Here is a 143,183-nt window from a genome sequence, read left to right on the forward strand (position 1 = left end):
TATTTACTTTGAAAGCATCGCGGAATGTGTGGAGTGACTGGCGATGTATGTAGAGGGTCCCGGGTTCGAACACAGGTAGGGACAGTGGGTTAAGCTTTCGCATTGGGGCTATAGACCTAGATTACTACGTGGATTGAGAAATGTGAAAGGTTGAATTAGATAGCTTAAGTAGAAGTATTCTAGAAAGGTCTATGAAAATATGTTATAAGGTCCCCGCGCCTTCCCCGTTGTGTAGGAAGGAGCAAGGGAAGGGGTGAGAGACAGTTTAAATGATAGGAATATCATTAAATGTATGCTTATCAACGATAGCAAGCATTTGTTTTATTAATTAGGGCCTAATCAGAGAGAACAGTTAAAGAAATTGAATAGCGAACTGAAAATGGCGATAGAGCTGTGAAAATTGAGTTGAGGACAAAGGAGAATAATATATGGCTCTGGTTAGCGGAAAAAAAATAGAGACAGTCCAGCGAGTTAGATTGAGCTGTGGGATTTCAAGTAGAGGTCTAGATACTTGACTGGAAGGCAGTGCTTTAATACATTCTAATTGTTATTACTTTATTCGATAGGTTGCTTAACACCAGTGGTGTATGCAAATAGTTGGTGAATTCTAGAACAATAATTTATTTTCGTTACGGGGACCAGGGGATGCAAGTAGCTTTAGCTATTATGCTGAGGGAATAGCGCCAACCTATAGTGGGTTCTAGATTTGTTAAATAAACAAACTTATATTTTAAACTAAAGTAATGCAATAGGCTACAATTATAACATTATCAGAAAAAGGCACAATTTAATGTGAAATCATTATTACAATTATTATTAATAGTTATTACAGTTATTATCATTGATCAAGTAATGATAGAAGGATAGTAGAGGAAAGGCAAGGGATTAAATCTCATTTAGGGAAAGAAGAAATGTATGAAGATATACAGTGAGGGAAAAAAGTATTTGATCCCCTGCTGATTTTGTACATTTGCCCACTGACAAAGAAATGATCAGTCTATAATTTTAATGGTAGGTTTATTTGAACAGTGAGAGACAGAATAACAACAAAAAAAATCCAGAAAAACGCATGTCAAAAATGTTATAAATTGATTTGCATTTTAATGAGGGAAATAAGTATTTGACCCCCTCTCAATCAGAAAGATGTCTGGCTCCCAGGTGTCTTTTATACAGGTAACGAGCTGAGATTAGGAGTACACTCTTAAAGGGAGTGCTCCTAATCTCAGCTTTTTACCTGTATAAAAGACACCTGTCCACAGAAGCAATCAATCAATCAGATTCCAAACTCTCAACCCTGGCCAAGACCAAAGAGCTCTCCAAGGATGTCAGGGACAAGATTGTAGACCTACACAAGGTTGGAATGGGCTACAAGACCATCGCCAAGCTGCTTGGTGAGAAGGTGACAACAGTTGGTGCGATTATTCGCAAATGGAAGAAACACAAAAGAACTGTCAATCTCCCTTGGCCTGGGGCTCCATGCAAGATCTCACCTCGTGGAGTTGCAATGATCATGAGAAGGGTGAGGAATCAGCCCAGAACTACACGGGAGGATCTTGTCAATGATCTCAAGGCAGCTGGGACAATAGTCACCAAGAAAACAATTGGTAAGTAACACATTACGCCGTGAAGGACTGAAATCCTGCAGCACCCGCAAGGTCCCCCTGCTCAAGAAAGCACATATACAGGGCCGTCTGAAGTTTGCCAATGAACATCTGGATGATTCAGAGGAGAACTGGGTGAAAGTGTTATGGTCAGATGAGACCAAAATTGAGCTCTTTGGCATCAACTCAACTCGCCGTGTTTGGAGGAGGAGGAATGCTGCCTATGACCCCAAGGACACCATCCCCACCGTCAAACATAGAGGTGGAAACATTATGCTTTGGGGGTGTTTTTCTGCTAAGGGGACAGGACAACTTCACCGCATCAAAGGGACGATGGACGGGGCCATGTACCGTCAAATCTTGGGTGAGAACCTCCTTCCCTCAGCCAGGGCATTGAAAATGGGTCGTGGATGGGTATTCCAGCATGACAATGACCCAAAACACACGGCAAAGGCAACATAGGAGTGGCTCAAGAAGAAGCACATTAAGGTCCTGGAGTGGCCTAGCCAGTCTCCAGACCATAATCCCATAGAAAATCTGTGGAGGGAGCTGAAGGTTCGAGTTGACAAACGTCAGCCTCGAAATCTTAATGACTTGGAGAAGATCTACAAAGAGGAGTGGGACAAAATCCCTCCTGAGATGTGTGTAAACCTGGTGGCCAACTACAAGAAACATCTGACCTCTGTGATTGCCAACAAGGGTTTTGCCACCAAGTACTAAGTCATGTTTTGCATAGGGGTCAAATACTTATTTTCCTCATTAAAATGCAAATCAATTTATAACATTTTTGACATACGTTTTTCTGGATTTTCTTGTTGTTATTCTGTCTCTCACTGTTCAAATAAACCTACCATTAAAATTATAGACTGATCATTTCTTTGTCAGTGGGCAAACGTACAAAATCAGCAGGGGATCAAATACTTTTTTCCCTCACTGTATTAGGGAGAAAATACCATTAACTGAGGGATATAAAACGTTTAGCTGAAATATGACATTTACAGGGGGGACAGGAACAATAGAAGGGGAGACAGATTTTCCTAGGGGGTTGATCAAATAATTGATAATGGATCATTTGAGATGAGATCACATGTAGCAGATTTAGGTTAATCAATTAAATAATCATTGTATACTCGAGGAATTTTGAGTGGTTTTATGGATTAGTTATGAGGAATTAGATTGATACAAACAATTATTGATGGGTTAGGACTGGGGATATCTGTATCATGTTTTGTGTGTACTACCATCTTTAGATTACTGATGTTAATTGAAGGTTAACAAAATGTATAACCAGGAGAAAGAGATTAGTTTATCTCATTCGAATGTTGCCCAGGGCTAGGGGGAGCAGTAGTGAAGTTAGGCAGTATTTAGGTCATAAAAGAGAGCTACCAAATTAAGTGGGACCTGGCTATTTGTGGTTGTTGTTTTTCAAATTGGCTTTTTCAAATACAAAACAACACACCTAGTATGATGGTTATAAAGGGTTGTTATGTTAAAATTAGGGGGTAAAAATAAGGGATGGCAATTGGATGATAAATTACCAATATTACCTAAGTGATTGTTTAGGTAGGTGGTAATATTGACACATGGGCAAAACATGTGTCAAAAGGGGGATGATAAGGAGATGGTAGGATTAAATAATAAATATATACGAAGGAGAGGACAAAATAAAAAAAATAAAAAAAGGTTTATTTGAACAGTGAGAGACAGAATGACAAAAAAAAAATCCAGAACAACGCATGTCAAAAATGTTATACATTTATTTGCATTTTAATGAGGGAAATAAGTATTTGACCCCCTCTCAATCAGAAAGATTTCTGGCTCCCAGGTGTCTTTTATACAGGTAACAAGTTGAGATTAGGATCACACTCTTAAAGGGAGTGCTCCGAATCTCAGCTTGTTACCTGTATAAAAGACACCTGTCCACAGAAGCAATCAATCAATCAGATTCCAAACTCTCCACCATGGCCAAGACCAAAGAGCTCTCCAAGGATGTCAGGGACAAGATTGTAGACCTACACAAGGCTGGAATGGGCTACAAGACCATCGCCAAGCAGCTTGGTGAGAAGGTGACAACAGTTGGTGTGATTATTCGCAAATGGAAGAAACACAAAATAACTGTCAATCTCCCTCGGCCTGGGGCTCCATGCAAGATCTCACCTCGTGGAGTTGCAATGATCATGAGAACGGTGAGGAATCAGCCCAGAACTACACGGGAGGATCTTGTCAATGATCTCAAGGCAGCTGGGACCATAGTCACCAAGAAAACAATTGATAACACACTACGCCGTGAAGGACTGAAATCCTGCAGCGCCCGCAAGGTCCCTCTGCTCAAGAAAGCACATATACAGGCCCGTCTGAAGTTTGCCAATGAACATCTGAATGATTCTGAGGAGAACTGGGTGAAAGTGTTGTGGTCAGATCAGACCAAAATCGAGCTCTTTGGCATCAACTCAACTCGCCATGTTTTGGAGGAGGAGGAATGCTGCCTATGACCCCAAGAACACCATCCCCACCGTCAAACATGGAGGTGGAAACATTATGCTTTGGGGGTGTTTTTCTGCTAAGGGGACAGGACAACTTCACCGCATCAAAGGGACGATGGACGGCGCCATGTACCGTCAAATCTTGGGTGAGAACCTCCTTCCCTTAGCCAGGGCATTGAAAATGGTTCGTGGATGGGTATTCCAGCATGACAATGACCCAAAACACACGGCCAAGGCAACAAAGGAGTGGCTCAAGAAGAAGCACATTAAGGTCCTGGAGTGGCCTAGCCAATCCAGAAAATAGAAAATCTGTGGAGGGAGCTGAAGGTTCGAGTTGCCAAACATCAGCCTCAACCTTAATGACTTGGAGAAGATCTGCAAAGAGGAGTGGGACAAAATCCCTCCTGAGATGTGTGCAAACCTGGTGGCCAACTACAAGAAACGTCTGACCTCTGTGATTGCCAACAAGGGTTTTGCCACCAAGTACTAAGTCATGTTTTGCTGAGGGGTCAAATACTTATTTCCCTCATTAAAATGCAAATCAATTTATAACATTTTTGACATGCGTTTTTCTGGATTTTTTTGTTGTTATTCTGTCTCTCACTGTTCAAATAAACCTACCATTAAAATTATATACTGATCATGTCTTTGTCAGTGGGCAAACGTACAAAATCAGCAGGGGATCAAATACTTTTTTCCCTCACTATATATATATATATATATATATATATATATATATATATATATATATATATATATATATAAATGTGTATATATATATATACACTATCGTTCAAAAGTTTGGGGTCACTTAGAAATGTCCTTGTTTTCCATGAAAATATACATGAAACGAGTTTGAATAAGAAATATAGCAAAATGAATAGGAAATGTAGTCATTGACAAGGTTAGAAATAATGATTTTTTATTGAAATAATAATTGTGTCCTTCAAACTTTGCTTTCGTCAAAGAATCCTCCATTTGCAGCAATTACAGCCTTGCAGACCTTTGGCATTCTAGTTGTCAATTTGTTGAGGTAATCTGAAGAGATTTCACCCCATGCTTCCTGAAGCACCTCCCACAAGTTGGATTGGCTTGATGGGCACTTCTTATGTACCATACGGTCAAGCTGCTCCCACAACAGCTCAATAGGGTGGAGATCCGGTGACTGTGCTGGCCACTCCATTATAAACAGAATACCAGCTGACTGCTTCTTCCCTAAATAGTTCTTGCATAGTTTGGAGCTGTGCTTTGGGTCATTGTCCTGTTGTAGGAGGAAATTGGTTCCAATCAAGCGCCGTCCAAATGGTATGGCAAGGTATTGCAAAATGGAATGATAACCTTCCTTCTTCAAGATCCCTTTTACCCTGTACAAATCTCCCACTTTACCACCACCAAAGCACCCCCAGACCATCACATTGCCTCCACCATGCTTGACAGATGGCATCAAGCACTCCTCCAGCATCTTTTCATTTGGTCTGCGTCTCACAAATGTTGTTCTTTGTGATCCGAACACCTCAAACTTCGATTAGTCTGTCCATAACACTTTTTTCCAATCTTCCTCTGTCCAGTGTCTGTGTTCTTTTGCCCATCTTAATCTTTTATTTTTATTGGCCAGTCTGAGATATGGCTTTTTCTTTGCAACTCTGCCTAGAAGTTCAGCATCCCGGAGCCGCCTCTTCACTGTTGACGTTGAGACTGGTGTTTTGCGGGTACTATTTAATGAAGCTGCCAGTTGAGGACCTGTGAGGTGTCTGTTTCTCAAACTAGACACTCTAATGTATTTGTCCTCTTGCTCAGTTGTGCACCGTGGCCTCCCATTCTTTCTATTCTGGTTAGAGCCAGTTTGCGCTGTTCTGTGAAGGGAGTAGTACACAGCGTTGTACGAGATCTTCAGTTCCTTGGCAATTTCTCGCATGGAATAGCCTTCATTTCTCATTAACAAGAATAGACTGACGACTTTCTGTCACGCCCTGACTCAGGGGACGCTTATATGTTGAGTCAGGGTGTGTATATTCCTTGTTGTGCTTGTTCTATGTTATAGGTTCTAGTATGGTTATTTCTATGTTGGCCGGTGTGGTTCCCAATCAGAGGCAGCTGTCGCTCGTTGTGTCTGATTGGGGACCACACTTAGGCAGCCTATTGGCACTATTGAGTTGTGGGATCTTGTTCCGTATAGGTATGTTGTTTGTGTCTACCTTGGACTTCACGTATCGTTGGTTTATTGTTTTGTCGTTGTGTTTATTCATTTAATAAACATGTATGCATATCACGCTGCGCCTTGGTCCGTCCCGTTTATGAACGAACGTGACAGAAGATCCCACCAAACAAGGACCAAGCAGCGTGCCCAGAAGAAGCAAACGCCGGGGATTCAACGGGAGGTAACTTTAGTAGATGTCCTCCTCGGTTGGGGGAGGCCGTCCGTTATCGGGAGGCGATGAAGGTTGATGCCCAGGTAGGAGAGGAGAAACGGCGCCAACCGTGCCGACAACGGAGACCCGAGAGGCAACCCCAAGAACATTTTTTTGGGGGGGCACACGGGGTGGATGACGAGGCAGCAGGAGGCCGTGGAAGGGCGAGTCTGCAGGTTAAGAGAGGAGGCCACCATGTTACGGGGGCTATTGGTTCAGAGGGAGCAGGAGTTATTCGGTCAGAGGGAGGCGCTGCAGGAGGCTAAAAGGGAGAAGGAAAGTGTAGAGGCACGGCGAGAGGAGCTGGTTAGGCAGCAGAGGGAGCGGGGGTTAATAAAGGAACCCAGTCCTGCTCCTCGCACCAAGCAAGTGGTGCATGTCGCCAGTCCGGTCCGGCCCGTTCCTGCTCCCCGCACTAAGGCAGTGGTGCGTGTTCCTAGTACGGCCCGACCCGTTCCTGCTCCTCGCACCAAGAAAGTGGTGCGCGTCGCCAGCCCGGTCCGGCCTGTTCCTGCTCCTCGCACCAACCCAGTGGTGCACGTCGCCAGTCCGGCCCGGCCTGTTCCTGCTCCTCGCACCAAGTCAGTGGTGCGCGTCGCCGGCACGGCCTGTTCCTGCTCCTCGCACCAAGCCAGTGGTGCGCGTCGCCAGTCCGGCCCGGCCTGTTCCTGCTCCTCGCACCAAGCCAGTGGTGCGCGTCGCCAGCCCGGCCCGGCCTGTTCCTGCACCTCGCACCAAGCCAGTGATTGGGCCTGGCGTATCGTGAGAGGAAGGAGAGGGGAAGCAACGCGCCGAGGTCTAGACCAGACCAGGGGCGCAACAGGGAGGCGAAGAGTGAGAGGTCGTCACGCCCTGAGCCGGATCCGCCTCCGAGGCGGAATGCCCACCCGGCCCCTACCCTGTTATGTTTATGTTGTGCGGTCGGAGTCCGCACCTTTGGGGGGGGGTACTGTCACGCCCTGACTCAGGGGACGCTTATATGTTGAGTCAGGGTGTGTATATTCCTTGTTGTGCTTGTTCTATGTTATAGGTTCTAGTATGGTTATTTCTATGTTGGCCGGTGTGGTTCCCAATCAGAGGCAGCTGTCGCTCGTTGTCTCTGATTGGGGACCATACTTAGGCAGCCTATTGGCACTATTGAGTTGTGGGATCTTGTTCCGTATAGGTATGTTGTTTGTGTCTACCTTGGACTTCACGTTTCGTTTCGTTTCTTGTTTTGTCGAGTGTTTATTAAGTTGAAATAAACATGTATGCATATCACGCTGCGCCTTGGTCCGTCCCATTTATGAACGAACGTGACACTTTCAGAAGAAAGTTCTTTGTTTCTGGCCATTTTGAGCCTGTAATCGAACCCACAATTGCTGATGCTCCAGATACTCAACTAGTCTCAAGAAGGCCAGTTTTATTGCTTCTTTAATCAGCACAACAGTTTTCAGCTGTGCTAACATAATTGCAAAAGGGATTAAACGTGAATATTATTATTATAAGAGTTTCGCTGTACCCTGCAATTACGTCTGCGTCCATGTGACTAAACACTAATCTAATCAGGAAGCTTTGTTTCCCTAGCACTATGAAAAACCCAGCAGCGTTGCCGTTCTTGACACACTCAAACCAGTGCGCCTGGCACCTACTACCATACCCCGTTCAAAGGCACTTAAATATTTTGGTTTGCCCATTCGCCCTCTGAATTGCACACATACACAATCCATGTCTCAATTGTCTCAAGGCTTAAAAATACTTATTTAACCTATCTCCTCCCCTTCATCTACACTAACAGGTGACATCAATAAGGGATAATAGCTTTCACCTGGATTCACCTGGTCAGTCTATGTAATGGAAAGAGCAGGTGTTCCTAATGTTTTGTACAGTCAGTGTATATCGCTCTATTATGCATGGGAATACTTTGGAACATATTTCCAAAATTAAAATCACTTGGAGCTGATTTGATGGTGTTTTTACAGTCTTATGTCCAACAACTACAACTCATTTTCAAATAAAATCACGCGCAGGCCACGGGCCGACAGTTGGGGAACCCTGAATTAGATCATGAATATAAGTGCCAATCTGACAGTATGGCGTGTGTGTAGCCTACACTTATATATTCAGAGAGATGGCAACCAATAATCCTAGAATCATAAAGTGAAATACAGTATAAGAAATGTAGACAAACCAAGCTTGATGTGATTTTGTACATAATCAGAAAAAGGTTGAGAAACTGTTTATTTGGAGCACAGAGACAATGAAATTGGACAGCTCAGTAAAAGTGCAGGCATTTCTGAGATGTCCTGTTGCTTGAATCACTCAGTTTTTTTATGTTTGCAGGATTTTCACAGCATTGTATAAGCCATATATTTAACGCTTCCTCTTTAGTTTACAATTACCTTTAACACTATTCATCTCAAAGAGACAACTAAGTAACCTCTGAGAATTCAGTTTCAGGCAGATTTGTAATATACAGTAGATTTCAATCTGGGTTCTGGGTTCAAATTACGTATCTGCAAGCCCTGGATGAAAGGGGTACATCAATGCTCTGGCAGATGAAAGCGCCTCAAGTTATTTATAGCACTTAATTTATACAAGGGCTTATGCTGTCTGAAGTGTTTGGATTTCTTTTCACCTTTTTTCAGAATGTTGCGTAACCAATTTGGTTCAATCATAGCGGAAATGTTAAATATATCACACTTATTTGCATGATAGTCCCCATAAACATCTAAATTAAGCTACTGTAGTGTCATACACTGATTTTTTAAATAAATATTTTGGAAATACCTATTCATCTGCAAGTTTTAAACAGTCAAGACACCTGGCATGGTATAGAATGTATACTGAACAAAAATATAAACGCAACATGTAAAGTGTTGGTCCCATGATTTCATGAACTGAAATAAACGATCCCAGAAATGTTCCATATGCACAAAAAGCTTATTTAGCTCAAATTTTGTGCACAAATTTGTTTACATCCCTGTTAGTGAGCATATTTTCCTTTGCCAAGATAATCCATCCACCTGACAGATGTGGCATATCAAGAAGCTGATAACACAGCTTGATCATTACACAGGTGCATCTTGCGCTGCGGACAATAAAAGGCCACTCTAAAATGTGCAGTTGTCACACAACACAATGCCACAGATGTTTTGAGGGAACGGGCAATTGGCTTGCTGACTGCAGGAATGTCAACCAGAGCTGTTGCCAGAGAACTGAATGTTAAATTCTCTACCATAAGCCGTCTCCAACGTTGTTTTAGAGAATTTGGCAGTACGTTCAACCGGCCTCACAACCGCAGACCACGTGTAACCATGCCAGCCCAGGACCTCGACATCCAGCTTCTTCATCTGTGGGATCATCTGATACCAGCCACCCGGACAGCTGATGAAACTGAGGAGTATTTCTGTCTGTAATAAAAACATTTTGTGATGAAATACTCATTCTGATTGGCTGGGCCTTGCTCCCCAGTGTGTGGCCAGTCTCCCAAGTGAGTCTCCCACCGATGGCTGCGCCCCTGCCCAGTCATGTGAACTCCATAGATTAGGGCTAATGAATGCACACAGCCTTGCCTGATGACTCAAACTGAATTATTTCGCTGCTCTATCGTTCGCAACATACTACAGTCTGAGACTGCCATCATTGAAGTCATTTGTGGTGACAAAATGAGGGGTGTTGTACAAAACAAATGTCATCAGTGGTTGGATCATCACTAAATTATCAGCGTATCAAAGCCAATAACTAATTTTCTAAATGCCGCGTTACCCACGTGTGCTCTGGCCCAACCCATCGGTTTCTTGGACCAATCAGATGGTCTAGAATGGATTTCCATTCTAGAAATCGTTGGGGAGTTACTCAGATCCAGACTCATTGCGGAGAAGAAACTAACGTCCGTGGGCGTGCCGTTTGGCCGGAGCAAGGAGTTTGGGTAGCTAGGCAACACAGTCATGGAGGCCCACCTAATCATCAAGAGCATTATAGACATAAATAGAAAACAATGTAAAAATAACATAAATCTCAAAGTATTAACACTGAAATGCAACACAGAACCATTTACAACGCACACATTATTATCACCATCATTATAACTGTGACAGTCTGTGTCCTTAAAGGTTTGTCAGTGTCCCCCTCTACAGCAGCTGACTGTACTGAATGTGGAATGCCATCCAGCCAGTCAGGGCAGCCACTACTTTCGCACGCAAGGCCCCAATCAGTATCGCCATGACGGCGGGCTGATACCCTGGGGAACATAGTGATCCCGGTGAGAACATTCCCATCCACTTCTCAGGTGGCAGGGGCAGGCTGTCTCCTGTTGGGAAAGCTGCTGTCCGAGGCCTGTCCATTACACATGCCCTTCACCGACCATCTGACCTCATTCCCTTTTAAGGCTCACAGGTTGTCTCTCCCTGTTGGGAAACGTCAGTCATCTCTCTCATTAAAACAAATAGGTCACTGGTTTTGCTCAGAGGAGAGGAGACAATAGGAAACAACTATTACGTGTCTGAATATTTGTGTGAGAGAGGGAGAGAGCATCACAGTCACTGCTGATTGTTGATGCTGTTCCAATGCCATGTGACTCCTTCTTTCCACGAAGTAAAGCACCTCAGGGAAGTATTTGGGGAATGTTGAGTGTTCAATGGTGAAATTCATGTAGAGTTCGCTCCACCAATAAATAAAAGGTAATTCTGTTTAATAGGTTTCAAAATGTAGTCCCAAAGCTGTTGTCTTCAGACCTATATACATGTATACACAACGTGTATTTTCATAAAGTGCCATCATACAGTACTATCTTCCACCTGTTGCTCTCATGGCACCCCTTGGTTTGCTCGAGTTGCAGTTACTCATCATTGCCATAGAATGGCGTCTACTTTGAATAACATCCAAGGCTGGAAGTAGCGCACAGTGGTTTCTTTTGACCCTTTGGACACTGGCGCAGAACAAAGTCAAAGTTCGCAGACGTGGACATTGCGTAGAAGACGTTAGCTTTGTCCGGAATGAGTAACTCTGAAAAACAGAAGACGTGGGGGTTGGTATGAGAAAGGAGAATATTACATACAAGTACACTATTAAAGTCCTCGTCAATCATTCAAGGACAACACTATCTTCAGTAATATTTCTACTGTAGTTCAGTACAGTTAATGCCAAACTATGTGGCCTCTGTTTTTGAGTGGGCATATGTACTGTGTAAGAGCATTTATCGTGCACTCACCTCTTTCCCGGGAGATCACCTGTGTGAGGGTGAAGTCTTGGCAGGTCATGTGCTCCAGGTTGTGTTTTTCCAGGGCCCTCTGGATCACCTGGGCAGTTTTTTCTTGACTAGTCAGCTGAGAAGGACACATAAGTCAAAAAAGCAGTTAACATACTGTAAAAGAATGAGGACAAGAAGGGTTTGGCTGCAAAACCTCCCTTCAACCAACCAGAGTATCTTAAATAAGACGTCAGTCTTATCCCGCCTCGCCCACCTGTCTTTTCTTACTAGCACTGACTTTGCTGATAACATCTTTATTGAGGGAAAATATACTTACTAAGACCGTGATGTGGTTGTCTCACCTAGCCATCTTAACATGAATGCAATAACTAAGTCGCTCTGGATAAGAGCATCTGCTAAATGACAAATGTAACCAGCACGGCAGTTCTTATCTTAGTTCATCATAACCAAATATAATGTACAGAGCTAGAGTACTATACAAATTATCCCTTTTAAAACATTTCCGTAACAGCCTAGATCCCAAAGATAGTCCCTACCCCCAGATCCCAATCCAAGCTCACCAGGATGCTCTTGTACATGTTGCCGTTGCCAGCCTCCACACTGACCCTCACTATACAGGAGTCAGCCACCTGTCTGTTGTAGAGCGGGAGGGAGGTCATGGACACAGAGCGCTTGTGATGAGAGGCCAGCATGGGTTTAGGGTGGGCAGCCACAGGAGCAGGAGCAGAGAGGTCAGGCTGAGAACTGGAGGAACAATTGGAGGGACAACTGGAGGGAGTGGAGCCTTCCGGGGAGGAGGTTAAGGCCTCCACCACATTTTGACAGGAGCTGGACAGAGACTGGGACAAGGGAGAGAGACAGAACATCCATGAGTGCCATTGGGAATAATGAATTAGTCTTTCGGTTTGTCTGTCTGAGATATTGACCTCAGCACATTTGTGGACAACTGAAGTATTGCTTCACCAGAGGCATGTGCTAAGCAAACACCACTCCTGCTTGGCTTAACAAGGATCTGGTCAATTGACATTCCAGTTCTCAAGGACATCAGTTTCTATGGGCTGTCAATGGGGATCACTGTTATGAATGGGAGATTATATAAAAAGCTACATAATGACATACTTTTGAATTGCTTCATGGTGTAACTACTGGTGTTAGTAAAGTGTAACTAGAGGATGTTTTGTAGTACAGTGTGTTCTATTAAAACATTTGAAACGGCTTTAACCAGGGTGCGCAATGACTGACAGAGTGAGAGACAGAGTCCAAGGTATGTCTAAAAGGGAAAGGAGAGCCCTGTACCTGCAGTCTGAGTGTGGAGGGAGGGGTGGAGAGGTCCTCCATCTCAGAGCCACTGGACCCTGAAGACGACACACTGATCTGGTCTGCATGGCTTTTGCTGCTGGGTCCCTCACTCACTTTCAGGAGTCTGCAAATACAAACAGTTAGAACTTTGTACAAAATGAACAAATGTGGTCAACGTACACTTGAATACTGAATTTTGTCATTGTTCTTTTATAGTTCTTGTTTAATCACAACAATGTTACAATAGTTGTATATATATATATATATATATATTAGAGATGGGGTGAATACTATTGTCTTGAGTAGAATTAACAAGATGGCAACTGTTAAGAGAAGTGTTCAGTACGCACGAGGAGAGTTTCTTGCTGAGGGAACGGTGGCTCCAGGCACTGGCGGAGCAGAGGTCTACTGGAGGTTCCAGGTTTCTGGACAGTTCATAGCTGTGGCACAACACATAGAAAACACTTATGAGCCCCGAAGTCAGGGTGGACTTGTCTAAATGTATACAGCCTTTTGTCCCAGCCCTGCACTAACACATCTGATTTAAAAGCCTGCATACTCTGCGGCCCTGTGTCAACCCCAGCTCTAGATGGGTTCTATTCATTTCCTTAACAGGCAAAACCAGGGTAGGGATCATGGGAATTGTGTTTTACATGTCATTTGAGTAGTACATTTGTGTATACCGCATATTAGAAAGAGACCATTCAGGTTCTATAAATCTCCATGGACAAGGGTTTACTGGCATCATTTTAAGACCCATCAATCCTTACAAAGCTCACCAGCTCTTTATCTCCTCATTGCTCTACCATAAAACCAGTGGGGGACAGGTTCTCACCTCTCCTGGTCCGTGAGCAGCTTCTGGCCCTGTAACCAGGCAGTGATCCTGGTGTGATGGGGCAGGTTGTATTGAGAGCAGGAGGCTTGGAGCTGCCGGATCTGAGAGAGAATCTCAAACTCCTGCAGAGAGAGAGAGGGAGATCATGAACCCATGTCAGCTGTGTGGTTGTTTTGTAACTTGTTATGAACTAGCAACACGTTTAACAGTCATGGGGCTCCAATAAAGACTATCTGAGAGGCAGAGTCATTTAGAGCAGTAAGCAAACATCCATTTACATTTACATTTTAGTCATTTAGCAGACGCTCTTATCCAGAGCGACTTACAGGAGCAATTAGGGTTAAGTGCCTTGCTCAAGGGCACATTTACGTCATTTAGCAGACGCTCTTATCCAGAGCGACTCACCAATTGGTGCGTTCACCCTATAGCCAGTGGGATAACCACTTTACAATTTTGGGGGGGGGGGGGGGGGGGGGGGGTAGAAGGATTACTTTATCCTATCCCAGGTATTCCTTAAAGAGGTGGGGTTTCAAATGCCTCCGGAAGGTGGTGAGAGACTCCGCTGTCCTGGCGTCGTGAGGGAGCTTGTTCCACCATTGGGGTGCCAGGGCAGCGAACAGTTTTGACTGGGCTGAGCGGGAACTATGCTTCCGCAGAGGAAGGGGAGCCAGCAGGCCAGAGGTGGATGAACGCAATGCCCTCGTTTGGGTGTAGGGACTGATCAGAGCCCGAAGGTACAGAGGTGCCGTTCCCCTCACTGCTCCATAGGCAAGCACCATGGTCTTGTAGCGGATGCGAGCTTCAACTGGAAGCCAGTGGAGTGTGCGGAGGAGGGGGGTGACGTGAGAGAACTTGGGAAGGTTGAACACCAGACGGGCTGCGGCATTCTGGATGAGTTGTAGGGGTTTAATGGCACAGGCAGGGAGGCCAGCCAACAGCGAGTTGCAGTAGTCCAGACGGGAGATGACAAGTGCCTGGATTAGGACCTGTGCCGCTTCCTGTGTAAGGCAGGGTCGTACTCTCCGAATGTTGTAGAGCATGAACCTGCAGGAGCGGGTCACCGCCTTGATGTTGGCGGAGAACGACAGGGTGTTGTCCAGGGTCACGCCTAGGCTCTTCGCACTCTGGGAGGAGGACACAGCGGAGTTGTCAACCGTGATGGCGAGATCATGGAACGGGCAGTCCTTCCCCGGGAGGAAGAGCAGCTCCGTCTTGCCAGGGTTCAGCTTGAGGTGGTGATCCGTCATCCATACTGATATGTCTGCCAGACATGCAGAGATCCCTAAGCACAAAGGTGTGCACTTTTCCCCTCGGCATGTCAAAGTGCCACTAAAATGTGGTGGCGAGTGTACCAGCAATACAATGCATTTAATGTCCTATAACATCGGTTCAATATTTATTGGACACGCTTGTACTGTATATTTTGTTTTCTTTACGTAAAATCCCATTCCCTACAGGCTTAGAGATCGAAGACAAAAACAACTTACCCTCCTCCTCTTTTCAAAGTTTATGAGGTCCCCCTGTCAAAAAGAGCACAACATGCTAGAATACATGTAAAAACTTGACAATATGTAAGATTTATTAACAACATTAAGATAGCAATCAGCTAAGGTAAATATAGAATTAACCTAAAGTAGCTGCCATAACATAGCAGTCTGTGTCAATGGCTGTTTGCTTACCTCCACAGTATCTGGTAGAGCAGTGTCCAGCATGGTGAAGATAGTCAGGTACGTGCCCAGGTAAGGAACCACCCCACTGGAGGTGCTCTGAGACAGCAGTACAGAAACAGGAGACAGAACAGAGAATGTCAGAGGATTCTAGTAACACAGCTTTAGAGAATGTGCATATGAAGCTAGCCTAGTAATCTGTGGCCATTTGAAACTTGCCACACGACTCTCTCTGTATTTTAATATGTTTTTCCTCTAGGGGAATCACTGTAACCTCTTGTGGGTTAAGAGCTGATGTGGAAAGGGGGCTACATGTGACTTCTCAAGAAGCAGAAACTGCCACCGCAAAATACTGAGTAGACAATACTAGGATCCTTCCTTCCCTTTCTATCCCCCCATGGTAACGGCTTATAATAAACCTGTTTGTTTTACTTTCAGATACACCGAATTCTGCTATCATTTCTGTCCATTTAATGTCGCATGGAAAGAAGTGAAAGCTAAACTCGAACTCAATGACCCCCACTATATATATATATATATATATATATATATATATATATATATATATATATATATATATATATATATATATATATATATCTACATAACATATCTGCAATGTCTCTTACTCAATCGCTCTCTGAAGTATTGCTTACCATCTGTCTGGCAATAGGACAATCCTTGGATATCTTGGGAGAAATGTTATCCATGGCTGGTTGGCTTCCATCCTGAACAGGGGTCAAGCAGAAGCTAAATTCAGTCTGCATTTATGGCCTTCCATTGTCAACCTGTCTACCCATCTGTAATTACCTACAGCATATGCAAAGAGTCAGTCAAATCTGGTCTAGGTCAGAACTGCCTTTACCAGCTTATGGGGTCAACACCACATTGGTTGTTCTTAGAATAGATAAATGTATCTCAATACGTAAACAATATCGAGCTTTTAAAATCCATGTCAACATGACCAGTTGGAAATGTCAAGATGTGAACTAAAGCAGTTTTGTGCTAAGTAACAAAAGGGGTGGACCCACACAGTAAAATGAAATAAAGGTCATTAGTGTAGTGTTTGTTGACGGAGATGCTAATATCAGCTTGTTGTTACATTCGGAGCAATATGTAGAATATTACTTTAGAGCCCTCTCACTGTAACCAGACCTAATGAAGATTTGACACAAACACCCAGAGCTGACAGAAAAACAGAACACCCTCTCTTTTGCTTTGGGACAATGGCCTGCTATTAACACACCGTTAGGCAATTTCACTAAACATTAACTTGACAGAAAGCAGATGGGTTTTAATAAGTCGTAAAAGTAGAATATCAAGGTGCTTGAAGATGTAAGTAGAGATCAACATCTCTGTAAACAATAAACACTCCATATTGTCATTATTTCAACAGTGTCATATCGTCTGCATTATGGTTGTAGAAAGAAAGCATACATTTGCACGGAGCCTCAAGTAAAACATTCAGTTAAATCATTTTCCTTAATTTATTGGATTCTTACCTCCACAAGGATCTCTCTGTTGCTCAACACACAGTTCTCATCTGGGAAGGTTTCACAGAGGTTATCAAAGATGGCCATGCTGTCCCTGAAGAAGAACAAACCAATTGAATCAATCCAAAAATAACACTCAGACAAGACACCACTAGCAACGTTGAATCAATAAAGGGATTTAGAGTTGGTAAGGCATGGCATGTTGACCTAAAACTATTGTTCATCTATTCTTGACATTGACACAAGACATATTTTTTATTGCATAGTTATGGCATGAATTACAAACTAAGGTTGGTTTAATAATGTAGGTCAATTAGGTGTAAATCATTTCCTTACTGAGCCTTAAATTCGCAGAGAGGATAAGGACACCATTGTTTATTTTTTTGCCATATTCAGTCAATGTTATTGGCCCTCTAGCTTCATGACTCAGCAAACCCTTCCAGTGTGACCGTACAGTCCGTACCTACACACAGCAGCCCAAGTCTTCCTCAGCCTGTAGACAGCATTGGACTGAAGGGCAGACAGGATGGCCCTCAAAGAGGAGAAATTCTTCAGCTGCCGACACTCCTGTTTCAGAAAACAGTCACAAGTTAGAGACTGAATAGGGACTTACTACTTACAACTGAATGCGCTGAGAACCAGGATACAGGTTAACGTTTCGATGTGTCAGGCTGCACTTGGATTTGAAAATGTATCCATCAATGGTCCACGTTACTAGATGTGTCTGACCTGTCCTACTCTGATCCACTTCTCAATGACGCAGGCCCTCTGAGCTGGGCTGGAGGCCCTGCGGACGGAAGGGGGGCTGGAGGTGGTGGATCGGCAGAGCAGGGAGGTGATGACCCGGTTGGTGACTGCGTTAAACTGGGCGATGGTGGCGCTGACTGTGGCAGACAGGTTCTCCTTCTTGTCTCTCTGGGACCACACACAGCCCAGACACTGGTAGGGAACCACCTTCCCAAACAGCCCCTGAGACACACAGATAAGGAAGGTAAAATGGAAGAAGATTGTTAGTGATCCACTCCTGAGGACGCATATTAAGAGCCAGAAGTTATCTGCCATGATTGACACTTACAGCATCCAGTCGGGTGAGCTGTTCTGCAATGCCTGTGACTGAGAAGTCCATGATGTCACCCTGATCCAGTGGGCTGTCCCATTCTGGGACTTCCTCCCCTGAGCCCTCGTCTTCCTGATTCACCTTAGCCTGGGCAGAATGGCCACCAGTATCCATTTCTATTGAAGGAGAGAGGAATGACAGAAGGGGGTCAACAATGGTATAATATTCAAAGGCAATTCACAGAAAAGGTTAGGAAAAACAAGTGAATTGAGATAATCCTGTACCTTCTCTCTGGAACTTCTTAAGCAGAGTTTCAGAGTGCTGGGCCAGTGAACAGAAGGAGGACAGGCAGTGAAGGTGGTCCAACAGCAGCCTTAGGGAGGGGTGCTGAGGAGGATCCCGGAAGTCGTCACTGTACTCCTCCAACCAAGTCTGGATCAGGGGCAACAGACGCCTGAGGAGACAACAACATGTGATGAAACAATGTCTTCCCTATTCCAGATTCACAGAAATAAATGTGATCAAGGGAAAAGCAGCCAGCTCACCTCCTGTGACATTCACTGTTGTCCACATCTAAAGCTACTTTGTCCCTGTGAGAGCAATTAGGAAGACAGTGTCAGAGTCATCTAAACTGTGATTGGACCACTGTCCTGTTGGTCACATTCTTCTTCAGACTGTTTTTCTTTGGTCTGTCTCTATGCTCTGTTGTTATCCTGACCTCACTCCAAACTCAGTGAATTATTGTTATTGTTGTAAAACCTGTAATGGCTAACTACCGGCTGGGTGCTTATCATTAAATCAAAGATGCTGAGATAATCATTTTGTCAGGGAAATAAGAAAGACAAAAAAACAGTCTGACGAAACTAAGTGACTTTGCATGCACAGCGAGAGGTGTTGTTCAAAAACGGCCACTCGATGTCCCCGCTCATATGTGTCCAACATAACATTCTGAATCCAATTTGGCTAATCTTATTTGTTACTGTGATTACTCGGAATGTGTCAAAAGAGTTGTGTTCGCAAAAAGGTGGGTGAAGACAAGAAGGCAAAAGAAGAGAGAGGGAGATGGACATTTTTAGGCCATTTCACCAAACATTAACTTGGTAGAAGATGGGTTTTAATAAGCAGTAAAACTAGAATGTCAAGGTGTTTTCAAACTATAGAGGTCAAACAACCTGCTCACATAATTTAATACTGTCTAATTTTAACAGTGAAATAGCTTCTGCATTATGGTCTGAGACAATGGTCAGGTAAAACGTAACAGCAGTTATGAGTACTGTAACTTAATGACATGGCCCACCTCTGGAAGAGCAGCTCTATGAGTGCACTGGTAGTGGTGAAGGTCTGGTAGGTGGACAGGAAGATCCGTCTGTAGTCGGGCTCCTGGCAGCAGGGGTCCAGGAGGTGGCTCACCAGCCGGTTCAGGGTGGCTGCCTTCAGCCTGCGCACCTTGCAGGTCCGGTACTGGACGAAGGCAACGCATGGCCGGGCTTCGGTGGGGCTGGCTGGTATCTGGACGGGCTCCCGACGCAAGGTGATCCCATACAACGCCCCCTCCTCAAACTCCTCACCCCACTCCTGCACTGGGTTCTGGGTGGGAAGGAGGAACTCACACGGTGAGATGGGGAGACATGGAGCTCCTTTCAATTCCTTCAATCCTCTATTACTCTTGTATTGAAGCATACTGGACTAGACACTTCATTTCTGTTTTTGGAAACAACACTGAGGTCAAAATGTGGATCATTAGCAGGTAAAAATAGCCATAGGTGACCACTAACAAACAAGCGGAGGTGACCTGCAAACCACTTAAACCCCCCTGAGTCACAGTGATGATGAGGCTATGAGGTTCACACGTCAACAAACTGGACCTCACAAGCAACACTGACATTTCAGCTCATGTGTATAATAGCTGTCTAGGGGCAGTAGACCACTGACAGGACAGATCCTACAGACCATAATGACCAGCTGTGAGACCAGATTGATATTATGGTCCATTACAATAAGCCTATACAGAGGCATGCCTGCCTTGTGAGCAAAATATAGACACCTCACCTGGAATGTCTATGTGATATAGGGAGTGCTTTGGGTTCAGTTATTCAGCTGACTGGTGAAAAGACAAACTCTTGTTTGCATCTGCACACACTATCACAGATTCTTCTCAGGATATTTATATGTTGGTTTAGCAAAGCTAGATTTAGATGAAATAGAGATGAGATTTCTTCGCTTTAAAGGTTTCATTCAAATCTCTCTCATAATACTGTACTGTTTACAGTGGGGAAAAAAAGTATTTAGTCAGCCACCAATTGTGCAAGTTCTCCCACTTAAAAAGATGAGAGAGGCCTGTAATTTTCATCATAGGTACACGTCAACCATGACAGACAAAATGAGAAAAAAAAATCCAGAAAATCACATTGTAGGAATTTTAATGAATTTATTTGCAAATTATGGTGGAAAATAAGTATTTGGTCAATAACAAAAGTTTCTCAATACTTTGTTATATACTCTTTGTTGGCAATGACACAGGTCAAACGTTTTCTGTAAGTCTTCACAAGGTTTTCACACACTGTTGCTGGTATTTTGGCCCATTCCTCCATGCAGATCTCCACTAGAGCAGTGATGTTTTGGGGCTGTCGCTGGGCAACACAGACTTTCAACTCCCTCCAAAGATTTTCTATGGGGTTGAGATCTGGAGACTGGCTAGGCCACTCCAGGACCTTGAAATGCTTCTTACGAAGCCACTCCTTCGTTGCCCGGGCGGTGTGTTTGGGATCATTGTCATGCTGAAAGACCCAGCCACGTTTAATCTTCCATGCCCTTGCTGATGGAAGGAGGTTTTCACTCAAAATCTCACGATACATGGCCCTATTCATTCTTTCCTTTACACGGATCAGTCGTCCTGGTCCCTTTGCAGAAAAACAGCCCCAAAGCATGATGTTTCCACCCCCATGCTTCACAGTAGGTATGGTGTTCTTTGGATGCAACTCAGCATTCTTTGTCCTCCAAACACGACGAGTTGAGTTTTTACCAAAAAGTTCTATTTTGGTTTCATCTGACCAAATGACATTCTCCCAATCCTCTTCTGGATCATCCAAATGCACTCTAGCAAACTTCAGACGGGCCTGGACATGTACTGGCTTAAGCAGGGGGACACGTCTGGCACTGCAGGATTTGAGTCCCTGGTGGCGTAGCGTGTTACTGATGGTAGGCTTTGTTACTTTGGTCCCAGCTCTCTGCAGGTCATTCACTAGGTCCCCCCGTGTGGTTCTGGGATTTTTGCTCACCGTTCTTGTGATCATTTTGACCCCACGGGGTGAGATCTTGCGTGGAGCCCCAGATCGAGGGAGATTATCAGTGGTCTTGTATGTCTTCCATTTCCTAATAATTGCTCCCACAGTTGATTTCTTCAAACCAAGCTGCTTACCTATTGCAGATTCAGTCTTCCCAGCCTAGTGCAGGTCTACAATTTTGTTTCTGGTGTCCTTTGACAGCTCTTTGGTCTTGGCCATAGTGGAGTTTGGAGTGTGACTGTTTGAGGTTGTGGACAGGTGTCTTTTATACTGATAACAAGTTCAAACAGGTGCCATTAATACAGGTAAAGAGTGGAGGACAGAGGAGCCTATTAAAGAAGAAGTTACAGGTCTGTGAGAGCCAGAAATCTTGCTTGTTTGTAGGTGACCAAATACTTATTTTCCACCATAATTTGCAAAGAAATTCATTAAAATTCCTACAATGCGATTTTCTGGATTTCTTTTTCTCAATTTGTCTGTCATAGTTGACGTGTACCTATGATGAAAATTACAGGCCTCTCTCATCTTTTTAAGTGGGAGAACTTGCACAATTGGTGGCTGACTAAATACTTTTTTTCCCCACTGTACATTAGAGAAAACACTGAACACAAATGGAGATACTCAGTGGCAGGTAGTTTCTCTGATTTCAATGCTTACTGAGAAACAATGTATTAATTTGGTAAATCCATATGAATTCAATCACTTTTTGACAGCATCCCTTTTGATTTAAACAAACAACTTTCCATACATGTTTGCCCATGGAAGACGTGCTCAGAAAGTGACTTTTTGGACCTGAATGCCAAAACATTCAAGAGAGAGGTGCTCAAAGTTTACCCATTTTTCATACCCCACCATACCATGAGACATCCATGTCTTCAGCACTGGAAAAGATAAATGGTTGAACAGGGTTGTCAAACTATTTGATAATTTTTTGAATAAAATTGACATTTTTTACCTTAAATTACGTTAATCATCCACACCCACCCTGTATTCAAGAGCATGTTGTGTCTCAACTGATGGCGGACACAACCTCAGATAATGTCTAAGCTACAACATATGCAAAAAATCTATATAGTTTACATAATTTACATTTAATATATAAAAAGAGATAAAGGTGCTCAAATTTGACCTATTTTGCATACCATGACATCCATGTCTTCATCACAAATATATACGTTTGTTTTTTTGTGATGACGACATGGATGTCATGGTATGCAAAATAGGTCAACTTTGAGTATCTTTATCTCTTGAATGTTTTGGCATTGGGGTCCAAAAAGTCACTTTCTGAACACTTCTACAATGGGCAAATATGTGTGAAAGGTTTCGTTCAAATCAAAAGGGTGCTGTCAAAAAGTGATTGAATTCAAATGGATTTACCCCATTACAACATTTCATACAATAGTTGGCATATTTAGCAGGACAAAGAGCTTAACTAATGTATGCCAAAGAACATTGGTACAGAACAACATGAAAAGGTACACAGCTTGCCTATTGAGGACAAGAGCAGTGTGGTACAAAGAGATGGCACCTGGGTCAAATAATTGAAGACATGATCAAAGAAATCTGGCTTCCAGTTGAAGCTCGCATCCGCTACAAGACCATGGTGCTTGCCTATGGAGCAGTGAGGGGAACGGCACCTCTGTACCTTCAGGCTCTGATCAGTCCCTACACCCAAACGAGGACATTGTGTTCATCCACCTCTGGCCTGCTGGCTCCCCTTCCTCTGCGGAAGCACAGCTCCCGCTCAGCCCAGTCAAAACTGTTCGCTGCTCTGGCACCCCAATGGTGGAACAAGCTCCCTCACGACGCCAGGACAGCGGAGTCACTCACCACCTTCCGGAGACATTTGAAACCCCACCTCTTTAAGGAATACCTGGGATAGGATAAAGTATTCCTTCTAACCCCCCCCCAAATTGTAAAGTGGTTATCCCACTGGCTATAGGGTGAACGCACCAATTTGTGAGTCGCTCTGGCTAAGAGCGTCTGCTAAATGACGTTAATGTGCCCTTGAGCAAGGCACTTAACCCTAATTGCTCCTGTAAGTCGCTCTGGTTAAGAGCGTCTGCTAAATGACTAAAATGTAAATGTAAATGTAAAATGTAAATCGTAAATAAAATCACCATAAATCCCCTTTAAAATATGTAACCTATTAAATCTATCCCTCCACCCACTCCCCCAACTCAGTCCTTATGCCAGTCCCCTATGCAAGTCTCTGTCACTAGCCCCCAATCAATCTCTTTGTTCTAATACACACCCCTCATTTCTGTCCACCCACTTTCTGATATAATTTAGGCTTTCCCACATCTCAGTTTGAACTAAACAGTCTGGTTTTAACATTGGCACTGATATTATCCATGTATGATCAAACCAGCATTTTAATTAATATGCCATCTGACAGACAGATGTGCAGATGTGTATGGTGGGCAGAACACATGATAATCATTACCCAACTCCTAAATTACAGAGGGTTACTGAGGTACAAGGCAGGCAGACGTGCGTCACAATCTAATTATATACACCTGACAAAAGACCAGGCCAAGAAAAAGAGACGGTTGGTGTTGTGAGGGGACCAATGTCACACCATTGTCCTTTATGGAATACTGCATTACATTATATGTAGGCCAAGGCACAGAGTTCCTAATTATATGGTCAAGGATACAATACAGTAACATATTTATCTTAGTCTTAGGTGCACCAAACTAAATTCAAAACAGACAATAATTGTCCAATATTTGAGACTAAACATGATGATACAAATGATGGCATCAGGATAGCTCTCGAAAACCCTTCTTCCCCATACGTAAGGTTTTCAGCCGTTACATTCTCCCCACAGTTGGCTTCATGTGAACTACAATTTCGATGCTGTGTTAATGTTTAGAAACATCAATAATCACAGCTTTCAAACCAGTTTTCGAAACACATGCCGATATGCACCTTATCTTTCATATCAGCGAGAAATACTTTTTCAAATAAGATAACTTAATGTACCCAGCTTTGCACAGATCCACAAGCTGTGTGTGCCTCCAGTTGACGAACTACACTTCCTCCCCAGTCATGCTTACTCACAGGTTTTCGGAGCACGCTAGATAGCTAATTAGCACAGGTGGCCGTCTTCCGTAAACAAGCGATGTAACGTGGAGATATGGCCGTGTGGGAACACTAACCCTAAAAAGGTCGGTAGTAATTTAATTCTCGCCGATATGAAATATGATCCTTGTGTTTCCAATACCATACCGCAAGCGATGCGTTTTAACGTTTAGAACGAGCGTCGGGGATCTTAACAAAACTGCCCCGACCAGAACATACTATTGTCAATAGTTGCTAAAGCAGTTAGCGTCTATGGATCTGTTAGCATTATGATATCACCGTATTGTTGGAAACCAGGTATAGGCCAAATACTTGTTTATCCATTCAGGCAGTTTTATCTAATGAATAAATAGACCTTGACACAGGACAACGATGCAAATAATAGTCTCATTAACATATATGCATAGACTGTAATTGCAGGGATATACTGTACTGTACATCCATGCAAGACGCATGCATATGCAATGTGTTGCTGCATATTAGCCCATTCAAAGACGCCAACTACCTTTAGCGCCTATTGACGATAGTACCTTCTGGCCAGGGAAGTTTTGTTAAGAGCCCAGACGCTTGCTCTAAATGTTAACATGCAGGAAACGTAAGGACCAGTGGAGGCTGGTTGGAAGAGCTATAGGAAGACAGGCTCGTTGTAATGGCTGGAATGGAATCAATGGAACGGATTCAAACGTGTGGTTTCCATATGTTTGATCCAATTAAATGAATTCCGTTCCAGCCTTTATAATGAGCCTGTCCTATTGCTCCTCCCACCAACCTCCTCTGATAAGGACCGTTTTCTTCTCAGGTATCTGTTTCATATCAGCGAGAAATAATTTAAGAAACAAAATGTTAAATTACTACCCACCTTTATAGGGTTCCCACACGGCTATATTTACATGTTACAGCGCTTGTTTTCAGAAAACGGACGGAAGACAAGAGTCCACTCACTACCTATGCTTCTCCAAACACCTGTGTGTAAACAGAAGAATGATGCCACAAAGTGTTGTCACTGAAAAATACTGTCTGCTGCAACTGTGTTAAAAGCGGGTTAAACCGTGTACAGTAAGTGTAGCCTATATTTTGCATTTGTCAAATGATTTTTTGATGTGACATGAAAGTAGAGGGCTTTATGTTTCTAGAATCATACCGCAATTGAGAATCGAGTCACGTTTAGATGGAGTATTTATTTGCCATAACCAATTCGCCTCTAAACAGAACATGCAAGGTCCTTGAATTATAAGGAGTAACGTTAGGCTCCTTTAGTCCATTATTGTGCTATAGTTTCAAATGACTATAATAACGCTCTGACAAGACAGCACTCACTGTCTGATTTATGACCAACAGGTGTGTGAAGAGAAATTAGGCTTAACCGCATATGACTTTCTATTCAAACAGTGCATAGCCTATGATTCAAATAGCCTACATTAATTATAGTTCAGAAAATACAGTAAAACTAATGAGAACTATCATTTCTAAATGAAAAGCATGCCGTACACCCACAAAAGTATTAGCCTACCATTGATATCTCCCATTTTCCCATCTCGTCAGTCACCGCAGAACGTTTATGGTGTGATAACTTCCATCTTGTTCAAACTAAGTGTTGAAGCTTCGAAGGAGTAAGTTTACCGCTGCATTGTGATATGAATGAATGTTTTACAGAAACATCTTTCTTTAAACTACATGTGTTTAAAAAATATATAATGTATTTTTTTTTTTATCTGCGTAGTATTCGTCACATTTTGCGGCCGCATACAAAGTATAACCTTAACATTTGTCAAGAGCTTCCCATAGCTGATCAACAGACAGATCAATGAACCACGATAGCTCCGCACCTAATGCCACTATCTCTAAATCCTTCAAAGCGAAGCTTGGCGTTCTTGCCTGAAACTTCTACCTTTTATACAGTGGGTGGCGGCTATGGGAAGAATAGGCGACTTATTTGAGGGCGGTCTTGAGGAAACGGGTGTGCTCTCTGGTCTGCTCTTCTGTGTGTTTTTGCATATTGCCTACAAAAAACTACATGGGGGGGAATAATCATCTGATCGAAACTCGAGCTCTTTGCTTCCTCAAATTCATCTTCTAGTGAGTTTTTTGTGATGATAAAGAAAAAACCTGGATGCTGAAAGTAAAATCTGTTGTAGGCAGTGGCGACGCGTCATTTTGAGCCCCACCTGTTTAGCTAAAAAAAAAAGAACGTTTTTTGGTATTTCATTTTTTCTGTTTTACATGTTATTTTGCCATTAATACATGTCACATATCAGTTTGCAAACAATGTAAAAAATTATAAATCATTGAGTTAATAAAGCTGCTTACAAACATGGTCTCTTTCTTTTTAAAAAGGTAGTGTATTTCATTCAGTACATACATTTGTAGGTGGCTTTACTTACCCTGTCCCGGCGCTCAACTTACCCCATACCAGGGGTAAGTTGTGACAAGACACTTTTTTTGGACAAGCTATGTTTTAAAAACTAATGTTTACATGAATTCTGATTATTTCTAGGGATACACGTCATCCTGAAATATATGTAGATATAATTGTTAGAAATAATACTATATTTCCATTGACGGAATGATGCTGAATGTAAACCTCAACTTGCCCCACTATCCCCTATTGCAAATAAGGGCAGAACACACAAAAAAAAGATTTATCTCTCACACATTGTGAACACACACACACTGGCCCAGAGTCTGCTTCCTCCATTGGATTGTGCTTGTCGGTTTCCCCTTTTTCATTCTTCACAGCGAGTGGACGCTCTGGAAGACAGATGGACAGACAGAGAGCATTGATTTGGTTGATTTGATAAAGCATGTGTGAAAAACAAATCCTGATTTCAAATTTCCTGAAAAGAATGTCTATTTTTGGTAAGTCTCAAATGAGTGAATTCAACTATCTATGGTGCATCTTCTTGAACTTGTTTTTGATTTATACTGAACCAAAATATAAACACAACATGTAAAGTGTTGGTCCCATGTTTCATGAGCTGAAATAAAAGATCCCAAACATTTTCCATATGTACAAAAAGCTTATTTCTCTCATTTTGTGCACAAATTTGTTTACATCCCTGTTAGTGAGCATTTCTCTTTTACCAAGATAATCCATCCACCTGACAGGTGTGGCATATCAAAAAGCTGATGAAACGGCATGATTATTACACAGGTGAACCTTGTGCTGGGGATAATAAAAGGCCACTCTAAAATGTACAGTTTTGTCACACAACACAATGCCACAGATGTCTCAAGTTTTGAGGGAGGGTGCAATTGGCATGCTGACTGCAGGAATGTCCACCAGAACTGTTGCCAGAGAATGTAATGTTAATTTCTCTACCATAAGCCTCCTCCAACATCGTTTTAGAGAATTTGGCAGTACGTCCAACTGGCCTCACAACCGCAGACCACGTGTATGGCATCGTGTGGGCAAGCGGTTTGCTGATGTCAACGTTGTGAACAGAGGGCCCCATGGTGGCGGTGGGGTTATGGTATGGGCAGGCGTAAGCTACGGACAACGAACACAATTGCATTTTATCAATGGCAATTTGAATGCACAGAGATACCGTGACGAGATCCTGAGGCCCATTGTCGTGCCATTCATCCACCGCCATCACCTCATGTTTCAGCATGATAATGCACGGCCCCATTTCACAAGGATCTGTACACAATTCCTGGAAGCTGAAAATGTCCCAGTTCTTCCATGGCCTGCATACTCACCAGACATGTCACCCATTGAGCATGTTTGGGATGCTCTGGATCAACGTGTACGACAGTATGTTCCAGATCCAGCTAATATCCAGCAACTTTGCACAGCCATTGAAGAGGAGTAGGACAACATTCCACAAGCCACAATCAACAGTCTGATCAACTCTATGCGAAGGAGATGTGTCACGCTGCATGAGGCAAATGGTGGTCACACCAGAAACTGACTGGTTTTCTGATCCACACCCCTACCTTTTTTAAAAGGTATCTGTGACCAACAGATGCATATCTGTATTCCAAGTCATGTGAAATCCATAGATTAGGGCCTAATGAATTTATTTCAGTTGACTGATTTCCTTATATGAACTGTAACTCAGTAAAATCTTTGAAATTGTTGCATGTTGCGTTTATATTTTGTGTGTAGCCAATCTTTGTTAAAGATCCTGTGCAGTCAAAAACGTGTTTTCCTGTGTTTTATATATATTTCCACCCTATGAGTTTGGAATAATACTGTGAAATGGTGAAAATTATGATAATGCCCTTTTAGTGTAAGAGCTGTTTGAAATGACCGCCTGAAATTTCAACCTGTTTTGGTAGAATGGGGTTTTGGCCTGCCTGATGACATCACTATGCGGTAAATTAGTAAATAGACCAATAAGAAAGAGTGCTCCAAACCGCTCTGCCAATAACATCTAGTTTTCTGTTTTCTCCTCCCCACTCAGACCACTCCCAGACAATCCTAGCAAAATTGTTGCTTGAGAAATTGTACCAATCTTTTTTTGTACCAATTTAATTGCAAACAATCACAGTAAGGTAGTTGTTATCCATTCATTGTGGATTTATTCTTTGTATTATTATTTTTCTATTATTTATATTTTTTTCTCTCTGCATTGTTGGGAAGAGCCCGTAAGTAAGCATTTCACTGTTAGTTTACATCTGTTGTTTACGAAGCATGTGACAAATACAATTTGATTTGAAGTAGTTTTTTAGCGATTTCATCCTCGGTCTGGATGATATCAGTTCAGTACTTTATCAGAATGTTTTCTTTACACTGTGCTTTTGTTATTTTGAGAAGGTTGCAGAGACTACCTTGTATTGTTGTTTATCTCCCTAATACAACTTTATTTGACCTGATCTGTGTAATTTGTACTGTATTTACACCAGGGTAGTCCATCTGTCTTTCTGGATATATACCCTCCTGTAGGTCTGCTTATTTGAAGTGAAAACCGTCAGGAGCATAGATATCCAGGAAAAGAGAACAGTTTAGTAAATACTTCTAAAACCATTTCAAAATTACAATAATGATGCCTTTATGCTAGATAAAGAATGCACAAATATTGTTTCTCACACAAGTTTGTTGCCCACACAGACTTCCCTTATTTACATATGATTTATTTATGTTTGGTTGTAGGCCACCCTCTTTCAACAACATTTCTGAGTACTCTGTAGGTTTTTTCACACTTTCCCGGGAACCACCAAGTCTGACATAAGGGAAAGCGCCTTCCCCGCTCAAAGGTGTGCTAACTGCATCCTGTGTTGGGTGGCGACATCTCCTCAAAGTTGTAGCAGCTCAGCCGTTGTTGGTGATGGCACTTCAGGGAGTCTTGGTTCATCTGATCTCAGGATAATTCTCCTTAGTAGCACCAATTGAGAGTCCAGTCTTCTCAACATTGCTCTCTGAAGTTCTGGGATGTAGGTGTAGTCCTTTGCAGTTTTCTAAGCTTAGAGACTCCACTTTAGAAACTAGTTATTAGAGTCTCCTGTAGCTGAAAGATAGAATAATATACTTTGGTGAGTATTTTGTCTATAGAATTTCATTAGCAATAATGTATTATATTGTAGTTCTAATAATGGATTTGTTTTGGTTTTACATCATACAAATCTTTTTCACAACTGGGAGGATGATTAACACTTACAGTGGGGAAAAAAAGTATTTAGTCAGCCACCAATTGTGCAAGTTCTCCCACTTAAAAAGATGAGAGAGGCCTGTAATTTTCATCATAGGTACACGTCAACTATGACAGACAATATGAGGAAAAACAATCCAGAAAATCACATTGTAGGATTTTTTATGAATTTATTAGCAAATTATGGTGGAAAATAAGTATTTGGTCAATAACAAAAGTTTCTCAATACTTTGTTATATACCCTTTGTTGGCAATGACACAGGTCAAACGTTTTCTGTAAGTCTTCACAATGTTTTCACACACTGTTGCTGGTATTTTGGTCCATTCCTCCATGCAGATCTCCTCTAGAGCAGTGATGTTTTGGGGCTGTCGCTGGGCAACACAGACTTTCAACTCCCTCCAAAGATTTTCTATGGGGTTGAGATCTGGAGACTGGCTAGGCCACTCCAGGACCTTGAAATGCTTCTTACGAAGCCACTCCTTCAATGCCCTTGCGGTGTGTTTGGGATCATTGTCATGCTGAAAGACCCAGCCACGTTTCATCTTCAATGCCCTTGCTGATGGAAGGAGGTTTTCACTCAAAATCTCACGATACATGGCCCCATTCATTCTTTCCTTTACACGGATCAGTCGTCCTGGTCCCTTTGCAGAAAAACAGCCCCAAAGCATGATGTTTACACCCCCATACTTCACAGTAGGTATGGTGTTCTTTGGATGCAACTCAGCATTCTTTGTCCTCCAAACACGACGAGTTGAGTTTTTACCAAAAAGTTATATTTTGGTTTCATCTGACCATATGACATTCTCCCAATCCTCTTCTGGATCATCCAAATGCACTCTAGCAAACTTCAGACGGGCCTGGACATGTACTGGCTTAAGCAGGGGGACACGTCTGGCACTGCAGGAATTGAGTCCCTGGCGGCGTAGTGTGTTACTGATGGTAGGCTTTGTTACTTTGGTCCCAGCTCTCTGCAGGTCATTCACTAGGTCCCCTCGTGTGGTTCTGGGATTTTTGCTCACCGTTCTTGTGATCATTTTGACCCCACGGGGTGAGATCTTGCGTGGAGCCCCAGATCGAGGGAGATTATCAGTGGTCTTGTATGTCTTCCATTTCCTAATAATTGCTCCCACAGTTGATTTCTTCAAACCAAGCTGCTTACCTATTGCAGATGCAGTCTTCCAAGCCTGGTGCAGGTCTACAATTTTGTTTCTGGTGTCCTTTGACAGCTCTTTGGTCTTGGCCATAGTGGAGTTTGGAGTGTGACTGTTTGAGGTTGTGGACAGGTGTCTTTTATACTGATAACAAGTTCAAACAGGTGCCATTAATACAGGTGACGAGTGGAGGACAGAGGAGCCTCTTAAAGAAGAAGTTACAGGTCTGTGAGAGCCAGAAATCTTGCTTGTTTGTAGGTGACCAAATACTTATTTTCCACCATAATTTGCAAAGAAATTCATTAAAAATCCTACAATGAGATTTTCTGGATTTTTTTTCTCAATTTGTCTGTCATAGTTGACGTGTACCTATGATGAAAATTACAGGCCTCTCTCATCTTTTTAAGTGTGAGAACTTGCACAATTGGTGGCTGACTAAATACTTTTTTTCCCCACTGTAGATCTCGTTGCCCTCCACATTCTCCAAGGCTAGATGATGGTTATGATGGTTACAAGTGCTGCCAGTAGGGTTCCAGCCTCATAGACTGGAGTAGGGAAAGCAAACCGCGTACATGAGGATGTGGTTCTAGAAGGACTCCAGCTCACATGTAGACCTACATCAGGAATGAGCGACTCCCGTCCTCGGGGTCCTGATTGGTGTCACACTTTAGCTATCACACTTGATTAAACTAATTGCAAGTCCATGATTAGTTGATAATTGGAGTCAGGTGTGTCAGCTGGGGCTGGGGCAAAAGTGTGTCCCCAATGAAGCCCCTGAGGATTGGAGTTTCCCATCCCTGACCTAGATAGACAACAAATCAAACATGCTCAATCAATCCCAATCCTAATCTGGAATACGATTTTACCATTTCACAGCGATGACAGAATTGCCTTTGATGACCATCAGTCTTAAATTTCCAGGGTAGATACATTCAGTTTAGGATTAAGGGAGTTACCTACCTTTTTTGGATAATTGGAGAAGGAGGCTATTAGAAAGAATGAATGTTTCCAGTCATTCAATATCATTTCATGTTACAGTCTTATACTCAATACATGTGTAGCTGTCTACATCTCAGCCAGACAGCTCAAATGTGGAATAACATAGTAATACACTGAGTGTACAAAACATTAGGAACACCTGCTCTTTCCATGACATAGACTGACCAGGTTAATACAGGTGAAAGCTATGATCCCTTATTTATGTCACCTGTTAAATCCACTTCAGTTAGTGTAGATGAATGGGAGGAGACAGGTTAAAGAATGATTTTAAAGCCTTGAGACATGGATTGTGTATTTGTGCCATTCAGAGGGCGAATGGGCAAGACAGAATATGTAAGTGCCTTTGAACGGGGTATGGTAGTAGGTGCCAGGCGCACCGGTTTGAGTGTGTCAAGAACTGTGACGCTGCTGGGTTTTTCATGCTCAACAGTTTCCCGTGTGTATCAAGAATGGTCCACCACCCAAAGGACATCCAGCCAACTTGACACAACTGTGGGAAGCATTGGAGTCAACATGGGCCAGCATCCCTGTGGAACGCTTTCGACACCTTGTAGAGTCCATGCCTCGACAATTTATCTAAGAGACGCTCAACTTGCTGTCAATGTCATGCCTGCTTGAGTCACACTGCATGCTGAATACCGGTCTGAACATTCGTCATGATTACACAGAAAGTGAATCCTTTCTCTCCTCCCTGTTGGCATTCTGTGGCATGTATGATATTGCCTGGTGGTTGATCACATCAGCATGGCTAGCAGTCTGATTGTTGAAAGTGAAGCTTGCAATGTTTACTATGACACAAGCTAAACTAAATATTACTCCTAGTTTACACATTACTAAGATCACTTCATACTGCATGCCATTTGATAAAATCTCTAAGCATTTTGTATAAGGAAGTGCTAGCCAACAGTGGCATTTTTGCATGGAATAATCCTTTATATATAATCCTAAATAGCATCATCAGGCACTTGACATTTCTGAAGCAGCCAGACCATGATGCCACCACGTTCAGTGCATGCCAGACTGTCTCAAGGCCTGTACCTCTACTGATAATGACCCTGTAGCGCTCTAGGTCCACTGGGACAAGAATGAGAGGAATCCATAATACCGTCATTGACTCAGACCTCTGCAGTGCTGACGCACACCGCCACCATTGTTAACCTGTTTGATTCCAAAAAAGATACACACTTAGTTGTTACTTAAAAGCCACTGTGATACGATCATGTGGTCCAGCCAGCCAATAGAAACTGGACTACTTGATTACGTTTTCAGTAAAGGGGTTGAGAAAAAGAATAGCACCACTTATGTTACAATTATGGAATTTTGTCCCTATTAAGCTGAGTTGCCTCCGGTGGATGCGTCCTCCTCTTACGCACTAAACACCCCATTATTTTGCTGTAGGACTAGCGTGACGTACCAGAGTACCAGAGGGAAACAAAGTCTTGTGATTGTCACTTGAGACATACTCTATTGAAAAGGCTTTGTTTCCATGGTAAAAGAGCACAACGCATTTTGTTGAACTGATATGCTTTTATTGGCCTTTCAGATTGTGTATGTAAAGACTCAATGTGGGAATAAAGGGACTGAAAAGGGATGACCATTCATAGTAGGTTACAAAATATTGTTACACAAAGACCTTTCATGAAAATATTTCAATAGATGGCACAATAAATGGCCTACTTATTAGATTCCTACTTAGATTCAATTGTGCATTATTCAGGCTTTTATGACTGCATATTTTAGGCTACACTCTTAGAAAAAAAGGTGCTATCCAGAACCTAAAAGGTTCTAGGTATAACCATTTTGGGTTCCATGTAGAACCCAAAAGGGTTCTCCTAAGGGGACAGCAGAATAACCCTTTTGGAACAATTTTTCTAAGAGTGGATAGGATCAAGTTATTTCCTGAATTGAGTGAGCTGAGAAGGTGCACTGGCTCTGTCATCACCTCACAGAAACGTATTTGACCCAGGATACAGCCACAGTTCTATCATAGAGTCCCATGGAGGAACCACAGACGTCCATAGGTTATGACCTAAATAATCACAAGCCTAAGTGAGGTCACTGAACATATCCTGAACATATGCCCGAAAGCCTGTTCTCGAGTCATCTCTAATATGTTATACAGTGACTCAGTTGTACTGACTGAAAAATGTAGTCCATGGTGCTACCAGTATACGTTTTATGTAATGTCCTGTTTGAACAATGCCAAGACAAAGTCAGTCATGCTGGTGTCAAGGATGATGGATGCTTCTTGGAGTATGACACTTGGGTCATAATGGTTCTTAGCCAGATGAGTAGGTGAATAAGTACCTACTGACGCAGAGCCAGCATTGGGACTGGGAGAGGTATGGAGATGCCTTATCACTGTCACCTTCTGCAGAATGAGCTATGCTGAGCTGTTCTTTTAATGATATAATAATTGATGATTGTCTGTAGAACAGTTCATTCTGTTAATAGATGCTTTACTTGTGTCATTCAGAGAGCCGTGAGGGTCCACAGTTGACCATTAAAACCATTTATAACTGACAATATATTTAAATAATCATATCTGCCCTGGCAGGCATAGTCACGCACAGGACTCATGTACAAAACTATTTTTATTTAAGTTTCAGAACTCCACAGGCACTTAAAACAGATCCACAAACCATATTCCCCCCACTGTCAGCTTCACACCATCTTATTTCATACCTTTACCACTCATTCCCTGGCAATTATAACCGAGAGCAAGCTTTGATGTTTACTAAGGCATGGTTAACAGCATGTTCAAAAGGGGCTACAAACAGTACTGTATTAATGGCTTTGGTAATGACAAAGCGGAGAAAATATTGCAACAATTAAAAAGTAGTTATACATTTTATACTTGTATGTCTTAGTACTGCATGTTTTAAAATAATTGCGTAGGTTTCATACAAAAGTGCTGCTTCATCTAAATGTATAAAAATACTTTACTAAATAGATAAGTTCTGTGCTCACCTTCATGTAACACACTCCAAATAATATTCATAACAAAGCATGCTCATAACATATTGGCTTACAGCTGGTCTGATTACAGTAACAGAACTATATTCAATAAGAACCACATTTGGTTGCCGGTTTTAGAAAATGAGGTCATCAAAATATACTTAAAAATAAACACAAAAACTATGATTTAGTCCAAACCAAATACCTGAATGAAAATATGTCCTTGTAAGAAGCACTCTGCATGCAGCATTAAAATTCAATTTGGGATTTATACGCCTCACTCGACCAGAGGACGGCAGCGATTGTTTGGGCTTCTGTCACAACAGATTGCCACATAGGTACTGGATGAGTGACAGCATGAGGTCCTTGGCCAACCAAGTCTTTAAGGCATACGCCAATACACAATTACACACACCAGAGCTTTTGCCCTCATCCACACAACTAGGGAGAGCTCTACTCTGCTGGTTCAGGCTTGTTCTTCTTCTTCAGGATTTTGAGGAGGCGGTCAGACATCAGGTAGGGTCTCTCTGAACTGCCATCGTTCCTCTCCAGGTCCTCCACTGAAGAATCAAGGAAAATGTCATGAGACAAAAATTTGAAATGATTTCAAAAGAAAAAAACTTGAACATTGTTACATTTCCAAGCAGGGGCCAGATCAGAACCAACTTGCAATGCATTAGCAAAGCTTCAAAGATAACACCAAGTTAAACAGAAGTACTTAAAGTCATTTAACATGTCATCCTACAAAACATCTAATTGACCGGCTTTTGACAGAATTGGTAAAGCTTGCCTAGTCGCAAAAGGAAGTTAGTTACCTTAGCTTGTTTCCCATCAACACCAATACAATGCAGAAAGAGTGAAGGGGAAAGTCAAATAACAGAAAGACTGGTAGCTTTAATCAATAGCAGACATACTACCAACATGCATAATAGCACAAGAAAGGGAGAGAAAATAGATACTGCATTCAGTTAATGCTCATAGAGCCTAGGAGTCAGTCTCCAGGACAGTGCTTCAAACAGACCTTGCTGACAGGCACACATTAAGGCAATGAGGGATCTGATTGCATTGCTTTACAGAACAAATGGAGCCGCTTCCCTCTCAAGTGGAACTAATACATTTCAGTATATACACAAAACTACATATGGCTTTTATATGTAATTGAAAATATCAACATTTTAATAGTGCACTGATAGCAGTAATACTAACGATGGTAGCATTGCAGAGCACCATCTTTTGAATGCTTTAACTGTAAACAATGTGATATCTGTAGGAGGTTCAATACATCAAACCAAAACGGATAGTTAGAAAACAATATGCCTAATTTACTATGGCCGACAGTGTTTCCCTTCTAGCAGGAAATCAACGTCAGAACTGCAACAGGTTCACATAAACATCAGTGGAATCCCTAGAATAGTTTGTTATGGTTCGGTCTCTTTTTTCCAAGTCAATGAAACAACTATCATTTGCCAACTCCAGCCATTAAGAGCACAATACCACACTATATATAGGGAGAAGCAAAGACACTGTGGTCAAGCAGTTGACTGTTGTCCAAATTCAGGCTTTGATGTCAATCTACCAATCATGAACAGTAGCATGCCCATTTCTACAAGACAGATCTGCAGGTGGAGTTGGAGATCTCGTCCACAGTGTCTTTGCTACGACTACTCCTAAACTTCCTCGTCCTTCTCCTGCATCTGAGGTCGCTATTGTTTCAGCTGGACGTCTTGGTCGTCTGGCTGATGTGGTGAGGACTGGGTTGGCTCCTCTCTCTCTTCCACAGCCTTGTTCTCCAACAGAATGTCATTGAGCGAAGCTGACATGTAATACGGTCTTGCTGGAGAGCCATCATTTCTCTCCAGGTCTTCACCTGTGTGTGTGTGTGTGTGTGTGTGTGTGTGTGTGTGTGTGTGTGTGTGTTAAATGGGGTCAAGGGATTGTTGATTAGAAAACAGGATGAAGGTGAAGGGTGGCATTAGTAAGGGAGATGGAGGAAAACAATATGAATTGAGAAGGGAGAGAAAGAGAGAAAGTCAGTCCAAATTCCCAGCAAAAGCACCCATTTACATTTTAATAGATCAACACCCAAACTTCCCCAATGCCTGCAACCAGCAAGTTAACAGTAGTCATAGATAGCTAGGTTAGGATCAATAACTTCGCAATAAAGCATCATGAAGAATACCAGAATAGCAATTCATAATTAGTGGCAGCCCAACACCATTAGCAGTGAAAGAGTTAATGAAGAAAGGGAGATGAGGGTGTTTCAGGACAACATGACCTTTAGACACATTTGGACATCTTGACTTCACAAAAAATAAATAAAAAAATGCCATTTAGTAAAGCTTTGAGATGTAAAAGAGTTGCCAACACGAGGCAGCCATTTCCTGAGTATACTGTGCACACCATAATCTTTACCTTCTCACCACTGGTACCTTGTGTTTGTGGGTGAATTACAATGCGTAACGCAAGAGGGGTATGGTTCTACTGTTACTCACAGAAGCAGAGGAAGAGTGTGTCCACACACATGGCGTACACGCTGAAGAAGCCGTGGGCAATAAGGTAGGAACCAACCACCACCGTCTGAGGAGACAAACACACTCCAACCATTACTATACACAACACAGTAGGTTACACTCAGCTACATTTAGAGGATAGATTAAACGACATGTCTTTGTACATAACCCAGCAGACCCTGAGCATGGCTATGCTACTCACCAGGATGGGGACCCAGTAGTAGTGGAGGTTGGGGGCTGTGTTCTCAAAGGCCTTCACCCTCCCAGAGAAGAAGAAGAAAGCAAAGATACCTGGGAAACAGGAGGGAAGAGTTCTCAGACACACATCCAATAGCACAACTGGTTGACAACAGTGAGACGTAATCAAACTAAATACAATCACTAGAAGACTGGCCCTACTGAGTATGTTATTGTTCATCATGTTTCCTGTAGAAACAGCCTCACTTACCCACAAGCCCGACGATGAGGAGTTTGCCCAGGAACAACAGGAAGTCTGTCACCTTGTCCAGGACAGCAACCCTGCAAGTTCAAACAGTGATGCGTTGTGATGGATCATAGTCCATTTGTTATGTTCATTAAGTCAACACACAAACATTAATAGACGGCACACTCACTCACCTGATCATGTTCCTCATGAGGAGGAAGAAGGCATCTTTGGCAGACGTGCAGAAGTTCTTGCCATATATCGCCACCTAGAGGCAGCAGACACTCAAATTCATAATCAAGCACAAACCAAACATTTTCCCACAGTTAAAAATGTTACAGATGATCCAGGTGACAAATCTCATCTACAATTAATTATATCCAATATTACATGCATTTAACTGGATGACATTGGGCATAGCAGGTGAACACTAACAGCTGGTACACACACCATAATGTAGGCGTTTCTGTTGATGAACTTGATGAATTTCTCCAGGCACCAGAAGCAGCACTTGAGACAGCACAGCAGGAACTTAGTGCACTTATTTTGGGTTCCTTTAGGGGAGAACAACACAGTAGGGCAGAACCAATCATAGCCAACACAAGTACAAAAACAGCATTCATACAACTAGTGTATAGTATGATGAGTGTATACAATGACAGCTGTGTTTTAATATCAACATACTGCTAATACAGTATCTAAAATTAAAATAAATAAAAAACATAAAAATACAGTATCAATGCCTCACCTTGGAGCTTGTGGTCGATGTACTCCAGCAGAACCCTGATGATCTGGACGATGGAGAGGATGAGAGAGCCAAACGCCAGGGAACCTGTGTGATACCTGAGTAGGGAGATGAGGAGATGTCACTAACAAGATACCCTCATATGCAACATGTACATATCTGAACACCCAACTTGGTTAGGAACAGGAACGTAAACAGTCACACACACCTGAGTGATCTGCCAAGGGAAGAGAAGACGGGGAAGGCAGGCATGTCGTCAGGCTTGACGAAGGCCCAGTAGTAGGAGGCAAAGGCCCCAGCCAGGGTCATCTGACCCAGCGCCGTCACAAAGTTGGCACACCAGAAGAACAGGAAGACGTTGTAGAACTGCAGGCCGATCAGGTACTTGTGGTAGACCGTCTCTCCACCGTAGAAGGCAAACAGACACTTAGAATCTGGGCACTCAGCCTTCATACTGGAGGTGCTGAAGTTCTGGAGGAGACGGAGAGAGAAGAATCAACTGTTGACATTCTATACATTTTTATCATGGTGATGATCCAATGGTTCAATGTCTCTCCAATTAAGATCAGATTGTTAGATGGTGACATATTGTATTGGCTAACAGAAAAGCAAGACTCACAGCTGGCTCGCAGATTTTCCTGGAGTGATCACAGGCCGTCTCATTGAACACCTTATAGATGGGCTGATTGGAGGTGGACAAGAACCTGGCCAGAGACTGTCAAGGACTACAATATGACCCAGAGAACTACAAATCCCAGCAAATACACATCCATGATTCAGAAGAGCATGTTGAGTTATTTAAGCCTATGAGTCATTTTTTCCAAACATGAAGGATACACAGCGGTGACAGCCCAGTAGGCGATGACCATGGACAGGAGGGCAAAGGTGAACAACGGGTAAAACAGGGCTGACATCACATGCCCAATGGCCCTGTAAACCAAACATCACAGTTTAGGACTACAAATGTCTTATCCAACATCTATGAATTACATCCCCCTTTTGACCACAATGATCTAGCCTTCATTGATCCGTTTCCCATACAATCTCATCAGAAAAGGCTGTAAGTGCAGAGAGCCGCCCCCCCCCCCCCGTTTCCTGACCTGCTGGCTTCTTTGATGAGAGCGATGGCGATGAGGATTCTATTCCTGAGGAAGATAAGCAGCAAAATGATGATGATCTCCACAATGGCCAGAATAATAACTAAGAGAACAGGAGGGAGAAAAAGCATAAAAACAAATGGAGAATTCAGTCACAGCCATTTAGGGGTCCTTAGTAGCAGTTTATGCTTGCGATAACACTGCAATGCATTATATCTAAGGGTTTAGAAAAATTACCTGGCTAACATTGATCCTGCTTCGTGATATACAGTATAACTAATGTATTGGTCCAGTTGTATCCCTCCTGAGCCACATTTGCTGTAAGGTTGAGAGGAGGTAAGTGGGGAGACTTACTGAAGGCCAGCCATGTCTGTCTGATATGCAGGTACACAGAGAAGTCTGTCTGGAAGCCCAGGTCCTTTAGAGTGACATTAGAGCCTGCCTCTGACTTCAGGCTAACATACTCCATGGAGCAGTGGAAGATGCCTATGGTGCAATACAGAGCATGGCCACAAGAGGGAAGTACAGCATTTAGATAGGGAGGTGGGAAAGGGCACAGGTGATGCTTTGTTGATTATAGATAGTTTATACAGAGATTTGAACATTAAGAAACAACTCAAAATGACCCTTCTGTTTAACTGGTCTTTACCGTATCCAATGACCAGGATCACCATGACGATCATGACCCACACCATGATCCCTGCCAGGTAGCGCAGGAGGATGATGAAGAGGAGACTGACGAGCATGGCAATCACCAACCCTCTGAACACCGACACAAAGACAGACTTAAGTGGCTACGTTATGGACTCGTCGCTGGATCAAGTGCTTTGGAATTCAGTTGACTGCGTGGTAAATGACCAGTGTGAACGTATTACTGCACAATAGTGTCAAAGGGAAGATGCTGACTTACATTAGGATCCAGTACCAGGACTGGGTGTAATCCTCAAAGATCTTCATGGCCACTTGTCGAGCCTCAATGACCACTGTGGCATTCCTATAGAAGACAATACAGTGACCAACGCTGATTGTAGCACTAGCACCCATCAAAGGAAAACATTATGCAAATTATGTTTATCTGTGGACTCACTTGACCCCCGCCAACAGATCTTTGGCATCTCTAATGTTCCCCTCCCCATCATCAAACTTGGAGTTATTTCCCACAGTGATCTCCCCTCCCTTCTTCTGGCCCAGGGCAGGGAAGCACCTGCGGGTGACTGGAGGAAGGGGAATGGTGGTGAAGGAGAAGACACAGGACAATGAGGGAGAGCAGCTAAAACAATGTCTTTCACTTTTTTCGAATTCCGTAAATGGGGAGGATGGGCTGGTCAGATGGAGGGTTGGGGAGTTCAACTCAGAGGAACAGAGGTCTGGAAGATGGGCAGGTAGACAGGATAGAGCCGTACTTACAGGGTTTACTTGGCATCAGCATGGCAGGACACAGGCCAGAACTCAGGATCTGTGTTACAGTCTAAAACACACATGAACAACCAGCACTTAGTATCTCAACCATTGGTGCAGCAATGTATATTCAAAGTTTGAATTGTTCATACTAAAACTGCCACTGGGCACACAATTATTTTTGTAGAACAAAACACATCATCACATTCTTGACATTTTAGTGACATTGGAAACCAAGGAATCTTGACATTGTCATCCATGTTGATTTTGGAAAACTACTATACCACCTAGCTCAGTTTCCTCTTCACATGCTACTCACCAGCCCCTCTAGACCCTCCTTGCAGAAGTTCTTATAATACTTAAAGTCCTCTTTATTGGTGTAGGCCTTGAGGAGCGTCATGAACTTATCAGGACATTTCTCCACACACATCTGATGGCAAAAGAAATGTCACCATGAGACAAGATAATACAAGTGCATACGCATACATAAATAACATGGTGTTCAAGAATGTATCAAGTGAAAACCAACAGAGGTTCAGGTCACCTGTGTGGTTGGGCACTGAAACTCCAGCAGCACCATGGGACTGGCACACTTCATGATGTTGAAGTAGAACAGCAGGGACTTCTTCCTACAATACACACACAACCAGTTGTTCAGAGAACACAAGAGCAGTGTTGGGTAAGACAGGTTTAAAGAGAGTGAATGACCAGGGTGGAATGATTGAGACAACCAACACACAACACATGTGAGTGTTAGTGATTGTTTGTGTGTTATGTATTCCACTGTATGAATGGTGTGTGCAGAACTTACTCCAGAGGAGTGCCTGCCTGCCCACAGAACTGTCCTCTGCTGTCCGTGGGGTAGATCACCTTCCTGGGGTCTCCCTGGGACCAGGCTAGGGGAGAAGGGAACCATCAACAACAATGATACAGACACTCTCAGACATGCTTTAGGTGACCAGCACTCTGACCAGCACTCAGGGTATACCCAAGTCCTTAATATGGGGTCAGGTTAGCTTGTTTGTGCCTACAGGACACATTCACTTACCAAGAATTCCCACTGCAAAGTAGCCCAGTATGCAAATAATGAAGAGGATGCAGCATACAATATCAGTGCAGCCCCTAGAGTAAAGCGAGAGGGAGATATGGAAACGTTATGGGACCAGTAGTTTTTAGATGCAAATTATGTGCCATCCTGACTACATGCTGTGGATGAACTGGTAATCCTCTCTCACCTGTTATAGATGGGGCCTTTGAAGGTGGGGTCATGCTTTCTTGGTTCACCTAGATGGAAAGAACACACAGTAGGAATACCATTTCAGATGGTAAATGGCTTGCAGCGTAGAAGTTGAATGAAAGTGTACACACTGGTATCATTGCAGGGTTGTCAGAAGAAATGTAATTTCCAAGATGCACTTTGCACCTAGACACTGTTCCATGTGGGGGAGTCTGGCTCCTAGTTATATATTTCATGGGGTAAACAGAGTGGATTGCCCACGCATCGACATTCTGCTCCCTTTACTGTTTGTCAGATTACTTTTCCCTCAGGGCAGACACGCCTGGCAACCCAACAAATTCCTTTGTAGTGACTAGGCAGCCCTTCTAAAACATGAGAACCTGCAGGTACCACAACACAGCCACCAGAGGTCAGCAACTGTGTGGGCACAACCTATTAATCAAATCACATTTTATTTGTCACATGCTTCATAAACAGGTGTAGCCTACAGTGAAAGGCTTACTTGGGGATCCTTTTCCAACAATGCAGAGTTAAGATACAGATACATTTTTTTTTTTAAACACATAGAAATTGTGAAACGAGGAATACATACACAGTGAATACCCAATAACAATAACGAGTAAAAGATAACATTGTTATATACAGGAAGTACCACTACCGAGTTGATGTGCAGGGGTACGAGGTAGCCATCTACATCACAGGTGGTTGGTGGCACCTTAATTGGGGAGGACGGGCTGGAACGGAATACGTGGAATGGTATCAAATACATCAAACATGGTTTCAATGTGTTTGATGCCATTCCATTTGCTCCATTCCAGCCATTATTATGAGCCGTCCTCCCCTCAGCAGCCTCCTGTGATCTACATATAGGAAGGAGTAAAGTGACTAGGCAACAGGATAGATAATAGACAGTAGCAGCAGCATATGTAGTGAGTGTGAATGTGTGTATGTCTCCTTCAGCCAATGCTACATTTGATTGCCAAGGATATAGGATACACAAATGACAGATTACCCTTTTCATCAGTATTGATTACTTCTTAAAAAGGTAAATGTTGATTAATGACATGAAAAGGTAAGGTAAAAAAAAGTTTGTTCTTGTTAATGTTTCGTGATTTTCTTAACTTGATAACATCCCCCCAAATTAAACTAGGCTATAAACCAGTGAACAATATTCTCTCCCTTTCATACAGGCACACCCAATATAATGTGTAACCTGGATCTGAACCCTGGGGATCCAAAGGGGTAAGGTGGAGCAGAGACAGTACACTCTCCACATCAGCTATCAGCCCACATAGATCAAGGTAAACTACGGTTACTGTACAAGGAGGGAGGGGATATTTCATCAGCAAACATCATGCACTCATTGCCAGTTCTAAATCCTCAGACGACCAAAAGGAGACATTGTCAACTACATTTAGGCCTAGATGAGAAAGAAAAGGATACGGTTATCATAATCAGTCAGAAGTGCTCAAGTTGAGCCATAGTGAATCTCAACCTCACATAACATCAATAATCACAGTCTTAAGAAGAAGGCTGAACCACTGGGTCTAGGCTAGAGACTATAGAGTATGACGTTCAGCATGGCGGCCATTAAAAATGCAGAGCAGTGGTCAGGGTGCTATTGCAGCATGCATTATAGTGGACCTGCCCCCAGAGAACATAAATCCACTGGACACAGCAGGTCTTAGGCACAGAGATACAGAGTCTGGATGTTAAAGTGTTAAATGGGCATAATCAGCCTGAGGTGCCCTTGAAAGATATGGGGGAGACAGCTTGCAGAGGGACGTAGACTGGAGCAACGTGCGGAAACATTTGCCCAAAACAATGGCTGACATATTAATTTATATTTTATCAGGGCTGAAAACAAATGTTTCCTGCCAATTTTTCAGTCCAATCCTTATATACAGTGCAGCAGCATGTGATAAATGAGAGAAAACATGATGATACAATGTTTGCTTGCATTTCTCTACACACCTGTATAATCAGCAGGTTTAACCCACACCCATTCTCAGCCATGTTGTCATAATGCCGATACTAGAGCTCTAGTTTCACCCAGTGCCGCTCTTCTCCAGAGACAAATGACACCACCTTTTAACAAGCTCCAACTGACAGATTCGTTAGAAAATTCCAGCAGTGACAAAAGTTGTATCCCACTTCAAGAACAAACTTAAGCTACAAACAAACCAGCCATCATAAAAGACACAAACAGGTTTTGATATGGTTGAAAAAGGTAAACCACATAAACTCTAGTGAAACTAAAACCAAGATTGAGGAATTAGAAGTTACCATGCTTTCCATAATAGGGTTGCTCCTCAGGCATCTTTAAATTCCTTTCTGGTAGTCAACTTATGAATGACCAGAAAACTCGCCCTCTTCTTCTTCAGCCCTTTTTTACTTCACTTCCTTTTCCTGCCAACTGGTGTGTTTCAAATGTGCGTGTGAGAAAGACAGGTATTGTGGGGAGAAACTTGTCCGACCTGTCTGCAACAGCTCGGAGCACACCCCTGTTCCTCAGAGTCCACCCACTGTTTCCCACCCCCCAACAGCTGCCTAGCTCAGATCTCTGGTCCACCTGTTCATTTCTCTCTTTCTCTTCCCCTTTCCCTCCACACAGAGCTCTTTTTATCTGTGTCTCTCTCACTCTCTGCCTTTGTTCCTGGCTTTCTCTACCTCTTTCACTCGCTCTCCCCAGAGTTTGGTCAGGTAGCTCACCTACAGGGAAGGGTGGAGCACAACTGAGGCAAAATGGGTGGAAACAATTCCTTGTTTTTCACTACACTGACTCTCCCCTCCCCCCTCTGTGAAAGAGCTGCTGGATATCTTTGCGGATCCCAAGCAAACTACACAGGAGTGATCAAAAGCATGTGTTTGGGAGAAAAACAAAAGAGCTGTTTGCTAGCCTTGCTTGCTTCCAATTGTGTGCACTAGAGACTGATGAGACTCAGGTGTGCTGGTTATAATACTGGATAGATGAGCGCATTAATCAAGAGCTCCACCCCTGAAGCTATTTTGACTGTCAAATGAACACAAAGCTATATTTTGATACCTTATTTAACTTCTAGAGCTATCTTAAACTGCATTTACACAGCCAGTCCAATTCTGATATTTTTTCCACTAATTGGCCTTCTGACAAATCAGATCAGCTCTGAAGAAGATCTGGGCCCAGTGTTGGTTCTAATGATAAACTCAGCCTTAAGATGCTTTTGGGAAACCGGGCCCTGATGTGAAAGATCTGATGTGATTGGTCAAAAGACCAATTAGTGGAAAAAAGATCAGAATTGGGCTGCCTGTGTAAACGCAGCCTTGTTTACTTATTTCTAACCGTCACATCTTCTATGTTTGAAAAATTGTCACACCAGGGCTGCGTTCAGTATGTTTTTATGTTCTGGAACATTCAATTGAACGGAAACAGTGATGTGCTGAACGACCAGGTGAAAAGGGAGGTCGGTTGGGGAACGCTATATCATGGCCTCTGCCCTTTAAATACGTCACTCATTGCATCAAGGCACGACTCGCCACACCCACCAAACGGGAGCAAATGTACCTCAAAGTCTGTTAAAAAACATACAAGAACGTTTTGGGGAAATATGTAATTCAGTACTAACCGTTCTGCAATTTAGCAAATGTTCAAGCAAACTGAACGCACCTCTGCCCAATGGATTATTCACAAGGTGCATTCAATTCAAAGCTGCTCCTTAGGCGGTTCATTATAGCCAAAGATTGCCTATTACATAGACATGTGACCGCTCTAACAATGGAAATACATGTCCTCAAACATGGAAGGCAGGCAGGAGGAGGAACCATTTTAGCCAATGAGAGGGCAGATAAGCGTGTGAACAACAGGCCATAGAGATAGATAGAGGACTCATCTTTGTATCTGTGCCATTATAGTGTCTCTGACAGCATGGCATCTCCATTTTAAAGTAGTACATTTTCTTCTTCTTCATTGGCTGATTGCTTCCAACTCATAGGAATCCCCACCCAGTTGACTACTTTAAAATGGTGGAAGCCCTCAATCCATCAGGGCTTGACATAGCTTTTAGCGAAGTAGGTCAGATTTTTTACTTGTCCGAAAGCTCAAGCCACTTGTCCGGACCCCCCCCAAAAGGTTGGTAACACAAAAAGGTGACAGAAAATTGTTTTGTATTATGCAAGGAACCACTTCACAAAATAACATTCATTATTATCACTGGAATTGGCAATGGAAGGCTGCTGGTCTGATCCCATGTATTATATAGTATCTCCTGCCATTGTGGCTTTGAGCAAGGCACTCAACCCCCCACAAAGTAAAATACTGCACTGATAGGCTACTGTATAAAACACATGTGGTCCGTCAACCCTCCATCTGGAGAGCTACTGGGTGGCAGGCTTTGATCCAACCCTTCTCAAACACACCACTCAGCTTATCAAGGTCCTGTTGAGCAGCTGATTATTTACAATGTGGTGTGTCGAGCAGGGCTGGAGCAAAAGCCTGCACACCCAGTAGCTCTCCTGGAATCTCCTGGAGGATGGTTGGCCACCCTGCCACATTACAATTACAACCAAATTATTTTTATGTCTTTATAAAATAATTCCCTCAGCAAAATAAATAACAATATAGGGATGAGGTAGTTGGGTGGGCTAATTTCAGATGGGCTGTGTACAGGTGCAGTAATCGGTAAGGTGCTCTGACAACTGATGCTTAAAGTTAGTGAGGGAGATAAGAGTCTCCAGCTTCAGAGATTTTTGCAATTCGTTCCAGTCATTGGCAGCAGAGAACTGGAAGGAATGGCGGCCAAAGGAGGTGTTGGCTTTGGGGATGACCAGTGAGATATACCTGCTGGAGCGCAGACTACGGGTGGGTGCTGCTATGGTGACCAATGAGCTAAGATAAGGCGGGGATTTGCCTAGCAGTGATTTATAGATGGCCTGGAGCCAGTGGGTTTGACGACGAACATGTAGTGAGGACCAGCCAACAAGAGCGTACAGGTCACAGTGGTGGGTAGTGTATGGGGCTTTGGAGACAAAACGGATGGCACTGTGATAGACTACATCCAATTTGCTGAGTAGAGTGTTGGAGGCTATTTTGTAAATGACATCGCCGAAGTCAAGGATCGGTAGGATAGTCAGTTTTACGAGGGCATGTTTGGCAGCATGAGTGAAGGAGTCTTTGTTGCGAAATAGGAAGCCGATTCTAGATTTAACTTTGGATTGGAGATTCTTAATGTGAGTCTGGAAGGAGAGTTTACAGTCTAACCAGACACCTAGGTATTTGTAGTTGTCCACATACTCTAGGTCAGACCCGTCGAGAGTAGTGATTCTAGTCGGGTGGGCGGGTGCCAGCAGCGTTCGATTGAAGAGCATGCATTTAGTTTTACTAGTGTTTAAGAGCAGTTTGGAGGTTTCTTAACACAGTGTCCAAAGAAGGGCCAGATGTATACAAAATGGTGTCGTCTGCGTAGAGGTGGATCTGAGAGTCACCAGCAGCAAGAGCGACATCATTGATATACACAGAGAAAAGAGTCGGCCCAAGAATTGAACCCTGTGGCACCCCCATAGAGACTGCCATAGGTCCAGACAACAGGCCCTCCGATTTGACACATTGAACTCTATCTGAGAAGTAGTTGGTGAACCAGGTGAGGCAGTCATTTGAGAAACCAAGGCTATTTAGTCTGCCAATAAGAATGCGGTGGTTGACAGACGTGAATGCCTTGGCCAGGTCGATGAAGACGGCTGCACAGTACTGTCTATTATCGATCGCGGTTATAATATCGTTTAGGACCTTGAGCGTGGCTGAAGTGCACTCATGACCAGCTCGGAAACCGGATTGCATAGCGGAGAAGGTAAGGTGGGATGCTGATGATACAGACAGATTATGGTGAGCTGTGAGCTGTGTTTGGGAAATGGGTATTGATGAGAAGCTTCTGTTGGAATCCCCCCATACTCTTTCCAGGCAGTATTGTTACTTGTTTTGGCCAATGGGGTAGCCTATGTCATTCTGGTAATTGGCCAATTTTCCATTCATTACAAGTTAGTGAGAGAAAGCAAAGGATCCCTCTGTCTTCATTTTCTGTAAAACCCTACTGGCCCCATTATTACAAGCACAGTAGCAGACTGTTTACAAGCTACAAGCACAAAATAGCAAATCAGCAACAGTCTCAATATCTCGATGGGCTATGCACAGGGAGGATATTTCACCCTGCAAGAGTTGGATCTCCACTGAATACATTATAGGGGTATGACATAAATTCCCACATTTCAGTGTCACATTTTCTCTACAACAACTTTAAAGCTTGAGAAAAGATATACAAAAAACTACAGTACATTAGGAACAAGAGCACAACGTGGTATGCTGTTGGGGAAGTAAGGTGAGTGGGAGTGTGCTATCATAGGCCCAGTCAGCTTTAATTCATTAATGCGTCCTTTCTTAAAGGGGTGCCTATGACCTCAGCTTCACTACATTCACTATCAGGACAAATGTTATTTGCTACATCAGTTGTTGTAATAACTTTATTAGGGTACACTACTGTAGCTAGATGTTTCCCAATAATCTGCACAAAGAAATAGATGTATCACTGTTTCTCTTGTGGAAAGAAAGCTCATTGTATAGTGTACTACACAAGGTCCAAGGCAGTTTTGCTTCTGGTTTTCCTGACCTTCAGGTATTTGCTTTGGAACATTTCTAGAGTTTCCTGAGTCGAGTTTCCCCTCATTAGTATCCGTCTTCCCTAGCCTCTCCTCCTCTCATAGTGAAAACGTCCATAAATAAAGTCAACCTTCCATGACATTCTTTATCTGTCCACCATGCCTGTATTACAGAATATAAAGTACTGTTGCTCATTTATGCAATAGATTATGACTATCATGCTGAATGTGTGTATGCACATATCCGGAGAGAACAGAAATAATGTATTTTGTTTGGGACTGGTGAACAGCACTGCACTTAAACAGTATGCACTTATCCAATGTGCACTTCTCCTGAGTCGACTACCATATACCCCTGAGAAAAGAGAAGCATGATGTCCTATCAACACAGTAGGCTATAGTAGCAGCTTCCCCTCCTCAGTCTGTCTCTCATTACAGTAAGTGCAGTAGTAGAGTGTTGATGGGTGCAGTATTTGTGACCGTTTCCCTCATAGAGAGTTTTCAACACCAAGATTAGACTGACATAACCAACAGTGTTGACTGCAGCAGATAACATAACTACGTCTGAGATTTCGAAACTAGAAATGGAGCCTTGTTGGTGGTTAGGGTAGGGAAGTGTGCCTTCTCTCCAAATATCTCTGCTGGTACAAACAGCATCCTCTTTATGGTCTGGATCAGGGTTGGAATTACAGAGCTGCCAGGTGGTGCTGGGCACACTCATAACAAACCAGGACACCCCCATAAACGTTACAAATATTAATGTTGGTCCAGTCTACTATTTTTTAGCGGATCCCCAAGAGTCAATATGTAATTCCAACCCTGCTCTGGACTATCATCCTAAACAAAACTCTGCTGTAACAATGAATATCTCTGAATATAAGATGCTCCTGAGTCCTAACCATCTCCTCTTGTTCAGTTTCCACTGTCTGAAGCCTGCTTGATAAACAGGCCCATCTTCCTGAGGAGAGAGTGTCACCTCTACGGTCTGTCTCCCTAATTGACTCCAGTGAGAGACTCTCTCAGAGACAACAGACAGCCCTTCACTGAAACAGACGCCCATGTCTTGTCTATGTTGTTTTCTCCATTGTGCTCATAGCAGAGATAGATAGGCCAGAGCCTCAGCACCAACCCATTAGACAACATCAATTAGATTACTTGGCTACGTTTTGATAACATTGACAAAGGAATCACGATTACATTCTCAAAAAGTCTGCTAAATGAATCTAATTTTCCAAAATAGTGCTCTATTTTTGTAACCCTTACTCATTGCTCTGGCTCAGCTACGGAAATCTACAAAACAATGCAGAATTCCAAAGAGTATAGGGTTTTTTCACCTTCCAAACATCCAGAAGTGACAGACCAGACAGGCTGTGGGAGGGCAGCCAAGTCAAACAGCCATGACTAGCAGTCTGAAAGAGGAAGGGCATGGCACACAAATAGACGGGGGTTCCTGATGGTCCCAGCAAGGGTGGTCCTATAACTTCTCTTCTCCTCTCTTCATTTCTCCTTCCCTAGGGGCATGCCACTAGGCACGGACGTCAATTCAACGTCTATTCCATGTTGATTCAACATAATTTCATTTAAATGACATGGAAATAACGTTGATTCAACTAGTGTGTGCCCAGTGGGATGCCTGTTCATTCAATACAGTTGTTGAGTAAAGTGACAATGTGGGAAGTGGTAACACTATGACAGCTGTTGTAATAGAAAACAGCTGGACTGGGCCTCAAATTTAAATGTTCATGAATAGCACAAAACTACATTATTGCTACACTCTTAGAAAAAAAGGTGCCATTTAGAACCTAAAATGGTTATTTGGCTGTCCCCATACTAGAACCCTTTTTGGTCCAAGGTAGAACCCTTTTGGTTCCAGGTAGAACCCTTTGAGTTCCATGTAGAACCCTTTACACAGAGGGTTCTACATGGAACCCAAAATAATTCTACCTGGAACCAGAAAGGGTTCTCCTATGGGGATAGCCAAAGAACCCTTTCGGAACCCTTTTTTCTAAGAGTGTAGCTAGACCTTGCCAGAGCTTGAAATAAAGATCAGAGAGACTCTGGATCAAGTTTCAAACCACTCTCCTAAATATATCTTATAATTACACATAATCTAAGACTGCACAGGGCTGTAGGATGTATCTGATCCTGTCAGTGTTCCTGTTATTGAGGTTTCCTGATATACGTTGGCCTGAAATTACTCCATGATGTAAAATGGGCATGGCTATGTTAGATCGCAGCCTAAATCCCACTGTGTATTTCTGAGGCAGTCCTATTGTACCATGAAAACCTGAATTAGAACCGTATGAATGCATCTACAACATTCGCACATGGGAGTCAGGGTCAAAGGAATGTTGAGCAATGCTGGAGGAGATATTGAAAACAATTTCTTCATAAAAACAAAAACGATACAATCTAAAACCAAGTGAGGGCTGTTCCTTTCTGCACTGTGGTAGCCTGTGTCAAACTCCCCAGAGTTACGTTTTTTGTCCTTCGCCTTCTTATGTGAAACCCTGACAGATTTCCATGAAATGCAGAAAGACTTCATTCGACTGCAAAACACACGCACAAGGAGCTTACAATGAAGAAGAAAAATAAAGGGCCTCTATAAGTCCTCTGTCTACCAATCATCACACTCTTTATAACCACACAAACACATCATTCCTGATTATCATTAAATATGCTTCCTACTGCTCAGATTCCAATACATCTGCACCTCCATCATTGTTTTCATTTAAGAGTACTACACCAAATTTGACAGTCATTTGGGAGAGTCATTTGAGTCACAATATAGTGCTAGAGGTCACTAACCCTACAGCTTTTCACAGAATGTCTTCAACTGTATTTCCTGCCAAGTCATAGCTTACTATACCCACAATGCAGTTTGTTGCTCAACTGTCTTTTCTTCCCATCAAAATCTTGCTCTCTTGTTGACCTGACTGCTTGTTTGTATGAGGGTTATAACACATTCCTAAATCCTGTATAGAGGGAAGAGGCAAACAGTGCTGTATACAAATAGTAGCCTATACTGAAGGTTGTAAAATGAGTATGCATTGTGCCAGGAAGAGTGGGAAAAGTCTCAGATAATGAAAGAGGGTTTTAAATAATAAATGAGTCATCATAAGACAGGCAGGGGAAGAAAAGGCTGTGTGCGGAAGAAAGAAGAAAAACAGCTTTCATATGGCTGGAGAGGGGAGACAGCTAACAAGTCAGCCATCAAACTCGCCTTATCCCTCCTCCATGTTTTTCACAGGGCCCAGCAAACCCCACATAAAACCAAAAAACGAGAGAACCTGTCAGTGTTTCTACATCTTGTGGACAGAGTTGACCCTGGAAACAATATTTTAGCTCACAACAAAGGGTTCCAGATGTTGGTGATGCTGCAGGGAAGTCTCAATTTGGAGTGAATCTCATCATTTCTTTCTTCTACTGGTTTTCACCATGCTATGCTGTACTAGAATTTCAATGCTATAACTGCAGGTGGCAGTAGCATACCCCGCCATATGACTGGGTGTGCCACTACTAACACATTTTGGAGGTATATATTTTAAGTCCAAATTACAACTGTGGAGTCAGACTCTATCATTTTGACAGAGGTTGGCCTACTCCAGCAGAGATTCTTGCTCTTTTTAGGCAGCATAAATTAACTAAAGTATTATGAGAACATATCTTCAATGAAAACCCTTTCCCTTACATGAACAACAATTGTTTGGATCCATTAACATACCAATACCTTTATATTGCAGGGAATAGCAGGTTTTTGTTGACAATAGCTGAAACAATACACACCGTATCTTCTCTAAATTCAGATTCAGACCTACCATGAGGCATTTATTTATTAACTAATCTATATTTGGAAAGCTGGTAAGTCATTCTCTAGAGAGCCATACCAGGCTGAGGAATGTAGCAACTGGACATGCAAAGGCTGAGTAGGGACACTAATATTTTCAGTTAATCAGTAGTAAACATGTAGTTTACTATTGTTAGGGTTAAACTGTAAAGTCTAAATCTGAGAATTTAAAGAATTTTAAAAGGTCACAGTCTATTTGAGAATCATATTGTATGATAATTTGAGATAGGCTACCGTATTTTCATTTGCATACAAGTGTGCATTTATTGTATGGAATGTTGTAGGCCCTTATACCACTAATTTCTCAGCAGTCTCATTGTTTGGCACAAGGATGAGACCTGGGCGGGGGCGTGTGAGAGGCAACAACAACATAGGCTAATCAAATGCAATCTGTAGGCTAGCCCAAAACAGAAGCGGACCAAGAGTCCCTATTATGCATGGGAATTATGGCTCAAATGGTGAGAGTCAATTTCCATTCGTCTATTCTCTGAAAAGGAGACAGGCAAAAAGTTGATTGAGTTAGGCTACTTCAACGGGGTAAATCAAATATGTAGTAGCCAAATGCTGAGTTTAATTGTTACATGCATCCAGCACACACCAATAAAATGTTGCACTCCACGATCCAGTCTTCTTGATATATGAAAACGAAACTATATGGGGCTGGTCAGCTTGCTATCCCAGGACAGTGAAAGCGCTGTTAAAGAGATATGGTAGCCTATTAAAAACTAAACAAGCTAACAACTTACCATACTTCGGTTTCTCACCCTCCAGTTCCATCATGAATTAGTGAGTCCACTTGTAAACTAAAATTGTAAGACTACATATATCATAATTTCCAGTCCAAATGGATAGCCTACGGATAAGGTTACTGCGCTGAAGTCCACTCCAAATCTGAACCGAACTCATAATATTTAGTGAGACGTTCCTTGGTTGAAAAAGTTCACCAACGAATGGCAACAAAACTTTGAATGACGGGCAAATGGACGAATCACTGGAAGTGGGTGGGAGCACGATGACACACTGCTATTATAACGGTAAATCAACGTGACCATATCACATAGAGTATAGCCTATCTATTTATTTTCATATGCAGATCACAGGGACATGTTTTATACAGTATGAAACAGTGTGTCAAGAACAGAAAATATTTCCTACAATACTAAATAATCTGTGTCAGGACTTTAGTGGAAAAGCCGCTGTGAAAAGGGACTATGAGTACGATAAAGGTTAAGCCTTCTTGCTCAGTAATTTGTTTTATAATTTATCCGATGAATTGAGCTACACAAAAAATGTGTAAGAACTGTGTTGGAGGTGCAGTCAAGCTAAAATATTATTTTCAAAAGAGAGAAGAATGCTGGGATTGGTGCCTATCTATCCAACTCAGATGATTGGCAAACAATTACATTTTCATGACACTTTTGGGGGGCATCACATTGGCACCATATCAACGTGGCTATTGTTCAAACTCAATGTGTGACTGGCCTGGTAAAAATTCAAGAGACTATTGATTATAGATTCTATTCATTCATTCATAATTCAGCCTGGCAGCAGGCTACAACACACCATATCTTTTTTTTCTGTGTCAGCATGGCTGGTACCTTGAAGGTCTTAACTAAATGGGCATCTCACTGCAGGATTTCTTAGGGCCTTTCAACAGCACACTGCTTCTGCCAAGTATCACATAGGATTTAAGTGATTTTTTTCAATTATTAATTTAGTTAATTCTCATAGAGTTATAGACTGTTTTCTAAATGTGGGATGGGGAGGTGCATGTCTGGAATCAACATCTCTTTGCACATTTAATTAACAACAATCAGAAACAAACCTTCAATGAGCTTTGTAGAGTATTATAGCTCTATTATACTCTTATCATATTAGTGCATGTTACATTGTGCTCATTACACAAATGCCAATGTGCTGCACTCTGCTGGCATCTTAGAATAATATGAAAAATATTCTCCTTTTGTGCTCCGGAGAAAAGGGCAAAGTCATGAAAGTGGTTGCTCAAGTAATCAGACTCTCGTGACTCAATGTTTCAATTGTTATCTACAGGCAACATCCCAAGTCATAGTCAAGTTAATGTATGCTATGATAAATGACAAAAGTTTTTATCAGCTTGATGGTAAAAAATTGAAGTGTGGAAAATGCATGGAGCCACAGGTCCATATGCAGTGGTGTAAAGTACATACAGTGGGAAAAAAAGTATTTAGTCAGCCACCAATTGTGCAAGTTCTCCCACTTAAAAAGATGAGAGAGGCCTGTAATTTTCATCATAGGTACACGACAACTATGACAGACAAAATGAGAAAAGAAAATCCAGAAAATCACATTGTAGGATTTTTAATGAATTTATTTGCAAATTATGGTGGAAAATAAGTATTTGGTCACCTACAAACAAGCAAGATTTCTGGCTCTCACAGACCTGTAACTTCTTCTTTAAGAGGCTCCTCTGTCCTCCACTCGTTACCTGTATTAATGGCACCTGTTTGAACTTGTTATCAGTATAAAAGACACCTGTCCACAACCTCAAACAGTCACACTCCAAACTCTACTATGGCCAAGACCAAAGAGCTGTCAAAGGACACCAGAAACAAAATTGTAGACCTGCACCAGGCTGGGAAGACTGAATATGCAATAGGTAAGCAGCTTGGTTTGAAGAAATCAACTGTGGGAGCAATTATTAGGAAATGGAAGACATACAAGACCACTGATAATCTCCCTCGATCTGGGGCTCCATGCAAGATCTCACCCCGTGGGGTCAAAATGATCACAAGAACGGTGAGCAAAAATCCCAGAACCACACGGGGGGACCTAGTGAATGACCTGCAGAGAGCTGGGACCAAAGTAACAAAGCCTACCATCAGTAACACACTACGCCGCCAGGGACTCAAATCCTGCAGTGCCAGACGTGTCCCCCTGCTTAAGCCAGTACATGTCCAGGCCCGTCTGAAGTTTGCTAGAGTGCGTTTGGATGATCCAGAAGAGGATTGGGAGAATGTCATGTGGTCAGATGAAACCAAAATATAACTTTTTGGTAAAAACTCAACTCGTCGTGTTTGGAGGACAAAGAATGCTGAGTTGCATCCAAAGAACACCATACCTACTGTGAAGCATGGGGGTGGAAACATCATGCTTTGGGGCTGTTTTTCTGCAAAGGGACCAGGACGACTGATCCGTGTAAAGGAAAGAATGAATGGGGCCATGTATCGTGAGATTTTGAGTGAAACCCTCCTTCCATCAGCAAGGGCATTGAAGATGAAACGTGGCTGGGTCTTTCAGCATGACAATGATCCCAAACACACCGCCCGGGCAACGAAGGAGTGGCTTCGTAAGAAGCATTTCAAGGTCCTGGAGTGGCCTAGCCAGTCTCCAGGTCTCAACCCCATAGAAAATCTTTGGAGGGAGTTGAAAGTCCGTGTTGCCCAGCGACAGCCCCAAAACATCACTGCTCTAGAGGAGATCTGCATGGAGGAATGGGCCAAAATACCAGCAACAGTGTGTGAAAACCTTGTGAAGACTTACAGAAAACGTTTGACCTGTGTCATTGCCAACAAAGGGTATATAACAAAGTATTGAGAAACTTTTGTTATTGACCAAATACTTATTTTCCACCATAATTTGCAAATAAATTCATTAAAAATTCTACAATGTGATTTTCTGGATGTTTTTTCTCATTTTGTCTGTCATAGTTGACGTGTACGTATGATGAAAATTACAGGCCTCTCTCATCTTTTTAAGTGGGAGAACTTGCACAATTGGTGGCTGACTAACTACTTTTTTTCCCCACTGTAAGTAAAAATACTTTAAAGGACTACTTAAGTAGTATCTTTACTTGACTTTACTATTCATATTTTTACTTTTACTTCAATACATTCCTAAAGAAAATAATATATTTTTTACTCCATACATTTTCCCTGACACCCAAAAGTACTCTTTAAATTTTGAATGCTTAGCAGGACAGGAAAATTGTCCAATTCACGCACTGATCAAGAGAACATACCTGGTCATCCCTACTGCCTCTGATCTGGGGGACTCACTAAACACAAATGCTTCCTTTGTAAATCATTTCTGAGTGTTTGAGTGTGCCCCTGGCTATCTGCCAATAAAATAAAATAAGAACATTGTGCCATCTGGTTTGCTTAATATAAGGAATTTGAAATTATTTATACTTTTACTTTTGATACTTAAGTATATTTTAGCAATTACATTTACTTTTGATACTTAAGTATATTTAAAACCAAATATTTTTGACTCAAGTAGTATTTTACTGGGTTACTTTCACTTTTACTTGAGTCATTTTCTATTAAGGTATCTTTACATTTACTCAAGTATGAAATTGGGTACTTTTTCCACCACTGTCAATATGTTCTGAAAATAGTTATGAACATGAGGTCAATGCATGAATAAAACCCTCTCATAGCCACGCCTTGAATCTGCACGCCCCCGCTAATAAACCAATCAGAGAATAGTCAAAAAATACGCGACAGCATGGAGAGACACTAGAAAGCAGCCATAGTGAGTGATGAAAAGAGAAACACAAAACTAACAGTAATTTACTTCCCACTATCAGTTCATAGTAATTTACTTCCCACTATCAGTTCATAGTAATTTACTTCCCACTATCAGTTACATTTGGTTTCAGACATTCCATGAAAATGTTATTTTGTCATTCTAGCCTCCATTTGCCACACTCAAAATGGCGACAGAACCTAATCATTCCTGACCTAATTTACGCAGGCGCTTGTGTTGACGTTTGTCCTCCTTAACTTTGTCAATCTGGGAAGGACTACGGAGCCCTGGGTCACGGATCTCCAGCACTGTAAATTACAGGTCAATCTATGTATTGAAATTAGCCAACATCTTTGGGACATTGATGAAACAGTAAACCTGGGCTCGTGTCCAGTCTGTAAACAAACTCGATACTATGCTTTTACAGCTTGATAGTCGAGCAAGACTGACTATCAAGCTAGCTAATAGTATTAATGTATATGCATGTAGCAACTAGCTAAATAGCTAGCTAGCTCTTTTAGCTATCGCAACTAACATTTTAACCTCAACTAACGTGACCAACACACACACACAGTGAGTTGAGTTAATAGCTGTCATTTCAGTTGCCTGCAGATCGACATTTAGCTAGCTATAAAGAGTTAGCATAGCTACTAGCTAGTGCTAATGTTATCTTGTGTAACAACTTGTCTGCCAACAACCACATCGTTCTTTCAACATTTTCGAAACTAATCATGACTTATTTCACCTCTCAAACTATCCTATACAGCTACATGAGATCAAATTGCTAGTTGCTTTCTCTGGTTGAGCCACCTTCTCTCTCAAATGACATGGTTGTTGAAAGTTATAACCTATCATGTCTTTGAAATGACAACTATTTGGGTTTGTTGCATTGTTTTATGGATTATTTGCTCCTAAATGTTTTCCTCCTTGTTTTTCTCTCATAGAAATCTAGCTACCCATCATGGCACTGAGAAGCGCTGTGTGCCGTCTGCTGGTCAACCCCCAGAGATGTGCCATCATTTTAGCATCAAGATCACAGGGATCAGCAGCGCCTGCACAAAAGGGTATAACATTACTCAATAATGACCTTGCCATCATGAGAACACAATGGTAGCAGTTTTACAAAGCCATTATTACAGTCATCATGCCTCTATTTGTCAGGGGAAGTACTCAATCTGTCCTTCAAGTGTATCTTATGAAGACAAACCTTGTTTCCACAGATGCAGAGAAAGCTAGTGAGAAGAAGACTAAAGCACGTATGTCGATATCAACTCCATTTCAGATCAGTCATACATATATTGCCCTTCTATTATTTTGGGGGTCTGATGACTATTCAATTGTGCTTCTCTGCTCTATGATCCCTTTACTGAACCACCAGCCAAGGTTCAGTTTAACTGGCGGGATGGCCTGGAGCTGGAGGGTCAGCTGACTGAGGAAGAGATCATGATCCGAGACTCGTTCCGTGACTACTGTCAGGAAAAACTCATGCCCCGCATTCTGATGGCCAACAGAAACGAAGGTGGGTCTGACTCTTGAGACGCACCATCACCCAGGCAGGGCCCATTGGGCTATTTATGCCAGTAACCTAGGAAGGAACACTTAAGGATCAGTTTTGCCTGTTAATATTATGAATTTTGGCAGTTATGCAAACCGTGTCAACATAACATGCTGCCTGTTTTATCTCTCTTAGTGTTCCATCGGGACATTGTGTCAGAGATGGGGGAGCTGGGTGTCCTGGGCCCAACCATTAAAGGTGAGTCAATACCTTTGCGATCTGGAGGGCGGCCTTGCCGATATCATGGACGTTAATGGTTTGAGAACATTCCAAGATTTGAAAGACATACACATTACCAGGCAAATCCTTTTTTCTATATTTACAACTTAGGTCAGCTATGCTGGCCTATGGAGTCCCTTGGGAAACCCAACTACCTAACCATCCAATGATGGGATTTATAAATAAATTATCTGGGCTCCCGAAAGGACTGATCTCTATAATATATAAACAACTTTTGGAAAGCTCATATTCTGAGCTAGCTATTAAAAAAGTTTGGTTCAAAGATCTTGTTGAATCTGAACAACCCTTTAACTGGAACAGAATATGGAAAAATATGGCATCCCGTAATCCGAACCATCAATTTATACATTTTAAATTTGTTCACAGACTGCATTTAACACCAAGGAAACGTTTTACGATGAAATTGGCCCCAACTCCATATGCTGTGAGAGTGCCCTGCAGTTACAGTGAGGGAAAAAAGTATTTGATCCCCTGCTGATTTTATACATTTGCCCACTGACAAAGAAATGATCAATCTATAATTTTAATGGTAGGTTTATTTGAACAGTGAGAGACAGAATAACAACAAAGAAATCCAGAAAAACGCATGTCAAAAATGTTATAAATTGATTTGCATTTTAATGAGGGAAATAAGTATTTGACCCCCTCTCAATCAGAAAGATTTCTGGCTCCCATGTGTCTTTTATACAGGTAACGAGCTGAGACCCCCAAGCCATAAGACTCCTGAACAGCTAATCATGGCTACCCGGACTATTTGCACTGCCCCCCCACCCCATCCTTTTTACGCTGCTGCTACTCTGTTAATTATTTATGCATAGTCACTTTAACTCTACCCACATGTACATATTACCTCAACTACCTCAACTAGCCGGTGCCCCCGCACATTGACTCTGCAACGGTACCCCCCTGTATATATAGCCTCCCTAATGTCACTTTATTTTACTTCTGCTCTTTTTTTCTCAACACTTTTTTTGTTGTTGTTTTATTTTTACTTTTTTTTGTTAAAAATAAATGCACTGTTGGTTAAGGGCTGTAAGTAAGCATTTCACTGTAATGTCTGCACCTGTTGTATTCGGCGCATGCGACCAATAAAATTTAATTTAATTTTATTTTATTTGATTAGGAGCACACTCTTAAAGGGAGTGCTCCTAATCTCAGCTTGTTACCTGTATAAAAGACACCTGTCCACAGAAGAAATCAATCAATCAGATTCCAAACTCTCCACCATGGCCAAGACCAAAGAGCTCTCCAAGGATGTCAGGGACAAGTTTTGGTGCGATTATTCGCAAATGGAAGAAACACAAAAGAACTGTCACTCTCCCTCAGCCTGGGGCTCCATGCAAGATCTCACCTCGTGGAGTTGCAATGATCATGAGAACAGTGAGGAATCAGCCCAGAACTACACGGGAGGATCTTGTCAATGATCTCAAGGCAGCTGGGACCATAGTCACCAAGAAAACAATTGGTAACACACTACGCCGTGAAGGACTGTAATCCTGCAGCGCCCGCAAGGTCCCCCGGCTCAAGAAAGCACAAATACAGGCCCGTCTGAAGTTTGCCAATGAACATCTGAATGATTCAGAGGATAACTGGGTGAAAGTGTTGTGGTCAGATGTTTGGAGGAGGAGGAATGCTGCCTATGACCCCAAGAACACCATCCCCACAATCAAACATGGAGGTGGAAACATTATGCTTTGGGGGTGTTTTTCTGCTAAGGGGACAAGACAACTTCACCACATCAAAGGGACGATGGACGGGGCCATGTATCGTAAAATCTTGGGTGAGAACCTCCTTCCCTCAGCCAAGGCATTGAAAATGGGTTGCGGATGAGTATTCCAGCATGACAATGACCCAAAACACACGGCCAAGGCAACAAAGGAGTGGCTCAAGAAGAAGCACATTGAGGTCCTGGAGTGGCCTAGCCAGTCTCCAGACCTTAATCCCATAGAAAATCTGTGGAGGGAGCTGAAGGTTCGAGTTGCCAAACGTCAGGCTCGAAACCTTAATGACTTAGAGAAGATCTGCAAAGAGGAGTGGGACAAAATCCCTCCTGAGATGTGTGCAAACCTGGTGGCCAACTACAAGAAACGTCTGACCTCTGTGATTGCCAACAAGGGTTTTGCCACCAAGTACTAAGTCATGTTTTGCAAAGGGGTCAAATACTTATTTTCCTCATTAAAATGCAAATCAATTTATAACATTTTTGACATGCTTTTTTGGACATGTTGGCGAAATGGGGTTGGGAGGTTGGGGGGTTGACATGTTGGCGGAATGGGGTGGGAGGTTGGGGGGTGGACATGTTGGGGGAATGGGGTGGACATGTTGGGGGAATGGGGTGGTAGGTTGGGGGGTGGACATGTTGGCGGAATGGGGTGGGAGGTTGGGGGGTGGACATGTTGGCGGAATGGGGTGGGAGGTTGGGGGGTGGACATGTTGGGGGAATGGGGTGGTAGGTTGGGGGGTGGACATGTTGGGGGAATGGGGTGGACATGTTGGGGGAATGGGGTGGTAGGTTGGGGGGTGGACATGTTGGCGGAATGGGGTGGGAGGTTGGGGGGTGGACATGTTGGCGGAATGGGGTGGGAGGTTGGGGGGTGGACATGTTGGCGGAATGGGGTGGGAGGTTGGGGGTGGAGGCCCCTTCCTTTTTGTTTTATTTTCTTTTCATGTTTATTCTGAATTTATTATTACTTAAACTCAATGTATTTCTTACTGTTTAAAATTTTATTTTGAGTGGCAGCCTACAGGTACATGTTTTATAAACGTATGATTTGAAATGGATAATGTACCTGTTATTCTATTCCTCCTCTGTTCCTCTGGTGATGTAGAGGTTAACCCAGACCCTGTAGCCCCCAGTATCACTCCTACTCCCCAGGCGTTATCATTTGTTGACTTCTGTAACCGTAAAAGCCTTGGTTTCTTGCATGTTAACATCAGAAGCCTCCTCCCTAAGTTTGAGTTATTCACTGCGTTAGCACACTCCGCCAACCCTGATGTTCTAGCAGTGTTTGGATCCTGGCTTAGGAAGGCCACCAACTACAACATTTTCCGTCTAGATAGAACTGCCAAAGGGGTTGGAGTTGCAATCTACTGTAGAGATAGCCTGCAGAGCTCTATTATACTATCCAGGTCTGTGCCCAAACAGTTTGAGCTTCTACTTCTAAAAATCCACCTTTCCAGAAATAAGTCTCTCACTGTTGCCGCTTGCTACAAATCCCCCTCAGCCCCCAGCTGTGCCCTGGACACCATATGTGAATTGATTGCCCCCCATCTATCCTCAGAGTTCGTACTGCTTGGTGACCTAAACTGGGATATGCTTAACACCCCGGCCATCCTACAATCTAAACTAGATGCCCTCAATCTCACACAAATTATCAAGGAACCTACCAGGTACAACCCTAAATCCGTAAACATGGGCACCCTCATAGATATCATCCTGACTAATTTACCCTCTAAATACACCTCCGCTGTCTTCAACCAGGATCTCAGCGATCACTGCCTCATTGCCTGCTTCCGTAATGGGTCCGCGGTCAAACGACCACCCCTCATCACTGTCAAACACTCCCTAAAACACTTTAGCGAGCAGGCCTTTCTAATTGACCTGGCCCGGGTATCCTGGATGGATATTGACCTCATTCCGTCAGTAGAGGATGCCTGGTTGTTCTTTAAAAGTGCTTTCCTCTCCATCTTAAATAAGCATGCCCCATTCAAAAAATGCAGAACTAAGAACAGATATAGCCCCTGGTTCACCCCAGACTTGACTGCCCTTGACCAGCACAAAAACATCCTGTGGCGTACTGCATTAGCATCGAACAGCCCCCGCGATATGCAACTTTTCAGGGAAGTCAGGAACCAATATACACAATCAGTTAGGAAAGCAAAGGCTAGCTTTTTCAAACAGAAATTTGCATCCTGTAGCACTAACTCCAAAAAGTTTTGGGACACTGTAAAGTCCATGGAGAATAAGAGCACCTCCTTCCAGCTGCCCACTGCACTGAGGCTAGGAAACACTGTCACCACTGATAAATCTACGATAATCGAGAATTTCAACAAGCATTTTGCTACGGCTGGCCATGCTTTCCACCTGGCTACCCCTACCCCGGCCACCAGCTCTGCACCCTCCGCTGCAACTTGCCCATGCCCCCCCAGCTTCTCCTTCACCCAAATTCAGACAGCTGATGTTCTGAAAGAGCTGCAAAATCTGGACCCCTACAAATCAGCTGGGCTAGACAATCTGGACCCTTTCTTTCTAAAATTAGCCGCCAAAATTGTCGCAACCCCTATTACTAGCCTGTTCAACCTCTCTTTCGTATCGTCTGAGATCCCCAGAGATTGGAAAGCTGCCGCGGTCATCCCCCTCTTCAAAGGGGGTGACACTCTAGATTCAAAATGTTACAGACCTATATCCATCCTGCCCTGCCTTTCAAAAGTATTTGAAAGCCAAGTTAACAAACAGATCACCGACCATTTCGAATCCCACCGTACCTTCTCCGCTATGCAATCTGGTTTCCGAGCTGGTCATGGGTGCACCTCAGCCACGCTCAAGGTCCTAAACGATATTATAACCGCGATCGATAAAAGACAGTACTGTGCAGCCGTCTTCATCGACCTGGCCAAGGCTTTTGACTCTGTCAATCACCGCATTCTTATTGGCAGACTAAATAGCCTTGGTTTCTCAAATGACTGCCTCGCCTGGTTCACCAACTACTTCTCAGATAGAGTTCAATGTGTCAAATCGGAGGGCCTGTTGTCTGGACCTCTGGCAGTCTCTATGGGGGTGCCACAGGGTTCAATTCTCTGGCCGACTCTATTCTCTGTGTATATCAATGATGTCGCTCTTGCTGCTGGTGACTCTCAGATCCACCTCTACACAGACGACACCATTTTATATACATATGGCCCTTCATTGGACACTGTGTTAACAACTGTGTTAACAAACCTCCAAACGAGCTTCAATGCCATACAACACTCCTTCCGTAGCCTCCAACTGCTCTTAAACACTAGTAAAACTAAATGCCTGCTCTTCAATCGAACGCTGCTTGCACCTACCCACCCGACTAGAATCACTACTCTTGGCGGGTCTGACTTAGAATATGTGAACAACTACAAATACCTAGGTGTCTGGTTAGACCGTAAACTCTCCTTCCAGACTCACATTAAGCATCTCCAATCCAAAGTTAAATCTAGAATCGGCTTCCTATTTCACAACAAAGCCTGCTTCACTCATGCTGCCAAACATGCCCTCGTAAAACTGACTATCCTACCGATCCTTGACTTCGGTGATGTAATTTACAAAATAGCCTCCAACACTCTACTCAGCAAATTGGATGTAGTCTATCACAGTGCCATCCGTTTTGTCACCAAAGCCCCATATACTACCCACCATTGTGACCTGTACACTCTCGTTGGCTGGCCCTCACTGCATATTCGTCACCAAACCCACTGGCTCCAGGTCATCTATATATCACTGCTAGGCAAATCCCCGCCTTATCTTAGCTCATTGGTCACCATAGCAACACCCAGGTATTGCGCTCCAGCAGGTATATCTCACTGGTCATCCCCAAAGCCAACACCTCCTTTGGCCGCCATTCCTTCCAGTTCTCTGCTGCCAATGACTGGAACGAACTGCAAAAATCTCTGAAGCTGGAGACTCTTATCTCCCTCACTAACTTTAAGCATCAGTTGTCAGAGCAGCTTACCGATCACTGCACCTGTACACAGCCCATCTGTAATTAGCCTACCCAACTACCTCATCCCCATATTGTTATTTATTTTGCTCATTTTCACCCCAGTATTTCTATTTGCACATAATCTCTTGCACATCTATCATTCCATTAATACTAATTGTAATTATTTTGCACTATAGCCTATTTATTGCCTTACCTCCATAACTTGCTACATTTGCACACACTGTATATATATTTTCTGTTGTATTTTTTGACTTTGTTTTGTTTTACCCCATATGTAACTCTGTGTTGTTGTTTTTATCGCACTGCTTTGCTTTATCTTGGCCAGGTCGCAGTTGTAAATGAGAACTTGTTCTCAACTGGCTTACCTGGTTAAATAAAGGTTAAATAAAAAACATTTAAAAAATAAAGCCCCCCAGGGGTTATATCATTCTCTGAAAGCTTTCTAAGAGTGATTTTGTTTTCTGTGAAATGGACTTTGATCATTTTGATCACAGACAGTTAAAGACTATTCGTTTTTCAGAATCAACTATATGTGTGATGCCAGAAGCACTCAAATATAGATAATGTAAATTAGATAACTGGATAGATAATGTAAATTCCCTTTTAATATAGGCCTATTGTTTGTTTGGAGGTTATTGCCTATGATGTGACCTCTCTCCCTCCACACTTTGACCAGGCTATGGCTGTGCTGGGACGAGCTATGTGGCCTACGGTTTGATCGCAAGGGAAGTGGAGAGGGTGGACAGCGGCTACCGCTCTGTCATGAGTGTGCAGTCCTCCCTGGTCATGCACCCTATCTACGCATATGGTACCGAAGAGCAGAAGGAGAAGTGGCTGCCCAGGCTGGGTAAGGAGGAGGGGACATCCACATCCCCTAGGCCTCATCTTAAATTAAGCACAATCCTGTTTATATCTGGGTGTATTTGTCCTGTAATGCGTCCTCTACCTCCCAGCTCGTGGAGAGATCCTGGGCTGTTTTGGGTTGACTGAGCCCAACCACGGCAGTGACCCCGGTGGAATGGAGACCCGGGCCAAGTTCAACCCCTCCAGCCGCACCTTCACCCTCACCGGCTCCAAGACCTGGTGAGTAGGACTGGGAGACTGTACTTCACTACATAGTAGTGATGGGGGAAGAAATCGATACAGTTACATATCGCAATATTATTTTGGACGATATCTTTATATATATATATACTTTTTTTTTTTGCTAGATAGTGTTAGTCAGCTGTACCTGCACCAAAACTCTGGTATTTCTCATCCTATAGCTTGTTCTCCATCTTCTTTTTAAATAGTGAGCCAACATATTTTTTGCACTTTTATTTCCATGACTGATCAAAACTCATTTTCTCATCCTCTCTCTAGTCTCTGCAGCAGACATATAGTGAGCAATATGTTTGGAATATAAAATCGCAATAAAATCGCAGTATTGAATTACAATACATATAGAATCATGAGAATTGCAATACATATCGTATCGGCACCTAAGTATCGTGGTAATAGCGTAGCGGGAGGTCCCTGGCAATTCACTGCCCTACTACATAGTGAAGGAAACAGTTCATCACCCAATGAGCATGAGGACTTCAGGACTGACTGGACAGTGCTGTGTGTAGCTGGATAGCAGGCATTAGGGGAACCTCAATGTACACTACCGGTCAAAAGTTTTAGAACACCTACTCATTCAACGGTTTTTCTTTATTTTTACTATTTTCTACATTGTAGAATAATATTGAAGACATCAAAACAATGAAATGACACATATGGAATCATGTAGTAACCAAAAGTGTGTTAAACAAATCAAAATATATTTTATATTTGAGATTCTTCAAATAGCCACCCGTTGCCTTGATGACAGCTTTGCACACTCTTGGCATTCTCTCAACCAGCTTCACCTGGAATGCTTTTCCAACAGTCTTGAAGGAGTTCCCACATATACTGAGCACTTGTTGGCTGCTTTTCCTTCACTCTGCGGTCCGACTCATCCCAAACCATCTCAATTTGGTTGAGGTCAGGGGATTGTGGAGGCCAGGTCATCTGATGCAGCACTCCATCACTCTCCTTCTTGGTAAAATAGCCCTTACACAGCCTGGAGGTGTGTTGGGTCATTGTCCTGTTGAAAAACAAATGATAGTCCCACTAAGCCCAAACCAGATGGGATGGCGTATCGCTGCAGAATGCTGTGGTAGCCATGCTGGTTAAGTGTGCCTTGAATTCTAAATAAATCACAGACAGTGTCACCAGCGAAGCACCTCCACACCATAACACCTCCTCCTCCATGCTTTACGGTGGGAAATACACATGCAGATATCATCCGTTCACCCACACCGCGTCTCAAAAAGACACGGCGGCTGGAACCAAAAATCCAGTTTCATCATAGCGCTTGATGGTTTTTGCGACTGCACTTGAAGAAACGTTCAAAGTTCTTGATATTGTCCGTATTGACTGACCTTCATGTCTTAAAGTAATGATGGACTGTCGTTTCTCTTTGCATATTTGAGCTGTTCTTGCCATAATATGGACTTGTTTTTTTACCAGATAGGGCTATCTTCTGTATACCCCCCCCCCCCCCCCCACCCACCTTGTCACAACTGATTGATTCAAATGCATTAAGAAGGAAAGAAATTCCACAAATTAACTTTTAAGAAAGCACACCTGTTAATTGAAATGCATTCCAGGTGACTACCTCATGAAGCTGGTTGAGAGAATGCCAAGAATGTGCAAAGCTGTCATCAAGGCAAAGGGTGGCTATTTGAAGAATATAAAATATAAAATATATTTTGATTTGTTTAACACTTTTTTTGGTTACTACATGATTCCATATGTGTTATTTCATAATTTTGATGTATTCACTATTATTCTACAATGTAGAAAATAGTACAAATAAAGAAAAACCCTTGAATGAGTAGGTGTCCTAAAACTTTTGACCGGTAGTGTATGTACTGTGATGTAGTCAGTGTTTTGGTTTTGAGTTTGAGCCCATGCGAAGAACTTTAGAATTGCTTCCTATAAATAGCCAATGGATCATATAACAGAACAAACAGCTACAGACCACATACATTGATGAATGCTACCTTTGTCTCAACACCTTGGAATGCATTCCTCTGCTGATTGAAAAGGCAACCTATTCATGAAATGTCAAGAATAGGCTACTTCCAAAAATTCTGAAGAATAGGAATATATGCTTTCTATTATACATACATTTTCATTAGAGTTTTTGTATTCATTAGAGCATTTTTTTATGTGTCTTGTTCAAATAATGAACCCAAGATCAAGCGGTTTGGCTCTTGTCTAAATTGTAAACAACATTTCACAGGGTGGTGCTGTTCACAAATATATTAATGCTAGGTGCATGAATATTAGGTTCCCCTCAGTTGCCATTTACTCAGGTTTCACAGAGTGTTATGATTCTGAACTGAGAGACGTCAGCAGTGACTGAGCACTGAACTGGACTTTGGTTGTATTCTTAACCATTGAGTGCATTGGCCCTCACATTGCGTAAGCTTAACACTGAATAAATAAATAAATGTTAATTGGTAACTTGGGCCTGTAGTTCAGGTTTTATATATTTGATGTAACACTGTTTTCTCTGGGGGAATGCAGCTTCCACAACTTCAACCAAATGCTTAGTTTGACATTGAGTACGTGGTTCTGCTCAATTCTACCATCATGTCTTGTGAAACTTTTGCGAAACTGTCCTCATATAGCCCTAGAAACCAGGCTCACTATGTAGCATACTGATAAAATGGCTCCTCCTTAAATTGCAATGCCTTCCCTCATCTCCTTCACCTTCGTCAGGATCACCAACTCCCCTGTGGCGGACATCGCTGTGGTATGGGCCAAGTGTGACGATGGGAAGGTGCGTGGCTTCATCCTGGAGCGCGGTATGAAGGGCTTCACCACACCCAAGATCGAGGGCAAGTTCTCCCTGAGGGCATCTGCTACCGGCATGATCATCATGGACGAGGTGGAGGTTCCTGAGGAGAACCTGCTGCCCAAAGTCTCTGGCCTGGGGGTGAGTAGAGGCCAGGATACCACTGTCATGTACTGACTTTTATGTGGATGGCCAGACCTCCTTATGTTGTTTAATCCTGTTGGTATAAATGTTTTGTCTGTTCTCTTTGGCTCTAGGGTCCCTTTGGTTGCCTTAACAATGCCCGGTATGGCATCGCCTGGGGTTCACTAGGTGCTGCAGAGTTCTGCTTCCACACGGCCCGTCAGTACACACTAGACAGGTGAGGATTCTGCAGCTACTATTGGTATGATATGTTGTTTTTGATGAGATGGACTGAGCAAAAGTCTGTAGCTCTTCAATCTTATTTTGTCTTCTCAGCTTTTCTGAGTGAACTTAAGATATTCTGCTACTCATGATATTTGTTCATCTCAGAATCCAGTTTGGAGTGCCCCTGGCCAGAAACCAGCTGATGCAGAAAAAGATGGCCGACATGTTGACAGAGATCACCATTGGCCTGCAGGCCTGTCTACAGCTGGGGAGACTCATCGACGCCAAGAAGTAAGCGGGAACTGGAAATGATGTGACATAATCGTCTTGTAGTGTGACAATCCATTTTTTAACAAAGAACCACACACCATAGGGGAACTACAATTTCTGGTTGTGACTAGAACCTGAGGAGGAGACTTATCTCATATTTGTCGTCTTCTCTCCTCCCTCAGGGCAGCCCCTGAGATGATCTCTATGCTGAAGAGGAACAGCTGTGGGAAGTCCCTGGACATTGCCCGGCAGGCCAGAGACATGCTGGGAGGAAACGGCATCTCTGACGAGTACCACATCATCCGCCATGTTATGAACCTAGAGGCCGTCAACACATACGAAGGTGAGGAGAAAGAAGGCCATAACCAGGTCTAAGATGATATGGATGTGGAAGCAAAACTTGTTTTATCATGGTATATTTCCTCACCAGTAGAGGTCAGTAAATGTAATTTACAATAAATAAATAAATAAGTAAATAAATAAGTAAATAAATAGGGCTGCTTGGTCATATGGGGAAACAATTTAATTTTCCAAGATTTTTTCAAAGGAAAAAAACAGTATTTTATATATTTACTCACCTTTAGCATCAGCACTGTTCCACATGGTTCCTTATACTGTTTTTTTGTGTGTTCCAGGTACCCATGACATCCATGCCCTGATTCTGGGAAAAGCCATCACTGGACTACAGTCTTTCACTGTTAATAACTAACAGCCTGCTGCTAGTGCTCAAACAGACCACTAACAGAAACCTCAAGTAAATCTGTTCCTTAAGCAAAGGACAAGTAGTTCTACACTGCTTTGATGGCTTGTCATCTACAGTAACGCTAATGTTTCCTGTCTCTTGAGAATATGTACATTGGGTGCCGGTTTCCCGGACACAGATTAAGCTTAGTCCTAGACTAAAAAGCATGCTCAATGGAGAATCTCGATTGAAATAGCTTTTTAGACCAGAATTAGGCTTAATCTGTGTCCGGCAAAACAGTATTTTATGCGAAAGACCAGGTCGGGTTTTAAAGCCAAGTCTATCATTGGTCTCATGGACAATTCATGAGTGTAATTATTTCAACTTATAAAAACAAAGCTATTTTTCTACTCTATCATAAAACCCTAGTGCTTACTGGTTTGTTTGCACAATTTCGAACTACAATGTGTTTGTAATAGTTTACTATATGGTGGAAGTTAAGATGGTTCAGAATGAATAGCTTGTTTCCTCACAGAAATTGTAGTAAAATGGTTGTCGGACAAACATTTTAAAATGAGGTCAAGGTCAGTATGTCCTGAGTTTTTAGAACTGTGATGGTACTAATGACCAATTATTGGTCATTGAATGCCAAATAATGTATACTGCATTTACTGTTAGAGTTTAAAAAAAGAGTTAAATCAATTGATGAAGTCTCAAATTTAAGTAAATAAGTTAAATTAAAGCAGTTTAAATAATCATGCCATTGCTTTTTTAGTAATTGGAAAGTTGTATTTGTGACTTACCATTTAGGCAGATCAGAGAGATTTTTATTTTGGGGTACAGGACAATGAATGCGGTTTGCACTTTATTAAGTTTGTTCTCCTCAGAACTCAACCAGATATAAATGTTATGCATGGTTTTAATTGCATTGTCAAAGGTCAAGGTTAATTCAAGCTTTTCATAAATAATGCTTATTGCAGTACTTTCATGGTTGTTGCAATTTCCTTTTGCTAGCAAAGTAATAATGCTCACTATTATCTAATGCTAAATTAGGTCTCTTGTTTATAAATTAAAATACTTGTAATCAACAGGTGGTCCATTTAATCCAGGGTGGTTGGGGGATTTTTGGATTACTCATCCCTCATTTCATTGTGGTGTTTTGAACGTTCCTTTTTTAAGTAACATGGAGTGTTATAAAGTGAATCAAAAAAGAAGATGGTGGGGGGTTATTCCACAGTGTCTTTTGGGTCCCTTTTACATTTTAAATAGAAATTGTGAACCAATTTTGAATTTTAAAAGCCTGTTACATGAAATGAAGTGCCCTTTAATATAGACCGCATGGAGAATTCAGTAAATCGGATTTGTATTATGAATAAAGACTTGATAAATAGCCTAAATTCAGCATGTCCCTCTGTGCACTCTCTGTGACTTCTGGAAGATTTTAACCCACTTAACCCGAAAATGTCTCCCAAGTTTTCACCATCATTGTAAAGCCCTAGTTATTTTGTTGCTTTGACAAAGTCATTCCCGAAGATTATTATTTATTTTATGTGATTAGTGATTAATTTATATTTGTACATTTTACAGTCAACCCTGTTATGTGAACTGAACTCGTTTTATATATTTTTTCTAAACATTGGACATCCAATAGTCAAATAGTGTAAAAGCAGGTGAGTAGGTTCTACTCTTTTTGGACATTTTCTGGTGTTTTGTGATGGAAAACTGAGTGGGTCGAGCATAACACGTCAACCGTGTTACCTACCATGGATAGACAGGCTAGAAATGTTTTAACAATTTTAATTTGTTGGGTGAAGCTTGCATTCATTTTCCACTCTGTTGCACACAACAAGCTTCCATTCCACGTCACAAGGGAATTTATGGCTGATCCACCCTGTTACTGTATTTGGCACTTAATATGCACTTACTATAGTATTTTTATTTATTTGAAAAACTTTTTTTTATTAAGTTCTCTGTGCTCTTTATGACAATGTTAAACTTCTTTTTAAATACCAAGTACTACTTCTCCAAGGGCACCAAATTGGTGAAACGACCCATAGGCATTAAGGTGAATGTTTTGGATTCTAAACTGGGCACAAGCGAATTTTCTGGCCCATTAAATATGATGTTCTATAATGCTATTTGGTCACATGGTAATAGGTATGAACAAAAATATCCACACTAGTTATGTAATAAATGATTTATAAACAAAAGCTTCTTCCAACACCTGCTCAGTTTACAACCACTGTTTTATGTTCTATTTGACATATACCACAGTCAAACAAACACAAGGCATTGCTTTAATTATGCTAGACCTCCCAGAAGTGGGGATGCTATAAGGCAGTTAAAATAAATTAATGGCTGGGTAGATGTCAGTGCTCAGCTGTCTGCTGCAGGCTGTTGTTGATGGCTGATAAGGTCTGACTGGCTCCCTGCAGCTCCATACTGAGCTGACTGCTCCTCTCCAGCACCTCAGACAGCTCCTGCAGATTGGCCTCCATCCCATGGCCATGCTCCTCATAGCTGCTGAACATCTGCTCCTTCACCTGCTGGCACACCTCACTCACCTGGGGAGGGACACAAACACGCAAATACACATTAGTCACAGTCACACTCCTCCACATAAACATTAGACTCAATCTCAATGCATTCTTTTTTAACTACAGAAAATTATGACCATGTGCTTTTTACTCAACAGTAGAACAGTGATACCTTATTAATTAACTTGTTCTCGAAGGTGGTCATGATTTCCTGGTCCATGGCTCTGCTCTGGTTGATTCTCTCTATCAGATCCTGGGCCTTCTTGCCTATCTCCTCTATCGTTGAACTGAGAACATTTGTTGTCTCCTCACCTGGGAGCTCGCTGGAAGTACTGTTGTGTACATCACCTCTATCGGAGATGTTTGAAATGTTGATGCCGGAGTCCTCACTTCCATGAAAAAAAAAAGTTAAATACTGAACAGAACACATAATGAATAATACTTCAAACCCAGTAACTCCATACCTTTGCTGTCCATGGCTATTGTCCAGTGTCACAAACGAAAATGTCTCACCAGGGATGTCCTGGTCTGGCCCATGTCCTTTATCAGGGTCCTAAGGATACAGGGAGAAATGTCAATCAAACCATAATATTTTCTGAAAGCATACAGTTGTCAACAATAAGTAGCAAAGGATTCACAGGTGCAAGATATCAGTCATTCAGAGTTGAGCTGGACAGTCTCATATTTTCATTCATTTACCATGGGTGATGAGGGATGATGATGACCGGGTTTTGGTGTAGACTGAGAGGTAGGGGCTGGCTTTCCAAAGAAGAGCTGGGACATTTTCTATGAGCAAAATGGTGCATAGGAAAAATAAAAGCAACCGATATGGAAGTTAGCTAATTCTGTAACAACTCAACCAAAACCACTTTCTCTAACCTTCTCTGACTCAACTAACGTTAAATTAGGCTATGCTAGCCAGCTAGCCTAGCTAGGCATAAAGCTAACCTCAATCTGATCTGATCATGACAAAACCAAATAGGTATCCAGTCTCCACAGAGTTGTGTCAAGGGTAACTCGTGGTGGTAACCAAAATATTAGGAATATTTAGCGAAACTCCATTGGAAACAATAAAATACTGTTGCTGGCTACTTACCCCAAAAAATAACTATTATTCAGTTGCACTGTCTCATTAAAGTTTTCGTCAGAACTGTCTGGCCAACTCGAAAAATGCGCGCGAAAATGCGCTCTGGAGGACAAGTGCTGTGAACTGGTCAGCTGTTCAACTAGTGTCAATCTCGACTCAAAACAATACTGCATCAAGCACCCGCACGCATTCTGAATGATTGAATGCATATTCTTTCAAATAATTCTCAAACAAACAAATGTATCATCAAACATATGACATATTAAAATGAATTGTAAACTGTGAGGCTGGGGTCCGGTTAAGACAGTGGGGGAAAACATTTAGAGAGAGCACGAGAGCACTAGAGATGGGGTATTTTCAGGATGAACTTTGTGTGATCAAACAAACTTTAAAGTGCATCCAATCTGAGCTCAGACATTGTGAAAAGGTTTTGATATCTGGGGATTAGGCCTACTAAGGTAATGCCAGTGGGATTTAAACAGAAGTTTAAAAAAAATACAGAAAAAGAGAGGGGGAGACAGGAAGAAGTTAAAACAAAGTCAAACCAAGGGCTGAATTTCATGTAAGGCAGTTCCTAAAATAGACAAAACACCTAGCACCAGAAGGGTGAACAGTATGATGCAGAGGAGATGGTGTGACAGACTGAGGAAGCTTTAGGGTCTTCAGTCTGAGACCTGAACTGAGACCTGAACTCCCGAAGTGTTATGCACTCTAGGGGCGTTTTCCCCCCTTCCCCACAGTCAATAGAACTATCATGCTTCACATGAGCAGTGGCCTAATCTTTGACGCAGTGTCTGGGTCAAACTGATATATGAGTGGTGTTGTATTGCAATAATTCCATAGCAAACACTGGGAAAAGGGTATTTGGCAGGGTCATCTGCACAGTGATTTGTCCTGGCAGGGGCTCAGAGGTAATTTAACCCATGCAGTGTCATTTCAGTTCCATTCTCAGTAAAGCAGATGCTGAAAAATGATTTTTGCCAGTGCTACAGACAGCTATGTCGGTCCGCTAATGCAGGACTAGTAAAGGCCCAGTGCACTACTTTTATGCTGCAGCACCATCAGCACCCATACTTCCCTTGGCTTTGGGCACGCATGAACGAAAGCAGGTGGCACGTGTATTCACACACACACACACACGTGTACATGAAGCATACACAATGTGAGAAGTCTTCGTTCTGTTGCAATATGTAGATATATTGAACCAACAGAACAAAACGTCCTCAAAGTTCAGGAGATAATCTCTGGAGGTTTTCCAGTGGCTCTAGCAGTTTAAATCCATCAGGAAATGAGGGACATGGGGTGGGCAGATAAAGGCTTGTCTCATAAAGGGAATAAAACCTCTAATCTTTTCAGATTCTGCTTCTTTGCATGTCTACTGCTGCTTTGAAATGGGGAATTATGAAACAGATAAATCCCTATACATGCCCAAGCCTGCTCTCTACATAAGGAAATAGAAGTCAGTCACTGAACATGAACCAACATAGCTCCTATTTTGGTAGAAATTATTAGTTTTAACACGGAGCCAAATAATACTATATTTATTTGATAGGGACAGCCTACATTGAGGCCATGAACTATGTGCTTATTTCCAGTTAGGATTTGGCTCATGAGGATGAGTTTCAAAATCTGTTTACCTTTAGCACTGCTAGTGCAACTAGCAGTTAGTCCGGTCTATGCCCTGAATTATGCCCAGTGGATGGAGAAGTATATTCCCTCTAAAATAATCTAGTGGAGGTGAACAACTACATGTTTCAAAGATGATAGTAGGCTTATATTGAATATGAAGAGCTCTTCAGTATTTCCTAAACAACATGGATTAACCAAATAGACCCACTACATGCGATCGTGTGTCGATTAACTATCTCCTGGAAAGGTTTTAATTCGCATTAGGATCTTCACGCCATGCGTCCTTTTAAGGAGACAAGATTTCTTGGTAATGTAAATCCATCAACTATAGAATTAAGCGCACACTATCAACTACATCTAGCTGATACGAGTTGGCTGTTTAAGTGGAGGCGGGTTAAAGTTTATCCCTTGAGTGTTGAACAGTGGGCGGTCTAGGAATACTACAGTTTACTATTTGAGAGCGTGAAAGTTGGTTGGGTTCACTTAAGCACCAAGGACAGAGACAGAGGGATGACAAAGAAGCGCGTCGAAGGAAAACGCCAAAAGGGATTTGGATTGACTTCTGAACATGGAAATTCATTTCAGATAGACATCAAAAAGTTTTATTTTCTTCAATTTAGTTATTTGTTTTAAATCAAAGCAAAGCCAGTTTGTTTCATCAAAACAACAGTCGACCAAAATCAAGGTATGCGGCTAACGCTTGTACTGTCAAAATGGTTTTGAAATTGTTTGGAAGTAATATCTCCATAAAAGTAATTATATTTGGTGGAGTTGTGTTCACCTCCAACTCCACTGAGACATTAACATATATACATGTTTCATGCTTTTCAATCTCCTTTAGGATCATTCGAACGGAGACGTCAATGAATTTGAGACTTGAGTGTTGCACGGATACAAGAATCACCACCAATCAAGTCCTGGTCTTGGTGTTGGGGGGGAAAATTTTCCTCATCTCCGGACATCTGCGCGTTTATCATCATTAGAGCTATATCGCTTAGGCTACTTTTCCATAATGAATGGCCTCAATTTCACCAGTTTTAATTTCAGTGATGAGGCACATGCTTCCCCACTAGTCTCCAAATTCGACGTACTAGTCACGACGGAAGACCCACTGTACAAGGAGTATAAGCCGGCGGTCCGGGACCTCATTCCGTTGCCAAAGGCAGTGGTGTACCTGCTGATTGCAGCACTGGTAGTGGTAGGAGTCGCCTATGCTATTGTTGGTCATCTGATCAAGGACCTTGCCCTTGATATAACAGGTAGGAACTTAAAATGTTCTAAAATCAGGTGGAAATGTAACTAATCTATGTAGTTGTTAGGCTGTTCCATCGCAATGTATAAGTGTACCAGATAACTTGTGACAAATAGGCGTAGGCCTAAACTTTTCTGTGCAAAATGGCAACATGACTAGCTAACACAGAGATGATCAGGGGCACCAGTCATGAAGCAAAAGTGCTTATCTCCCCTGTGTCCCCTCTGTTTAACCCCTTTCATCAGAATGTCTTCTTGGCCCTACTGAGGAGGACCTGGAGAAGAACAGAAACCCGCAGTGCTTCATTCCCAGACACCCTCCCATAGTCCTGACCCACAATGCCTTCCACGTGTGGGACACAGATGATGTGGGCTTCCCCATGCCCCTGGATGAGAGCCCACCGGGCAGCCCTTTGCTGTTTCCTTTAATCCCCTACATCCCCTTCTTCCCCACCCATGGCACTGGCAACAACAACAGCCCTGCTGCCCTGGCCATAGACAGCAACCCCGGGCCTGGGCACTCTAACTCCCTCCCCAGGGAGATCTGAAAGGAGCCAGCACCACCTCCTTCCAGCCCTGTGGTCACTGGTTGGTTCTGATTACACCAAGCACGTCACAGGACTCAACAGACCTACTTAAGGTTATTAACAAGACAACTAAATAAGTTGTTATGTTAACACCACACAGCAACCAAAGCTTGACAAAGGAGAGTTTGAAGATAACTTTCATGCTGGTGCTATACAGTATCATCCTGTATTGACACTGAGATTTGTCTACTGCAGGGTTTCTTAATTAAACTATGGGTTGGGACTCTGAGTGGGCCCTGGGTATGTGAAAGGTGGGTCACAAGTTATGAGAATACATCTACAATCACACACTATTTATTCTTAATTTGGGTCGTTGGAGGACGATTTGGGTCATGGGAGGACGGTCAATTTCTCATTTGGGTCTCGAGCTGAAAAAGTTTAAGAACCCATGGTCTACTGAATGGACCATGTGCAGGAGAGGGGTTAATCAGTGGCTATTGCCATGAGAAGATGATTTAAAGACTGCAACACATTCAAAATGATCCACACTGATCCCATGGAAAAGGACTTGCCATGTCTCATCCGAAACCTATCACAATCACCTGCCTGCACCAGCCCCCTTTCTTATATAACATTTAAATACTGCTTCAGTATCCATCAAAACATGAAGAGATTTGGGGGCCTCTAAAAACTGCTATTCCTCTGTAATATAAATCTTGAGCTGCTTCATTTCAAGATCAAAGGGGAATAATGAGACCAATAGGGTGAAGGCTAAACAAGGGAACTGCTTATTACTAAATCTGAACTAAACTACCTTAAATAAAGCTTTCAGAAAGTCTCTCATGACTTGGTAGATCATCTTTTGATGAACTCCTAAATGTATTAATCATTGACTTGACAAAATGTCTGATTTTCTGATCAATGCAAAGCATTGCATGCATGGTGATATATGTGGAACTGTATGCAAAATGACTCCCAGATGTGGCTTTGTAGTTGAAATGAGAGTATGAGGGTGAACAAGATTAAGGAACAGCTAATCAAATCAAATCAAAATGTATTGGTCACATGCGCCGAATACAACAGGTGCAGACATTACAGTGAAATGCTTACTTACAGCCCTTAACCAACAGTGCATTTATTTTTAACAAAAAAAAAGTAAAAATAAAACAACAACAAAAAAAGTGTTGAGAAAAAAAAGAGCAGAAGTAAAATAAAGTAACAGTAGGGAGGCTATATATACAGGGGGGTACCGTTGCAGAGTCAATGTGCGGGGGCACCGGCTAGTTGAGGTAGTTGAAGTAATATGTACATGTGGGTAGAGTTAAAGTGACTATGCATAAATAATTAACAGAGTAGCAGCAGCGTAAAAAGGATGGGGTGGGGGGGCAGTGCAAATAGTCCGGGTAGCCATGATTAGCTGTTCAGGAGTCTTATGGCTTGGGGGTAGAAGCTGTTGAGAAGTCTTTTGGACCTAGACTTGGCACTCCGGTACCGCTTGCCGTGCGGTAGCAGAGAGAACAGTCTATGACTAGGGTGGCTGGAGTCTTTGACAATTTTGAGGGCCTTCCTCTGACACCGCCTGGTATAGAGGTCCTGGATGGCAGGAAGCTTGGCCCCAGTGATGTACTGGGCCGTACGCACTACCCTCTGTAGTGCCTTGCGGTCGGAGGCCAAGCAGTTGCCATACCAGGCGGTGATGCAACCAGTCAGGATGCTCTCGATGGTGCAGCTGTATTATTTTTTGAGGATCTGAGGACCCATGCCAAATCTTTTCAGTCTCCTGAGGGGGAATAGGCTTTGTCGTGCCCTCTTCACGACTGTCTTGGTGTGTTTGGACCATGATAGTTCGTTGGTGATGTGGACACCAAGGAACTTGAAGCTCTCAACCTGTTCCACTACAGCCCCGTCGATGAGAATGGGGGCGTGCTCAGTCCTCTTTTTTTTCCTGTAGTCCACAATCATCTCCTTTGTCTTGGTCACGTTGAGGGAGAGGTTGTTGTCCTGGCACCACACGGCCAGGTCTCTGACCTCCTCCCTATAGGCTGTCTCATCGTTGTCGGTGATCAGGCCTACCACTGTTGTGTCGTCGGCAAACTTAATGATGGTGTTTGAGTCGTGCCTGGCCATGCAGTCATGGGTGAACAGAGAGTACAGGAGGGGACTGAGGACGCACCCCTGAGGGGCCCCCGTGTTGAGGATCAGTGTGGCAGATGTGTTGTTACCTACCCTTACCACCTGGGGGCGGCCCGTCAGGAAGTCCAGGATCCAGTTGCAGAGGGAGGTGTTTAGTCCCAGGATCCTTAGCTTAGTGATGAGCTTAGAGGGCACTATGCTCATCACTAAGCTAAGGATCCTGGGACTAAACACCTCCCTCTGCAACTGGATCCTGGACTTCCTGACGGGCCGCCCCCAGGTGGTAAGGGTAGGTAACAACACATCTGCCACACTGATCCTCAACACGGGGGCCCCTCAGGGGTGCGTGCTCAGTCCCCTCCTGTACTCTCTGTTCACCCATGACTGCATGGCCAGGCACGACTCCAACACCATCATCAGCTAATGGGTTTGTCCACTGGTTGTGCCAACTGAGGAATTTGACTTTACTGTCTGTATCTACATAATATGAAAAGGGACTACAATTATACAGTACCACATCAAAGCTGAGATGTTCATTGTCGTAGTAAATATTTGTACCGAGTTCAAACTAATGGCTATTACATCGGTTGTTATTATTTATTTGGGTATGTAGTGTACCTTCTGGAAGTTAGAAACTGCAAACATGATATGATGCAGGTGAACACACAGAATCAGATTGCACTGGATTAAAAATATATATAAATTGAAATATGCATATAAAACTGGATTCAAATACCTATGAAGCATTTTTATATCCAAGTGCTTGTGAAGACAGTTAGGATAGTTAGGACCTGGTAGGAAAAAATTGCATCCAAAAGTATGTTCCAACTAGAATTAGAGGTTCTACAGAGAAAGTTGGTTGATCTGTTCTGTATATAGATTGTTTTGTTCTGGGGAACCATTAGCTGGACTCCCAGACTCTGGTTTAAAATGTTATTTCCAGACGTTGAAGCCAAACAGAAAGACTTAAGGAGTTCCTGCAATTGATTAAGGAAACAACACTTAATCCCGTCTGTCCATTATTGCAGCCGACACAGGATTTCCCAGTCTTGGCAGAGCACGCAACAACATTCTCTTTATCACAAACTTTCAACAGCATCTATTCTGGCCATTCAAGTCAGCTTCAATAGCATGCAAGGTTTTTTTTAAAGACTCCCGAATTCAGAAATTCAGTTCCATGTAAGTGTCTAAAGACAGCACAGGATGCTCAGGAAGATGTGCATGTACCACGGCATTGCTGTGCCAGGTTCATTGGAGGAAGCACAAGTTTTCAGGAGAAAGAATTCCAGTGAAGGGATTACACATGGCTGAAGTACAACTTCAATATTGCTCCTCAGCAGGATACTGATTTGCATTACAACGTACAGTCTGTGATTCAGACTACGAAACACTTACATAATACATAACAGTAAAGGGTAGAACATCTCATCTTCACAACAGCAAATTTATTCAGAATCTTGCAGGGATTGGGAATGAACTAGGCTACCAGCAAAAAATATATCCAATGTGCCGTTGCCTAAAACAAACTAACAGGAATAGACTTGACTCTTTATTTAGTATCATTGCAAACCATTCAGTACCATAGCAAATTATTTTAGGTTACACTTACAACCAAAGTGCTCTAATGTGTTAACCTTATTATCTCCCGTACACACAGTACACACACAAAGCTAAGAGACTACCCTGTGTACGATGACATGAGACTTAGAGGCAATGAAGGCGAGTCGTAATCCCACCTTCACTGGAATGACACAAATAACTCCTAAATCCTCTGGGTTAAATCTTGTCACACATCATTCAACACGCCAAACCAAGTTACGCACCAGCCACAACAAGGAGAACAAGAATGTTATTCTGACAGGTTAAAACCGGACCTAGCACAGTCAGAGCAGAATAACAAACACTCAGCATTACCAGTGGTGATTACATTAGACTGACAACGTAAATCGTGGTACTTTCAAACATCTTTATTTGACCATTTCTAATTTGTCTCATGAACTGAGTGGACATAGCACAGAGTTTGTTGGTTTTGTATGGAAGGCTAAAGGGCTTCAAGTTAGCATCTTTACTGTACAAGCATTTCATTACATGGGAGCTCAAAGGTAGCCGCTGTGCAGTTTTCTAACATTTAAATTAAAAAACAGACTCACTGGTAAAGTTTCTTATGCTCTGATGTAGTGCACACATCAGCAGAGGAAACAGTACTAGCACTACCCCTCAGCACATGCATAGCTGCTGGTTAGGACTAAAGAGGAGTTATGTTTCATAAAATAGGTTTAAAGTATAACCTGTGTATCACGTGGCTAAACAATGGCAATAATCCAGCTAGAATCCCAGACAAGCTATAAGGAGAAAAGTCAGTCCTCTTTCCCTCCCTCTCAAACAGACAGATCTCTCTCTCTGGCAGTCTCTGGCCAGGGTACATTAAGGGTTCATGGGATTGTTCAGTGTTCATATGGTTACTAGGGAGCAAAGGGGTCCTGATGACACAGGCCTTGGATGGGATGTGTATGGTAATGTGAGCCTGTCCAAGAGGAAGCCTGAACAGAATCTAAGAGTCCAGTCGACACACAGGGCTGTCGTAGACCATCTGTAGGTTGACCTTGTGTCCCACCAGCTCACGGATGTTGTTGATACCATACTTGATCATGGTGGGCCTGAAGGAGACAGAGGAGGGCAGAGGAAAGAGTGTCAGGAAGATGACATAGTACATTATAAAGAGAGGTAGAAGAGAGCAGAGAGAAAGCGGGGACAAACAGGGATAGAGACAAAATAGAGAGAAAAGGTCTGTATGGACAGAGCAGATGGAGGAGAGGGGTTACACAGAGTAGATTATATGGTCCCTCCCAGCTCACTGACTATAGCCATTAGCAGTGGTTGTTCTCATAGATACAACTCCTCAGTGTCACCAGGGATCAAGCACCCGCAGTAGAGCACAAATATATCTACATGGTCAGTTCTGACCTGCATCTGAAGAAACCATTATTCTAGGCTCATTAGGCAATATGGTGTTTTATGCTCATTGCTCAGATATAACAATCCAGAAGTAAACATGTCAACATGTGGGCCAACAGACTGGTGGCGTGTGCTAGAAGCATGGCTGCACATCTGGGGACATGATGTCAGATACTGAATGGTTTTGCTACTCTAGGTAGTGTTAGCTAGCACTAGTCGGCTGTACCTGCCTATAGCTTGTTCTCCATCTTTTTAAATCGTGAGCCCAAAAAAATTCAGCACTTTTATTTCCCTGACTAATTTTCTCATGCTCTCTCTTGTCTCTCTGCAGCAGACATACACAGAGTACAACAAACATTAAGAACACCTTCCTAATATTGAGTTGCACCCCCCCTTTTGCCATCAGAACAGCCTCAATTCTTCGGGGCACGGACTGTACAAGGTGTCAAAAGCGTTCCACAGGGATGCTGGCCCATGTTGACTTTAAATGCTTTCCACAGTTGTGTCAAGTTGGCTGGATGTCCTTTCGGTGGTGGACCATTCTTGATACACACCGGTGCGCCTGGCATACCCCATTCAAAGGCACTTAAATCTTTTGTCTTGCCCATTCACCCTCTGAATGGCACACATACACAATCCATGTCTCAATTGTCTCAAGGCTTAAAAATCCTTTAACCTGTCTCCTCCCCTTCATTTACACTGATTGAAGTGACATCAATAAGGGATCATAGCTTTCACCTGGATTCACATGGTCAGTCTATGTCATGGAAAGAGCAGGTGTTCCTAATGTTTTGTACACAGTGTATGTTTGGAACATAAAATCGCAGTATCGAATTGCAATAGATATAGAATTGTGAAAATGGTGAGAATCGCAATACATATCATATCGGCACCTAAGTATCGTGATAATATTGTATCGTGAGGTCCCTGGCACTTCCCAGCGCTAGAGACAGGGGTCAGAGAGAGTGGAAGTGGGGTAGGCCAGGCAGAAGGGGTTGTGTATTGCAGCTCTTGTATTAGACAAATGTTGGTCAGTCAATTCCATTACATCACCAGGAGCAGTGTGTTTCTTTGTCATTGACTCACCTCTCCAGAGACAGCCCCCAGGCAATGACCGTCACCCCCTCAGGGAGCCCCATAGGCAGCAGCATCTCTGGCCTGAACACCCCAGAGTTCCCCAGCTCCACCCACTTCTTCAGCCCTGGAGAGAGCAGGAATGGACAAATTAAGATGGATTCAGTGTGGATAGGACTACATCATCTATGGGCTTTAGGGTTTGAGAGTGAGACAAAAGCCCAAGGCTTATACACACATCACTCAAATGTGACAAATGCCAGGGTTTGAGGATATTCACAAGAACTGTACCTTCATGATAGCTGAACACTTCCATGCTCGGCTCGGTGTATGGATTGTAGGCAGGTTTGAAGCGTAATTTGGTGATTCCTGGAGAAAATTGAAAATATATTTACTTTCTCAGAAATACTATAACTGACAGACAGAGAAACAAGCTCATGTTGGACTACAGGCATTCAGGCCACTTCAGTACAGACAACTGAACCCACTGTAAAATAAATACATAATAATAATAATCAAATAAGAAGTGAGGTACTGGTAGGAGGGTGGGGGTCAATTCCAATTTCATTTGAAATTCCAATTCAATTCTTGAATTCACTCATTCATGAGAATGTACGTTGAATTACATTCGAATTTTAAAAAATCTTCAAGTTATGGAATTGGATTGAAATTGTAAAAACATTTCATCTTTGGAATTGAATTGGAATTCAATATTTTCCAGTTAATGGAATTAATGCATATAATATAAAACACTTACTGTAGGATTTGTTTTGAATCACTTCCATTTGTATTCTGATATTTCCACTATAGCTAGGCTGTCTGAACAGGGAAATGATCATCCTGAACGCCTGAAGGAATTAAATTTCGAATTTGAGGAATTGTTGGGGATAATAGTGAATTTGGAATTGAATTATTGTAATTAAGAGGAATTGAATTTTCTCTTAATTCAAAGACTTAAATGGAATTGGAATTGAATTACATTTCCTGGGAGATAATTGCATTAGAATTGAATTTGTGGAATTGCCCCAACCCTGACTGGTAGAGCCCTCACCTAGTTTATTGAAGAACTGATGAAGGATGCCCATGAGGTCACCCAGGGTAAGGCCATAATCGGCCACCACTCCCTCAATCTGGTGAAACTCTGCCAAGTGGGTGGCGTCCAGAGTTTCATTACGGAACACTCTGTCGATGGAGAAGTACTTGACAGGAGTGAACTTTTCCTGGTAGAGAGAAAGGTACATTTGAAATAGTTACAGAGGAAAGTTGCTCAATTGCTGCACTGTTAGAATGTAACATCACCCTCATGCAATTGCTTTCTAATTCATGAACAAATGTATATAGTGGGTTACCTGCTGAGCGAGTTTGTACAGCATGCGAGCGCTGACTGCTGTGGTGTGAGTACGGAGGATGTTCTTCTGAGCCTCCTCAATCTTCCAGTCATACTTGTACCTGTCAAACACAGACAGCGTTAAAAACAGAACAGATTGTGGTCATGGTGAGTGTGCGTGTAAATGCATGCGTATGGAAGATTAACTCTCACCCCTGTGATCCAAAGCCTCCCTCTGAATGGACCTTCCTCACTCTCTCCAGGTAGTCCTGGGGAAACTCATGGGCCTGAGCTGGGTCTGAGAAATATAATAGGAGGGGCCGCGGGTACCGGTAAGTTAAATGGAAATAATACTGATGGTATATGATGAAAACAGGTGAGTTATATCTAATGTAAATCTAGAGTCTGTTTTAGCTAGGGAAATCACATTTCCCTTTCAGCGTATCATCAATAATGCACCATTGTATCTTATCTAGGCATCAAGTCCAGACACACAGAGAAACCCAGTCGCTCACCAGACAGGAAGAAGGTGTCGTGTTGGTCTCTGGCCGGGTGCTGCTGGGGCTGGAACAGGGAGTCAAAGTTCCAGAAGGAGCTCTCAATGAAGTTGTTGGTGGGCATCTCAGTGAAGCTGAAGAAGACAGGAAGAGTGAGTACACACAGGTCTTAGATATAGGGTACTGTGTGTATATACTGATGGTGTCCTGCAAGGGCAGAATAGAGGATAGGAGACTCACCCCATCTCCAGGAAGATCTGTCTGAACTGCGTGCGGACCTTCATGAGCGGATGCAGGTGGCCACAGTCTGGGGCCACACCCATGGCCTCAAAGTTATAAGGCTTGAACTTCTTCTCCTTCCAGCTCCCACTGTCACAGACCAGAGAAAGGTCAATTTGGAGTAGAACATATAATATGTTCTAGAGAACATCAAATGAATGAGTGTATATGCCAAACACAAGCAAAGTCTGTGTGCAGATAAAACGTGGAGGCAAATAAACAAAAACACATTTAATTTTTGGGACACCTGAATACAGTTCTGTGACAAATCCCCTCATGTGATATTGCAGACCAGGAGATGGTGCATTTTCATTAAGCTGTTTTGGGGTATGAGAACTAACAAACTGTTTCAGACAATTACATGAAAAGCAGGCTTGGTCAAGAGATCAGCTGAATTTTGAGAGAGACTGCAGTTTCCAGGTAAATCAAAACTAATTGGATCATGTGCGGTACCTGATGAAAACACTGCCAATTTCACTAGAACAGGCAGTGATATGAATAGAAATGACACAGACGTCACTGTAAGTGAATTAACCACTTTAGGCTAACATACATTTGCCTTAGGACAGGGTCCTTAGCAGCAGCATCCAGGTTAGAGATACAGAATGAGGAATCCCCGGTCCATCTAAGCAATCATAGAGCGACCATGACAAACTTGACAGGTAAGGCAAAGCAGAGCAGGACTCACCTAGCGATCATCTCTGGGGTGAGCTCTGTCTCCTGCTTGGTGATGGTGGTGCTGAAACAGCTGCCCTTAGTGATCCAGTACGACTTGACCGTCCTAAAATTCACAGAAATAAATACTAAATACAATCATTCTCATTCAAACTTCATAAATGTGGTCATTTGAATGTGTTATATCAGATGAGTCACAAAAGGCCACAAGAGGTCTTATCTTGGGGAACATTGGGGATTGGGACACTATTAAGCAAATAGGATGTAGACAATCAACAATCTGTTGCTCAGTGTGTCTAAACTCTGGACACAGGGAACATTGCAGGGTTGAGTTCTCATACTGCTGTCCATTTGTGATATTAAAACCGAACAAAGCTTGGCACTGGAAGCATGCCATTTAGGGCACAGATATACAGAGAGCAAACGAGAGAGAGACCGAGAGAGATCTACCTCGGGGAACAATAGCCTGAGCTAGTGACGGAGCCAACATTAGTCTCACCAGGTACAGTATAAACCTCACCACTGGGATCATGACTGACTGGACCCAGAAAAGTGCTTGTGGTCTTTTAGCTGGTTCATTTACATTTAAGTCATTTAGCAGACGCTCTTATCCAGAGCGACTTACAGGAGCAATTAGGGTTAAGTGCCTTGCTCAAGGGCACATCGACAGATTTTTCACCTAGTCAGCTCGGGGATTAGAACCAGCGACCTTTCGGTTACTGGCACTACGCTCTTAACCACTAAGCTACCTGCCGCCCAATAAATAAAATTAATTTAGTGGACATTTTCATGTAGTCTGTTTGGGTGAACTCAATATTGTATATAAACACAGGGTTAGGGTATATATATATATCATTGGGTGAACTAGACATCGCGACTCAGACAAGACGACAATATTGACTCACATCTGATCTGTGAATATTATGTAAGTAGGATGTAACTATGATATAAAATAGAATTTATATTCTAATCCAAATCTTGTGTATTTCATATAATTTCTCAGCTGTTATTCAACTAAAGACTTAGGGGTCAACAAGTCAGAGAACATCATCAGCATGATTAATAAGCTCAAATAGGAGTGTGTATGAAGTTCCAGCTAGACTATGCTGAGGCTAGTTGTGACTGGGGCATCCTGAACATGCCTGGATGCCAGATGAGTGAACAGTGTTGTACTGTGCTGAATGCCATCTATTGCCATCTACTGGTAGATATCAGTTAGGCCTATACTTAACATTTCACAGACGTTTTCACAGTAGTCAAATATTATCAACAGGTCTGATTCTTACACTTCAGAGAGCAGTTTGCGTTTCTTCAGCTCATTCTTCTCCTTCTCCTCCAGTTGAGACGCCTGGCCTTTCTGTACCAGGAGCAACTTGTCCCTCACCAAGTCCTCTAAGCTCTCCACCTGGGTACACACACACACACACACACACACACACACACACACACACACACACACACACACACACACACACAAACACACACACACACACACGCGATTGATGTTTGTGTGTGTCATACTTATTTTCTCCATTATAAAAGCAACACTCAATCACAAAGCACACCAAGTCAGATAGATAAACTCACAGTCTTGAAGATCCTGGGTCCGCCCTCGTGGCCCTTGTCCAGACGGATCCACTTGTTGGACATGGCCTTGCTGAAACCCACCTTCCCAAAGGCTAATTTCTACACAGACAGAGACAAAATAATCCGTAAACACTGCCCCAATGCTCCATGTAGAGAGCATATACTGTATTGCTATGACCCAAAATCACAATGTAAAGCTCAACTTTTATTACATTATGTTTTTCATCCAAATAAACATCACAACATCATGGTACATATTTATCCAGGCACCCTGCAGGTCTTCTCACCATGAGCTGGCTCTGAGGCATCCCTTCCTCTGGGATGGAGCTGACGACTCGGGCCTCATGGCTGCCCTGCTCGGCTATCTCACAGCCTTCCCCAGTCAGCTCCCAGTGCTTCGAGGAGCGCTGCTCAGCTGAGATAACCTGCGCAGGGAAACAAACAACCATGATCAAAATCATAATGGAGCCTTGAAGCAGAGGACCACGCATTTGTCATCTTCTCAAGGTCTGACTGGTGTACACATCATGAATTAGCTATCACTGCATATTATACGTTTACCATGGACTCATTTCTACATCCAGTGACAATAACAGCTCCCAATTTATTAGTTCAGTCGAATTTCTCAATGTTGACATTCAATTACCATCCTATACAAGTAGTAGCCAACTAGGCGTATCAGACGTTGGTAGATAGCTTTTATTGAATCATCTTTAAGGCAAATGTCTTCATATTGAAGATGTCTAACAGTTTTTGGTCAAGTTTGCTGACTAGCAGTGCAGTGGAAAAGTCAGACTGAACAGTCACCATTGCATTGGATTGTAGTCACCATTGCATTGGATTGTAGTCACCATTGCATTGGATTGTAGTCACCATTGCATTGGATTGTAGTCACCACTGCATTGGATTGTAGTCACCATTGCATTGGATTGCCCTGTGTGTCTTGACAGGGACGCAAGTCTGTAATAGCATTGTGACTGTATTCAATAAGGGTAGCTAAATGTTGTATATATTCATGATCTACAATTATTTATTCTTCACAATAGAAGGTTGCTAACTAGCTGGCTAACATGATCCCGTTTATGTCCCTATTGCATCACTTTCCTATCCAATCGCCCATCATCATCGAATGAACATGAAAAGGCTATATGGACACGCTTGACGTCCAAACCGATATTTAATTTCAGATTTAAAATGAGGTTGGGGTTAAGGTTTTGGTTGAGGTAAGGGTGAGTTTTAGGTTTTTGTTAGTCGGTTTAAGCGTCAACTGTGTCCTATAGTCTCTGCCGAATGAACAGTCAGTGGACGGTCTCTTAACTTCCGCTTCAACACCGGCAGGTAAACTCACATCACCAAGTGCCTGTAGGCTCTTCACAGCCCCGACGATGGCTTGGTGGTCCACCCCAAGACTGGTCGCAACATCCTGACTGTCGACACCACCGTCCACCTTTTCCACCCGCCGAAGAAGTGTTTCTACAAGACCAGTGTCAGCCATGCTTGTCACAGCGAAGCCGAAAAGAGACCGGTAGTGAGCTCATTATTGGATATGTCGAAAGTACTGGAATACAAGAGCCAGTATTTTCAAATACCGTAAACCCATCAGAACAAGCGAAAAGTATTACCTGAATTGACATGTTGAAGAATTTAAAAAAATCCACTACACACTTGATTTATCCCATGCATTGCATGCAATGTACTGTCAGTGACTGAATTGCGACTGAGGATGAGAATGATTAGCACTTCACATGAATGGATATAGTTGAATGACTGATCTGATGTATCTTGGAAATATTGTGCTTGCTGTAGATAGGTGAAGTTTAAATGGAAGTAGGATCATACATAATTGTCCCACAAAAGGAGGCTATAACGTGTTTGCCTGGAATTGGAACGAATATTTAAATAGAAACATAATACAATTTTACTTAAACCAAAAACAATTTACTGCACATCTTCCTTGTTGAGAGATTCAAAAACGACAAATGTAAACGGACACGGAAATCCAGATGGATAGCTGTACCAAAGATGGAAGTATTCTGAACAAAAATATAAACGCAACATGTAAAGTGTTGGTCCCATGTTTCATGAGCTGAAATAAAAGATCCCAGAAATGTTCCATACACAGAAAAAGCTTATTTATCTCAAATTTAGTGCACAAACTTGTTTGCATCCCTGTTAGTGAGCATTTCTCCTTTGCCAAGATAATCCATCCACCTGACAGGTGTGGCATATCAAGAAGCTGATTAAACAGCATGATCATTACACAGGTGCACCTTGTGCTGGGGACAATAAAAGGACACTCTAAAATGTGTAGTTTTGTCACACAACACAATGCCACGGATGTCTCAAGTTGAGGGAGCGTGCAATTGGCATGCTGAGTGCAGGAATGTCCACCAGAGCTGTTAGAGAATTGGATGTTAATTTCTCTACCATAAGCAGCTTCCAACGCCGTTTTAGAGAATTTGGCAGTATGTCCAACCAGCAACACAACTGCAGCCCAACACCTCAACATCCGACAGCGTGTTCCCGTTCCCGCAAATATCCAGCAATTTCGCACAGCCATTCAAGAGGAGTGGGACAACATTCCACAGGCCTGATCAACTCTATGCAAAGGAGATGTGTCGTGCTGCATGAGGCAAATGGTGGTCACACCAGATACAGACTGGTTTTTTGATCCACGCCCCTATTTATTTTTTTAAGGCATCTGTGACCAACAGATGCATATCTGTATTCCCAGTCATGTGAAATCTATAGATTAGGGCATAATGCATTTATTTCAATTGACTGATTTCCTAATATGAACTGTAACGTAGTAAAATCTTTGAAATTGTTGCATGTTGCGTTTTTATTTTTGTTCAGTGTAAATTTGGCTCAATTGACTAATACACCTGTGCAGAAAGAAAGCTGTGCATTCATCACTCAAAGCAGTATATACAGTGCATTCTGAAAGTATTCAGACCCCTTGACTTTTTCCATAGTTTGTTGTTAGAGCCTTATTCTAAAATTGATTAAATTGTAATTTTTTCCTCATCAATCTACACACAATACCCCATAATGACAAAGCAAAAACAGGTTTTTAGAGATTTTTGCACATTTATTAAAAATCTAAAACTTAAATATCACAGTATTCAGACCCTTTACTCAGTACTTTGTTGAAGCACCTTTGGCAGCGATTACAGCCTTGAGTATGACGCTACAACCTTGGCACACCTGTATTCTTCTCTGCAGATCCTCTCAAGCTCTGTCAGCTTGGATGGGGAGCGTCACTGCACAGCTATTTTCAGGTCTCGCCAGAGGTGCTCGATCGGGCTCAAGTCCGGGCTCTGGCTGGGCCACTCAAGGACATTTAGAGACTTGTCCCGAAGCCAATCCTGCGTTGTCTTGGCTTTGTGCTTAGGGTCGTTGTCCCCAGTCTGAGGTCCTGAGCAGGTTTTCATCAAGGATCTCTCTGTACTTTGCGCCGTTCATCTTTCCCTCGATCCTGACTAGTCTCCCAGTCCCTGCCGCTGAAAAACATCCCCACAGCATGATTCTGCCACCACCATGCTTCACCGTAGGGATGGTGCCAGGTTTCCTCCAGACGTGACGCTTGGCATTCAGGCCAATCTTGGTTTCATCAGACCAGAAAATCTTGTTTCTCATGGTCTGAGAGTCCTTTAGGTGCCTTTTGGCAAACTCCAAGCGGGCTGTCATTTTCGCCTTACAGATGGTTACTTACTGTAAGGCGAACGTCTAGCAACCGAAAGGTTCCGAGTTAGATTCTCATCACGGACAACTTCAGCATTTTAGCTAATTAGCAACTTTTCAACTACTTTTTAGCTATTTAGCAACTATTTAGCATGTTAGCTAACCCTTCCCCTAACCTTAACCTAACTCCTAAACTTAACATCTAGCAACCCAAAGGTTCCGAGTTCGAATTACATCACAGACAACTTTAGCATTTTAGCTCATTAGCAGCTTTTCAACTATTTACTACTTTGTAACTACTTAGCATGTTAGCTAACCCTTCCCCTAACCTTGACCATTTAACCTAACTCCTAAACTTAACCCTAACCCAGCAAGCTAACATTCTTTTTATTTATTTTATTTCACCTTTATTTAACCAGGTAAGCCAGTTGAGAACAAGTTCTCATTTACAACTGCGACCTGGCCAAGATAAAGCAAAGCAGTGCGATAAAAACAACAACACAGAGTTACATATGGGGTAAAACAAAACAAAGTCAGAAAATACAACAGAAAATATATTTACAGTGTGTGCAAATGTAGCAAGTTATGGAGGTAAGGCAATAAATAGGCTATAGTGAAAAATAATTACAATTAGTATTAACACTGGAATGATAGATGTGCAAGAGATTATGTGCAAATAGAGATACTGGGGTGAAAATGAGCAAAATAAATAACAATATAGGGATGAGGTAGTTGGGTGGGCTAATTTCAGATGGGCTGTGTACAGGTGCAGTGATCGGTAAGGTGCTCTGACAACTGATGCTTAAAGTTAGTGAGGGAGATAAGTGTCACCAGCTTCAGAGATTTTTGCAATTCGTTCCAGTCATTGGCAGCAGAGAACTGGAAGGAATGGCGGCCAAAGGAGATGTTGGCTTTGGGGATGACCAGTGAGATATACCTGCTGGAGCGCATACTACGGGTGGGTGTTGCTATGGTGACCAATGAGCTAAGATAAGGCGGGGATTTGCCTAGCAGTGATTTATAGATGGCCTGGAGCCAGTGGGTTTGACGACGAACATGTAATGAGGACCAGCCAACAAGAGCGTACAGGTCACAGTGGTGGGTAGTGTATGGGGCTTTGGAGACAAAACGGATGGCACTGTGATAGACTACATCCAATTTGCTGAGTAGAGTGTTGGAGGCTATTTTGTAAATGACATCGCCGAAGTCAAGGATCGGTAGGATAGTCAGTTTTACGAGGGCATGTTTGGCAGCATGAGTGAAGGAGGCTTTGTTGCGAAATAGGAAGCAGATTCTGGATTTAACTTTGGATTGGAGATTCTTAATGTGAGTCTGGAAGGAGAGTTCACAGTCTAACCAGACACCTAGGTATTTGTAGTTGTCCACATACTCTAAGTCAGACCCGTCGAGAGTAGTGATTCTAGTCGGGTGGGCGGGTGCCAGCAGCGTTCGATTGAAGAGCATGCATTTAGTTTTACTACTGTTTAAAAGCAGTTGGAGGCTACTGAAGGAGTGTTGTATGGCATTGAAGCTCGTTTGGAGGTTTGTTAACACAGTGTCCAATGATAATATAATAATATAATATGCCATTTAGCAGACGCTTTTATCCAAAGCGACTTACAGTCATGCGTGCATACATTTTTGTGTATGGGTGGTCCCGGGGATCGAACCCACTACCTTGGCGTTACAAGCGCCGTGCTCTACCAGCTGAGCTACAGAGGACCACTTGAAGGGCCAGATGTATACAAAATGGTGTCGTCTGCGTAGAGGTGGATCTGAGTCACCAGCAGCAAGAGCGACATCATTGATATACACAGAGAAAAGAGTCGGCCCAAGAATTGAACCCTGTGGCACCCCCATAGAGACTGCCATAGGTCCAGACAACAGGCCCTCCGATTTGACACATTGAACTCTATCTGAGAAGTAGTTGGTGAACCAGGCGAGGCAGTCATTTGAGAAACCAAGGCTATTTAGTCTGCCAATAAGAATGCGGTGGTTGACAGAGTCGAAAGCCTTGGCCAGGTCGATGAAGACGGCTGCACAGTACTGTCTATTATCGATCACGGTTATATCGTTTAGGACCTTGAGCGTGGCTGAAGTGCACCCATGACCAGCTCGGAAACCGGATTGCATAGCAGAGAAGGTACGGTGGGATTCGAAATGGTCGGTGATCTGTTTGTTAACTTGGCTTTCAAAAATGTTCGAAAGGGAGGGCAGGATGGATATAGGTCTGTAACAGTTTGGATCTAGAGTGTCACCCCCTTTGAAGAGGGGGATGACCGCGGCAGCTTTCCAATCTCTGGGGATCTCAGACGTTACGAAAGAGAGGTTGAACAGGCTAGTAATAGGGGTTGCGACAATTTCGGCGGCTAGTTTTAGAAAGAAAGGGTCCAGATTGTCTAGCCCAGCTAATTTGTAGGGGTCCAGATTGTGCAGCTCTTTCAGAACATCAGCTGTCTGAATTTGTGTGAAGGAGAAGCGGGGGGGGGGGGGGGGGCATGGGTGGTGGTTAACATGATCACGCTTCCTCCGACTCCATCGAAAGACATCAAGACTGAGCAGGTAATTCCTGATGTGGTGATGGTACCAGAGCCCGTCTCCACTCCATCTGTAGGTACAAACACCTAGCTGGCATCCCACCGTAGCTCCTCGAGACTGACAGTCAGTGCTGAAGCAGAAAGAGAGGGGCAGAGGGAGACATCCAGATCAGCTCAAAATGGGGTAAGCAGAGTATGCTGACCACAAATGGAAAGGCCTTTTGGTTAGACTGTAAATGGTATTAATCGAATCAAACATTTTGGAATGTAATGCCATTGCTTTTCTGCTTTCAGTGGGCTGTGGCACAAACAATTACCACAGACAACTGATGAGGAAATCAGTTGATACCCAACCAAGTACTACTTAGTAAACTGTCTTTCCTTTTTGTATCAATACACATTTTAACACTTCAAGTACCCGATTCCTAGATTCCTCGATTCCTCCAATCAGTTTGACACTTAATGTCATGTAATTTGTAGGAGTTGGTCGCAAACCAAAGAGCTGGATCAGATGCCCCAGCATTGTAAGGGAATAGGCTGTTATCCCGGTTTCTGATTAAATTATCGGAGCATGACACTTCATCACAATCCACCACGTTCACCTCATTCAGGCTACAGCTGAACATGATCAACATATTACAGAATAACTAAAAACATGTTTAGACAATCAATAAAACTTGCGTAGGCAGCGGAGTGAAAACGGAGAAAAACTAAATTTCCGAAGGACCCATTATCCTCACTTCCTCCTCTGTATCCGCTGCTAAAGCCACTTCACTCAATTTCAAGCTTCTGCCTTTAACACCTCCGCGGACAACTTTGTCAACCACTTTGAAAAGGAGGTTGACAACTTCCACTACTCAGTCACTCAACGTACTGAGTCCACTGGACCCACACAGAGCTACCGTACGCCATGACCTTTCTCTCCAGATGAAATGCTGCTACTAGTGATATCCGGCAGCCTGACAACCTGCCCACTCGACCCTATCCCGTCCTCCAGACCTCCCATTCCTCAACTCACCCCTGACTGCATCCACCCCCCAGACTTCAAAATGGCCAGTCTCTCCCCTCTTCAAGAAACCAATACTTAACCCTTCTGACGTCAAACTACAGACCGGTATCCCTCCTTTTTGAAACACTGAGCGTGCAGTCTCTGACCAACTCGCTCATCTCAGAGCAATCTTCTTGTCCCTAATGAGCCAGGCTTCAAGAAGGGTCATCAACTGAGACTGCTCTCCTCTGCACGGAGGCTGTCAGCACTGCCAACGCTGACTCGTGAAATAACACCTGCCCTTTACTTTTCCCTACTAGCACCGACTTTGCTGATAGCTATTTTGAGGAAAAATGTACTTTGACAGATGCAGTTGTCCCACCTAGCCATCTTAAATAAGTCACTCTGGATAGCAGCGTCTCCAAATGGACAAATGTACAATTTCATTGCACAATGTTGGCTTCAAATGAATTTTTCTGATATCTGGGAGGGAACGTAAGGTTAGTAGAGACCATCTTTCATGAAGTGAAATGCTTGGTCAACACACAAACAATGTACTTTCCTCCAAAATAAAAGTCCTTTATTGATACAAACACCACACATTCTTATTCAGGGTTATGAGAAAAAATAAAATAATCCCACCCACCCCAAATCTACTTTGACCAGAAATGTGATTGACATTTAAAAATGTCTTTCTAGTAATTTCCTAAATTATTTGTTAAAATTAAAACTACAGAAATACGTCAAGTAAAACATTGAAAAATAAATGTCTAAAATTACAAGCAAATACTTCAACAACCAAGCAGTGCTCCAGGCCCATTGTATTGTAAAATGAAAATTTTAACAAATCCTCAGCCAAAAAAACAACTAGTTGTCAACATAGTTAACGGTTTGCGTATGGACAGATAAAATCATAACTGGGGACAAAAACAAAAAAAATGATTTGTGGCATTCCCTCTTTTTGGGTGGTGGTGATTGTGGGGGGAATTGGTGGAGTGCATACAAATAAAATAAAATACAAGATTTAACACTGGCAAAACTGATGAAATAGACCATTTGATTCAGCCGTGAGGAGCTGCCAACTAATAAATCCAGTTTATTACTTTAAAGTAAAAAAAATAACCAAACGCACGCAGACATGGAAAAACCATGGATCACAGGACGCTTCTTTGGCGAAGGCTTGTGACAGGGTTGTGGGGTGGTACTGTGGGGCTCAGATGGGGGTATGCCGAGGGCGGATTCAGTCTATCTGTACTGGTAGTTCATGGTGGGGTCTCCCCTGCCGTATCCTACTGGGTTGTGGTATGGAGCTGGATTTGCACCATAGCTCTGGTTGGCTCCTGCCTGTGCGTTGTAATTTGACTGATTTCCGTAACCTATGGAAAAGAGGAAGTTGATTAGTGAAACTGTCGATAAAACAGCTTAGGTTACGGTGTACTTGTGTTCCCCGTTGCCGAGAATCCATCTAACCTTCGTAACTGTAGTCTTGGCTGGCAACAGCACCACTGCCCGTCACCTGGCTGGGGTAGGCAGTGCTGTAAGGATAAACCCCTGCTCCTGCCTGGTTTTGATTGAAGGTCTTATTGCCTTGCCCATAGCCCTGGCCATACTGGTTATAGGCACTCTGGCCAGGGGTGGTCTGGTAGGCCCCTTGGGCCCCCCCACCAACTCCTGGCGGTCCAGGGAAGGGTGACTTGGCCTCCTTTTTGACAGGTGCTTTGGGGGCTGGAGGAGGGGTGGAGTAGCCTCCATCGTTCTGGTAGTATGAACCGTAGGTTCCTGCAGCTGCCACGCCTGTAGTGCTGGCCGCAGGGCCTTCAGTAACGGTGCCAGCAGCCGCAGCTCCACCATTTGCTCCACTATTGTAGTAATCTAAAAGCAAGAGGCATTAGATTAAGAGGGGGTTTTGTAGACATTTCTACTGCTGTCACACCCATGCTTGTAAAGGCACTAAGATGAATACATTGCATTTTCAAGAAAGTGATATGTTTCACTAAAATTGTAGTACCACATTCTTGTATGGGATATCACATTTATTTATTTTTTAAAAAAACATACAAGACTTTATATTTTTTCATTCACAATCATAATGCAGAATGTCAAAGTCAGTCTTGTGCAGGTATCAACAACACTGTGGTTCTTTCATGCCTAAAAGGTGCCTCACGTGAGGTAAATGAGGGGCATTGTGAACATTGTCATTTTCAAGGTAAGACTAGCATGTAACCATCATGCATCAAGACATGATTTAGCAATTCTGCCATTAGAATAAAAAAAACTGCACATATTCAAAGCAGCCTTATGATCCCATAACAAAATGCTAAATAAAAAAACTGCCTGACAATGAGGTGATTGATAATACATTTTCAGACAACAAAATGAAATAAAAGACCGTTTACATCATAAGAAATTTAACTTTTTTGTGAGTAGACATTCGAGACAGAACTCTGTGGATGGCCACATTGGGATCAATCTCCCTAGTCTGACCCACTCCAATGTGCATGACATCATGGTGGGCCATTATCCATCAGACAACCACAGTTCTCCATAATGCTCTGGTCTCAATTCCACTAAGGAAGGCAGTCTATTGGGAAAGTGTGCCTGTGGCTTTTGGCATATCCGGTTGTCCAGGTACGTCCCAGGGTTGGCAGAGGGGATGGAAGGTGACCAATGGCAACATGCACTCACTGGCCTCCCATCTCTCTAGGCGTTGGGACATGAGTCGTAGGGGGTAAGCAAAGGGGACCGTTTTTTCCGGGGGTGTGATTGGAGTTCATGTTGCGGGAACACTATAGTTTGCTCCTCTTTCTCTACATTTTGTTTTGATTTAAAAGATTGGGATGATCTATGTCGCAAACTCGTGGTAGCCATAGCAGTCTGAGACAAAGTCACCTAAAGAATGAGACAGAGCAGAGAAGGAAAAATAAAATTAGATTGGTTTGTTTTTTGCCATAAAAAGTGGCATGTGTCAATGACTTGGTCAAATTGTTTTAAAACAGCTTTTTTGTTTGTTGGACTTTTAGATTTCTCTGCTCCTGTCACGCTCAAGAAGGTGTTTCCTCAGAACAGGCTGCTGGTAGGAGGGGGTCTCTCATGGGGGGGGGGGGGGGCAAAAAGTGATTGATTGAGTCCTGTGGCTTAACAAAGCAGAGAAATGTAAAATCATAATTGAACCAGGAATAAGAGCACTCAGGTTCTTTCTTAGGTAGTTTGTTTAGATGACATTCAATGGCATACTCTCTCCAAAACACAAATAATATACTTTTGAGTATAGATACAAAAATATTTAAAAAATATTTTTTCCAGGTCTTGTATTGTTGGGAACCTCCAGATCCTTCCCACGGGGGGCCAGTATGAGAAAAATAAATAAAAATAAAAGAATGTATGCACTAACTGTAAGTCACTCTGGATAAGAGCGTCTGCTAAATGACTAAAATGTAAAATGTATGCCACTAACTCTCCTCCAAGATGGCTGAGCCTGTTGTGCTCTGATCAAACCACACTGAACTTCTGCTAATATTACAACGCGAGTAGAGTGAGAACCCCTCTTGTAGTGTCCTCATTATAAAGGTGGACATATCAAATAAAAACCAAAGACTAGGAGTCGCAAGACTATTCCATGGATTGGAAGATAAGTATAAGGGAAAATCAATACTCACTATAGCCTCCAGAGTTTCCATTGTTCCCATATCCATAACTTCCATAGCCACCTGAGGAGTTAAACAAACCAACCATTACATCTCAGCTCCATTTAATATGTTGAAGAACAGCATTTACAGGTATTTCAAGTAAATTCAGGGACAGAATACACATTAAACTATAATGGCATGTACAGTGCCTTCAGAAAGTATTCATACCCCATGACTTAGTCCACATTTTCTTGTATTAGAGACTGAATTCAAACTGGATTAAATGTATTTGTTTTCCTGACAGTCTACACACAATAACCCATAATGAAGAGAAAACATGTTTATGCCCATAACAATCTCATTTACATAAGTATTCACACCCGAGTCAATACATGTTAGAATCACCTTTGGCAGCGATTACAGCTGTGAGTCTTTCTGGGTAAGTCTAAGAGCTTTGCACACCTGGATTGTACAATATTTACATTCTTTTAAATTATTCAAGCTCTCAAGTTGGTTGTTGGTCATTTGTTAGTCATTGCTAGACAGACACTTTCAAGTCTTGCCATAGATTTTCAAGCCGATTTAAGTCAAATCTGTAACTAGGCAACTCAGGAACATTCAATGTCTTCTTGGTAAGCAACTCCAGTGTATATCTGGCCTTGTGTTTTAGGTTATTGTCCTGCTATTGTCTCCCAGTGTCTGTGGAAAGCAGACAACCAGGTTTTCCTCTAGGATTTTGTCAGTGCTTCACTCCACTCAGTTTCTTTTTTAACCTGAAAAACTCCCCAGTCCTTAACGATTACAAGAATATCCATAACATGATGCAGCCACCACTATGCTTGAAAATATGGAGTGGTACTCCGTGTTGTATTTGTCCCAAACATAACACTTTGTAGTCAGGACAAAAAGTGAATTGCTTTGTCACACTTTTTTGCAGTATTAGTTTAGTGCCTTGCTGCAAACAGGATGCATGCTTTGGAATATTTGTATATTCTTTTCACTGTCAATTAGGTTAGTGTTGTGGAGTAACTACAATGTTGTTGATCCATCCTCAGTTTTCTCCTATCAGTCATTAAGCTGTAACTGTTTTAAAGTCACCATTGGCCACATGGTGAAATCCCTGAGCGGTTTCCTTCCTCTCTGGCAACCGAGTTCAGAAGGACGCCTGTATGTTTGTAGTGACTGGGTGTATTGATACACCATCCAAAGTGTAATTAATAACTTCACCATGCTCAAAGGAATATTAAAGGTCTGCTTTTTATTTTATTTGAACCCATCTACCAATAGGTGCCATTCTCTGCGAGACATTGGAAAACCTCCCTGGTCTTTGTGGTTGAATCGGTGTTTGAAATTCACTGCTCGACTGAGGAACCTAACAAATAATTGTATGTGTGGGGTAGTCATTCAAACATTTGATATTATGGGGTATTGTGTGTAGGCCAGTGACAAAATATAAATTGAATCCATTTTCAATTCAGACTGTAACAACAAAATGTTGAAAAAGTGTGAATCTTTTCTGAAGGCACTGTAGGTAGCATTTAGCTGTTTTACCTTGACCATAGCCGCCACCATTGTTGAACCCTCGGCCCCTCCCCCTGCCACGCCCTCCTCTACCTCTGCCCCTGGGAGTGGCTGCCGGGTCACCAGTCGGGTCACCCATCATGCCAAACCCATGCTGTTGGAGAAAACACGAGAAGACTAAATGGACCGACTGGTCAGCAGCAAACCATCATTACTCAGTTAATATATTTGACAAACAATTACAAGCAAAGATTTACAGTAAGGCATAGGCAATCTTACCATTGGGAGTTTCTTCTTCTTGGCTGCCTCAGTCACAGAGCCCTCTGGGAAGAGTTTGTCCAGGGCTGCCAAGGCAGCGTAGGCCTTGGCCACCTTCTTATTGGAGCCTGTCCCTTGGAACTTCTGTTCGTCTATCTCCACCTGGAACAGGGGACAAGACAGGTCAATACACAGACTCAGAAAATAACAGGATAAAGCATGGGACCAAGAATTTGTGTCAAAGCCAAGCTCATTTTGTTGTCGACAATTTAAAAAAAGGAGAAGTTCACTTTATTTGAATTTATTTTAAATTGCATGTTATAGTGTCCATACAATTTTTTAGCGATTTCACTTTGTTTTGAGAAACGTACCCCACCAATAGACTTCCTTGTTGCTCGTTCTGCAGTATGGGGGCCACAGATCAACACCCTAATGTATTTTTAGAAACGACAAAGCTCTCAGTATAGTGATGCAGGTGTACGTTTCTCAAAACCAAGTGAAATCGCAACAACAACAAAAAAGTATCTGGACACCTCTATAAAATGTACATACAATTTAGATTTCGTGCATATAAAGTGAACTTCTCCGTTCATTGAAGCAGCTGGATAGATCCTAAAAGGCATCCGTCTGGTTGCAGGGTGGATGGGCACTTCTTCCACTCCTGAGACACTTACCTCCATGACGAAGCGTTTATCGTGGCTGCCTCCGGTCTCTGAGATGAGCTCATACTTGAGGCCGCGTCGCTTCTCATTCAGCTCCATCACAGGGTTCTTCCCATGTTTTGTCAGGATTGGTCCCTGTTGACGAGCACTCTAAGACAAAGAGAGACAGACATTTTAATTTCTCTGCAAACAAGACCAAAACAAGAAACTAGAATCAAAACCGAGCCTCATGTCCAAAAACATTGTGTTGAGTTCTACTCAAAGTGAGGACCCATACATCTGCACCGTCTGTGGCCTCTACGCTGTCTGCCCCTGTGGCTGCGGTGTCCATCGCGATGGGAGTGATGCAGGGTTTCACGTCCTCCACAATGGCCTTTGCCACCTCCTCAGTCTTCACTGGCTCAGCAGTCTTCAGCTCCACACCTGTTGGGAGGCCCATGTCCTGGAGGACCTATGATTGGGCCAGGCAGAAGATTGGAAAGGAAAATATGTGAAGCGCAGCAGACAATAGTTTAAATCTTCCAATTTCATGACAAAACACCAAACGCTTAGAACATCTATACCATTTACCCTATACACCCACTCACCTTGACAGCAACGTGAAGCTTAGCAGTGCGTTTGGATGGGCCTGAGGCTTCAAAGCTCTTGCCGTCCACCTCCACAGCCATGGTGAAGACTGGTACGTGCACCGGGCCAGTCTGGGAGAGGAGTTTATACTGCAGGCCAGGCTTCAGCTGGTTCAGCCGCATCAGAGCATTCATGGCCTGGGGAGGCTCCGACTTCTCATCTGGGGCTGGGGGGAGTGAATATTAGGATTAAAAACACTGGCACTTACTAAATGTTTTAATAAATTGTTTTGATCAAGCCAAGGGGGAAATTAAACAGAGTAGTCGAATTTGCATGCCAACACTGAAGAACTGTGCTGAACAGGAAGAACTTAGTCAGCAACACCTACATTTCTTTTGTAGCTTCTTTTTCTTCTTGTTTGGGCTTTTGTCATCCCCTCCTTCCTCCTCCTCGATGGGCCTCTTCATTGGTGGGGCGTAGGTTGTACTGGGGGGGATTTGGACTGCAACAAAAACACAGGGACTGCTTAGCCTCTCCAAAATATGGACACTAAATGGTATGCACATGTCTGCAGCCTGGCCTACCTGTGTAGTCAATGGGGGTCTCGCTCCTGGGTTTCCGGGGCATTTTGGAGGGAAGGGGGTCCATCCCTAGCACTTTGTGAAGCTGTCCAAAGGCAGACAGCCTTAAGGCATGCTGAAAACAGAAACAGGTGGTGATTTTTTCCATTCACTGCTGCGAACAGCCACCATATTCACACCCTGTCGTGGGTGTAGACGTGACTCACCTGTGCACTCTGTGTGAGGTCCTCCCTCTGCTGGAGGTCCAGGTGGCCAATAGCATCGGTCAGCTCCTTCTCACATGGATCACAGATCCCAGCACCATCTAAAAACAAACAGGCAAATGATGACATCTTTTGGCTTGTGATGTGGAATTACTACTATATTAAGCAGAGGGACAAAGGTGGAAGGGCATGTCGTCTCTGCTCTTTGAGACTACTCACCAGCCATCAGGATTCCAGAAGCCAGACACTCCAAAACTCTTCGCAGAGCCTCTCCTGCCCCCATTGGCCGGTTCCCTGTGCCAATTGCCTTCTCACACAGCAGCTCTATTGGCTATAAAGGGTGAAGGGAAGAAATGTTAATGGTTTAATTTTGTCCGGATGTTTGGCAAATTGGATAAAAAGGCTAAAACGAGCTGTAATTAAGAAATCGATGCAGTTTGATGTACAAAGCCCCTTAAATAAATTCCTATCTTACGATGACATTTCTCAAACCAATCGTCAGGAGTCAGGGGGCGATAGAAGAACCAGCTGGCAGACAATGCTGCTGGTGACTCACCCATCCATGCAGTGGGGCCCAAGTGGGGACGCGGGAGCACAGGTCCCTCAGGATGCGGATGACGATGACGCAGGACCTCAGCCCATTGGCCCTGGCCTGGAGACACAAGCAGGGAGGGGGAGGAGGGAGAGGGAGCCTTAGTCAAACAAGAACTCACGAAAACACAAAGAAGCAGCTACATCAAAAAGCCACACAGACTAACGGCTCTGCTTTGTCATTATTGTGGTACAGTATGGGAAGAGTGCAGCATGAATCTGATATTTGTTCTGTCTGCAGATGTGGTTATTGAATTTAATATACAACTCCATTTGTGTGAAGTAGAAAGCAGATTTGATCAGTGGTACAGTAATAGGCATAACAGATGTCAGAGTGGTGATTGTTGAGCAATTGTGCTTCTTGCAGCTCCGTATCAAATGTCTCAACTTGTGATTCTGATAAATGATTAGAGGGAGAAGGGGAGTCAATGTAAAGCCAAATGCTGAAATGGAAAAATGTAGGACAAGGACAGTTTTGACTATGTGTTTAGTTTAATGAGTGGTGATACCTTACAGCAGCTCTAAGGGTTATTGTATGGGGTACACCAGGGGCCTCATTTATAACCGTTGCGTAAATGTAACACTAAATATCTGCACCATTTCTGAAAAGACTGCGCACGCACAAAAATATTGATTTGTACAAACTTGCCGCACACCAAAACATATGCATTTTCCCCGTTATAAATCACACCGGTCATAAAAAAAAGTGTGTGCGTTAACCGGCGTGAACAAGCAGTATAACTCCACCTGAAAAACGCCCGACAATAACGCCCTTATATGCTGTATACTAGTATTGGAATTAGGCCAAGACAGTATCTAAAGGGAATAGCAATAGCGAACTTGATCAAATGTCTTTGGTGTTGGCAGAATGTTTTCTTTTGCAGGGACATTTGCTGTATCTGACCGTTTCTGAAAGTCAAAAACAATTGCAAATTGTTGTGGACCTGTAAACAGATAGTTTGAATGCAATAATGTTTTGCATTGACTTTTTCCAAACCTAAATATGTAGCACTGCCCGCGAATTCTGAAACAATGTCGACTCTGGAAAAAATTTAAACAACAGGCCTACTTATAGTGGTAGCCTACAAACTTCAATGCAAAAGATCAACTGTCTGTTCACCTGTTAAATTCTCCTGTTGGATGTGTAGAGCAAAAACTTGACATAATAGCCCATCTAATAGGCCCAATTAAATGAGAGATGTGGCATGGTAATTTGTTGTATGGCTACTTCAGGAATATGAACTCAACCATCTTAACATGGCCAGAAACGTTGAGAAACGTATAATGCAATGGTTATGATATATGTATTATGCTTCTAAATGAAATATAACAATATTCAGACGTAAGCATACAAACGTCAATGAAAAGGTGAAGAGTCTGTTCTACAGTTAAACTGCGCTTTGGAATGGCTCACAGAGCAAATACTTGAAATAGCTTATCTATTTACTACTGTGACGTAAGTCCAATTAAATGAGAGATGGGAAGAATGGTAGCCTATACTAATTTGTTGTAGGCCTATAGGCTATTTCGCGAGTAGCCTATGAAATCACGACTGTCAGAAAAAGTGAATTTATTCTGCAATGATCGTGTAAATGAAATAGGAAATATGCCCATTCTCACACAGAGTTCCGTTTTTATAAATGCCAACTTTGGCGCGAAAACTGGCGCACGCATGTTTTGGGGCATATTTTGTGCGTAAGCAATGTTTATAAATGAGGCCCCAGAAGACTGACTAGTGAATGTAAATTTCTAACTAAGGTGCAATATTCCTTTTTTGTGGCACACAGAAAGCTGAAACAGCCAGAGCATGGGGGATTGGAGGCTACACACTCTACAAGAACAGGCTGCAGAGATGGAGCGCTTACAGTTAAGAGCGAGAGACAGTTCACTATGATGACTAAGAATCAACGTAGTCCACAACGAGGAATCAACCTCAACACAATATGATGGTACAGAAAAGGGTTGTCGATTGATAGATTGACTGATAATATTTGAGAAATATTGCACCCGAGTGTAGCCAGTTAGTTCCACATCTGTGATCAAAATTAAGACAATGGTTGCTTTGAGGGGATTGTTGAACGTCCTTTCTAAAAGCAGCATTGAACATTTTCAATGACACTGCAATCAAACCTGTTAAGTCAGCAGAGCAGCTCTACAAGGTAATGACAAAGGTTTCCTTGGAAACGCTATAAAAACCACAAAGTAAGAAGTCTACTACAGGTGATAGATACACTTCGAAAGGACATTTAAAACTAAAATAAAAACACAGAAAACGACCAAAGAAAGAAACTGCGTCAAATGAAAAAACTCAACTACTTTAAGACAAATAAAGACAAGATGCAAACCTGGAACCACTTGGCGTGGCGAAGAGACGCCAAGGCAGTAAGGCATTTCTGCCTGTCCAGAACATCCGGGGGATCGTTGACTGATAGCGTTTCTATTGGCGGGTGGAATAAGAAGACAAGGTACAGTTTGACCAAGGGGGGTTCTGTCACACGGCCAGGGGGAGCAGGCAGCTTTCCCAAACCACAGGCAGGACGGGGAAGGGGAGGGGGACCCCCCCACCTGGAGAACTAATGGTCTGAACCTCCCAGTGAAACTGCAATTACACTAAAGACATGTAACTTCAACCCACTTCAGAAACTGCTGTTAAGTGGGTGATTTCTTAAGATCACTCCCGGTAGGACTATATGGAGAAAAATGTGTATGATGTAAGATTACAGTGGGAGTAAATTATCAAAAGGGAGGTTGTCTCCATTATGTTAACTCAATGTCAACTCGTATGCCTCAGTCCAGTTATGAAGTCTGAGTGCTTTGCTATCACAATGAGAGGTAGAGCCCCTCCCCTTCACCCCTATACTGGGTGTACTGCTTAGCCCCTTCCGAGACAGAGAGCGTCCAGTTGGTCAAAGGTCCAGCGTCCCTAAAAATTGACAAACTAGAAGGCTTGACAGAGAGAATCAGATGCACAAAATTATCAAAACAAGTCCACACTGCAGCAAAACTGATGGCCTTCAATGTTGACACAGTTATAGATAAGGCTAGGTTGATGCCTGGTGGGTACATCCAACTCCCTGTTTAGAACGTCTGAGAGGAACATGGGCCGCCACTGACTATTACCCTTTCCCATAATATATAGTGCCCTCCGTAATTATTGGGAAAGTGAAGCATTTTGTCTCCTTTTGGCTCTACACTCCAAAAGTTTGGATTTGAAATCAAACAATGACTATGAGGTTAAAGTGCAGCTTTAATTTGAGGGTATTTTCATCTATATCAGGTGAACCGTTTAGAAATTACAGCACTTTTTGTACATAGTCCCTCCATTTTAGCGGAGCGAAAGTATTGGGACAAATTCACTTACAGTGTATATGTATATTAAAGCAGTCAAAAGTTTAGTATTTGGTCCCATATTCATAGCATGCAATGACTACATCAAGCTTGTGACTCTACAAATTTGTTGGATGCATTTGCTGTTTGTTTTGGTTGTGTTTCAGATTATTTTGTGCCCAATAGAAATTATTTGTAAATAATGTAGTGTGTCATTTTGGAGTAACCTTTATTGTAAATAATAGAATACGTTTCTAAACACTTCTACATTTATGTGGATGCTACCATGATTACGGATTATCCTGAATGAATCGTGAATAATGATGAGTGAGAAAGTTGGGAATATGATAAATACGCATCTAAGACATGCTAACCTCTTACAATAACAGGGGAGGTTAGCATTTTTGGGGTGGTATGATATGTGAGTAACTTCTCAAATAATTATTCACGATTCATTCAGGACTATCCGTAATCACGGTAGCATCCACATTAATGTAGAAGTCACAAGCTTGATGTAGTCATTGCGTGCTAGGAATATGGGACCAAATACTAAACTTTTGACTGCTTTAATACACAAGTGAATTTCTCCCAATACTTTTGGTCCCCTAAAATGTGTGTGTGTGTGGGGGGGAGGACTATGTACAAAAAGTGATGTACTTTTAATGGTTCACCGATATGGATGAAAATATCCTCAAATTAAAGCTGACAGTCTGCACTTTTACCTCACGGTCATTGATTTCAAATCCAAACTTCTGAAGTATAGAGCCAAAAGAAGAAAATGCTTCACTGTGCCAATAATTACAGAAGGCACTGTAGGCATTTATTGCATTTATTATTGAACTGACGACTCCCTCTGCTTCGGACAAACCAAAGAGCAACCCCCATGGATTGGATTTACGAAGACTGCGATCACAGTTGTCCCCTGATTTTGACTGTGACTGGGTGAAGTGACATTCAGCCATGCAGAGTCAAAAAGCCCCTGGCGTTATCTGTAACCCGTGTCCTCCCTGCTGATGAACATCAGTCAATAGCACACTGCTGGGTCTAGTAACCAGAACAGTTGACAACACTTTGCAACTCATTTTTGCTGCAATGCAAACCGTTCATCATTGTTCAGTAGAAAACATGCAAACAAAGTGGTGTTTGTTTTTTGTTATTCTCAGTAAGCCTTCATATAGTTCATGTCTGGACTCCATAGGGAATAGAAAACCTTTCTATACTGTGTATTGGGCCATCAAAAATGTACATCACATTACATGGAACTACGAGAGTCTTACATGACAGTTCCCTCACATCCCCTAGCTCCATTGAAGGCCCAATAAACAATATCTGTCTAGACTGGCTGCCTGCCTATTTAGTCTCCCTGCCTAAGGGGGCGCTAGTGAACCTTCTGCCCCTGTGTGGCAGCCTACCTCCGGCAGCCTGTTTCTCCACCTCCTCGCGGACCAGGGGGGACGTCATGTTGATAGTCAGGGTCAGGGGAGGCTCCTTGGTGCTCTTGATCACGATGGTGGCTTCACGGATGACCTGAGTGACCTCATACTTGTCCTCTGTGATGGTCTGCCAGGTAGAACAGGAGGGATTGTTAATACAATAGCCATGTTGTGGCTATCCCGCCAAGCAGACAAGGTCATGTACACCCAAGTATAAAAAAATAACTATTTGCCACTGAATTCAGTTGTGACTATTCCTCCCAAACTCATTAATCACCCCACAACAGAAATGATGCAGGATAATATAATATTAAAATAATCAATTCAACTTCACAAAGCCAACTCTGAATATTAATACACAGAAAACACCAGTAGGTGAATGGACTCACCTTGAGTTGCACAGCCAGGTTGTCTGCCACGTTCTTCAGCAGGGCGATGGTGGGCTTGTCCTTACACAGAAGCACCAGCTCCAGGTCCAGGTCCCCCTTCAGCAGCAGGCCCTTGGCCACCAGGCCCACCCTCATCACCCCACGCAGGGACCGTGTGGCCTGCTCCGACGCCTTGGGCTCACTGACAAAGGAGAGGAGACATGGGTACTCAGGTCAATTACTTTTGAAACTCAAAGCTGAAAGTGATGCTGCCTTCACCAACTACACCCCAGCCATGATGGTGCAACTGACATTTTGTACACCATGCACCATTTGGAATACAATTTCCCCCTCCATTACCTTTCTTTATCGGACTCTGTTCCGTCTGGCTCAGACTTGACCACCTTCTCCTGCTCGTCCAGCCAGTCGGAGACAGCCTTGAGGGCGCGCTCCGTGTGGGACACCATGTTCTGCACACCCTCCAACTCCTCCTGTGTGGGGTACACAGCGGAGTGCTTGGCCATCACGTGGCGGTCGTCGTTCATGAAGATACGCATGGAGCGGTGGCGCAGGGGAGGAGGCTGGACGGGAACAGAGGAGAGTTATTTTAAGGAATTGACTTCAGCAGGTCACAATTATAGTCAGTAAGAGGCTTTGATAGGAAGAAACAGTCATAATGTGATAACCTTCACCCCACTGTAATTCTCAAAATACAGTAATGACTAACAAGGATTATTTCCCTTAGTCAGCTTTCACTGTCCTTACATAAGTATCTGGGGACTACTGCTGGGTGAGAGCTGTGCCCAATTAGAGGAGCGCAATCAAGTGTAAGCAGGAGCATGTGTTCCAAATAACCAAGGCAGTTCTGTCTGGCAGCAACCTGAATTACCCTTACAATTTTTTTTTTAGGTCTACTTGTATGGCGCTACAGCTTTGCAATTATTTAATGCCGCCGTGTCCTTGTTAACTTATAATTGATTTAGAAGATTATTTGTGTCAGACAAATACAGCTGATTGTTTGCAGAGGCAAATGATTATAGTGGTGAAGCTAGTAAAATTAAAGTGCTCCATGTTCACTACCAAATAGAAACTGATTGCACAAAACAGCCTAAACGTTCCTAAAAATGAGTGTATAAGAAAAGAGTTACCATAGTTGCTTTGGAGTCTTCGATCTTGTGTATATGGCAGTGATACAAGGACAGGTCTTCCTGAGACAGAACACCAACACTGCTGCTTGGTTCTGCTGAGAACAAAGGGACACGTTTAAAGTGAGCAAAGCAATAAAATGCCAGATTTCCCTGGAACAGCAGACGTGATTTTGATAATATAAAAACATGGTAATTAAGGGTAACAGAACATTGGTCTGTTCAAAGAAATACCTAAGGATGCTCCTTACTAAAGTGAAGGGTGGCTTTGCATGACAAGAGGGAAATTCCAAGCTAACGGAATCAAATCAAATTTTATTTGCCACATGCGCCGAATACAACAGGTGTAGACATTACAGTGAAATGCTTACTTACAAGCCCTTAACCAACAATGCAGTTTAAGATTTTTTTTTAATAGCAAATAATTAAAGAGCAGCAGTAAAATAAAATAACAGTAGGGAGGTTATATACAGTGGGTACCGGTACAGAATCAATGTGCGGGGGCACCGGTTAGTCGAGGTAATATGTACACGTGGGTAGAGTTAAAGTGACTATGCATAAATAATAAACAGAGTAGCAGCAGCGTAAAAGAGGGGGTTGGGGTGGGGTGGGGGGGCAATGCAAATAGTCCGGGTAGCCATGATTAGCTATTCAGGAGTCTTATGGCTTGGGGGTAGAAGCTGTTAAGAAGCCTTTTGGACCTAGACTTGGCGCTCTGGTACCGCTTGCCGTGCGGTAGCAGAGAGAACAGTCTATGACTAGGGTGGCTGGAGTCTGACAATTTTTAGGGCCTTCCTCTGACTGTTGGTATAGAGGTCTTCCTCTGGTTTTAGGGCCTTCCTCTGGCCTTCCTCTGACCGCCTGGTATAGAGGTCCTGGATGGCAGGAAGCTTGGCCCCAGTGATGTACTGGGCCGTACGAACTACCCTCTGTAGTGCCTTGTGGTCGGAGGCCGAGCAGTTGCCATACCAGGCGGTGATGCAACCAGTTAGGATGCTCTCGATGGTGCAGCTGTATAACTTTTTGAGGATCTGAGGACCTGTGCCAAATCTTTTCAGTCTCCTGAGGGGGAATAGGCTTTGTCATGCCCTCTTCACGACTGTCTTGGTGTGTTTGGACCATGATAAGTTTGTTGGTGATGTGGACACCAAGGAACTTGAAGCTCTCAACCTGTTCCACTACAGCCCCGTCGATGATAATGGGGGCGTGCTCAGTCCTCTTTTTTTTTATCTGTAGTCCACAATCATCTCATTTGTCTTGATCACGTTGAGGGAGAGGTTGTTATCCTGAATCACACGGAGACTGATTTTTCACTTTAAAATGTATACCAAACAAACACCATTGATTTCTAAGTTTTACAAACCAAGTTTTACAAACCAGCCTATGCACAATGACTGCTTTAAACAATTTACACAGTAGGAGTCTCAGCATAACTCCAATACAATGGAATTGCCCATAGGCTGAATGTGCTGATCCAGCAGCAACAAGGTTGTTCTTACTGCAGCCTGTTGCAAACTTGGGTTGTGTTCGGTAGGCTCTAAAAAAAAAAAAGGGGGGGGGGGGGGGTATGACAATGAGCATTGTTTTTGGACATGGTTGCGCCTCTGCGTCAAAATCTTTCTCCCATTTTGAGCCTCACTGTATAAAACTCAGCGCCAAAAGTGATCCAATATCAATATTGCTGATTTCAATGGGCAGCTTCATCATTGTCAACTTGTCTCAGTTTGGGACGAAAGTAGGCCTACAGATGATAAGCAGGACACCAGTCACATTCCTCCTCCCAAAAATAAAGATAGGAAAAGTTGGACCAGGGCTGAAGCAGTGCCAGAGCAAGGACACAACTGTAGCACAATCCTTCGGGGCATCAACAAAACCTACTTTCATAACACTGATTCACTCAGTTTGATTATGAATCAGTTCTACAGGAGCAGATATGTTAGTAACTAAAACTTAGCTTTACCAAGGAAGATACATTGGGCTACTGCCCCTGTATACCAGTATGACTCACGGAGAGCAATGCCGACCTAAAAACATGCTTCTTCAGTCAGCCGTGAGTGTGAAATGAACATTTCAGAGCCAGCGTACAGTTCGGAATGATGTGGTAAAGCATATCAGTAACCAGACAGACCTGCTGTACATGCAGTCCCAAAGCCTGAATTGATTTAACACGAATGCCCTGCAGTTAAAATCTAAGAATGGTTCATTGCAGTTGACACTAATTAGAAACTGGCAGTCCACCACGGCTTGACCCGCTCAGTTCTGACAGCAAACCTGGCTGAGAAGTCATCCAATGCACACAACCAAACTGACAATTTCTATCAAGTGTTAAATCCCTCCATTCAGGAAACTAGCCACACATTGTAACGGCGGCGATATGTGAATGCTTCCATACAGCCGTTACACCTTAGCTTGTGAAAAGCGCCAGGAGCAATTTTTCAACTAACCTTTATACTGCGATAACATCCTCAATTCTCAACTTACCATAGTCTTCTCCAAACCCATCTCTAGTTGCAGGAGAAAAATTTGAATTGAGAAAATGTGCCGTTATTAAATGAAGTCAATTTTTGCTCAGTGAGGTAATCCAATAATGTATACGCCGCCACCGTAGACTATTTTTGTCTCATTGTTCAAGACAGGTGGGTGTCCACCAAAAAGTTCTGCACGTCATATGAGCGACTAGGAAATAAAGTGTTGCTTTGAATGACACTCGCCTGCTTTGATCAATGACAGAAGACAAAGATACTCTAAAATGGCGGCGTATACATTATTGGATTATCTCATGGAGCAACAATGGATTTAATTTAAGGAACATTTTCTAAATTCAAACATTCCCCCTACAACTAGCGATGGGAGTAAAGAAGACAACGGTACTGAGAACTTACTGGTTTGGATTTCTCCCTGACCAAAATGGCTGCCATTATCATACTATTCTGGCACTTATTACATTACTAGGGAAGCTATGGCAGAAACAGACTGGGACATTTTGGATTTATTAGAGATCAGAATAAAAACAAAATATAAAATTCTCACAAAAAGGTTGTGATTGTTTTCCATCCTCCCCCGATTCAGCATATACCATTTTCATGGCATGCTTTGTTCAATAGCTATTGATACAGGGTTCGTACAGACAGCGGAAAGTCAAATTCAAGGACTTTCAAGTACTTTTTCAAGCACTAATTTTATTTTCAAGGACCCTCAATCTGTAATAGTTCCTATTATGCAATTGTTTCTTGTCGCCACCAGATTGTAGTATCTCGCCACAACCTCATGAAAAAAACAACTTACTATTCATCACTACCTTACAAGTTCTACTCAATGTTGTTTCACTACATACATGAGTGGTAAGTGAGTACTGAAGTAACTTGAGTAGCGATGAGCAGAGTTTTGGGACATGCCTACTGGTGAACACACATTTCCTATTGGCATAATTTACTACACAATTCCAACTTAATGGCTGTATTGTATTTTCATTGGGCATTTGGGAATCTACTAATTAGAAGCAAGACACTTTTTTGTAGCTATTGACTGGCAGCTTTTGTGTCGTTGGTCAGGAGGGCTGTGTGAGGAAAACGGTATGTGAACAGCCACCAGAATGGTGCCCCGTGAATGAGGCGAGTGTCAAAAAAGCTCTGGAGGTTGCTGCAGAGGGAAAAGTCCACGTAGAACTGGCGCCAGCGCAGGATGCAGCATTGTGTCTTTCTGCCTTCATGTGGCTCTTCAGGGCTGATTCCCCCATGCTCACAACGTCAAAGTCTGATGCATTTTATGCACTTTACACAGTATGGGTTGGTTTGGGTCCAGTGATGTAGTGGTAAAAAAAAGGTGGGTAAACTACAATGAACAAAAATATAAAAACGCAACATGTAAAGTGTTGGTCCCATGTTTCATGAACTGAAATAAAAGATCCCAGAAATGTTCCATACGCACAAAAGGCAGGAATGAATCGAAATGTTCCTGCCATTTTGGTTTTTCATAAACATATTTGATAATTTTTTGTTCTCCTCTCATTTTAATTCAAGTACTTTTCAAGTACCAACTTGAGAAAATGTCTGATTTTGAAGGTATTGCAGTACTTCAAGTTCAAGTACCTCAAGCACCTTGATCGAACCCTGTTGACGACAGCAAACCAAATAACAAATATAAAACTAACTTTACATAGGTGCTGAACATACCATATACCTACAGCTCTCTAAAAAGTTGGGTAAACAATACTTTCCTGTTTATATTGTTTCAAATTTCAAGCAGCTGAAGGACAAAGCACACAGACAAGCGGTAAAGTTTAAATGTAGACTAAATGTACTAAACATTCTGGCTTGTAAGGAACACTTGGTTTTGCACAGAAATGTATCAGGCTGTATATACACCAATTAAGTGTGTATTACTGCCTGATTAATCAGACTATTGTCTACCCAGGGCCTAGCCAGTAGATCCGACCCGCTTGCTTACAGTGGCACTAGGGTCGGACAGGCTTCCTGTGTAGATTAAGACACTGCGGGCCCGGCCCGAGATATGGCTTGGGAAAACATACCTCAATCCAGGGATGATAACTCGTTGTACTCCAAATTGTCCCATTATCCCAACTGTTAAACCAAGAAGATTGAATGACTGCTTGATTTTAAGTAAACTGATGTTTGTCCTCATGCTAGCTAGCAGTAGCCATTATGGAATGGTATGTCACGTTGAACAACAAAGGAGCCGATTGGCTGACACTGATATCCCAAAATGGCTGCTGTTGCTTACGCTACCTAGCATGAGGAAGAAAATGTAAGTTTTCTGGAAAATCTACCCTTTGTTCAATAATGCGACAATTCGGCATACACATGTCTGATCCCTAGTTTTCCGAGCAATGTCTTGCGCAGGCTCTGTGGTGTCTTAATCTACACTGGAAGGCTGTCTGACCCTAGTGCAGCTGTAACCAAGTGGGTAGGATCTGCTGGCTAAGAGAATCATTTCAGACGCCATTTTAATTTCAAGCCTCAATTCAGTGCGCCAGTATGGAAAATGCCCCCTGCACTACTCACACCACGATTAGACAGTTAACTATATGTGGGTCTAGCTAGACAGTTACATGTAAATGCCATAGGTGATCGCCATGATATTGTGATAAATAGCCAGCTAGATAACGTTTCATGAGATGAACTAACTAGCGTGGCTAGCCAAGATGGTCGTGTCCTCGCATTGTCGCTAACGTTATCTAGCTAACTAAGGTTGACTAGCACTTTCACTGAAGCCATAGGCATAACTACGTAGGCAATCTAAAAACATATGAACGATGGACAAAATCATGCATTTGCTTTCAATTCCTAGCCACGTACCTATATATAAATATTTTTCTCCATAATATAACGTAAGGTAACTAGCATGCTGCCTTGCTTGTGGTTCGAGCTGAGGAAGTCTTCTGTTCTGAACAAAGAGGGCTGCTAGGCTAACGTTAGCTTGCGACACATAATTCGCAAAATGAATGTCACCGGTAATATAGTTGCTAAATTCATGTTCATAGGGACGGTAGTATTAATTTCATACATCTGAATATAATATGCATCGTTATAAAACACAACATATGAAACCTACTTCTAGACTTACCAATTCAGCAACGCTTCACTCCAACTCTCTCGCCGAGGAGCAGAGATGACTACACACAGCTGAACAGCAAATTCTAAAAGCTAATTGGACGAAAGTAGCATGTGACCAAAGAAGTAGCCAATCCCGTTTCACCTTTCGATGTCCGACTGGTCTGAAATGTAAGTTAATAGCTAGCTAGCTAGTTCATGAGTCAGTACCGGACTGTAGGATAATCAACCGCCACTTTCCCCAAATTACACAGCTACCGTAAATCATTATTTAACAACTCTATACGCCGTGGTCTGTTTATCCAGGATAAAAAAGAGGTATCATTCGATGTCTGCGGATTCCATTAAAGTATGTGAACAAACACACACACAACATACACATTTCAGACAGAAGATGTGGTATATTTAAGCAATAAGGCACGAGGTGGTTTGTGGTATATGGCCAATATAACACGGCTAAGGGCTAATCAAACCCGAGGTGCCTTAATTGCTATTATAAAATGGTTACCAATGTAATTAGAGCAGTAAAAATTAATGTTTTGTCATACCCGTGGTATAGGTCTGTTATAAACTGGGTGGTTCGAGCCCTGAATGCTGATTGGCTGAAAGCCAATACCATGGCGCTTGCCTACGGAGCTGTGAGGGGAACGGCACATCCTTACCTTCAAGCTTTGATCCTACACCCAAACGAGGGCACTACGTTCATCCACCCCTGGCCTGCTAGCTCCCCTACCTCTACAGAAGCACTGTTCCCGCTCAGTCCAGTCAAAGCTATTTGCTGCTCTGGCACCCCAATGGTGGAACAAGCTCCCCCACGACGCCAGGACAGCGGAGTCACTGACCACCTTCCGGAGACACTTGAAACCCTACCTCTTTAAGGAATACCTGGAATAGTATAAAGCAATCCTTCTACCCCGCCCCCCCCCCCCCCCCCCCTTCCCCACCCCCCATAAAAAAGAAGAAGAAAAAAAGTGGTTGTCCCACTTGCTATCATAAGTTGAATGCACCAATTTGTAAGTCGCTCTGGATAAGAGCGTCTGCTAAATGATGTAAATGTAAATGTATATCAGACTGTATAGCATGGGTATGAAAAAACTTTTATTTGTACTGCTCTAATTAGGTTGGTAACCAGTTTATAATAGCAATAAGGCACCTCGGGGGTTTGTGATATATGGCCAATATACCACAGCTAAGGGCTGTGTCCTAGCACTCCGCGTTGCATCGAGCAAAGAACAGCCCTTAGCCGTGGTATATTGGCCATATACCACACCCCCTCTGGCCTTATTGCTTAAATATACCACAGCTTTTAGCCAATCAGCATTCAGAGCTCGAACCACCCAGTTTATAATACCTGTTAAAAATATCAGGCAATGTTTACATGACTCCCTTTCAAACAGCCCTCTTATTTACCACTTTCTTGCAGGCCCCTTTTATACATATCCGTGGGTAACTGGCAAATTGGAGGGGGGGAAGGGGGTTTACAGATATGCATCTGTTGTTCACAGATACCTTTTTTTTTTTATAGCGTGTGTGGATCAGAAAACCAGTCAGTATCTGGTGTGACCACCATTTGCCTCGTGCATAAAGTTGATCATGCTGTTGATTGTGGCCTGTGGAATGTTGTCCCACTCCTCTTCAATGGCTGTGAGAAGTTACTGGATATTGGCGGGAACTGGAACACGCTGTCGTACACATCGAGCCAGAGCATCCTTAAACATGCTCAATGTGTGACATGTCTGGTCAGTATGCAGGCCATGGAAGAACTGGGAAATGTTCAGCTTCCAGGAATTGTGTACAGATCCTTGCGACATGGGGCCGTGCATTATCATGTTGAAACATGAGGTGATGGCGGCGGATAAATGGCACGACAATTGGCCTCAGGATCTTGTCACGGTATCTCTGTGCATTCAAATTGCCATTGATAAAATTCTATTGTGTTTGTTGTCCGTAGCTTATGCCTGCCAATACCATAATCCCACCGCCACCATGGGGCACTCTGTTCACAACATTGACATCAGCAAACCGCTCGCCCACACAACGCCATACATGTGGTCTGCGGTTGGACATACAGCCAAATTCTCTAAAACGAAGATGGAGGCGGCTTATGGTAGAGAAATAAACGTGACATTTTCTGGCAACAGCTCTGGTGGACAATCCTGCAGTCAGCATGACAATTGCAAACTCCCTCAACTTGAGACATCTGCGGTATTGTGTTGTGTGACAAAACTGCACATTTTAGAGTGCCCTTTTATTGTCCCCAGCACAAGGTGCACCTGTGTAAATATCATGCTGTTTAATCAGCTTCTTGATATGCCACACCTGTCAGGTGGATGGATTATCTTGGCGAAGGACAAACGCTCACTAACAGAGATGTAAACAAATTTCTGCACAAAATTTGAGAGATATATGCTTTTTGTGCATATGGAACATTTCTGGGATCTTTTATTTCAGCTCATGAAACATGGGACCAACACTTTTGTCACGGGTTACAAAGCCAGAACCCAGAAGCAGACCAGGACAAGGTGAGTTGAAACGAAGGTGAGTATTTATTTAACAGATTCAAAAGCGATGCTGAATAATCCAGGGAACAGAGCGGGCGGCGGAGAGGAGTTGGTGGGGGTGCAGTGGCAGGTCCAATAATGGCTCGGCAGCCGCCGACCACCAGGCAGGGGTTGGGTGAAGGTTCCGGGTGAGTGACTGCAGATAGAACAAAACGGAGGTAAGTACACAGCAAGCCAACAAGGTGCAAAACAACAAAACTAACGCTAGAAGCTCCAAGGCTGATACACTGACAAACATACTGTTCATGGCTAACGATCCGGCAGGGAATGGACGTCAGGTCAGAGCTTAAAAAGGGTGATGATCAGGACCAGGTGTGCAGATCGCTGATGGGATGCAGGTGCGGTTAATCAGGAGAGCTCCCGCCTAGCAACGTCGCCCGGCAACCAGGCAGGGAGCGTTCCAGAACCCTCAGGAAACTGGAGATTCCGAGCAGAAAAATGACAACACAGGCAGGAACCGACTCAGGATGCAGGGTTCATGACAGTACCCCCCCTCCGACGAACGCTACCGGGCGGACTACCCGGAGCGCCAGGATGGAGGCGGTAGAAGTCACAAAGGTCAGCATCAAGGATCTGTCGCCGAGGAATCCAACTCCTCTCTTCAGGACCATACCCCTCCCAGTCCACGAGATACTGGAAACCCCGGCCCCGCCGTCTGGAATCCATAATGCGTCGCACCGTGTAGGCAGGACCACCTCCGATCATCCGAGGGGGAGGAGGAGGAGGCGGAGGGGGCAACAGAGGACTGAGGAGAACAGGCTTGAGGCAGGAGACATGAAAGGTGGGATGGACTCTGAGCGTTCTCGGTAACTTGAGTCGAACTGCAACAGGATTGATCACCTTCTCCACCACAAACGGACCAATGAACTTCGGTGACAGTTTCCTAGACTCAGTCCGTAGAGGAAGATCCCGTGTGGCCAACCAGACCCTATCTCCGATGGTATAGGTGGGAGCGGGAATCCGGCGACGATTCGCCTGGAGCTGATACCGGTCAGAAACTCTAAGGAGGGCCTTTCTGGCCCGATGCCAGGTCCGGTGGCAACGACGAATGTGGGCCTGAACAGAGGGCACTGAGAGATCCTTCTCCTGAGAAGGAAACAAGGGAGGTTGGTAGCCATACAGGCACTGGAAGGGAGACATCCCAGTGGCAGATGTAGGGAGAGTATTGTGGGCATACTCAACCCAAGGCAACTGAGAGACCCAGGAGGTGGGGTTGGAGGAGACAAGGCAGCGTAGCGTGGATTCCATCTTCTGGTTGGCTCTCTCCGCCTGACCATTAGATTGGGGGTGAAAACCAGATGTGAGACTGACTGTAGCTCCAATGGCCAAACAGAAGGACTTCCAGACAGCAGAGGTAAACTGAGGACCACGGTCGGAAACTCTGTCACGGGTTACAAAGCCAGAACCCAGAAGCAGACCAGGACAAGGTGAGTTGAAACGAAGGTGAGTATTTATTTAACAGATTCAAAAGCGATGCTGAATAATCCAGGGAACAGAGCGGGCGGCGGAGATGAGTTGGTGGGGGTGCAGTGGCAGGTCCAATAATGGCTCGGCAGCCGCCGACCACCAGGCAGGGGTTGGGTGAAGGTTCCGGGTGAGTGACTGCAGATAGAACAAAACGGAGGTAAGTACACAGCAAGCCAACAAGGTGCAAAACACTAACGCTAGAAGCTCCAAGGCTGATACACTGACAAACATACTGTTCATGGCTAACGATCCGGCAGGGAATGGACGTCAGGTCAGAGCTTAAAAAGGGTGATGATCAGGACCAGGTGTGCAGATCGCTGATGGGATGCAGGTGCGGTTAATCAGGAGAGCTCCCGCCTAGCAACGTCGCCCGGAAACCAGGCAGGGAGCGTTCCAGAACCCTCAGGAAACTGGAGATTCCGAGCAGAAAAATGACAACACAGGCAGGAACTGACTCAGGATGCAGGGTTCATGACACTTTACATGTTGCATTTATATTTTTGTTAATTATATTTGTATTTCAAAAATAGTTACTATTTATGTTTGAATGCAGTGGCTAAGTGTTCTTTATTTTCTTTCATGAAGCATTGTTTGTAATTGTTTTTTGTCCGTAATAGTTTTTTGTCCGTTTTGTGTAACTGTCAGCAACATACAGTGGGGAGAACAAGTATTTGATACACTGCCGATTTTGCAGGTTTTCCTACTTACAAAGCATGTAGAGGTCTGTAATTTTTTATCATAGGTACACTTCAACTGTGAGAGACGGAATCTAAAACAAAAATCCAGAAAATCACATTGTATGATTTTTAAGTAATTAATTTACATTTTATTGCATGACATAAGTATTTGATCACCTACCAACCAGTAAGAAGTAAGAATTCCGGCTCTCACAGACCTGTTAGTTTTTCTTTAAGAAGCCCTCCTGTTCTCCACTCATTACCTGTATTAACTGCACCTGTTTGAACTCGTTACCTGTATAAAAGACACCTGTCCACACACTCAATCAAACAGACTCCAACCTCTCCACAATGGCCAAGACCAGAGAGCTAGGTATGGACATCAGGGATAAAATTGTAGACCTGCACAAGGCTGGGATGGGCTACAGGACAATAGGCAAGCAGCTTGGTGAGAAGGCAACAACTGTTGGCGCAATTATTAGAAAATGGAAGAAGTTCAAGATGACGATCAATCACCCTCGGTCTGGGGCTCCATGCAAGATCTCACCTCGTGGGGCATCAATGATCATGAGGAAGGTGAGGGATCAGCCCAGAACTACACGGCAGGACCTGGTCAATGACCTGAAGAGAGCTGGGACCACAGTCTCAAAGAAAACCATTAGTAACACACAATGCCGTCATGGATTAAAATCCTGCAGCACACGCAAGGTCCCCCTGCTCAAGCCAGCGCATGTCCAGGCCCGTCTGAAGTTTGCCGATGATCCAGAGGAGGAATGGGAGAAGGTCATGTGGTCTGATGAGACAAAAATATAGCTTTTTGGTCTAAACTCCACTCGCCGTGTTTGGAGGAAGAAGAAGGATGAGTACAACCCCAAGAACACCATCCCAACCGGGAAGCATGGAGGTGGAAACATAATTATTTGGGGATGCTTTTCTGCAAAGGGGACAGGACGACTGCACCGTATTGAGGGGAGGATGGATGGGGCCATGTATCGCGAGATCTTGGCCAACAACCTCCTTCCCTCAGTAAGAGCATTGAAGATGGGTTGTGGCTGGGTCTTCCAGCATGACAACGACCCGAAACACACAGCCAGGGCAACTAAGGAGTGGCTCTGTAAGAAGCATCTCAAGGTCCTGGAGTGGCCTAGCCAGTCTCCGGACCTGAACCCAATAGAAAATCTTTGGATGGAGCTGAAAGTCCGTATTGCCCAGCGACAGCCCCAAAACCTGAAGGATCTGGAGAAGGTAAGGAGGAGTGGGCCAAAATCCCTGCTGCAGTGTGTGCAAACCTGGTCAAGACCTACAGGAAACGTATGATCTCTGTAATTGCAAACAAAGGTTTCTGTACCAAATATTAAGTTCTGCTTTTCTGATGTATCAAATACTTATGTCATGCAATAAAATGCAAATGAATTACTTAAAAATCATACAATGTGATTTTCTGGATTTTTGTTTTAGATTCCGTCTCTCACAGTTGAAGTGTACCTATGATAAAAATTACAGACCTCTACATGCTTTGTAAGTAGGAAAACCTGCAAAATCGGCAGTGTATCAAATACTTGTTCTCCCCACTGTGTCTAGTCCTGTGAAAGCACTGTTGCACTTAAGAAAGGAGCAAATATCTAACAATCCATTTGTGTACTTGTGTCAATGTCTTTTGTACTGTTACCTACTACTATACAAGCAAACCTAAACCTTGAGCCTTTAATAGACTGCTTGTTGTTTTCATATCTGTCTCAGACTATATCCCTATAAATGGGCCTAAAATCTGTTTCGATTAAATGTTACAATTTGATGGGGAACAGCTTGGCAAGTATGCTTGTGCTTCCGGCACAGTCATTGGAACAAATACATATTCATTTCCACGATTAAGATAAAATGTAGAATAGTAGACTATAGGAAAGTATGCTGTATTTTTCTGGATTTCTCTGCAGCTCTTGGGAATGTGATATCTGTGCTGTTGCTCTCCCAAAAACATTCACTAGATGTCACTGTAGTATAATGAAGAGTCTATTGCGTATGAGTACAACTCCTAAAATCAAGATGCAGGGTTTTACAGACAACTGCTATTGAATGGGGGCCTTTCTCCCATAGTCAAATTATACATGCTTGCGGCTCTGATAGACACTTTGCCTCTTGAAATGAATCACAGTAAATAATATTATACAGTCAGACTGATAGTTCAGTTGTGCCCTCTCCTTGGCTTTATAATAATAATATGTCATTTAGCAGACGCTTTTATCCAAAGCGACTTACAGTCATGCGTGCATACATTTTTACGTATGGGTGGTCCCGGGGATCGAACCCACTACCCTGGCATTACAAGCGCCATGCTCTACCTATTGAGCTACAGAGGACTTGTCACAGATACAGTACCAGTCAAAAGTTTGGACACATCTACTCATTCAAAGGTTTTTCTTTATTTATACTATTTTCTACATTGTAGAATAATAGTGAAGACATCAAAACTATGAAATAACACATATGGAATCATGTAGTAACCAATAAAGTGTTAAACAAATCAAAATATATTTTATATTTTATATTCTTCAAAGTAGCCACACTTTGCCTTGATGACAGCTTTACACACTCTTCGCATTCTCTCAACCAGCTTCATGAGGTAGTCACCTGGAATGCATTTCAATTAACAGGTGTGCTTTGTTAAAAGTTAATTTGTGGAATTTATTTCCTGCTTAATGCATTTGAGCCAATCAGTTGTGTTGTGACAAGGTAGGGGTGGTATATAGAAGATAGCCCTATTTGGTAAAAGACCAAGTCCATATTATGGCAAGAACAGCTCAAATAAGCAAAGAGAAACAACAGTCCATCATTACTTTATGACATGAAGGTCAGTCAGTTTCTTCAACTGCAGTCGCAAAAACCATCAAGCGCTATGATGAAACTGGCTCTAATGAGGACCGCCACAGGAAAGGAAGAACCAGAGTTACCTCTGCTGCAGAGGATAAGTTCATTAGAGTTACCAGCCTCAGAAATAGGCAATTAACTGCACCTCAGATTGCAGCACAAATAAATGCTTCACAGAGTTCAAGTAACAGCTTCTATCTCAAGGCCATCAGACTCTTAAACAGCCATCACTAGCACATTAGAGGCTGCTGCCTATAGACATAGACTAGAAATCACTGGCCACTTTAATAATGTTTACATATCTTGCATTACTCATCACATATGTATATACTGTATTCTATCCTATTCTATGGTATCTTAGTCACTTTAATAATGTTGACATATCTTGCATTACTCACCTCATATGTATATACTGTATTCTATACTATTCTACTGTATTCTACTATACTAGTCCATGCCGCTCTGACATCGCTCGTCCATATATGTATATATTCTTAATTCATTCCTAACTTAGATTTGTGTATATTGGGTATATGTTGTGAAATTGTTAGATATTACTTGTTAGATATTACTGCACTGTCGGAGCTAGAAGCACAAGCATTTCGCTACACCCGCAATAACATCTGCTAAACACGTGCATGTGACCAATACAATTTGATTTGATTTGATCAACTGTTCAGAGGAGACTGCGTGAATCAGGCCTTCATGGTCGAATTGCTGCAAAGAACCACTACTAAAGAAGAAGACTTGCTTGGGCCAAGAAACACGAGCAACGGACATTAGACCAGTGGAAATCTGTCCTTTGGTCTGATGAGTCCAAATTTGAGATTTTTGGTTCCAACCGCCGTGTCTTTGTGAGACACAGAGTAGGTGAATGGATGATCTCTGCATGTGTGGTTCCCATCGTGAAGCATGGAGGAGGAGGTGTGATGGTGTGGGGGTGCTTTGCTGGTGAGGGAGGGGGGGGATTCAGGGTAAACTCCGCTAACAAATTATTTGGCCTGGTGTGATAAGCGGTTGTATGTAAATTCCTTTTTGTTTCTGGATTTTAAGGAGCAACTCTGTGATGTAGAGCTGTCTTATTTTCGAATTCCTTATTGAATTCATATAATTCCCATAAACCCCAGAGAAAATTAATGTAATTGTAAGGCGTTGTATGTATTGAAGGAAATTATTTGTGGTAGTTCATCAATATGAGCCATTACAGACCACTTTACTCTGAACCTTCATTACAACTATTGCAATTGATGGAGTAGTGAAAACTTGCATCAATTCATACCTATACTGAGATCATTTCTGTTCTACTTCACCCTGTCAGATGACATTTTCCACACCTCTGATCTCCCCTGGGATTAGCACCATGGTGCTATGACCCTGACAGGCCATTTTGTGGTTTCATTTGAAGTAAAATGTGTTTTTCAGTAAAAAAGGGTAACATGCAACATAAACTTTATTAGACAACATTACATTCCATAGCTTTTGCAACACTTAGCTTAATTTACAGTGAGGGAAAAAAGTATTTGATCCCCTGCTGATTTTGTACGTTTGCCTACTGACAAAGAAATTATCAGTCTATAATTTTAATGGTAGGTTTATTTGAACAATGAGAGACAGAATAACAAAAACAAAATCCAGAAAAACGCATGTCAAAAATGTTATCAATTGATTTGCATTTTAATGAGGGAAATAAGTATTAGACCCCCTCTCAATCAGAAAGATTTCTGGCTCCCAGGTGTCTTTTATACAGGTAACGAGCTGAGATTAGGAGCACACTCTTAAAGGGAGTGCTCCTAATCTCCGCTTGTTACCTGTATAAAAGACACCTGTCCTCAGAAGCAATCAATCATTCAGATTCCAAACTCTCCACCATGGCCAAGACCAAAGAGCTCTTCAAGGATGTCAGGGACAAGATTGTAGACCTACACAAGGCTGGAATGGGCTACAAGACCATCGCCAAGCAGCTTGGTGAGAAGGTGACAACAGTTGGTGCGATTATTCGCAAATGGAAGAAACACAAAATAACTGTCAATCTCCCTCAGCCTGGGGCTCCATGCAAGATCTCACCTCGTGGAGTTGCAATGATCATGAGAATGGTGAGGAATCAGCCCAGAACTACACTTGTCAATGATCTCAAGGCAGCTGGGACCATAGTTACCAAGAAAACAATTGGTAACACACTACGCCGTGAAGGCTTGAAATCCTGCAGCGCTCGCAAGGTCCTCCTGCTCAAGACAGCACATATACAGGCCTGTCTGAAGTTTGCCAATGAACATCTGAATGATTCAGAGGAGAACTGGGTGAAAGTGTTGTGGTCAGATGAGACCAAAATTGAGCTCTTTGGCATCAACTCAACTCGCCATGTTTGGAGGAGGAATGCTGCCTATGACCCCAAGAACACCATCCCCACCGTCAAACATGGAGGTGGAAACATTATGCTTTGGGGGTGTTTTTCTGCTAAGGGGACAGAACAACTTCACCGCATCAAAGGGATGATGGACGGCGCAATGTACCGTCAAATCTTGGGTGAGAACCTCCTTCCCTCAGCCAGGGCATTGAAAATGGGTCGTGGATGGGTATTCCAGCATGACAATGACCCAAAACACACGGCCAAGGCAACAAAGGAGTGGCTCAAGAAGAAGCACATTAAGGTCCTGGAGTGGCCTAGCCAGTCTCCAGACCTTAATCCCATAGAAAATCTGTGGAGGGAGCTGAAGGTTCGAGTTGCCAAAACGTCAGGCTCGAAATCTTAATGACTTGGAGAAGATCTGCAAAGAGGAGTGGGACAAAATCCCTCCTGAGATGTGTGCAAACCTGGTGGCCAGCTACAAGAAACGTCTGACCTCTGTGATTGCCAACAAGGGTTTTGCCACCAAGTACTAAGTCATGTTTTGCAGAGGGGCCAAATACTTATTTATTTATTTATAACATTTTTGACATGCGTTTTTCTGGATTTTGTTGTTGTTATTCTGTCTCTCACTGTTCAAATAAACCTACCATTAAAATTATAGACTGATCATGTCTTTGTCAGTGGGCAAACGTACAAAATCAGCAGGGGATCAAATACTTTTTTCCCTCACTGTAGGTCCCCAGACAATTGGGGAAATAATATACAGTTGAAGTCGAAAGTTTACATACACTTAGGTTGGAGTCATTAAAACTCATTACCACTCCACAAATTTCTTGTTAACAAACTATAGTTTTGGCAAGTCGGTTAGGACATCTACTTTGTGCACGACACAAGTAATTTTTCCAACAATTGTTTACAGACAGATTATTTCACTTATAATTTACTGTATCACAATTCCAGTGGGTCAAAAGTTTACAAACACTAAGTTGACGTGCCTTTAAACAGCTTGGAAAATTCCAGAAAATGATGTCATGGCTTTAGAAGCTTCTGATAGGCTAATTGACATCATTTGAGTCAATTGGAGGTGTACCTGTGGATGTATTTCAAGGCCTACCTTCAAACTCAGTGCCTCTTTGCTTGACATCATGGGAAAATTAAAATAAATCAGCCAAGACCTCAGAAAAAGAATTGTAGACCTCCACAAGTCTGGTTCATCCTTGGGAGCAATTTCCAAATGCCTGAAGGTACCACGTTCATCTATACAAACAATAGTACACAAGTATAAACACCATGGGACCACGCAGCTGTCATACCGCTCAGGAAGGAGAGGGGTTCTGTCTCCTAGAGATGAACGTACTTTTGTGCGAAAAGTGCAAATCAATCCCAGAACAACAGCAAAGGACCTTGTGAAGATGCTGGAGGAAACAGGTACAAACGTATCTATATCCACAGTAAAACAAGTCCTATATCGACATAACCTGAAAGGCCACTCAGCAAGGAAGAAGCCACTGCTCCAAAACTGCCATAAAAAAGCCAGACTACGGTTTGCAACTGCACATGGGGACAAAGATCGTACTTTTTTGAGAAATGTCCTCTGGTCTGATGAAACAAAAATAGAACTGTTTGGCCATAATGACCATCGTTATGTTTGGAGGAAAAAGGGGGGACTTGCAAGCCGAAGAACACCATTCCAACCGTGAAGCACGGGGTGGCAGCATTATGCTGTGGGGTGCTTTGCTGCAGGAGGGACTGGTGCACTTCACAAAATAAATGGCATCATGAGGAAGGAAAATTATGTGGATATATTGAAGCAACATCTCAAGACATCAGTCAGGAAGTTAAAGCTTGGTCGCAAATGGGTCTTCCAAATGGACAATGACTCCAAGCATACTTCCAAAGTTGTGGCAAAATGGCTTAAGGACAACAAAGTCAAGGTATTGGAGTGGCCATCACAAAGCCCTGACCTCAATCCTATAGAGAATTTGTGGGCAGAACTGAAAAAGCTTGTGCGAGCAAGGAGGCCTACAAACCTGACTCAGTTACACCAGCTCTGTCAGGAGGAATGGGCCAAAATTCACCCAACTTATTGTGGGAAGCTTGTGGAAGGCTACGCGAAACGTTTGACCCAAGTTAAACAATTTAAAGGCAATGCTACCAAGTACTAATTGAGTGTATGTAAACTTCTGACCCACTGGGAATGTGATTAAATAAATAAAATCTGAAATAAATAATTCTCTCTACTATTATTCTGACATTTCACATTCTTAAAATAAAGTGGTGATCCTAACTGACCTAAGACAGGGAATTTTTACTAGGATTAAATGTCAGGAATTGTGAAAAATGGAGTTTAACATCTATTTGGCTAAGGTGTATGTAAACATCCGACTTCAACTGTAAGTAATAAATACACACATGTCAATAGCATTACAGGTTTGACACATACTGTATGTCTTTCACATCTTCAAGCACAGGTAAAAGCACAGCCTTTACTTTGCTTTGGCATAGTGCCACTGACTTCATGATGTGTCAAAGTGCACTTTGACATTTCCACAAACAAACAAAGTATGAACTCCAAAAAACACTGACAGTAACACACACACACACACACACACATATATATAATTTGAGATGTTTGTTGTTGAGATCTTATAGTCAGCTTCATTTCATGTACTGTTATGTACACAGAGAAAGACTCATGTTGCGTGACCTACCATACAATTTTACAACAGGCCTTTCTCCATGGCCAGAATTATCTGTGCTATGTGTCCAGTATCCAGGTGAAGCATACTCTCCTTACTTGGTCATATTTTTTTGTTATAAATCCGTTCATGCCATTTTCTTTGTTTGAGTATAGTCTGGTTTGGCTGTTTCTCATAAAATTATGAGACTTCTCCACACAACAGTCAAAATCAGGTCTTACTGGCCAATCAAATCAATCTGACAGAGATCCAAGATCTGGAGGATGATGTTTTTAATCCCAAACCCCATAGACTTTCACAGTCAGGCAGACCCACACAGTTCTCAATAAAGGAACATAGGTCTTATAGGCAATGGGTATTTCCTTTTGTGTGATACACCAACACTGCTGTTAGATCCTACTGCTGGAGGTTCAGTCTTCTCCTCCGTCCATCATGTTGGCTTGGGTCGTAAATAAAGCACCAAGAGCAACAAAGGACCTGATAAGAAGTCTCTTTCTGTCTGTGGCTTTTCTTCTCCCTCAGATCCTGTTGACAGTGTTTATTTTCTCAGAGTTCTGGAAGGAGCTGATGTCCCAGTGGCGGAAGGTGCTGTTCTTGAAGCTGGCTCGGCTCTTGGTGATGCGGTAGATCTTTCTCAGCACGGCCCGGCGCAGCAGGATGTAGACCCAGGGGTCCAGGATCTGGTTCCAGGAGGCCAGCCGGACGCCCATCACCATCAACCTCCTGTATGTGTCCTGGTCACTGCCTATGGAACCACTGTAGGACCGTGTGACTGACATCAGGCCGAAGATCTGCAAGGAACACAGATACCTAGGTTAGTTTAGCAAAGTATTTTACACTGGTTGTGCAGGATATAGAGATGTTCAGCTGGTGTATATATGTTTGCATCAATCTGCATACACTGCTAGTAATATAACTATATTACCTGCCACTGTAGTATGCCACATATGAACAAATAAATAAATGAATGGAGCAGTCAAAATGCATCTTCACAACGTGTTCCTATGAATAGCTGTACTGATGTAATAAATCACAGGCTCTAAAATCAAAATTGCATGATAAATCTTAATTGCAATATTTATAACAATTAGCCACAGCTTATTAAGAGATCTTAAGCACAAACAATGCCTCTTTAATGGTTCTCACATTTCCCCAACAATAAAAAATAAATGCTAAGCGTTTCCTATTTAGTACACACATCAGTAATTATACTTGGGCCCAACTTTTGTGCAGTATTATGCAAATAAAGAACAATAGATACTTTTTGGGAGGGAGATGGGGGAGGGGCGGGGGGGGGGGGGTGCTCAAGGCTAGTTTGAACAGACCCAGTGGTGACAAGTAACAGGCCGCCATAATTTGAAGCATGTTTTATAGTCTGTCCTCTTTCACTCCTCACAGTTTATGTGTCAAAATGAATAGTTACTTTTATAGTGGACCTGAATAATTGATATGACATATCAACAGTTTATACCAAATTCTTAGTATTGGAATTGTACAAAAAAATCTCCTTGATTGAAAATCATCAAACCATCATCATGTGTTTGTATGAAATTATTTTTGTTGGCTAATATTCCTCCTTCCCAGAAGACTGGAAAAGGAGAGAAGCTATGATGCCTGTCAGTGCTAACATTCTCAATGTCAGCCACTCTGACGCACCACTGACTTTCAGAAATCCAATCTGAAATAGGGTGATGCCCAGCAAGACCAGGGCTATTCAAGCCCTTCATAATGGCATGCCCTTAAATCATTTATAATTTATTCCATCAATGGCCCACCATGACTATTCATGTATACCCTTGGTGCAGTGCACCCTGTCTTTCCATGTGTTTTAAGTGTTTATGACTGGGAACTGGAAAGTGTCTATTTCAGAAGGTATACAAAAAGAGGATGAATTATTACTGGATTCTTAGCAGAGATTTTCTATATTATTTCAGGCCTTTGAGTTTATGGGGCAGAATATCTTGGAGATTTACTGAGAGGATTAATTACTTTTGTTAGCAGATAATTTTTACAATATTATTTTATGCTTTTGAGTTTTAGCCAGCAGCATACCACCCTGCAGCGCACTGCTGGCTTGCCTCGGAAGCTAAGCAGGGTGGGTCGGTCCTGGTTGGCCCTGGATGGGAGACCAGATGCTGCTGGAAGCGATGTTGGAGGGCCAGTAAGAGGCACTCTTTCCTCTGGTCAAAAACAAAAAGATCCCAGGGCAGTGATTGGGGACATTGCCCCGTGCAGGGTGCCGTCTTTCGGATGAGACGTTAAACGGGTGTCCTGCTCTCTGTGGTCACTAAAGATCCCATTGCACTTATCGTAAGAGTAAGGGTGTTAACCTCGGTGTCCTGGCTACATTTCCAATCTGGCCCTCATACCATTATGGCCACCTAATCATCCCCAGCTTCCAATTGGCTCATTCATCCCCCCTCCTCTCTCCTGTAACTTTTCCCCAGGTCGTTGCTGTAAATCAGAATGTGTTCTCAGTCAACTTACCTAGTAAAATAAGGGTTAAATTGAAATAATTAATAAACAATTATAGGTCAGAATATCTTGGATATTTACATTCCTCTGAGCCACAAACAATTATGAACATTACTATTATTTATAAGGATTACATGAAGTGCTGATGTACACCATTCTTATTTGATGATTTGATGATAAACCACCATGCACTTTCACACAGCCTGAGAATGGGATGCATGCAGAAGAGCATGTCATTCCTATCACAGCTCAGTGGTAGGTGATGACTCGGATCATTTCCGATTATAGAGCTCTAACTCTTCATTTCCATAGTTCCAAGTCAAATCCATTTCAGTATCTCAGTGAATGAAGATTAAGGGCTCTATTCAATCTGTATCACTGAAGCGTTACAGATTGCGCAATAGAAATGTAAATGTAACCCACATGAAAAATTACTACAGTTTACTATAGAATTCTGTAGTATCTGTAGTATCCCTGAATCATGTGTAGTACTTACTATAGAATGTTGTAGTGTACTGTAGAATACTACAATTCATATTACAGTATTATCCGCAAAAGAACACTGTAGTAAATACTACCGTGATGTCCGCAAAAACACTACAGTCCGTAAAAACACTAAAAGTTTTTTACTATAGTAAAGACGAGACGACATTATTTAATTTGCATATACCCTGCCCATTCCCCTCCCCCATAGCCCAATTTGTGCCACCCATAAGTGAGAAACCTTCATGCCAAGTATAGACCATATTGTGTTCCCTACAGGTTACAGAAAAGAGCAGAAGTGTTAAACTATCTGTTAAGATAGTTTTTATACCAGGGTTATTTAACCCTATTCCAAGAGAGCTACCCTCCTGTAGGTGTCCACTCCAACCCCAGTTGTAACTAACCTGATTCAGTTTATCAACCAGCTAATTATTAGAATCAGATGCGCTAGATTGGGATTGGAGCAAAAGCCTACAGGACGCCAGCTTTCCAGGAACAGTGTTGGAGAGCCCTGATTTATACCATAGTATACTAGTCTTTTTTAATGTGGGATTTTCCGATTGAGCAGACATATGCAGCGTTTACCGTGAATGCAGTCCCCGCTAACGTGGGAGCATTTCCTTTCAATTTCCATGGTAAGGTTTGAAAAGAGACCTCAATAAAGATAGTTTTGACCCCTACACTGATTCATGCAGAATTGTGAGCTTCAGTGAACTGAACTTTCCCAACTCACCAGCAGGGGGCTCCAGCAGATGCAAGAGGTGATCATAATGCCCACCAGCTGGGCCACCATCTCAATGTCGTGGGACTTGGCTGAGCGACGGTAGCAGGTCTTACACTTCTTACGCAGTCTGGCAAGCACCAGCGTGACCCCACTGATGGTATTACACACCAGGGCCACAGTCAGAGAGGCCAGGCCCAGTCCAGAGAACAGCATGACAAAGGCCACGTCCGTCTCCTGAGTCTCTCCCAGGACCCTGATGAAGCACCAGGTCCAGGGGTACTGGTAGGTGTAGGCCCCCAGCCTGAAGAAGGGCAGGAGGGCCACACACAGAGCCAGCAGCCAGATGAGAGCCAGCGCCATCTTGGTGCGAGCCGTGGTGACCAGTGAGGCATGGAGCAGGGGCTGTGTGACGCCCAGGCAGCGTTCAGCAGCCATGGCACAGCCCAGAAACAATGGGCACAAGCCGAAGAACACCATGCTACCCCCTAGGAACTGGCAGGGGGCATCGGTGGCAGCGCGAGCTAAGGGCCCAGTCGCAGCCCCAGCTGAGTACAGCCTCAACACTAGGGCACCGGGGATGACGTGGCCGGCAAAGTCTGTGGCCACCAGGGAGCTGGCGAAGAGCAGGAAGGTGGCCTTGGAGCGGCGGCGCAGGCGGGCGTAGGCTTTGGCCAGGATGACCAGGGCCACGATGTTGGACAGGATGCCCAGGGTCATGGAGAGGCCGGCTGCTGTGGGGTTACTGGGGGGAGACATGGGCCTCTCTGTGATGTTTGCCCTCCAGGCCATGGCCGGCACCCCCTCCACCCCCCAGGTCTGGTTGGGGAGGAGATGGGGGGCAGCCAGGCCTGAGGAGTTGTAGTGCTGCATGGCCAACATCACTGGCCTCTGGGAGTCATGGTGGTCTTCAGAGTGGGAGAGCACTGCAAATAGGAAAAGTGTTATAATTAATATACTGACCAGTTGACCAGGAAAAACTCCTAACCTCACTAATATATAGTACTCCCATAACCAAACTTGCGAAGTAACCAATAGCCTATTATACATAGAATAAAGACACATTTTACTGGTGAAACAAAAACTCATTCAGTATTCAGTTATTACCTAACAACAATAAATCTTAAAGTAAAGTTAATTATGCAAGAAATGGCGGTGGAAATGCTTTTATGCGCAAATATTGATATAATAACCATCATATCGAAATAGACTTGGAGTCACGCGATGATAGGAATCGGGAAAGCAAGCAATTTATTAGGCTACAGATGATAAACTTCACAGAGTGGTGAAAGTGGAAGGTGATGAGCTTGATGCTCCTTCCCAATAAATATTGAAAGTCTTATTCTGGTGACACGATGATCGATGCTTGGCTACCGTTTGACAAATACAAGTAATCTCGCTCTTTTGTCCATATTAATCTCATCATGTACAGTGCCTTCGGAAAGTATTCAGACCCCTTGATTTTTCCACATTTTGTTACGTTACAGCCTTATTCTAAAATCGATTAAATAAAACAATTTCCTCAGCAATCTACACACAATACCCCATAATGACAAATGTTAGCAAATGTATAAAAAACAAAAAACAGAAATACCTTATTTACATAAGTATTCAGACCCTTTGTTATGAGACTCGAAATTGAGCTCAGGTGCATCCTGTTTCCATTGATCATCCTTGAGATGTTTCTACAACTTGATTGGAGTCCACCTGTGTTAAATTCAATTGATTGGACATGATTTGGAAAGGCACACAGCTGTCTATATAAGGTCCCACAGTTGACTGTGCATGTCAGAGCAAAAAGCAAAAAAACTCTCAGACCATGAGAAACAAGATTCTCTGGTCTGATGAAACCAAGATTGAACTCTTTGGCCTGAAGGCCAAGCGTCACATCTGGAGGAAACCTGGCACCATCCCTACGGTGAAGCATGGTGGTGGCAGCATCATGTTGTGGGGATGTTTTTCATCGGCAGGGACTGGAAGACTAGTCAGGGTCGAGGGAAAGATGAACAGAGCAAAGTACAGAGAGATCCTTGATGAAAACCTGCTCCAGGGCGCTCAGGACCTCAGACTGGGCCGAGGGTTCACCTTCCAACAGGACAACGACCCTAAGCACACAGCCAAGACAACGCAGGAGTGGCTTCAGAACAAGTCTCTGAATGGCCTTGAGTAGCCCAGCCAGAGCCTGGACTTGAACCTGATCGAACATCTCTGGAGAGACCTGAAAATAGTTGTGCAGCAATTCTCCCCATCCAAGCCAACAGAGCTTGAGAGGATCTGCAGAGAAGAATGGGAGAAACTCCCCCAAATACAGGCATACCAAGCTTGTAGCATCATACCCAAGAAGACTCGAGGCTGTAATCGCTGCCAAAGGTGCTTCAACAAAGTACTTAGTAAAGAGTCTCAATACTTATGTAAATATGATATTATTATTATTTTTTTTTTTATAAATTAGCCAAAATGTCTATAAAACCGTTTTTGCTTTGTCATTATGAGGTATTGTGTGTAGATTGATGAGGGAAAACAATTGAATCCATTTTAGAATAAGGCTGTAACCTAACAAAATGTGGAAAAATGTAAGTGGTCTGAATACTTTCCGAAGGCGCTGTGGTCCTCTGTAGCTCAGCTGGTAGAGCACGGCGCTTGTAACGCCAAGGTAGTGGGTTCGATCCCCGGGACCACCCATACACAAAAAAAATAAAATATATAATAATAATAATAATAATAATAATGTATGCACGCATGACTGTAAGTCGCTTTGGATAAAAGCGTCTGCTAAATGGCATATTATATTATTATTATTATATTATATATATTAGCCTATATTATATATTATATTATATAGGTAGCCTACCCGCACTTTATCTGCGAGGTGTTAGCTAGAGCGCACGTGCCAAGATTAGAGTGAACATTCGCTATTTAACTCAACATTTTTTGTGACATAACCATCAGTAGAGTTGGAAATGCGGAAACCCATTTAACTTGTATTTTTTATTCGGTACATGGGAATGTAACCGCAAAAGTTGTTTTTTTTGTTCACTATTTCATCACGGACAGACTTTCATCCGCAGAAAGTCAATTTGATGGAAACACATCTCTTGTGGGAAAACCATCCGCAGAAAGTCAATTTGATGGAAACACATCTCTTGTGGGAAAATGTGCATATGCTGATTTTTGAATATTCGCATGAAAATCGGTTGCCAATTGGATGTAAAGCCTACGTGATTAGATTATTATGGACACAACAGCGAGATTATTTGTATTTGTCAAACGGCAGACAAGCGTAGATGATCATGTCACCAGAATAAGACCCTGAATATTTATTGGAAAGGAGCATCAAACTCGTCACCTTGCACTTTCACCACCCTGTGAAGTTCATCATAATTTATTTAATTTGTAGCCTAATAAACTGCATGCTAACTCTCGTTAAAACGTTGGATGGAAACCTGGTTAGTGTCCTTGAAATAGGCTATTGTAGACAAAGGCCAAACAGTTTCCCCCTCATGGTACTACTCTGCAACCTGAGAATGCAGGACAAGTCAAGACAGTTCTTGTGAAAGTTGCTCCATCAAGTCTTGACCGTGTCTGACAGTGACACAGCACACATTCTGTGAAAGGTGCTCTATCATGACAGCAGATCCATAGGCGTAGTCCCTGTGTAGTAGTTGCATGATGACAATTGTGTGGTCAGACTCCGGAAAGCATGTCGTTTATTAGGCTACGCATTAAATAAATGATGATGAACTTCAGTGTGGTGAAAGCGCACCGTGACGCTCTTGATGCTCCTTTCCAATAAATATCTAGGGTCTTATTCTGGTGACGTAATGATGATGCTTGGCCATTTGACAAATACAAATAATCTCGCTCTTCTCTATAAATAATTGCATCATGTAGGTAGTCTACCGGACTGTAGGCCTATCTGGGAGCTAGCTAGTGTCCTTTAAATAGCCTATTGTAGACAAATGCCAAACAGTTTCCCCTTCATGGTACTCTGCAACCTGAGAATGCAGGACAAGTCAAGACAGTTCTTGTGAAAGGTGCTCCATCAAGTCTTGACCATGTCTGACAGTCACACAGCACACATTCTGTGAAAGGTGCTCTATCATGATAGCAGACCCGTAGGCCTAGCAGCTACACGATGACAATCAAATCAAAATGTTCCTTCTTCTTCACACCCTTCAATGCAGAACAACAGAACAGAGAGTCACAATATTTATTCCAAAATACATAAAATCCTATACTGTGCCTAGTCTGTGTAGGGTGTGTTTTCTCATGAGTTACTCAGAATCGATGTAGCAATGATTTCGGATTGATTGTAGCAGAGAGACCTTACCTTTGTTAATGAGAAACACACACACACACACACACACACACACACACACACACACACACACACACACACACACACACTCACTCACACAAAGGTAATGCCCCTGCCTTGCCAAACGCCACATAGGCTACTACAGTTTTATAGGGTGCATTTGCAGTCCTTGTTCTTTGGCTTTTCTAATCGAAAACAAAAATGTCTAACAAAGGGTGCGTTCGTAAATTAACTCAGTCTCTCTACTCCGAGTTCAGAGCACTCTCGTCTGAGTGTGCCAGAGCACAGAATAATTGATTAATTTACGAACGTGCAACACCCGTTGAATATGACCGGTGTCAGTAAACGTCTTCGGAAAAAACGTAATTAAATTGTTGCCAGCAGCACAGTTACAGTCACTAACGCTCTAGATAACATGAAAACAGCCTAACCAACTCTGCTAGGGTGAGTAAAATGGTCAGAGTGAGGTGTTCTCTCGTTTTTGTCTGGAAGTAGCAAGCAAGCTAGCCAGCTTTAGCCAGTTAGCTTAGGTGCTTGACTGCCGTTGTGAGGTCAGAACGCTCGGATCAACCCTACTCCTCGGGCAGAGCGTCCAGTGTGGACTCTGAACGCTCCGAGAGCGAAGCGCTCTGAATTTATGAACAGATAATCTGACAACACTCTGAATTTATGAACGACCCAGAGCCATTCTGACACACTGGAGGCAATTTACGAATGCACCCAAAGACATTGCTGAATGAGAGAGTTGAAAACGATTTCTTCTCATGAGAGAATTTCAGGTTTAAAAAAGAAATGAAATCATACTAATTCAGCACAATACATGTGCACTTATTATTGGTAAAACAAAAAACATGTATAGTTCTTCTAAAAAGCCTTATTAACATGAACAGTGTATGTAACTACTAATTACATGGAGTGTAAATTTTGACAAGGGAAAAAATATTTCCCCCTACTTTCACCCATTTTGTTCGAAAAAAAAACAAACAATTGTTCATTGTAAATATCCTGAATGATTTATAAATATAAAATGACCCAATGTGCTATTCAATTAATTTGCCATGTACAAATTAAAAGGGATCTGTGTGCATTATCAAAGCTAGTTCAGCAGTATAGGCTACAAGAAGATCATTAATGTTGTGAAATAAGTAATAATGATATTACCTGACCAAACAGTGAATCCATAGACACAAATGAAGAGTTATTCCTTCGGTTTTCAAATGTTAAATCCTTTCACTGTGAACCATGAAATTCAAATGTTCCTTAAACTCAGGGATTAATCCACGAGAATGTTACTTATTATCAACAATGATTCACCTGAGCTGATAGTGAAGTCATGTATTCCGAGTGCCTCATTCTCTCCTAAAGAAAATAAAACGAGCAACAGCATGAGAAGTCCGTCACCAAGATCAAGACCCAGTCTCCAAAAGGTTGCACAGCCAACCATGTACTATTCAACATTTGTTTCGTTGCTCAGCCCTCTTTATAGACTTGAACCGCGTCGACGCAGCCCCTGGGCGTCTTGGAGTCCGCGAGAGGAATGCATGTATCCTTATCACAGCAGTTCAGTGAAAGGGAACGGGGAGTGCTACCCAATAACTTATTGGAAACTAATTAGATATTCCATTAATGCTGCCATTTTATATAACGACCAACTTTACACATTGACATGTAACTATAACATCCAAAGATCATGTAATGTAGCCTAATGTCAAAGTACAGTATCTTACAGCGTTAAAACAAAACAGGTGGCAGGAGTTTGACCAATGTTTAGTTATTACAACATTATTAAAGGGCAATTCCGCCACTTTTCAACCTTATATTCATTATCTCCAGCACCAAACCAGTGTCTACATATGTGAAAACAGCGGGTTTCTATGATCTGTGGTTAAAAAGATAAGAAGAAAGGTCTTAAAAAAAATTATCTGTGACATCACAGGGTAGCATTAAAAGTAAAAAATAAATAAAATTCTTGCTCTCCACATCACTGCAGATATCATAGTGTTTTAAAATCACAGTTATTTTTGTGGTACTTTTTACCTATTTTTATCCCTAATTTTGTGATATCCAATTGGTAGTTACAGTCTTGATCTCGCCATCACGGTTGACAACTCTGTTGTGTCCTCCTCCCAGAGTGCGAAGAGCCTTGGCGTGACCCTGGACAACACCCTGTCGTTCTCCGCTAACATCAAGGCGGTGACCCGATCCTGTAGGTTCATGCTCTACAACATTCGGAGAGTACGACCCTGCCTTACACAGGAAGCGGCACAGGTCCTAATCCAGGCACTTGTCATCTCCCGTCTGGATTACTGCAACTCGCTGTTGGCTGGGCTCCCTGCCTGTGCCATTAAACCCCTACAACTCATCCAGAATGCCGCAGCCCGTCTGGTGTTCAACCTTCCCAAGTTCTCTCACGTCACCCCGCTCCTCCGCACACTCCACTGGCTTCCAGTTGAAGCTCGCATCTGCTACAAGACCATGGTGCTTGCCTACGGAGCTGTGAGGGGAACGGCACCTCCGTACCTTCAGGCTCTGATCAGTCCCTACACCCAAACGAGGGCACTGGGTTCATCCACCTCTGGCCTGCTGGCTCCCCTACCTCTGCGGAAGCATAGTTCCCGCTCAGCCCAGTCAAAACCGTTCGCTGCTCTGGCACCCCAATGGTGGAACAAGCTCCCTCACGACGCCAGGACAGCGGAGTCACTCACCACCTTCCGGAGACATTTGAAACCCCACCTCTTTAAGGAATACCTGGGATAGGATAAAGTAATCCTTCTACCCCCCCCTTACCCCCCCCCCCCCCCAAAAACAACAACAACAACATTGTAAAGTGGTTATCCTACTGGCTATAAGGTGAATGCACCTATTTGTAAGTCGCTCTGGATAAGAGCGTCTGCTAAATGACGTAAATGTAAATGTTGTCCCATCACTGCAACTCCTGTACGGACTTGGGAGAGGCGAAGGTCGAGAGCCATGCGTCCTCTGAAACACGACCCCCACAAGCCGCACTGCTTCTTGACACACTGCTCGCTTAACCCGGAAGCCAGCCGCACCAATGTGTCGGAGGAAACACTGTACAGCTGGCGACCGAAGTCAGCATGCATGTGTCCGGCCTCCACAAGGAGTCACTAGAGCGCGATGGGACAAGGACATTCCAGCCGGCGAAACCCTCCCCTAACCCGGACGACACTGGGCCAATTGTACGCCGCCTCATGGGTCTCCCGGTCGCGGCTGGCTGTGACACAGCCTGGGATCTAACCCGGATCTGTAGTGACGCCTCTAGCACTGCGATGCAGTGCCTTAGACCGCTGTGCCACTCGGGAGGCATCACTGTTGTAAAAATGTTTAACATTTTGATGATGTCATCGGGCAGAACTTTTTAACTTCATATTTTTTCTACCAAACTTGCTTTCACATACACTTTACATACAAAAGTATGTGGACACCCCTTCAAAATAGTGGATTCGGCTAATCAGCCACACCCGTTGCTGACAGGTGTATACAATTTCACACAAGCCTAAGATCACCATGCACAATGCCAAATGTTGGTTGAAGTGGTGTAAAGCTAGCCGCCATTGGACTCTGGATCAGTGGAAACGTGTTCTCTGGAGTGACGAATCATGCTTCACCATCTGGCAGTCCGACTGATGAATCTGGGTTTGGCGGATGCCAGGAGAACACTACCTGCCCGAATGCATAGTGCCAACTGTAAAGTTTGGTGGAGGAGGAATAATGGTCTCGGGCTGTTTTTCATGGTTCGGGCTAGGCCCCTTACATCCAGTGAAGGGAAATCTTAACACTACAGCATACAATGGCATTCTAGACTATTCTGTACTTCCAACTTTGTGGCAACAGTTTGGGGAAGGCCCATTCCTGTCTCAGCATGACAATGCCCCCGTGCACAAAATGGTTTGTCGAGATCGATGTGGAAGAAATTGACTGGCCTGCATAGAGCCCTGACCTTAACCCCATCAAACACCTTTGGGATGAATTGGAATGCCGACTGCGAGCCAAGCCTAATTTTCCAACATCAGTGCCCGACCTCACTAATGCTCTTGTGGCTGAATGGAAGCAAGTCCCCGCAGCAATGTTCCAACATCTAGTAGAAAGCCTGTTCGACGAGCAGGTGACCACATGTTTTTGGTCATGTAGTGTATGTTGGTATTGTGCTGGAGATAATGAAAATCAGGTTGAAAAGTTGTGGAGTTGCCCTTTAAAGGTGTAGTAAAGTTTCCACATGCAAATAGCCATCATGTTTATACTATCTATTTTAAAGGAATTCAATTCCTTGAGAGAAAATATTCAAAGTGGTTGGTCCAAGCACCTTTATTGTATACAAACATTACCTTTCCGGATTCACTAGCATATTGGTTCTGCTCTTGGAAACCGAAAACATAGCCTGGATAACTTTTCATGCTCTGCAAAACATTTTTTGGGGTTATGGTAAGGAAGAGGTATGCAAGGTACAGTATATTTTCAGTAAAATGAAAATAAAACATTTTACAGATGTCTGTCACAGATGTCTGTCAGGTGTTATGTTGAGCAACTTTATAGTAACATAAGATGCCACATAATGTTCAGTGGAAAAATCCCATTCCAAAACATCCATAACAGCTCGACCTCCATCTAGCTTTTTGAAATTAGTGCTAATGAAATTCTATTTAGACGATGTTCTCCCATCTGTATAGAGGTTGAAGAGGATCATCAATGCAAACCAGATCTGCCCCTGCCTCTGCAAACATCCCTACGGTGAGTGCCTGTAGTTACAGCTGTGTTGTGCATGTAACCTGTGTTAGCTTGCCATAGAGTCAATTCAGCCTTTGGCCTTGTAAACATTGGGGTAATACAGATTTTCCGGGACAGAGATTAAGCCTTGTCTTGGATTAAAAAGCATCTCCAATAAAGATTCTACATTTCAATGTATCACACTTCCTTTTTAAGCAAGTAAGTACAATATATTTTCATAATAAGCCACAGGCTGACAGTGAACCTATAAGGCCCTCAGACATAGTCCTATACACAGTACTATGTGTGCTCTTTTTGAGTAGCAGGGGAACGCCTCAGATACCCCATGTCCCCATCATCAACAATTAAGCATTTATTTTCTACTATATCGGAAATCCGCAGAAAAACAAAGGTTGGTTTTGATATGCCATTCTATGTCAAAACAGCAGAGGTCTATGGTATATAAGATATATTCATCTACAGTATAGTCTTTCAGCTACTACAAAATCAGACAGAGAAAACATTCTCCTTGACTGACAGCCTAATGAAGCAAGCAATGGAATCCATCAGGTTATGTGAGTCCGCCAGCCAGCCAGCACACTACACAGACCAACATCAGAGACAGGTGAAGCTATTTGCTTGGTTTAATCAGGCCCAGAAACTGACAGGTCAAGCCAGTATGGAACCTGGAAGGCAGCTAAGATCAACACCTTGTAGGCAGGGTATTAACTCTGTGGTCATGGAGGAAAGAGTAGTGAAAAGAGAGGGAGCAGAAAGGAGAGGAGGCCTTTTCACCCTGCAAAAGTGCTCTACTCCAAAAATTTGCAAGAAAAGCTTTTGTTCAAGTACAAGGTGTGCTTATTATGTGTTTAATGTTATATTTACACAGCTAGAGCAACAGAATCATGACTACCACAGCTGAGACTCCAAAGACAGGTGGGAAAAGGCTAACAGCTATTACTGTCAGACAAAAAAACCTTACTTTTCTTTAGGTGGTAGCCCAGATAAATCTGCTATGACAGGGCCTTGACTGCAACTGAGCAAATGCTCTGCGGTATTATGTCCCAATGAATGTTTCTTTGCACCAGCGAGGCTTTGATTAACTCGCTGGCACACTTGCGAAGGAAGCATCTTGGGCACTGGTAGTGCTTCACTTTGAATGGTAGGAGAGGATTCGTGTGGTGCAGGCCAGGATCTGATAGCGAAGGCAGATATCGCATCACACTAGCTTTTACCGGGACCATCATCACTGAGAGGTTACGCTCAGAACGGCACTGGGTGCTTTTGGTTGTTGACATTGGACCCTAAGGCGAGAACCTTCTGAAACATTGCTGGTTTCAATGTTTGTGGTCTTCAGCCACAAGCCCCAGAGCCACTTTGACCCACTAACTTTACTCCAGAAGTTTAGGATAAACTTAAGCTGGAGTCTGTATTACTTGGCCTCAGACAACATTTTCCACTGCCTCGTTTTGTAGTGGACGCCATTGTTCCATCTCTCGCCATAATTAGCGATTGAAAAAATCAGCATTTGGCCCCAATAACCCCAGGGTCCTCCAACAGCATGTCAAAGTCTTGTAACCTAACTCCTCTAACCCTGTCCCATTCACCAACCACTACTACATGCAGGGCAAATCTCTGTTTCTTTCAGGACCTCAACCTGCTAACATACAAGACATATAAGAGAGGATGGTCAAAGTTAATCAGATTGTTCTTCAATGCCTTTGAAGTGGTATTGAAATATATTTGACAAAAAAACGGTCCCTTTGCTTTTGGTCTTGCAAGCACAGATCCTAGTTTGCTGTTTCGCCATTGAGAGGTGCAGTTGTTTTTTGGCATGAGGCTCAAATCCCTAATAGAGGCGGTCTTGAGTGTTGCTACTGTGATGTGTATGATGTACAGGACCATAACGGTATCACAACAGCAACACTCTTGACACAGTTATTTTCATATGCTGTGGCAAAATCAGAGACAACTTGTAAACTTGTAATGCAAGCTGTGTAACTCTCCACATTTGTAAGAGAAACACATAAACATGCCTGTGTTTTTTACAGTATTACTTATTTTGTCCTCTGAAGCGCTGCCTTGTCCTCATTTCAAGACCTCAGACTGAGAGGCAGAAGGCCAAGATCAGGGCCACATGTTTTAGGGGTTTTGGAGCTGAATGACTCACCTGGACGACGCATTATGGCGTCTCATCTCGTCTGCAGCAATCGTTAAACAGCAACCGAGCGGAGGAACACGTCCTATTGCTTAGTGAAACACCCAAGTGTCCAACAGTAACTCTTGCCCTGGGGATCCAATTGGTAGCGGAGCAATATTGGAAGAAAGCCATATGTTCTTGAAAGTATTTTTATTGATGTGTTTCAATGTGCACTGTATTTCACAATTTATCTCGTGCTCTTCTAAGTCTGTGAGCTCATATTCCACTTTTTGCAGTGTCACAATTTTACCCAATAATATACTGTTGTGACAACGCTTCCTTAGTGTCACAATGTCCACTTCCTGAGGGCAGAAAAAATACAGTTTGGTCAAGTCAAGTAAGACACTGCTCGATGAGCCTCCATGGTTGCAGTATCTCATGGTGTCAGTACCTCTTTATGGTGTCAGATAGAATATATGGTTAATCGACAAAAGTAATCATGACACCAGACACTTTATAGCTGCATGTCTGGCTCATGGACCTTCATGCCATTCATACTCACTCACTTTGGGGAATTTGGTCAATGCAATCTGGAACTGGACTCTGGAACGCCTTGATTTGTGGTAAAAGGACAGGACCAAAAATACTCTCTAGACATGAATGTTATTTCCGCTCACCTAGATCCTTCTATTTCAACTATCTGATGGAGATACTTCTGTGCCTGGATAAGAAAATGTGTTTAGTGGGCGTCCACTGTGACATTCAGGCCATGAGGTCTGTAGGCTCTTCAACTTCTTGTGTGTATCCAAACGAGTGCATACTGTCATCTCACAGAACACCTTTTTCACACAAATTATCCACTTGTGATAGAGGCTTGAGCAGGAGGTGCTGTAGGCATTTCTTGGAGACAGAGTTAACAGAAAGCTAAAATGTCTGCAGT

General features: G+C 42.9%; 8 protein-coding genes across 11 annotated transcripts; 2 read left to right on the forward strand and 6 right to left on the reverse strand.

The window, feature by feature from the left end:
• Positions 1 to 11,276: 11,276 nt before the first annotated feature.
• Positions 11,277 to 25,945, reverse strand: LOC311104007 (ral guanine nucleotide dissociation stimulator-like 1). Its single transcript, XM_084145652.1, has 17 exons — positions 25,916 to 25,945; positions 19,332 to 19,621; positions 18,580 to 18,624; positions 18,319 to 18,488; positions 18,053 to 18,210; positions 17,707 to 17,946; positions 17,441 to 17,544; positions 16,987 to 17,071; positions 16,141 to 16,212; positions 15,497 to 15,583; positions 15,305 to 15,337; positions 13,818 to 13,939; positions 13,333 to 13,422; positions 12,980 to 13,106; positions 12,244 to 12,522; positions 11,684 to 11,798; positions 11,277 to 11,478 (listed from the first exon to the last, which is right to left on the reverse strand). Exons 1-17 carry the CDS (start codon positions 25,937 to 25,939, stop codon positions 11,339 to 11,341), a joined length of 2,181 nt encoding a protein of 726 aa, XP_084001778.1. The 5' UTR covers positions 25,940 to 25,945; the 3' UTR covers positions 11,277 to 11,338.
• Positions 25,946 to 34,723: 8,778 nt separating this feature from the next.
• On the reverse strand, positions 34,724 to 53,901 carry LOC311104006 (choline transporter-like protein 2). The gene is made up of 22 exons (XM_084145651.1): positions 53,734 to 53,901; positions 42,515 to 42,563; positions 42,328 to 42,401; positions 42,091 to 42,175; positions 41,824 to 41,908; positions 41,599 to 41,709; positions 41,289 to 41,349; positions 40,969 to 41,095; positions 40,792 to 40,875; positions 40,531 to 40,643; positions 40,236 to 40,367; positions 39,885 to 39,984; positions 39,622 to 39,714; positions 39,404 to 39,488; positions 38,993 to 39,255; positions 38,788 to 38,882; positions 38,490 to 38,593; positions 38,234 to 38,307; positions 38,064 to 38,134; positions 37,818 to 37,906; positions 37,598 to 37,682; positions 34,724 to 35,665 (listed from the first exon to the last, which is right to left on the reverse strand). Exons 1-22 carry the CDS (start codon positions 53,765 to 53,767, stop codon positions 35,559 to 35,561), a joined length of 2,121 nt encoding a protein of 706 aa, XP_084001777.1. The 5' UTR covers positions 53,768 to 53,901; the 3' UTR covers positions 34,724 to 35,558.
• Positions 53,902 to 57,708: 3,807 nt separating this feature from the next.
• Positions 57,709 to 71,237, forward strand: LOC311104012 (glutaryl-CoA dehydrogenase, mitochondrial-like). Of its 2 annotated transcripts, none has more exons than XM_084145657.1 (12): positions 57,709 to 57,817; positions 58,441 to 58,560; positions 58,717 to 58,752; positions 58,875 to 59,015; positions 59,187 to 59,249; positions 65,658 to 65,828; positions 65,935 to 66,064; positions 68,774 to 68,990; positions 69,107 to 69,210; positions 69,363 to 69,488; positions 69,650 to 69,810; positions 70,103 to 71,237. In XM_084145657.1, exons 2-12 carry the CDS (start codon positions 58,458 to 58,460, stop codon positions 70,174 to 70,176), a joined length of 1,326 nt encoding a protein of 441 aa, XP_084001783.1. In that variant the 5' UTR covers positions 57,709 to 57,817; positions 58,441 to 58,457; the 3' UTR covers positions 70,177 to 71,237. The 2 variants fall into 2 exon arrangements, with proteins under 2 accessions (XP_084001783.1, XP_084001784.1); XM_084145658.1 differs by having other exon boundaries at positions 57,734 to 57,806.
• Positions 71,238 to 72,331: 1,094 nt separating this feature from the next.
• On the reverse strand, positions 72,332 to 73,892 carry LOC311104018 (synaptonemal complex central element protein 2-like). The gene is made up of 5 exons (XM_084145665.1): positions 73,783 to 73,892; positions 73,386 to 73,472; positions 73,151 to 73,239; positions 72,859 to 73,075; positions 72,332 to 72,713 (listed from the first exon to the last, which is right to left on the reverse strand). Exons 2-5 carry the CDS (start codon positions 73,467 to 73,469, stop codon positions 72,519 to 72,521), a joined length of 585 nt encoding a protein of 194 aa, XP_084001791.1. The 5' UTR covers positions 73,470 to 73,472; positions 73,783 to 73,892; the 3' UTR covers positions 72,332 to 72,518.
• Positions 73,893 to 75,475: 1,583 nt separating this feature from the next.
• Positions 75,476 to 78,040, forward strand: LOC311104020 (uncharacterized protein). Its single transcript, XM_084145668.1, has 3 exons — positions 75,476 to 76,087; positions 76,244 to 76,661; positions 76,900 to 78,040. The coding sequence occupies exons 2-3, from the start codon at positions 76,415 to 76,417 to the stop codon at positions 77,199 to 77,201; spliced, it is 549 nt and encodes a 182-aa protein (XP_084001794.1). The 5' UTR covers positions 75,476 to 76,087; positions 76,244 to 76,414; the 3' UTR covers positions 77,202 to 78,040.
• Positions 78,041 to 81,265: 3,225 nt separating this feature from the next.
• LOC311104010 (phenylalanine--tRNA ligase alpha subunit) lies at positions 81,266 to 89,399 on the reverse strand. Its single transcript, XM_084145655.1, has 13 exons — positions 89,056 to 89,399; positions 87,995 to 88,132; positions 87,708 to 87,806; positions 87,407 to 87,525; positions 86,134 to 86,226; positions 85,407 to 85,535; positions 85,185 to 85,300; positions 84,883 to 84,967; positions 84,692 to 84,791; positions 84,394 to 84,562; positions 83,634 to 83,711; positions 83,355 to 83,469; positions 81,266 to 81,970 (listed from the first exon to the last, which is right to left on the reverse strand). The coding sequence occupies exons 1-13, from the start codon at positions 89,200 to 89,202 to the stop codon at positions 81,865 to 81,867; spliced, it is 1,494 nt and encodes a 497-aa protein (XP_084001781.1). The 5' UTR covers positions 89,203 to 89,399; the 3' UTR covers positions 81,266 to 81,864.
• Positions 89,400 to 95,471: 6,072 nt separating this feature from the next.
• On the reverse strand, positions 95,472 to 114,849 carry LOC311104004 (interleukin enhancer-binding factor 3 homolog). 3 transcript variants are annotated; one of them, XM_084145648.1, is made up of 19 exons: positions 114,782 to 114,849; positions 109,202 to 109,293; positions 108,414 to 108,634; positions 108,075 to 108,255; positions 107,665 to 107,812; positions 105,271 to 105,362; positions 102,891 to 102,986; positions 102,554 to 102,665; positions 102,338 to 102,435; positions 102,135 to 102,246; positions 101,939 to 102,052; positions 101,571 to 101,776; positions 101,261 to 101,434; positions 100,996 to 101,133; positions 100,343 to 100,483; positions 100,094 to 100,217; positions 98,573 to 98,623; positions 96,387 to 96,788; positions 95,472 to 96,292 (listed from the first exon to the last, which is right to left on the reverse strand). In XM_084145648.1, the coding sequence occupies exons 2-19, from the start codon at positions 109,202 to 109,204 to the stop codon at positions 96,162 to 96,164; spliced, it is 2,544 nt and encodes an 847-aa protein (XP_084001774.1). In that variant the 5' UTR covers positions 109,205 to 109,293; positions 114,782 to 114,849; the 3' UTR covers positions 95,472 to 96,161. The 3 variants fall into 3 exon arrangements, with proteins under 3 accessions (XP_084001774.1, XP_084001773.1, XP_084001775.1); XM_084145647.1 differs by having other exon boundaries at positions 109,202 to 109,296; positions 114,782 to 114,838; XM_084145649.1 differs by lacking the exons at positions 95,472 to 96,292; positions 96,387 to 96,788 and adding an exon at positions 97,717 to 97,805 and having other exon boundaries at positions 109,202 to 109,296; positions 114,782 to 114,838.
• A 13,053-nt stretch (positions 114,850 to 127,902) lies between these two features.
• On the reverse strand, positions 127,903 to 136,825 carry LOC311104014 (prostaglandin E2 receptor EP1 subtype-like; the record flags this gene model as incomplete). Its single annotated transcript, XM_084145661.1, has 3 exons — positions 127,903 to 128,175; positions 131,076 to 131,989; positions 136,696 to 136,825. The coding sequence occupies 3 exons, from the start codon at positions 136,823 to 136,825 to the stop codon at positions 127,903 to 127,905; spliced, it is 1,317 nt and encodes a 438-aa protein (XP_084001787.1).
• Positions 136,826 to 143,183: the final 6,358 nt, after the last annotated feature.

This window comes from Coregonus lavaretus, assembly GCF_964263955.1.
Source record: "Coregonus lavaretus genome assembly, chromosome: 28".
In the NCBI taxonomy this organism is placed as follows: Eukaryota; Metazoa; Chordata; class Actinopteri; order Salmoniformes; family Salmonidae; genus Coregonus; species Coregonus lavaretus.

What these genes read in the sequence shown, in the direction of transcription:
- LOC311104007 (XM_084145652.1), bottom strand. Translation starts at nt 25,939, where the DNA reads ATGGGAAAATGGGAGATATCAATG. An exon ending in AGTGGATCAGAGTAGGACAG is followed by an intron (nt 17,545 to 17,706) that starts GTCAGACACATC and finishes TTTCTGAAACAG; the next exon opens with GAGTGTCGGCAGCTGAAGAA. An exon ending in GGTGATCTCCCGGGAAAGAG is followed by an intron (nt 11,479 to 11,683) that starts GTGAGTGCACGA and finishes TCTGTTTTTCAG; the next exon opens with AGTTACTCATTCCGGACAAA.
- LOC311104006 (XM_084145651.1), bottom strand. Translation starts at nt 53,767, where the DNA reads ATGATGGAACTGGAGGGTGAGAAACCGAAGTATG. An exon ending in TACTGGGCTGTCACCGCTGT is followed by an intron (nt 39,489 to 39,621) that starts GTATCCTTCATG and finishes GTCTCTGGCCAG; the next exon opens with GTTCTTGTCCACCTCCAATC. An exon ending in TCCCTTGGCAGATCACTCAG is followed by an intron (nt 38,883 to 38,992) that starts GTGTGTGTGACT and finishes CTCCCTACTCAG; the next exon opens with GTATCACACAGGTTCCCTGG.
- LOC311104012 (XM_084145657.1), top strand. Translation starts at nt 58,458, where the DNA reads ATGGCACTGAGAAGCGCTGTGTGCCGTCTGCTGGTCAACCCCCAGAGA. An exon ending in CGTCAGTACACACTAGACAG is followed by an intron (nt 69,211 to 69,362) that starts GTGAGGATTCTG and finishes TGTTCATCTCAG; the next exon opens with AATCCAGTTTGGAGTGCCCC. An exon ending in AGACTCATCGACGCCAAGAA is followed by an intron (nt 69,489 to 69,649) that starts GTAAGCGGGAAC and finishes CTCCTCCCTCAG; the next exon opens with GGCAGCCCCTGAGATGATCT.
- LOC311104018 (XM_084145665.1), bottom strand. Translation starts at nt 73,469, where the DNA reads ATGTCCCAGCTCTTCTTTGGAAAGCCAGCCCCTACCTCTCAGTCTACA. An exon ending in ATCATCCCTCATCACCCATG is followed by an intron (nt 73,240 to 73,385) that starts GTAAATGAATGA and finishes CTGTATCCTTAG; the next exon opens with GACCCTGATAAAGGACATGG. An exon ending in AATAGCCATGGACAGCAAAG is followed by an intron (nt 73,076 to 73,150) that starts GTATGGAGTTAC and finishes TTTTCATGGAAG; the next exon opens with TGAGGACTCCGGCATCAACA.
- LOC311104020 (XM_084145668.1), top strand. Translation starts at nt 76,415, where the DNA reads ATGAATGGCCTCAATTTCACCAGTTTTAATTTCAGTGATGAGGCACAT. An exon ending in CCTTGCCCTTGATATAACAG is followed by an intron (nt 76,662 to 76,899) that starts GTAGGAACTTAA and finishes CCCTTTCATCAG; the next exon opens with AATGTCTTCTTGGCCCTACT.
- LOC311104010 (XM_084145655.1), bottom strand. Translation starts at nt 89,202, where the DNA reads ATGGCTGACACTGGTCTTGTAGAAACACTTCTTCGGCGGGTGGAAAAG. An exon ending in CAGATCTTCCTGGAGATGGG is followed by an intron (nt 85,301 to 85,406) that starts GTGAGTCTCCTA and finishes TGTCTTCTTCAG; the next exon opens with CTTCACTGAGATGCCCACCA. An exon ending in AGTGTTCAGCTATCATGAAG is followed by an intron (nt 83,470 to 83,633) that starts GTACAGTTCTTG and finishes TGCTCTCTCCAG; the next exon opens with GGCTGAAGAAGTGGGTGGAG.
- LOC311104004 (XM_084145648.1), bottom strand. An exon ending in ACCTGGCTGTGCAACTCAAG is followed by an intron (nt 107,813 to 108,074) that starts GTGAGTCCATTC and finishes TCTACCTGGCAG; the next exon opens with ACCATCACAGAGGACAAGTA. An exon ending in CCAAGACTACAGTTACGAAG is followed by an intron (nt 96,293 to 96,386) that starts GTTAGATGGATT and finishes TCTTTTCCATAG; the next exon opens with GTTACGGAAATCAGTCAAAT.